The sequence below is a fragment of the Fonsecaea nubica genome, assembly GCF_001646965.1.
Source record: "Fonsecaea nubica strain CBS 269.64 chromosome Unknown Scaff89, whole genome shotgun sequence".
Taxonomy (NCBI): Eukaryota; Fungi; Ascomycota; class Eurotiomycetes; order Chaetothyriales; family Herpotrichiellaceae; genus Fonsecaea; species Fonsecaea nubica.
The window spans coordinates 1-133,445 of NW_019173762.1; the positions used below are offsets into that span (position 1 = coordinate 1).

At 52.9% G+C, this 133,445-nt stretch overlaps 40 protein-coding genes across 40 annotated transcripts; 22 read left to right on the forward strand and 18 right to left on the reverse strand.

Moving 5' to 3' along the window:
• Nucleotides 1-158: 158 nt before the first annotated feature.
• Nucleotides 159-2,189, reverse strand: AYO20_09506 (hypothetical protein; the record flags this gene model as incomplete). The annotated part of the gene is made up of 4 exons (XM_022647775.1): nt 159-1,030; nt 1,088-1,368; nt 1,431-1,914; nt 1,973-2,189. 4 exons carry the CDS (start codon nt 2,187-2,189, stop codon nt 159-161), a joined length of 1,854 nt encoding a protein of 617 aa, XP_022496212.1.
• A 518-nt stretch (nt 2,190-2,707) lies between these two features.
• Nucleotides 2,708-3,864, reverse strand: AYO20_09507 (hypothetical protein; the record flags this gene model as incomplete). The annotated part of the gene is made up of 2 exons (XM_022647776.1): nt 2,708-3,537; nt 3,615-3,864. The coding sequence occupies 2 exons, from the start codon at nt 3,862-3,864 to the stop codon at nt 2,708-2,710; spliced, it is 1,080 nt and encodes a 359-aa protein (XP_022496213.1).
• Nucleotides 3,865-4,773: 909 nt separating this feature from the next.
• Nucleotides 4,774-5,229, forward strand: AYO20_09508 (hypothetical protein; the record flags this gene model as incomplete). The annotated part of the gene is made up of 1 exon (XM_022647777.1): nt 4,774-5,229. One exon carries the CDS (start codon nt 4,774-4,776, stop codon nt 5,227-5,229), a length of 456 nt encoding a protein of 151 aa, XP_022496214.1.
• Nucleotides 5,230-6,153: 924 nt separating this feature from the next.
• On the reverse strand, nt 6,154-6,802 carry AYO20_09509 (hypothetical protein; the record flags this gene model as incomplete). The annotated part of the gene is made up of 2 exons (XM_022647778.1): nt 6,154-6,694; nt 6,765-6,802. 2 exons carry the CDS (start codon nt 6,800-6,802, stop codon nt 6,154-6,156), a joined length of 579 nt encoding a protein of 192 aa, XP_022496215.1.
• Nucleotides 6,803-8,029: 1,227 nt separating this feature from the next.
• Nucleotides 8,030-8,794, reverse strand: AYO20_09510 (hypothetical protein; the record flags this gene model as incomplete). The annotated part of the gene is made up of 3 exons (XM_022647779.1): nt 8,030-8,095; nt 8,160-8,504; nt 8,564-8,794. The coding sequence occupies 3 exons, from the start codon at nt 8,792-8,794 to the stop codon at nt 8,030-8,032; spliced, it is 642 nt and encodes a 213-aa protein (XP_022496216.1).
• A 496-nt stretch (nt 8,795-9,290) lies between these two features.
• Nucleotides 9,291-10,701, forward strand: AYO20_09511 (hypothetical protein; the record flags this gene model as incomplete). The annotated part of the gene is made up of 2 exons (XM_022647780.1): nt 9,291-10,114; nt 10,164-10,701. The coding sequence occupies 2 exons, from the start codon at nt 9,291-9,293 to the stop codon at nt 10,699-10,701; spliced, it is 1,362 nt and encodes a 453-aa protein (XP_022496217.1).
• A 744-nt stretch (nt 10,702-11,445) lies between these two features.
• On the forward strand, nt 11,446-17,805 carry AYO20_09512 (hypothetical protein; the record flags this gene model as incomplete). The annotated part of the gene is made up of 1 exon (XM_022647781.1): nt 11,446-17,805. The coding sequence occupies one exon, from the start codon at nt 11,446-11,448 to the stop codon at nt 17,803-17,805; it is 6,360 nt and encodes a 2,119-aa protein (XP_022496218.1).
• A 1,686-nt stretch (nt 17,806-19,491) lies between these two features.
• On the forward strand, nt 19,492-22,278 carry AYO20_09513 (hypothetical protein; the record flags this gene model as incomplete). Its single annotated transcript, XM_022647782.1, has 3 exons — nt 19,492-19,533; nt 19,589-21,071; nt 21,128-22,278. The coding sequence occupies 3 exons, from the start codon at nt 19,492-19,494 to the stop codon at nt 22,276-22,278; spliced, it is 2,676 nt and encodes an 891-aa protein (XP_022496219.1).
• Nucleotides 22,279-22,838: 560 nt separating this feature from the next.
• AYO20_09514 (hypothetical protein) lies at nt 22,839-24,221 on the forward strand (the record flags this gene model as incomplete). The annotated part of the gene is made up of 2 exons (XM_022647783.1): nt 22,839-22,901; nt 22,959-24,221. The coding sequence occupies 2 exons, from the start codon at nt 22,839-22,841 to the stop codon at nt 24,219-24,221; spliced, it is 1,326 nt and encodes a 441-aa protein (XP_022496220.1).
• A 499-nt stretch (nt 24,222-24,720) lies between these two features.
• Nucleotides 24,721-27,030, reverse strand: AYO20_09515 (acetoacetate-CoA ligase; the record flags this gene model as incomplete). The annotated part of the gene is made up of 1 exon (XM_022647784.1): nt 24,721-27,030. The coding sequence occupies one exon, from the start codon at nt 27,028-27,030 to the stop codon at nt 24,721-24,723; it is 2,310 nt and encodes a 769-aa protein (XP_022496221.1).
• Nucleotides 27,031-27,838: 808 nt separating this feature from the next.
• On the reverse strand, nt 27,839-31,540 carry AYO20_09516 (hypothetical protein; the record flags this gene model as incomplete). The annotated part of the gene is made up of 1 exon (XM_022647785.1): nt 27,839-31,540. The coding sequence occupies one exon, from the start codon at nt 31,538-31,540 to the stop codon at nt 27,839-27,841; it is 3,702 nt and encodes a 1,233-aa protein (XP_022496222.1).
• Nucleotides 31,541-32,207: 667 nt separating this feature from the next.
• AYO20_09517 (hypothetical protein) lies at nt 32,208-34,001 on the forward strand (the record flags this gene model as incomplete). Its single annotated transcript, XM_022647786.1, has 1 exon — nt 32,208-34,001. One exon carries the CDS (start codon nt 32,208-32,210, stop codon nt 33,999-34,001), a length of 1,794 nt encoding a protein of 597 aa, XP_022496223.1.
• Nucleotides 34,002-35,051: 1,050 nt separating this feature from the next.
• Nucleotides 35,052-38,387, forward strand: AYO20_09518 (hypothetical protein; the record flags this gene model as incomplete). Its single annotated transcript, XM_022647787.1, has 3 exons — nt 35,052-36,546; nt 36,597-38,053; nt 38,106-38,387. 3 exons carry the CDS (start codon nt 35,052-35,054, stop codon nt 38,385-38,387), a joined length of 3,234 nt encoding a protein of 1,077 aa, XP_022496224.1.
• Nucleotides 38,388-38,938: 551 nt separating this feature from the next.
• AYO20_09519 (hypothetical protein) lies at nt 38,939-40,501 on the forward strand (the record flags this gene model as incomplete). Its single annotated transcript, XM_022647788.1, has 1 exon — nt 38,939-40,501. The coding sequence occupies one exon, from the start codon at nt 38,939-38,941 to the stop codon at nt 40,499-40,501; it is 1,563 nt and encodes a 520-aa protein (XP_022496225.1).
• Nucleotides 40,502-41,030: 529 nt separating this feature from the next.
• On the reverse strand, nt 41,031-42,255 carry AYO20_09520 (hypothetical protein; the record flags this gene model as incomplete). Its single annotated transcript, XM_022647789.1, has 3 exons — nt 41,031-41,193; nt 41,338-41,694; nt 41,819-42,255. The coding sequence occupies 3 exons, from the start codon at nt 42,253-42,255 to the stop codon at nt 41,031-41,033; spliced, it is 957 nt and encodes a 318-aa protein (XP_022496226.1).
• Nucleotides 42,256-43,455: 1,200 nt separating this feature from the next.
• AYO20_09521 (hypothetical protein) lies at nt 43,456-45,282 on the reverse strand (the record flags this gene model as incomplete). Its single annotated transcript, XM_022647790.1, has 6 exons — nt 43,456-43,710; nt 43,803-44,156; nt 44,242-44,457; nt 44,516-44,586; nt 44,659-45,044; nt 45,122-45,282. The coding sequence occupies 6 exons, from the start codon at nt 45,280-45,282 to the stop codon at nt 43,456-43,458; spliced, it is 1,443 nt and encodes a 480-aa protein (XP_022496227.1).
• Nucleotides 45,283-47,804: 2,522 nt separating this feature from the next.
• Nucleotides 47,805-53,266, forward strand: AYO20_09522 (hypothetical protein; the record flags this gene model as incomplete). The annotated part of the gene is made up of 5 exons (XM_022647791.1): nt 47,805-48,417; nt 48,635-50,047; nt 50,112-51,177; nt 52,243-52,255; nt 52,334-53,266. 5 exons carry the CDS (start codon nt 47,805-47,807, stop codon nt 53,264-53,266), a joined length of 4,038 nt encoding a protein of 1,345 aa, XP_022496228.1.
• Nucleotides 53,267-54,214: 948 nt separating this feature from the next.
• AYO20_09523 (hypothetical protein) lies at nt 54,215-55,795 on the forward strand (the record flags this gene model as incomplete). Its single annotated transcript, XM_022647792.1, has 1 exon — nt 54,215-55,795. The coding sequence occupies one exon, from the start codon at nt 54,215-54,217 to the stop codon at nt 55,793-55,795; it is 1,581 nt and encodes a 526-aa protein (XP_022496229.1).
• An 848-nt stretch (nt 55,796-56,643) lies between these two features.
• Nucleotides 56,644-59,605, forward strand: AYO20_09524 (hypothetical protein; the record flags this gene model as incomplete). The annotated part of the gene is made up of 7 exons (XM_022647793.1): nt 56,644-56,856; nt 56,951-57,051; nt 57,105-57,889; nt 57,935-58,277; nt 58,346-58,845; nt 58,924-59,145; nt 59,289-59,605. 7 exons carry the CDS (start codon nt 56,644-56,646, stop codon nt 59,603-59,605), a joined length of 2,481 nt encoding a protein of 826 aa, XP_022496230.1.
• A 542-nt stretch (nt 59,606-60,147) lies between these two features.
• Nucleotides 60,148-61,995, reverse strand: AYO20_09525 (hypothetical protein; the record flags this gene model as incomplete). Its single annotated transcript, XM_022647794.1, has 3 exons — nt 60,148-60,258; nt 60,363-61,178; nt 61,237-61,995. 3 exons carry the CDS (start codon nt 61,993-61,995, stop codon nt 60,148-60,150), a joined length of 1,686 nt encoding a protein of 561 aa, XP_022496231.1.
• A 616-nt stretch (nt 61,996-62,611) lies between these two features.
• AYO20_09526 (hypothetical protein) lies at nt 62,612-64,049 on the reverse strand (the record flags this gene model as incomplete). Its single annotated transcript, XM_022647795.1, has 3 exons — nt 62,612-62,934; nt 62,993-63,515; nt 63,579-64,049. The coding sequence occupies 3 exons, from the start codon at nt 64,047-64,049 to the stop codon at nt 62,612-62,614; spliced, it is 1,317 nt and encodes a 438-aa protein (XP_022496232.1).
• Nucleotides 64,050-65,191: 1,142 nt separating this feature from the next.
• On the forward strand, nt 65,192-67,626 carry AYO20_09527 (hypothetical protein; the record flags this gene model as incomplete). Its single annotated transcript, XM_022647796.1, has 3 exons — nt 65,192-66,417; nt 66,475-67,242; nt 67,347-67,626. 3 exons carry the CDS (start codon nt 65,192-65,194, stop codon nt 67,624-67,626), a joined length of 2,274 nt encoding a protein of 757 aa, XP_022496233.1.
• A 938-nt stretch (nt 67,627-68,564) lies between these two features.
• On the forward strand, nt 68,565-70,253 carry AYO20_09528 (hypothetical protein; the record flags this gene model as incomplete). Its single annotated transcript, XM_022647797.1, has 1 exon — nt 68,565-70,253. One exon carries the CDS (start codon nt 68,565-68,567, stop codon nt 70,251-70,253), a length of 1,689 nt encoding a protein of 562 aa, XP_022496234.1.
• Nucleotides 70,254-71,153: 900 nt separating this feature from the next.
• On the reverse strand, nt 71,154-73,481 carry AYO20_09529 (hypothetical protein; the record flags this gene model as incomplete). The annotated part of the gene is made up of 3 exons (XM_022647798.1): nt 71,154-72,486; nt 72,551-72,948; nt 73,005-73,481. 3 exons carry the CDS (start codon nt 73,479-73,481, stop codon nt 71,154-71,156), a joined length of 2,208 nt encoding a protein of 735 aa, XP_022496235.1.
• A 678-nt stretch (nt 73,482-74,159) lies between these two features.
• AYO20_09530 (hypothetical protein) lies at nt 74,160-75,671 on the forward strand (the record flags this gene model as incomplete). Its single annotated transcript, XM_022647799.1, has 1 exon — nt 74,160-75,671. One exon carries the CDS (start codon nt 74,160-74,162, stop codon nt 75,669-75,671), a length of 1,512 nt encoding a protein of 503 aa, XP_022496236.1.
• Nucleotides 75,672-77,203: 1,532 nt separating this feature from the next.
• AYO20_09531 (hypothetical protein) lies at nt 77,204-78,371 on the forward strand (the record flags this gene model as incomplete). Its single annotated transcript, XM_022647800.1, has 2 exons — nt 77,204-77,465; nt 77,593-78,371. 2 exons carry the CDS (start codon nt 77,204-77,206, stop codon nt 78,369-78,371), a joined length of 1,041 nt encoding a protein of 346 aa, XP_022496237.1.
• Nucleotides 78,372-78,526: 155 nt separating this feature from the next.
• Nucleotides 78,527-80,523, reverse strand: AYO20_09532 (hypothetical protein; the record flags this gene model as incomplete). Its single annotated transcript, XM_022647801.1, has 5 exons — nt 78,527-79,556; nt 79,608-79,758; nt 79,960-80,024; nt 80,074-80,132; nt 80,182-80,523. 5 exons carry the CDS (start codon nt 80,521-80,523, stop codon nt 78,527-78,529), a joined length of 1,647 nt encoding a protein of 548 aa, XP_022496238.1.
• A 438-nt stretch (nt 80,524-80,961) lies between these two features.
• On the forward strand, nt 80,962-82,912 carry AYO20_09533 (hypothetical protein; the record flags this gene model as incomplete). The annotated part of the gene is made up of 3 exons (XM_022647802.1): nt 80,962-81,017; nt 81,159-81,919; nt 81,972-82,912. The coding sequence occupies 3 exons, from the start codon at nt 80,962-80,964 to the stop codon at nt 82,910-82,912; spliced, it is 1,758 nt and encodes a 585-aa protein (XP_022496239.1).
• Nucleotides 82,913-84,230: 1,318 nt separating this feature from the next.
• On the forward strand, nt 84,231-85,720 carry AYO20_09534 (hypothetical protein; the record flags this gene model as incomplete). Its single annotated transcript, XM_022647803.1, has 4 exons — nt 84,231-84,470; nt 84,538-84,995; nt 85,050-85,222; nt 85,278-85,720. The coding sequence occupies 4 exons, from the start codon at nt 84,231-84,233 to the stop codon at nt 85,718-85,720; spliced, it is 1,314 nt and encodes a 437-aa protein (XP_022496240.1).
• Nucleotides 85,721-87,570: 1,850 nt separating this feature from the next.
• AYO20_09535 (hypothetical protein) lies at nt 87,571-89,710 on the forward strand (the record flags this gene model as incomplete). The annotated part of the gene is made up of 8 exons (XM_022647804.1): nt 87,571-87,910; nt 87,961-88,048; nt 88,102-88,706; nt 88,760-88,837; nt 88,961-89,175; nt 89,274-89,320; nt 89,394-89,468; nt 89,548-89,710. The coding sequence occupies 8 exons, from the start codon at nt 87,571-87,573 to the stop codon at nt 89,708-89,710; spliced, it is 1,611 nt and encodes a 536-aa protein (XP_022496241.1).
• A 784-nt stretch (nt 89,711-90,494) lies between these two features.
• Nucleotides 90,495-92,436, forward strand: AYO20_09536 (hypothetical protein; the record flags this gene model as incomplete). The annotated part of the gene is made up of 2 exons (XM_022647805.1): nt 90,495-92,101; nt 92,313-92,436. 2 exons carry the CDS (start codon nt 90,495-90,497, stop codon nt 92,434-92,436), a joined length of 1,731 nt encoding a protein of 576 aa, XP_022496242.1.
• Nucleotides 92,437-93,808: 1,372 nt separating this feature from the next.
• AYO20_09537 (hypothetical protein) lies at nt 93,809-95,558 on the reverse strand (the record flags this gene model as incomplete). Its single annotated transcript, XM_022647806.1, has 2 exons — nt 93,809-95,174; nt 95,227-95,558. 2 exons carry the CDS (start codon nt 95,556-95,558, stop codon nt 93,809-93,811), a joined length of 1,698 nt encoding a protein of 565 aa, XP_022496243.1.
• Nucleotides 95,559-96,703: 1,145 nt separating this feature from the next.
• On the reverse strand, nt 96,704-98,041 carry AYO20_09538 (nuclear transcription factor Y subunit beta; the record flags this gene model as incomplete). Its single annotated transcript, XM_022647807.1, has 4 exons — nt 96,704-96,961; nt 97,061-97,188; nt 97,268-97,588; nt 97,888-98,041. 4 exons carry the CDS (start codon nt 98,039-98,041, stop codon nt 96,704-96,706), a joined length of 861 nt encoding a protein of 286 aa, XP_022496244.1.
• Nucleotides 98,042-101,283: 3,242 nt separating this feature from the next.
• AYO20_09539 (hypothetical protein) lies at nt 101,284-104,696 on the reverse strand (the record flags this gene model as incomplete). The annotated part of the gene is made up of 3 exons (XM_022647808.1): nt 101,284-103,787; nt 103,969-104,458; nt 104,505-104,696. 3 exons carry the CDS (start codon nt 104,694-104,696, stop codon nt 101,284-101,286), a joined length of 3,186 nt encoding a protein of 1,061 aa, XP_022496245.1.
• A 1,505-nt stretch (nt 104,697-106,201) lies between these two features.
• Nucleotides 106,202-108,837, forward strand: AYO20_09540 (hypothetical protein; the record flags this gene model as incomplete). The annotated part of the gene is made up of 4 exons (XM_022647809.1): nt 106,202-108,311; nt 108,362-108,429; nt 108,481-108,690; nt 108,751-108,837. The coding sequence occupies 4 exons, from the start codon at nt 106,202-106,204 to the stop codon at nt 108,835-108,837; spliced, it is 2,475 nt and encodes an 824-aa protein (XP_022496246.1).
• A 955-nt stretch (nt 108,838-109,792) lies between these two features.
• Nucleotides 109,793-113,872, forward strand: AYO20_09541 (carbamoyl-phosphate synthase arginine-specific large chain; the record flags this gene model as incomplete). The annotated part of the gene is made up of 4 exons (XM_022647810.1): nt 109,793-110,132; nt 110,191-111,926; nt 112,343-113,707; nt 113,765-113,872. The coding sequence occupies 4 exons, from the start codon at nt 109,793-109,795 to the stop codon at nt 113,870-113,872; spliced, it is 3,549 nt and encodes a 1,182-aa protein (XP_022496247.1).
• Nucleotides 113,873-114,637: 765 nt separating this feature from the next.
• AYO20_09542 (hypothetical protein) lies at nt 114,638-117,139 on the reverse strand (the record flags this gene model as incomplete). Its single annotated transcript, XM_022647811.1, has 1 exon — nt 114,638-117,139. The coding sequence occupies one exon, from the start codon at nt 117,137-117,139 to the stop codon at nt 114,638-114,640; it is 2,502 nt and encodes an 833-aa protein (XP_022496248.1).
• A 335-nt stretch (nt 117,140-117,474) lies between these two features.
• AYO20_09543 (hypothetical protein) lies at nt 117,475-118,767 on the forward strand (the record flags this gene model as incomplete). Its single annotated transcript, XM_022647812.1, has 1 exon — nt 117,475-118,767. One exon carries the CDS (start codon nt 117,475-117,477, stop codon nt 118,765-118,767), a length of 1,293 nt encoding a protein of 430 aa, XP_022496249.1.
• Nucleotides 118,768-118,873: 106 nt separating this feature from the next.
• Nucleotides 118,874-124,771, reverse strand: AYO20_09544 (hypothetical protein; the record flags this gene model as incomplete). Its single annotated transcript, XM_022647813.1, has 3 exons — nt 118,874-119,233; nt 119,561-120,024; nt 120,133-124,771. The coding sequence occupies 3 exons, from the start codon at nt 124,769-124,771 to the stop codon at nt 118,874-118,876; spliced, it is 5,463 nt and encodes a 1,820-aa protein (XP_022496250.1).
• A 995-nt stretch (nt 124,772-125,766) lies between these two features.
• Nucleotides 125,767-127,944, reverse strand: AYO20_09545 (hypothetical protein; the record flags this gene model as incomplete). The annotated part of the gene is made up of 1 exon (XM_022647814.1): nt 125,767-127,944. The coding sequence occupies one exon, from the start codon at nt 127,942-127,944 to the stop codon at nt 125,767-125,769; it is 2,178 nt and encodes a 725-aa protein (XP_022496251.1).
• Between the last annotated feature and the right edge of the window lie 5,501 nt (nt 127,945-133,445).

Here is a 133,445-nt window from a genome sequence, read left to right on the forward strand (position 1 = left end):
CCCCCCCCTCCCGCCACCTCGCTGCTGGGTACATCTCTGCTCCGTTCCATTTGGTTCGCGAATAGAATGCCTAATGAGGTGAGGAGAGGAAATGGATCGGGACGTGCTGTCCCTCCCTTGGCCTGGGACTGAGTACGGAACAGGTTCACTGGCCTGATTTACATCAAACTCTTCATCCAGAAATCCGAGTCGTCCATCATGAGAGAATCAAATTCTCGGAGTGAGTCGGCGTCCAGGACCAGATCATCCCAGTCGGTCGCCGCGTAGGTGAGAGGGTCGTACGCCGCCTCGACTGGAGCTGTGGCTGCGACGTCGACGGCCTGTCTCTGCTGTCTGGCAGATGTGGACGACGGGGTGGAGTTGACACCGAATGCACCGACATCGACCACAACAGGTGTATTCATAGATTGTCTCGGGTCAGACAACGGCTGAGATACTGATCTTGAATGGGACGTAACATCGATCTCGGTCGGTGACTGCTCAGGCCGATCGCCAAATGCACTGTAGACAGGCCCGTCGCTGTGGCTGTCACATCGTCCATGGGCGGTGATGCACACCTGTTTCTTGTGCAGATACCAGAACCGGAGCTTAGCCAGCGCCATACCCCAGGTCTTTGCCTGCGGAAGATATCCGTCTTGGACAATCTCAGAGATCTTGCTCAACATTGCATCTAGACTGGGCAAGGCCGAGGCTTCTTCGGAGTGCATGGTCGTGGTCGCGGTCCCGGCTCTCATTGCCTCCCTAAACGGGGTCAGCTTGATAAGAGCTACCGCGGCAGACAGAGTCCACATCAGGTAGTGATTGGGCAGCGATCGAGCCAGGCGAATGTCGAGAGATATGTATGCGTCAAGTAGTGCTTGACTCGAGTCCCAGCAGCAGAAAAGTGCCTTGAGATGCCCGGAGCTCAGCATGTCAACACTCGCGTGGTAATCTTCCGACCCAGGGCCTGCGAACAGTCTCTGCATGTAGCATTTGAGCGCGATGTGGTGGACACAGATATTTGCAAACTCGGACGAGCATCTTTTCAAACCTGGGGGTTATTTAGCACTGACAGTGACAAAGCATAGTGAGGCGCTTCAATACTAACGGTCACCGAAGCTTGACTCGGATGAGTTCCAGCTTGCGAGGCGCTCCTGAAACCTTTTCAACTGGTATTGGACGGTCAGACTGTCAAATTCTCCAATCGTCTGCTTGTCTCCTGTGTCAAAAGTGTTTGAGACATTGTCCAAAATAAGTTGCAGTCGTGCCAGGCTGCAGAGCAGGGCATCCGACGTCGGCACAGAAGCCGCAGTCGACAAGACGCTGATACAAGCTTCAACCTTGGACGAAGGAGGCATAAGAGTCTGCTGTCGGAATAATATGGCATTGCTAGTGCAGGCGAAGACGCAAATATCAGCCAGAAGACGCCGCAGCTCATGCAGTCAAATTACCTTGATGCGGCATACCAGCACGCCAAATATGCTCGAACGGCTTCCTTCGACTCATCTGTACAAGAACCCGGCCTAGGCGCAATATGTTCCACCATATCAAGATCACACAACATGGTAATGGCGGCAGAGACAAACTGAGTTGGCAAAGCATGGGGTGATTCTGGATCATGGGTGTAGTACTGAGAATACAAGAGGCATGCCTGGATGAGGTCGATACTTCGTCTGCCCTGTTCAAGGATCTGTCTGGCTAATTGACGTTTCAATTCTTTGACGAGCGGTGATTGGAAGGACGGCAAGATCGAGCCGCTCGCGACGCTCAGAATGGCGAGGAACAGCATCGGTCTACCTCTCCTACATTCCCGCAAGTTGTCCTCCGAGAGTAGCACAATAGGCAAAATGGGTCGCATGGAGTCGTTCCAATGATTGAAAAGAACTTCGGCGGTTGGCATGTCGAGAAGTCCCTGGTCTACAACATCTTGATCGACTGACGCGGAACTGTGCCTCGACTGCGACTCTCGGAAGATTTGCCATGTTGGACGTACAACAGGGATTGAAGTGTCTCTTGACCTTCCGGATGACACTGACTGTGTCGGTGTAGCCAACAGAGTGGGCTCTCCTGGCTGGTCTTGATGCTGTTTCGCCGACAATGCTTGTGAAAGGGACGCAATCTTGCCCTCGAGCTCCCTGATCTTTTGCGATGGATTCGTTCGCGGTTTCGCTGGTCCAGGCCGGACACATGCTCGCGACTTCCTGAGACATGCTTCACAAGAATCCAGGTCACCGACAGAAACACATCTGGTCTTGGTCATTCGGCAAGGGACGCATGCTATCGGGGTCTTGAACCGCCTTCCGGGGCGGCGGACTTCGGATCTGGCATCTGCTGCAGGATTGGGGCCCTCATTGCTTTCAGTCTCAAGGTCCATGTTAGATTTGGGAGTACATTTTATTTCCGAAAGAATGCATCGATTGGTGGTCGAAGGAGACAAGTCGAATTTGGACAATGAAACAGATTCTGGGATTCGCGGTGTTGCCAAGAACAGCCGCCCAGCCTCGCGCCATCAATACATCAAGTCGCCAGAACTACTCGGTACACGACTATGCAACTATGCAACTTCATTGCCATATTCGACAGCGAATTTAATTTCCTCGACATTTCGTTGATACATGGTTACGCCACACTGACTCCTACATTCAAGAAATGGAATGCGTTCCCACCGCACCTCACCAGCACTAGCTTCTGCAGAACACCCACGGATGTGACTATTGCTCCAGGCAGTTCACTCTGTGGCATCTCCTGTCCGGTCCATATCCAACAAGTACTCCTTGATCCTCTTGAGTCCTTCTAGATCCCCTTTCTTGGTCTCCCTGTCTTCCTCGTCGACCCAGCCCTCCGTGTATCCACCCCCGAAATCGATGATGCAGACATTCTCGTTGGCATCAATGACCATGTTGTTCGGCGAAACATCGCCCCAGACAAAACCTTTGTCGTGCAATAAATGTACCATGGTCTCGATATCACAATACCAGCGTTCACATAGCGCCATGGGGAGAGATGGCCCTTCTGGTCTGTTGACTCGATCTGCTATGGTCCCATGGTTGGGGTGGATGGCGGTGAGAATAAGACCGTTGATAAATCCCCTGTTACCATCCTTGCCATCAAGTACAATAGCTTCTATCTGCGGGCAGCGTAGTCTGTGGCTGAGATTTTCCCGAGAGAGCTTGGAGAGTATATCGATCTCTCGAATATATGGAGGACTATCGACGTAGTCCAAAACAGGCTTAAACCAGCATATGCGGTTGTTGAACATGACGAGGTTGGTATTTGAGGATGTCTGAGAAGTCCGGGCCAAGGCGATATCTTTTGCTTTGACATGAGGGTATTCGAGCCAATGCTCAGATTTCCAGACAGCAGCCCAGGGTGGATCCGCGGTTTCCGTTTTCTCTGGAGACCGGCCGATCGGCACGAGATCTCCTTGAACTACACGTAGGGTAAACGACAGAAGCGGAGGGTGAAGAATGTCTTGTAAGGTATTGAGACAAAGCGTTGATGCTTCCGGGGCAAAAGTTTCGAAGGTTCCATGTGTCAAAAATGGTCCCACGGCAAAGGCTATAACAGGATCCTCTTCCAACCACATTCGCTCGAGATTGGGGAGGTGGCCGTATCGGTGTGGCCATTGATATCACACAGTTCGGTCGCCCCATCGATTTCATCGGCTTCAGCAGCTTCCACAGATGCATCATCGCCGAACGAATGTTGAAGCGCATTAAGGTACTGCTGCTTCAAGGGCTGTGTGCCGGTCGAATTCGCTGGATCATGGAGGTCTTCTGGTCCAAATTCAATGTCGGAGACCCTTCCATTGAAGTGAAGCCTGACCAAGATGTTGTTGTCGTCAAGCTTAATCATGTAGTCAACCGTGTACTTCCTATCCTGCATTTTGTTGGATGGGATGAATCGAGGCTAAAGAGATCTAGACTCGAGGCCTGTTAGCAAGGCACCAGGCCGGGCACTTCCAGGCAGCCAGGGTCTGTTGAGCGACGCACTAACCTGCCACACCTCGCATGCTGGAATGCGACAAGTGGCAATGTGTGCCATGGTGGCGTACCAGAAACCGCAGGCCTTCGCCCAATACGGCAACTCGGCTAACAATCAAGCTTCAGCTCGTCCTGGGGAAGCCCAAGTCGCCACGTTGGTGCTTTCCCCATATCCAACTTGTCTGACTCCTCTGCGATAGACTATGATAGGCTTGAGCAAAGACTGGTAAGGTCGGATTTAGACTCGATTTCCATAGCACCTCCAATCCTGAAACTGCCTCCCACGAAACTCGCTACATCCTCACCCGCGTTCATGGTCGACCTATCTCGGCCAATGGGTCTATACCGGTCCCAGGATGCGGTCTAGCGTTCTTAGCGTCGGATAGACTTCCACACGGCGACGTTGATGGTGGAGGTGCCGCTGTGTATGGTTCAGCCTGATGGTGGTAGAACCGACCACAAGTCCAGTCAGAGGCCAACGTCGGGTCGACTGGACACGACTTGATCCTGCAGAGACTCGGCTGGACACTGAGCTCTAGCTGCCCACCGAAAATGTGCGGGCACGGCAGTGTTGCAGCAGAGGAACTCTGAACCGACTTCAGCTCTGCGTCCCACGTGGTTTCCAATGTCCTTTTATTCATCATGAGGCCCAGATCTGGGAACCGATTTTCTTCTTCCGCTCCTCCCTTGAATCTTCGGCCATTACCCTGACAGAATTCCAACGCCCGGGCTTTCTTTTGTGCCCACTTTCTCTTGGTCTCTACTCAACTCACCGCTTAAAGCCCACCACACTCCCCCTACCCTGCCGACAATGACCACCGCTCCATACCTAGGCGCCGCGCTGTGTTATGACGCGTCACGCGTGGGTCGGTACAAGAGTGCCTGCCTGGCGGTGAACGAGATCGGGAACGCATGGCAGATCCACGGCCGCGAGTTCGACTGCACAGGGATCCTGATGCACAACTTCTACCTCGCCCTCGTGGATGCGGGCGAGGTCAACCAGTGCGTCTGCAAGTTTGAGAACACGGGAACAGAATGGGCGTTCGCGGGCCACTGGGGACCGTGTAACGGGGCCTGCGTTGGCAAATATGTCTGTAACGGCAACAAGCCCGTTGTGGTCAGCGACAGCGTCGTCGAACGCGCCACGCCCTCCAACGCGACCAGTTCGACTCCGTCCTCCTCGACTTCTCTCGCTGCGCCACTCACGGTCGGCTGGAAGATGATGGTGCTCGTCGCCACGGCGTGGTTGTTCAGTGGAATTGCATGAAATCTGGGAGACAAAAGGGGACGGATCAGTTTAAGGTGCCATTATTAACACGCAAGGTCATACCGACGAGAGGTACCATATATTCCCTAACCACATTGGTTCAAGTAATTATTCAAAGTCCTTCCAAAACCTCACTAGAGTCTCTCGTCCTCATAATCGTTGATCCCACCCCACATAGGTGCCGCATCGATGTATGCTTCCTCCGCAAGCTGTAGATGTATACCTGCTCTGCAATACCGAAGCGCGGACTGAGCTGGTTTTGGATCAGTGTCAAGTCAAGTTCACACCCCAGCTTCCTTGGCTAATTCGAGAAACTGATGGTTTCTCTGAGAACACTGAATTCGAAGACGACTTGGGACATTCCAGCTCCAGCAAATGGTACATCTTGTACTGTCTCACTTCGTGGAAAATTGGTTGAATAAGGTATGTAGGGTCCGGACCAGGTCTCGTCAGGGACAGTGTCCCCACAAAATAGAGTGCGAGGCCCATAACCATCAAGAACAGACGTAGCCCCGTTGAAAAGGCAGCGCTTCTGAAGTACTCTTCGCAGGGTTCGAAGCAGTCATCTTGTGGCAAGATGGAACACATCCCGTCTGAAATCGACTTCAGGAATGTCGACTACAGCCTAGGCGAATGATTGGTTCCGGTGTCTCGGGGTGCGCCTTTCAGCGGCAATTGCCTGCTTCTTCATGACCCGGGCAATGGAAAGGACCATTTCAAGATGTAGCAGTACCGGCGTTGTTTAAAAATGGCCCAGTTGAGTAGTTGTTGAGGTGCGGTTAAGGTCGGCTTGAGTACTGACATCATAGAATGCTCGACATATTGAGCGATCCAGGTCAACTTATCCTTCGCAGCAATTCCAATGCCAGAAGAGTATGAAGCTCGGTGCTAGATTCCCTTTCGCAAGATGCACATCGCTTATATTCACTCATTCTCGACAAATGAGTTGGCCAGCCTGCCAAAATAAGGCACTTCGAAATGGTCGAGAGTCTCGACATCTCGGTAAGCATGGAGCGAGAGAAAGCCGATCAAGATCAAGTCGATTGCGAACAGCATCCAGGAGAGCACCTTTGACCAGGACAGGATTAAGTGAAGGAAGAATATGGCCGAGAAGAGCATGCTAGATTGCCACGCATGGAATCGGACATAGTCGCTCTTGTGCTCGAATAGGAGGAGAAAGACACCTCCGGCTGGTGGAAGGACCAGGTATGCCAACATTGCTTCATAATCCACTCTTAAAGGCAGGCTTGTCTCGAAAGCTTCCAAGCTCTGATCCCTATGTTCCCCGGTAAACGACGGCCTAGGTGGGAAATCATTGGCAAATGCACTGGGAGGAAGCAATGGTGGCAGTGACTGCGTACCAGCGCTGGCACGGGTGATGGGCTGGATGGGTTTGTTCGGAGGAGGCGACCGAACGCGAGGCGAATCGATCGAGGTGCGAGGAGGAGGTGATAGAGCACGTTCTCTATATACGTTTGATTAACAACTTTGTCCGCCCATCTTGATCCCCAATTCATGTCGTAGCAGCAACTCACATTTCTGGCGATGCATCCTGGTATGGTGCGAAATTCATTGTTTACTTTCTCCGCAGTTGGTCGTGTCTCCAGGCGCGGACTGGACTGTGAGAAGGACGAGTGACAAGTTGTCTTGTGCCTGTTGTAAAGCGAAGTGGTTCCGTAGAAGATCTTCCTTTGAACAGTATGGGAAACTAGAATTGACCCGATAATGAACCTTGTCCGTTGCGCAGACCAGGTTGCTTCATTCACATCTCAAACCATAAGAAATTGGGAGAATCAAGCTGATGCTCCTTTCGGCGACCGCCTTGTGCTCTCGTGCTCTCATCCCCTTGCTGCTTTTAGACCGCTCTACAATGACGACCTCCCCTCTATTCCGTGCTTTGTCTCCGGTTACTCACCGCTCACCTGGTAAAATTATGACTCGAGATGAGAATACCTAGCTAGGCGTTTGCCTGCCCGTGCTTTATTGGTACACCTCCTTCCGGCTTTTGTTGTACATACTTGCAACGCTTCACTTTTGGCGGCAAGGTTTGACTCGGGCGACATACTTGAAAACAAGCAAAACAGTGTGGCCGGCAGTACGGATTTAGTAGATGGCCCAGTGTTCGACTTTGGGGTTCCCTAAGACTTTCATTCTGCATCTGAACTAGCTGCGCAGAGGCTCCTCCTCTCAGGCACCGATATGTGCCTTTGACTCCAGCAGAATGAACCCATACCTGACAACTTGGTACCGCCGCGATGAATATGCTTGCATGCTGTGGTCTCTGCAGCCATGAGCTCCGTAGGTGTGCTTCTTCCGAAGCACATTTGACCCTTCTCCCAGTAATTTCGCCCCATCAGTACCACGGCCGCCCACAGTATACTGAACAAATATGATCCCTCCCCGACTCGCGGTGTATCTCGGCGAAAGTGGTCAAAACACTGGTCGACATGACCACCGTTTTCGACCTCGTCAATAGCTGCAAATATGGGAGCCAGATTGCTTTAGCGCACTTCACCTTCGCTTCCCTGGCGGACTCTGAAGGATGGGAATAGATGAACTCCCACCTACCTCGCGCGCGTCGTGGCGGACAATGCGACACCAGAACAATCTATTTTACGGGTGAGCCGTGAGAAATAGTCTCGTATGTTGGGAGGCTCCCGTTTTCAAATTCCCACCGTCGGTCTTATGATCGCCAGGGCTCCCAAGGGTCCTGACGAGCTTGCGTTCGTCCCTGGCATCTGTTGGGTAAAACAGAACCCTGTCGTGCGCCCGAGCGGCAAAGGTGAAACAAGGCAATCCATCAATGGAAGCCGCAGATTTCAGCCACGGCCTCTCGAGGCTCTACCCGTTGTCCCTCGACCAATTCCTGAGCTGGCTCTTCTAACGGAGGCTGTGCCTCGCTTTATACCGCTGGTATTAGACCCTCCTACCTGTACGTAAGACGAGGACTGTGCGGTTGCACCACCTCTTCCGGCAGCACCGATCCTGCCTGGACCTCGCGAAGTCCCTCTTGTGGGTTTGGTGGCCGTCTCAACTTTATGTCGCTCTTCCTCTTGAGCCTTTTTGGCTGCTGCCTTCTTTCTCTCCTCCTCAGCTTCTCGTCGATCAGCAGCGCGCTGTTTTTCCAGGGCTTCCTCTTCAATATCCGCGATATCTTGATTGGCGCCTTGCCATGAAGGGTCAAGAATCAGGCGTTGGTTATGCTCTGTTTGGGATAGAATTTTGGTCCATGTATTCAAGAGACTTGAGGCAGCTGAGACGGTGTTGTTCACTGTCTAGTACTCGAGTTAGTGATGACCATCAAATATGGAGGGACCACAGGTTGAATCCTTACTCTCATATTGCTTTTGGCCTTGTGGAGGCTCTGAATAACACCTTCAATAGCCTCATTAACCTGTCTCACGCTCTGTAGTTCTTGACGCAGGCTTTCCTCATATTGTTGTTGGCCTTGATATGTGTGCTTCGCTCTATGGGCTTGTTTGCCCGCTGTTTCTTGTTCTGCAGGGGCATGCCAGAGACTGTCCGCAGAGTCATCGTCCGTGAGGGCTGAAGAGTTGTGATCCATGATGCAGAAGAGCAGCGTCTGATTCTGGATCAAAGAGGACGCCGTTTGTTTGCATGGTATGATGACGACTAGAAGTGCGCCCGCAATGACAAGATACACATAAGCCGCTTTACGCGTAGCTCTGAGACGAGGCGCGTCTCGCCCGGGACGAGAAACCCGAACCCTGAATGCCCAGACCTGCAAGCCACGACTGCGCTGCGCCGGGGGGTTGCTGTTCCCAGCCACTCACCCAGCAGTCACTGCACCAGACGGAAGCCCAACCTCCAACAAACTCCTCGACCTCCATCTAGCACCGTCCTTTGCGACGCAGTCACCTTATTGTTGTTGTAACTTGTTCTTGCTTTACTGCTTTTGACTGAGCTGCATTGCATCTGGAGAGCACACTCTTGCGCTGAATTTTGGAATTGGTTTTGCAACTCTTCACTCTGAACCTTGGGTCTGGCAGAAACATTGATCAATTGCCGGTGAATTCACTGTTGCATGTGCGCCTCACAAAATGACTTCAACACCACCTCTTCAAATCGCATCGACTCCTCAAACTCCCCAAACTCCTTTACATGGCGCCGCTTACGATCGTTCTCATACCCATCCCAATCGAAGGGCTACAAGAACAAGCTCTCGAATTGCGTCCGCCAATCTTCACACCACCCCCGACAGGCGCGACAACATACCTGAAATTGAAGCCCCAGTGGCCACTCCGCGATCGTCAAGGAAGTCAAGACCCAGAGTCGCACCTGGAATTCAATCGCCAGAAGCGACACCAAAGCACAAGGCACCTCGTCGCGTCCAAGTCATCTCACCTCCATCCCCCGATACCCTTCCTTCGACCATCGACAAACTACCTCATTCCAAGTCGCATCTTCAACCGCTGGCATCTTCCTCCACCACGATTTCCGACGGCATGCTTCCCACTCCTGTCAAAACTCCGAGGAAGAAAATGGTTCCTCAAACAAGTAACCCCGCTCGTGCACTTTTCCAAGACAATACCCTGAACGTGAACGACTTGGTGGACTTTGAACCGAGCCCAAAAAGGAATCGAAAGACTAAACGCCACAATGGCTTCTCACTTGAAAGCTTCTCTGTTGAGAACGATGACAGCCGCGGGCAAGTTCAGATTTACACCGATTCTCGCGATAGAATTCCTCATGTCGACAATAGCGAGTCAAACCCTTTCACTGAGCAAAACATGAACGGAGAAACTTCGTCCACTCGCAAAATCGCTGGAACGTCTAAACGTCGCAAGGTTAGTGGGGAGCGAAAGAAGCTTGATCCCCAAGTCGAAGAGGCTATTGAGAAGGACGATGGCATGGTTTATGTATTGTAAGTCGCTTACTCTCCCGTCCCAAGTTTCAATGCTAACTACTTCAAGCCGCGGCAAGAAAGTCTACCGACGATTTGATGATGAGGAGGATGAAGAAGAAGACATTGATACTGGTGACCTCGGTCTCTTGGAACACACGCCCAAAGGCTCCGATGTCAAGCGGCTCCGAACACTTACCCGTCGGTCAATCAAGCCCAAACGTCTTTTCCAGACTGAAGCGCAGCAAAAAGCACGGGAAGCAGAACGCGAGGAGGAAGCTCTGACTGACATTGAGGAACCGACTGATCAGAAGGAAGATGCATCGGCGGCAATCGGCAACAGTACATCAAGCGACATTTCCCCAATGGCAAAGACGAAGAGATCTCTTCGCTCAAGTGGTCCGGCCCTTTTGATTTCCGAAGAAGTCAAGTCACTAGATACCGGTCGTCGTTCACAAAAAGCCAGTCCTTTCGATTCCTGGCCCAGACTCAAAAGCGGTGGGCGCTCGATGGCTGGCACTCCCAAGGGAAAGAAGCGCGGCGCGGCGGATGTGTTTGAAGACAGCGTTGGGGTCATAGGTGTCGAAACCAAAAAGTCAAGGACCTGAGACGGTGCATCTCAGCATGGAATGGTGTTGCTTTTGGTTGCCTACAGCAAATTCTTCTTGACTGTGGATTACTAGGATTGTATAAGATGTGGTCTTGGACACAATAGTGGCTGCTTTTCAGACGTGGATTCAAGCAAGGTGGTGTTGCTTCTACCAGCATTATTTTGCGTGCAAGGCTTTTGCTATTCTCGGGGGCTTTTCCTCATGACGTGCATGTGGTGGTATTCCTGAATGAAATATCTTTTCTTCAAGTTCGCACCTATATGCTCAAGAGATGTGTCTCAAAGACTGTCTCTGGTTAACTTTTTGAATAAAACTGCTTGGTTAATATACATATGCCTCCTGGACGCCCTAATCCAGACACCTCAAAGTATTTGGAAGGATGCACGTGTCCTTATTCTCGAGTTTGCGCACGTGATGAAGCGTGCCAAGGCTTCATGCCCAAACAGAGTGGTCGCCTGCCAATGACTGGCCGCTGGACTCCAACTCCATGTTCCTTGCAAAGAGGCCAACACCAACACCAAACTCACTCCTCTCTTCCCCCCCGATTGTTCCTGCATCTTCACTTTCCATCAACTTATTCCTTCTCTCAATCACCCGTTGTACCCGGCACTTCTTACTACTTTTAGATTGACCTGTTACCTCTCTCTTACGAGCTACCTAAACCTGTGTACAACGTTGGCTGACCTCCCCGCAAACCCTTCTCACTAGCACCGCCCTTTTCCAAGGTCATGAATGCTTCCCATGATCCTCAGTCCTGCCGCGTCCGGCCCCTCCTCACTTTCAAAGATATCCGCGACTCAGATTCTCCTGCTGCTTGATACCATCAGTGAAAGAGAGGGAAAGGCAAAGTGGGACTCCAAGCGGGAGAAGATACAGCGACTGCTCGATTCTAACGGCATGGAGGTCTTTGCCCAATTCTTCAGGCGAACCATCACCCTGAATACTGCCGCCATTTTCCAAGGTGCGAAAGACTTCGATCAGGGAAGCTATAAGCTACTGCGTGAAGAGTTGGAAAAGGTCGCCTCAGACCCAGAACAGCCATCAAAGATTGCCGAGGCCATTGATACCTCCAAGGAAGACTCGTTCCGCGACTTTGACCTTGTGACCTTTATTCAACATTTCTTCGCCGATACCCTTCCTCAGGTCATTCTGGCCGTTGCCTTCACAAAATGCGCCCGCGTCGACCTGAGAACAAAAGCGGAAAGTTTTCTCGCCGAGTTCGCTCAGAGCTCTCTGCGTTCCCTGTCGGAGAGGCGCGGTGAGAACACACAAACATTCGCGGTCGAGAACATCTGCTCTGTGATCGAATACTTTGCCCTAGCCGCTGCGACGACCACGCAACAGCAGAAAGACGATCTATGGCGTGCAGTCATCAGTCGATACACTGGTTCTAAACCAGAACAATTCTTTGGTGCCTACCAGCTGCTACGCCTCTCAGCCGAAGCTCGAGATATCGCTCGCGGTCTACAACGGCACGGACCTAAGGCGGTCGCCTCAGAACAAGCCGCACAGGATTTTCTAGCTTCATTACCCACAACGAGTGTTACAGAAGCAGAAGTAGCCAATGCTCTACTATTCCTCGTCTTCACCATCAATCAACAGTATGATATTTCACATTTGGTAGAGGCTCTCCGGGCAAAACAGCTGGACTGGAACCTGGTCATTCAAGGATTCGATATCCCGGGTCTCCGTATGCGGAGGAACGATTTCCCAAGGTTATACAGATCTCTGCTGCATGTGGCACAGGATAACCCGCAATTTGATCTCCAGAAACTCTGGGGAGGCAGATGGGCGAACCCAGACACGCAGATTTCCTTCCTTGGCGGATTTCTCGCCTCTTCATCCTCGGAAACTCAGCCAACTACAATACCCCGACTTCGCGAGACTTTACCCGCAGAAGACCTGAGCAATTTCTCTCCCGAAATGACGCGATTGATCACCCCAGAGCTCGATGGTCCATATGTATCTGCCGATGCTTGTCAGGCTATTTTTGAAGTCGTTCTGGGACCCGGTACAGGGGCAGATGGGGAAGACCGAATCGACATACTGCAGGACGTATACCACAATCACCCAGCCATCTTCCTCCTGTTTCTAGCGAGGACCAATGCAAAATCATGGGTGCCAGACCAGGAAAAGTTCATTGCTGAGTGCTTCAGCTTGTTCCTCGAAAAGCAACGCCCAGACTATCGTCCTGTTCTTGAAACACTTGCGTCTCAGTATCCTCAATACCTGTTCGAGCTTTGTCATATCGTTTTTTCGCTCGATCCACGACAAACAGAAGTGATATACGAACGCGCTCAAGAATTCGGGTGGACCGAGGAATTTCTCAAACATTGGTCAAATCCCCTGGCTCTCGACATAGCCTGCATGCGGAACAAGATCGACCCAGGATTCGATCTGGATCGGTATCTGTCTGAAGCAGCTGATGGGCAGACAAATCTGGGCATGATTCTTTGCAAATACCTGCGGATTAAGGCAGACGACGAATTTCGCGTCCAACGTGGCGAAACCACGCCGCAGTCTATTCCGCTCACGCTGCGAAGCGTACATACGCTCCTGGAGAAACTCGAAGACCACTTGGACAATCGCGAGTTGGTTGAGGCGGCACAGACTACGTGCTTGCAGACGTATCCGCGGTTGATGAACTACGGGGCTGGATTCGATGATATTTTGGAGAAAAGCAGTGAAGAGAAGGGCAACAAACTTTCCGAGGTCATTGATAAGCAAATGTCGGAATTGTTCGGTCGAATGTATCGATCAGAGCTGTCGATCCGTGATATGGTGAACGAAATGCGGAGATATAAGACTTCTCGAGACCCAGATCAGCAGGATCTCTTCTGCTGCATCGTCCACGGATTGTTCGATGAGTATGTTTGCTACAATGAGTATCCGGAAGATGCACTCGAGAAAACGGCCCTTCTGTTTGGGAGCATTATCAAGTACAAACTGCTCCCTTCAATCCCCCGAGACTTTGGCCTTGCTCTTATACTTCGGGCTGTTCGCGATCACGAACCCGACAGCCTCATGCACCGTTTTGGCATCGAAGCATTACTCCAGATCAGCGATCAACTCTCCGAATGGCCTGGACTTTGCAGTCTACTTCTGCAGGAGCCTTCTCTTCAGCATCCAGAAATCTTACAACGCGCTGAAGAAGGGCTCCGTGCACAGCAAGCTGCTGGAAATGGGCTTGGTGCGAATGGCGTCTCAGGTGCTCACACCACGAATGGAGATGATCTCGTTGTGCTAGACGCAGGCCGTGGGTTTCGAGCCTTGCGTGCGGACCCGCCTCCAGCTTCCGCCCATTTTCGAGACCCGGACCAAAAAATCCAAGAGAAAATCCTGTTTGTCATTAACAACCTCTCCAAAGACAACATGGCTAGCAAATTGGTCGATCTGAAAGAGTCGTTCACTCCTGAGCACTATCAATGGTTCGCTTCATACCTTGTTGAACAGCGTGCCAGGTTAGAGCCAAACAACCAGGAAATGTACTTCCAGTTTATCAGCATGATCGATGACAATTTGCTCATGTCGGAGGTGATTCGCGAGACCTACGTCAGTATTGTCAAGATCATGAGCGCCGAATCGACAATCAATTCTGCGACGGAAAGGAGCCACCTCAAGAATCTTGGAGGTTGGCTAGGATCTCTCACTCTCGCACAAGATAAACCGATTAAGCACCGAAACATCTATTTCGTCGACCTCCTGGTGGAAGGGTATGAGACTCAGAGGCTGATTCTGGTGATACCATTTACGTGCAAAGTCCTGGCTCAAGGCGCCAACTCGATGGTCTTTGTGCCACCGAATCCTTGGTTGATGGAAATAGTGGGAGTTCTCTTGGAGCTTTATCATTTCGCGGAGCTCAAACTGAATCTAAAATTCGAGATTGAGGTGCTTTGCAAAGACCTCGAGCTCGACTTCAAGAAGCTGGAGCCTGCTACGGTTATTCGAGACCGACCGCAGACAGAAGACGACATGGCGAACATTCCCGCATTGCCAGACGGCCTAGAGACCTTTGACGACGTGTCTTTGAATGGCGCCATAAGCAGGGCCGTCCGTGAACGGCTTTCCGCCCCTGAGATCATGGCAACACTTCCAAGTTTGGAGGACGTGCTCAAATATCCTCCAACGTCGGGCTCGCCTGCAGATCAAGCAATGGTAAAGAGCATTATCTACCGTGCTTTTGACCAAGCCATCCAGGAAATCATCGCCCCTGTTGTCGAACGGTCAATCACAATTGCATCAATCTCAACGGCTCAGCTTGTCTCAAAGGACTATGCGCTTGAGCCGGACCCAGAAAAGTACCGGACAGCCGCTAGGCAGATGGTCAAGTCCCTGGCGGGTAGTCTGGCTCTTGTTACGTGCAAGGAGCCACTGCGTATGAGTATCTCCAACTACATTCGCCGTCCTGCCCAGGATGACTTGCCGGAGCACCTTTTGCCTGAGGGAGCCATCCTTATGTGCGTCAATGATAATCTGGACACTGCATGTTCGTTTGTTGAGCAAGCTGCTGAGCAGCGCGCTGTTACAGAAATTGACCAGGTTATTGAAGCTGATCTTGAAGAACGACGTCGGTTCCTCGCCGAAGGAGGGACCCGGGATTTCATTCCGCAAGGAATCAATCGGTGGTCAGCATGGATTCCCGAGCCCTACAAACAAACAGTTGGCGGTCTCAACGAGGCACAACGGGCTGTCTACGAAGAGTTCGACCGTAGAGTTCATGGAATGAACACCAGCCATATTCCTAATGCTACCGCTGACACCCCTGGACGTCAGATTCCCGACGTCCTGCAGGACCCTCTCACGATGCCAAACCTGTCCACGCCTGCTGATCAGCCTGCGATCCCGCACCAAAGTCCGCTGGTCCAGCAAGAAAGCCGAATGCTATCTGCAATGCCGCAGCCGAGGGTCAATGGTTTCCCGGAGACATTGCCACCTCATGATAGGATTACCATTCTCATCGAAGATATCCAAAAGGCAGCTAGGGCATCCGATGCGACACGGCTGAAGGATCTCGAGAAGAACAGCTCCATCTTCCAAGATTTCCGCCAAATCCTGATCGTGCTCACTTCTTCTACCCGCCCAGCAGCTGATCTCCTAGCTCGCCAGATTGCAGAGAAGATCTGCCACATTTTTGTCACCAAGCCGCCAGAAGGGCCTCTCGAGGCTGAGGTCTTAGCTTTCTTGCTTTCGAAACTATGCCAGCTCTCGGACCTTATTGTGCGGGATGTCCTCAGATGGATGACAGCTAATGAAGACTTGCTACTGGCTAGCTCCAACGTGGTAGTGGCACTGATTACGGCAGGCTTGATGGAGTTTGCTCGGGTCGACGTCGCAATTGCTTCAGTCATCATGAGTCGAAACGTGCACGGACTTCATGTCCTCGCTGAGATCATGGATCAGACTCTCTTTACTGATGAGCCCACAGCCCTCCGGGCGGATTTTGCCCACAGTCTCGTTGCAATGGCAGCTTGGGTCAAGGAGAAACCAGACCTTCCTGTTGCCCCAGAAATCAACGCGAAGCTAAAGGCTCACGGCATGCCCGAATTCGTCAGTGTCGAGATTACGGACAAAGCCAAAGCGAAGCAAGACCAAATGCGCTACGTGTTTGACGAATGGGTAGGCATCTTTGAAAGCATTGGGCCCAATGAAAGCACCTGCGCAGCATTCCTAAAAGAGCTCCACAAGGAGCAGACGATCAACAGCACGGAGGATCTGGCAGAGTTTTTGCGATTGTGCATCGACTCGTGCATCGAATGTTACGACCGAGAAGCTCAGAGTCCCAGAGGCAGTGTGGACGTCGCTTTCTCGCATGCGGATGCCCTTGGTCGCCTAGTTATTATGCTGGTCAAGTTTCAAGGGGATACCAATGGCGCAGTCCGGCTTAGCAAGGCACCCTACCTCGAGACGATCTTGACGATGCTTGTGTTGATTTTGAACCACCACCAGATCATGCGCGGAGTGACCTTCCATCAGAGACTTTTCACCAGACTGTTTGCCAACATGCTCTATGAGTATTCAGCAGCTCGATTGGACACCACTACCGACCACAACGACTTGATGTCTGCCTTTGCCAAGTGCTTCAAGTCTCTGCAGCCGTCGTGGTTCCCGGGGTTCACATACGGATGGTACAGTCTCATTGTGCACCGCGTCTTCGTCGCTGGCATGCTGAAGCCGAACAATCACGTTGGATGGGATACCTACCGTGAGCTCATTGGATTGCTGCTTCTTTACATCTCGGAGCTGTCACAGACGCCTGGTTTCGACCTTCTGAATCTTGACCTGTACAAGGGAACACTGAGGAACATACTCATCCTGCTCCACGACTACCCCGAATTTCTGTGTGAAAACCACACCTACTTTTGCTCGCGAATAGCATATGGGATCCCGCAGCTCAGGAACTTGATACTCACAGCCAAGCCTTCGGCATACCACGATCTCCCGGATCCCATGACGCCAGGGCTGAAAATTGAACGACTCGAAGAGATGAAGAAAAATCCGATTCTAGCGCGGGACTATGACCTACCCCTTCAACAAGCAGATCTCAAAGACGTTGTCCTGAACGCGATCAGAAAATCAGGTGACCTGGACAGCACGTTCAAGCAGATCAAGCAGGCTCTTCATGAGGGACAAAAAGAGTCCTCTGCCATGGCTCCTGCGAAGAGCGTGGAAATCATGAATGCTCTAGTGCCATTTGTCGGCAACGACGCGCTCAGCTCCTCTCCAGGAAGGTTCGATTCTGGCACGGCGCCGGTCACGTTTTTCAGCAAGCTTGCTAGCAGCGTCAGCCATGAGACGCGCTACCAACTCCTCAATGCCATTGCCGACCAGATCCGCTATCCCAACACACACACGGACTTTTTCTGCAAGGTGATGCTCAACCTTTGGGGGACAGGAAGTGGAGACGAGCAACAGCGCGAACTCCGGGAACAAATATCGCGGGTGGTATACGAGCGGCTCACGGTTGCACGGCCCCACGTTTGGGGAATGACCATTCTGTTCCTCGAATTGCAGCAAAACACCAGCTATGGCTTCTGGGAGCATCTGGCGCCAGACGCGGCGATGCAACAACGTCTGCAACAAGCCATGCGGACGGCCCACTAACCCCAAGTAAGGGGTAATTTCTCTGTGGGGGTACATTGATTCGGATTGTGCATATTCTGCTGAAGGAATGGAAAGAAGGTACAGATGATGACGGTGATGGTCGAGTGGTGGAAACTCGACCTTGATTTTGAACAATTCCTATTCTTTGTACACTTGACCTCTCAATTTTGTTGGAGTGATGCCCAATCGGGCGTGGCGAGTTGTCGCCTCTGCTACATCATGCATATGAGGGAGCGAGGAAGGGGCATGGTACGGGATGTGAGTACAATGGGTGGGCTCCTGGCCGCTATAGGTAATGGAAGGAAAGGGGCCGACCAGGCGAAACCGGGGGGCTTAATCAAAGCATGAAGGGATGACCGGAGTTCTGACGACTGGAAACTACTGCGTCTGGAAAGGGACCAAAAAGCAAGACTCTTTATTTTGTAATGCTCGACTAGTTGGGCAGGAAAGAGGGAGAGTGAGCTGGGCGAGGAGGATCAAGTTGACAAAGGCAGCGTAGGGAACATGTGCGGGACGAGGCTGTGTTGATGAACCGAGCTGACCATGGGATCTTCCTGCTTTGGCTGAAAAGCACCTGTGGCAACCCGGACCAACATTTTTGTGTATCATAGAAAGAGAAGCTTTGGAATGAACGTTAGACAAATCGAGTGTATTTCTGTTGGTATTTCTTGATCCTGCTTCGTTTTGAGTAACGTGGTTCCTTGCGCATGGACTATTTTCGTTGGTTACTTGTCAAGGAATGAGAGTGACACGGGGGAGGGTCGAGGCTTGGGCACGGAGAAATGAGGGAGAGGGACACTGGTGGTGGTGGCAGAAGAAGGTGGGTGTTGGATTGTTTGGATGGCGGGACGGATGTCACCCATGGCAGATCTTTGGTGGTTGTGTTGGTATTGGTGTTGGAGTTGGTGGAGGTGTGATGGATGGTATCACATGTAGCCTGGGCGCGGGAAGAAAAAGTGAATCGACCAGGGGGAAGTGAGTGACATCATCCGATCGGAGGACAATTAGCTTTAGATTTGACTTGGCGAGTCACTAGTGGCCGCAAATGGGGTGAGCTAGTGCCCATTGGGTATAAAAGAGAGGCTCTAACTGGTTGACATCATGTGTCCGATACTTTCCTCAGCTTGCTTTGTCCGGATGTTTACTGTTGTGACGGTTCAGAGTTCAGCTGTGGCGGCTCAAACTGGGCAACTGGGCAGATGGGGCATCTGCACCTGGTCAGAGCCCTCCTCAATGAGTACGAGTACGTTCCATGCATGGGCTATTGGTGTCCCTCTTGAGACTGGTGAGCGCCCATCTGCCTCCCCCCTGTACCTCTCCAAGGCCTAATAAGACACAATTCGTCATCTGTGAGCTCATCTTGCGGGCGACGCACCACCCACACCAACATAACAAGTAACCCTGCCGTCCTCCCTCGCGTCACTCCGTGGTCCATCATAATAAATATCCATCCTCCAGTCCGCCGCGCTCATCCTCTTCAAGCGAAATTCCTTGATCCTCTGGTTTCTGTTCCTTCTCGCTTATTCTCCACCCCTTCTTTCGCTTCTCTCCGTCTCGCCAGCGAGCCAGATCTCATCCTTCTCGCTTAAACAAAGACCGATCCTTAGCCTTGGCTTGGTACTGGTTGGCAAGGCTGGCATTCCCCATCCTCTAACAGCTTCAGAAACCCCCAGATACTGAGCTGCGATGGACGGGGGTACATTCACCCACGTCTTGTATCCTCGACAGGTGTGTATCTTATCCAACACCACTCTAATGGCTATTCTGACTGTTGCACCTACAGAGCCAAGGGGCCAATCGAAATCAGGGCTCCAACTCACTGTCGGGCATCATTTCCACCCTCGTTCCTACCTTGGTCATTGCGGTCGTCGCGTTTACCGCTTTTCTCTTCGTTCGCAGTCGCTATAGCCGCGTCTATCGACCTAGAACCGACGACAGGATCTTGGACAAGGGATGGACCACTCCTCGTTCCGGCTCGGGCTTCTTTGGCCTCCTGCGCAATTACAAGTCTCTCCCCGATTCCTACGTTCTAGGCCACAACTCCCTTGACGGCTATCTCTGGCTGCGCCTACTCAAGGTCTTGATTTTGGTGAGCTTCGTGGGATGCTGCCTTACTTGGCCTGTGCTGTTTCCTGTCAATGCGACAGGACATGGCGGCGAAGAGCAACTGGACATACTGAGCATGAGTAACGTGGCCAATCCCAACCGATACTACGCCCACGCTGGCATTGCCTGGATCTATCTCGGTTTCATTACCCTTCTGATCGCGCGCGAGAGGCTCAACTTTGTCGGTTTGCGACGAGCGTACTTTCTCTCTGCTGCGCATGCCCAACGCCTTTCCTCGAGGACCATTCTGCTCATGGGTCTCCCCAGCGACTACATGGAGGAGAAGGCTCTCCGTCAGATGTTCGGCCCCCGTGTTCGCAAGATCTGGCTCCAGACAGACTGCAGTAAGCTTGAAGACGATGTGAAAGAGCGGCAGAAGACCGCTCTGAAACTGGAGGGCGCCGAGATGAAGTTGATCAAGCAGGCCAACGCCAACCGCCTGAAGAGTCAAAAGAAGAACAAGACTCCAGAATCTGCTGAGGCGGTCGGCTTGGAACCCAAACGCTGGATCAACCAGAAGAAGCGTCCTTCACACAGACTCAAGCCCCAGCTCTGGAAGAAGGTGGATACTATCAACTGGTCGCGTGGGAAACTCGAGGAACTCAATCGTTTCGTTCCAGAGCAGCAAACTGAGCACCTCGACCTGAAACACACTAAAGTACCTGCTGCATTCATCGAGTTTGACAACCAGACCGCTGCTCATAACGCCTACCAGTCGGTCGCACGCGAATCCCGGACCAAATTCTCCCCTCGATACATCGGCGTCCAGCCCAACGAGGTAGTCTGGAAAAACTTGGGTGTCAGCTACACCTCCAGAAAGTCTAAGATGTTGATCGCAACCATTGTCATCTGGGTCATGGTCATCTTTTGGGCAATTCCCGTGGCTTTTGTGGGCGCTCTGTCCAACATCAATTATCTGACGAACAAGGTGCACTTCCTCAGCTTCATCAATGATATCCCCAAGGTCATCTTGGGTGTTGTCACGGGTCTACTGCCTGTGGTGCTTCTGGCAGTCTTGATGGCTCTCGTCCCCATATTCTGTGGGCTTTTGGCAAAATTTGCTGGAGAGCCTACCTTGTCAGCGATTGAGCTCAAAGTCCAGTCGTGGTACTTCATCTTCCAGGTGGTACAGGTCTTCTTGATCACCACATTCACGTCCAGTGCGTTCCATCCATTTGAAATTATTGAACCAGAACCATGCTGACCATGGAATTAGGTGCCAGCGCCGTGACCACACAGATCATCCAGAATCCTGGCTCTGCGCCAACTTTGCTCGCGAAAAACCTACCCAAAGCATCCAATTTCTACATCAGTTACTTCATCCTCACCGGTCTATCACAGGCGGCTTTGCAACTGCTGAACATTGTGCCCCTGCTCATGTACTCTGTGGTGGGCAAGTTGTTGGACAAGACGCCGCGGAAGCGATACAATCGATTCACCAACATTGCTGGAATGGGTTGGGGCTCGACATATCCCAAGTTTGTCCTCTTGGGCGTCATTGCCATCACATATGCGTGCATTGCACCGCTGATCTTGGGATTCGCCACGATTGGATTCTGTCTTCTCTATCTGATGTTCAGATACAACTGGCTTTTCGTCCTGGGTAACAAGGTCGATATGAAGGGCGAGGCCTATTCTCGAGGTTTGAAACAACTTATGACCGGAGTGTACCTCGCATCTATCTGTCTCATTGGCCTTTTTGCAATTGGCTGCAGTAAGAGCGCCAGTAGCGCCGGGCCATTGGCTATTATGGTGGTGTTCTTGGTTGTCGTCATCATCTTCCAGGTCTTGTTCGACCGCGCGATTGCTCCCATGGAACAACATATGCCGCTGGAGCTGTTGAACAGCAACAAGTACAGTACGACCATCATGGAGCAGCTGATCGATGAGAAACAATTCAGCCATGGAGACATCGAAGCAGAGTCGTCGGTCCGTGCGGACTCCGTTCCAACAGAGACAGGATTCGCCAAAGAGGAAAGTGTTGGCGATACCCCTGGATCTCAGGCTCAGTCAAAATCGCCACCGTTCAATTTCTTGAGTCGGCGCATTGAGCCGATAGCTCTCAAATTCTACGAAGCTAACAAGAAGATCATTCCCGACTCGGCGGATTCAGAGACATGGATCCCAGGATACACCTCGGAGGAATACGAACATGCGTACCTGAACCCTGCGATCACCGACCCCAGTCCTGTCATCTGGCTTGCTAGGGACGGATCTGGTGTCAGTGGATTGATGGTTGCCGAAAACAGAGAAGCGGGAATTCAAAGCACCGATGAACGAGCCGAGCTGGATGAGAAGAACAAGCTGGTTTGGAGCGAGGAGCAAGTCAAAGAGATGCCCTTGTGGCGAAGATGGGTTAGGTATTGAGGCACGGGGGTTTGTGTCCGGTGGACTGTCCTGATATTTATGGGTAATATGATGGAAGGTTAAATGGCAATAAGGGACAATGAAAAGAAATGGGAAAGGAAAGGGACAAGGCAAAAGCAACCATGGTCTTTACGCACACTTGATGCTGTGCCTTATTATGGGATACCCCTTAGGCATTGCGAACATGTGGCACAACGGTTCAGATAGGACTTGTCACAGTAATTAATTCATTCATTTGTTATATGTACAGATTCCAAAGGAAGTAGTGATAGATAATACCAGATGGTAGCGATGGTAGAAGTGTGACTTGGATTGTGTAGTAAATAATTAATACCTGCGTGCATCTATCGACGTCATTTCCAACTCAAAGTTCCAACGCGTCTTGACCATCACTCAAGCGTCGATATCGCAAAAGCTTGTTTCTTCCCATCGCAACGTGCTTCTACGCTCCTGGTGCCTTGACTACATGCGTCTTGTAAATCCCTCTAATGGCACTGCGACAATGACCACATGAATCAAGATCGCTCTTCAGGGCAACTTATTCTAGGCATGCCCCCAACATGGCAGACCCGGCCTACGAAGACGACGAGGACAACAATGACACACTCATTCGCCGAGTGCTGGTATGTATTTTCCCATTGATGAACTGACATGTACTGGCTTTGTCTCACTCTGTGTAGTCGCTGGGCCTTGCTCCCATACGCATTCTGACCTCTCGCGCCGCCATCAAAGCCTACCTCTCGACCATCCTCTTTCTGGGCACCTCGACCGTCCTCCTCGCCCTCTCCTCCACCGCCTATGCCTTTTTCTACTACAACTACATTCCACAGATCAGTCTTGAACGCGTCCTCTACTTGCAGTATGGCACAGATTTCCCTCCGTATGCGACGGCGGCGCTGGACACAAACGCCCTGGTCTCGCAGCAGGCGTACAATGTGGAGTTGATCCTGGACATGCCTCGCACCCCGACCAACCTGCAGGCCGGCAATTTCATGCTGGATCTGTCCCTGTTGGGCTCCAAGGGCGTGCCGGACGCAGTGTCCGCGTGGTTGGGCAACATCACGGTCGAGAACGTGCTTCATCACTCCCGGCGGCCTGCGATCCTGCCCTACGCGTCGCCCATCCTGTCGCTCAGCCATACCGTGCTCCACTTGCCCTGGCACTTGCTCAACTTCCGCGATCTGGATCGTTCTCGCTTGGTCGTGCCCATGTTCGAAATGCTGGTCTTTCCGAGGGGTGCGCGAAATGTGCCGACCCACGCCAGACTCGAGGTGCAAGCCAGCAGTGTTTTGCAGGTGTACGATGCGAAATTGGCGTTCAGGGCAAAATTTCAGGGCATGAGGTATCTCATCTACAACTACCGAGTGACGTCTTTTGTGGTCTTCACGGCCTTGTTTTACGGCGTCAGTGTCACGAGCATGGCCTTGGGATGGGCCCTGATTTCGCATATGCTCTCGGGCGGTGGTGCGAGGCAGGGGATGATCAAGATGGAGGGACAAGATGGCACGACGATGAGCACGCCTATCAAGACTGAGCAGGGATCGTCCTCGGGCGCCGCCACCGCCAAAATCAAGACAGAAGACGAGGCTGAATCGTCCGGTCCGTTTGGTGGTGGTGGTGGCCTGTCCCTCTCCAATATCTCGGACACGCCGACCCAGTTTCCCACTGGGAGAGGCCGACCGCCCTTGTCCTATCCCGGGCGTCCACCCTCCGAGACAGAAGGGAGAGAAAACGTTGAAGCGGAAGAAGACCGTCTGAGACGGCCCATGGGACCAGACGAGGCTGCCGACGACGAAGACGAAGACGAAGGAGACTTTGAAGGGTCAGACCTCCGCGGCAGACGGTTGGAAGGCGACTCGGGGATCGGTACCAGCATGGAAAGTGAGCACGCTGGGTCAGGGGTCGTGCGAAAAAGAAGTTCGAGAAGTTTGCCGAAGAGATGAAACGGAGTCCGGACAGTGACAGAAGAAGAAGAAGATTTCATGACCGACCCGGAACTGTATATATCGTACCTACATAATTTATCTATATACCCAAAGAAAGAGAGAAAGAGCACAGTATTCTTTAACCACCACCCGTGATCAGCGTACGAGCATTTTTCCTTCTCCCGTCCCGTCCTGTCTTGTTTTATTCTGTGTCATCTTGTCTTGTCTTGTTTTATCCGGCCTAGGTAATCTAGTTATCTATATCTATCGACTCCATCTTAAGAATGGTCAAAGCTCTTGTTCTAGGAAAAGGAAACCATTCGCTGGACAGTCTGCCCACCCGCTGGGAACGATGCACTGCTCGACTCGACTCGACATCCTCCCGGCTCCCGGAAAAGCTCTGGTGTGGGAAAAAGGCAAGTTGAAGAGCATGTGTATGTTCTAGCTCTCTCCATCCCTCTCTCGGTCTCGGTCTTTGCCTGTGTCCCTCCCTCTCACTCCCGCGCCCTTCGCTGTCTCACAACTTGGCCATTCCCCTCCGACCCGTCTGCTTCTGCCGCTGCGGCGCGCGCTCTAAGTCCCTGAAGCGCTCATACTCTGCCAGACACGCGGGGTTCCTGACGGTGGAACTCGTCTTGACGACCTGGCCCGAAATGACGCGCTTGACGGCGACCTCGACCTTCTTCCCGTTGACCGTGTAGGGGATCTCGCGGACCTGCTCTATGAATTTCGGCACGTGCCGCGGCGACAGGCCGTCGCGGACGGCGGCGCGGAGCTGTTCGACCAGGGCCGGGGTGAAATCTGCGTCGTGGCCCGGCGCCATGACGACGAAGAGGAACACGGTCTCGTCCTTGTCGTGTGCGCGCCGCCGGCCCACGCACAGCGTGTCCGAGATCAGCGTGTTGAATTGCGGGCCCTCGACGATGTTGTACACCTCGGACGAGCCGAAGCGAATCCCGCTCGGGTTGAGCACCCCGTCGCTGCGGCCGAGGATCTGAAGGCCCTTGGTCAGAGGGTTCATGACGATGAAGTCATGCTGGGCCCACACGTCGAGGTATTCTCCGTCGGCAGCGGCGGTCTTGTCAGTATTGTTGTCACTAAGTGGAAACTTTTCAAAGTATGCCTCGCGGTATTTCTGGTGGTCGGGTGTGTCGCCCCAGAACTTGCAGGGCATGCTGGGAAAAGGCTTGCGGCAGACGAGTTCGCCGGGGCGGCCCTCCGCGGCGCACGAGCGGCCCGTCTCGCTGTCGAGGATGTCGCAGTCGTGGCCCAGCGCCCACATCTGCATCTCGTTGGCGTAGACGGGCCCGGCCGGGTTGGTGGCGATCCACGACGAGGCGATGTCGGTGCCGCCGGCGACGCTGGACAGGTGGATGCGCCGCGGGAACGCGCGATAGAACCAGTGGAACTGCTCGCCCGTGAGCGTGGCGCCCGTTGTCGTCACCAGGGCGAGGCGTGACAGGTCGAACGCGTTCGGCCGGATGCCTGACTGCTCGAGCTCGAGCAGGTAGCGGGGTGACGTGCCCCAGTACGTGGCGCGGAACTGGGCGCAGATGCGCAGCATCGTCGACGGGTCCGGGTGCAGCGCCCCGCCGTCGTAGCAGACGACCTTGGCTCCCACCGACAGGTGGCCGTTCATGACGTTCCACAGGATCCAGCTCGTCGACGAGAACTGGAACACGGTCGACCCCGGGCCCAGTCCGTTGTGCAGCAGCGAGATTTTCTTGTAGTTCAGGACCGACATGTGCGGCGACACGATGCACTTGGGCTCCCCCGTCGTGCCCGAGCTGTACACGATCACCAGCGGATGGTCCGTCGGCACGCGCGTGTATATCAGCTTGTCGCCGGTCCGGGCCTTGGTGAGGAACTCGTGCAGCGAGATGGCGCCCCCAACCGGCTTGATGTAGTCTATGTGCTGCTGCCGGTGCGGGCGGTGGCACGTGGGCACGAAGACGAGGCGCGGCTTTGGTTTGGCCGCCGGCAGTGCCTTGAGCACCTGCATGACTTTGCCCAGCATCGATGGCCGCGTGCCGCGCACCGCCACGTCGACGTCGGCGAACAGCCACTTAGGCTCGACCTGGGCGAACCGGCTGACGCAGCCCGAGACCCCCAGATCCGGGGACACGGAGGTAAAGATGGCGCCTATGGACGCGGTGGCCAAAAACAGCACGATGATCCAGACCGAGTTGGCCATCAGCCCGGCCACCACGTCGCCCTTCTTGATCCCTCGACGCACCATGGCCGACCGCGCCACGCGCACCAGCTCCGTCAGCTCAGCCCAAGTGATCTCCTCTGGGTCGTCAAGGCGATTCTCGCGTAGCCCGACCAGTGCGACGGCATTTGGATTCGCGGCCGTGTTAGGAACCAGCACGTTCTCGGCGTAGTTGAGTCGGAGGCCCGGGAAGAAGGTTGGAATGTCACGCAGGCGTGCTTTCGGGTTGTATGCCAGTTTGGTGTGCTTGGGCAACGAGGGCACAATCCCGCAGTACTCGTACAGGTCGATCCAGAACTGGTGCGGATTCTGCACCGTCCAACCGTGCAGCTCGTGCGAGTCACGCAGCGACTGTGAGAATTTTGTGTTGACATGCTGGCGGTACCGAGACATGGGCGGCGCCTCGGGGTCTGCTGGCGTCCATAGCGGCGTCGGCGGGGATGTGCTGTTTGAGTCTGGACTGGAACTGGGATTCGTGTTCCCAGATGGAGTCGAAGACGAGGAGGATGTTCCGGGACTGTGGAGTGTCCTTTTGGCCTGATCCCGATACTGCTTGGAGCAGTACTTCATCGGCAGTCCGACTGCGTTACAGGACGCTGGTGGCTCTGAAGGCATTATGGCTTCAGTAAGAAGTCCCGCTTCTCCCGATCTCTTTCAGGCGTTCTACCAGTTGGGTCTCTTTCTATGTCGAACAACCTTGACTGCCTCTTGCGAACTGGAACCTAGATCACGTAGGAGCTATTGTTTTCTCGGTGCCACTCCTTTCTCCAAAGGTGCAGTAATCGTGACCTCCGGGCAATCAATCAAATACGCCAGTTGCACAACCACTGCTGTTGTGGCTGTATTGTCTTTTTCTTGTCCTGTAGTCTCGTGCAAGGTCTTGGAACAATTGTATCTCCCTCCTCTGGTCTTGGCTCTATTGGGCGCTCCCTCTCTTTGCACAAATGAAATAAATCAAAAGGAAATCAAGCTCAGAAAGAGGGTGGCATTGGAGTAAATGAATGGGATCGAGGACGGATAAAGCCCGGATCGGTTGGAGCTACTTATGTAGGTAACAAATAATATAGCCCGAGCATTCGTTGAGAAAACAGAGAGAGGGTACGGATCGAGCTCGAGCGCCGGCGCCACGCATATACTCCCACTGGCCTTGTTGGAGAGAGCCTCGGCAATGAGGAACAAAGTTGTGTGCGATACCCGCGACAGCAAGGCTGAGGATTGGGGGTGGAAGTCATTAAGTTGGAGTGATTGGAGAGTGTGACAAGGCTGAGTCATGCTTGGCAAGGCTGCGTGCGGGGAGTCCAAACTGCGACAGACTGCGAAACTTCACTCTGATATCAAATAAATAACCGCTCTGTTTATACGTCCTAGAACATATCCACGCTACCATTGCTGCAGACTATGACTCTCACATCGGTCTATTGAATCACATCTTCCACTTCCCCATCTTGATTTGTAACTCAGGCAGCCGCAGCGCCAGACTGCTCATCACAACACTTACACTACTCGCCGCCATGGCGATACTCGCCCAAACCGGGTTCAGCCTCCACCCACCATGGTGCTCGTTCGCCCCAATAGGAAAGAATACCCCCGCCGCAACAGGGACCAAGCACAGGTTGTACACCGCTGCCCAGGCAAAATTCAACTTGACCCGTAAAAACACTCGTTTGGCAAGTCTAACGAGCGAGAGGATAGTGTTGAGCTCGGAGTTGAGGAGGATGAACGATGAAGTGGTCATTGCCACGTCAGAACCGGAAGAGAGTGCAATGGACACATCGGCGGCAGATAGAGCAGGGGTATCATTTGTGCCATCACCCACGAACCCAATGATCTTACGACCATCCTTTCCATCTGTGGGTTCGCCAGAGGATAAGCCTTGCAGCTCGCGGATGTAGCTGGCTTTGTCCTGTGGAAGGACGCCTGCACGCACGTTGCTGGCGGGAATCCCAAGCTGGGAAGCGATGGCCAAGGCCGTGGTTTGATTGTCTCCTGTGCACATGTGAATATCGAGCCCGACGCTGCGTAGAGATTCGAGTACTTGGGGTGCATCAGGGCGGATTGGATCTGCGATCGCAAAGACAGCCAAAGCCTGATAAGATGACGATGACTTGGACTTCTCAGTGTCTTCCGGTACCTGTCGAACAGCAAAAATAGCGGTTGAATGACCGAGAGATTGGTGCTTCTTGAGTATCGGGTTGAGGTAGAAGTCCTCGCCTTTGATTGTTACGGCGACTTTATCTTTGGTGGTCGAGAACTCCGAGTCCGAATTTTCAGCTGGACAAAGGTTCTGTAAAAGTCTCTCGTTTCCGATGGCAATCTCATATCGTGAGGTAGAGGAATCGGTTTTGACCAGAAATCTACCTGTCATTCCCTGCCCGGGAATCTCTTTGATCTCCTCAAGGTCAATCGAAACACTTCCCGAGTTCTCCGTGCAGTAGCTTGCGACAGCCTTTGCGATCGGATGCGTACTTGCCTCCTCGAGCATGCGAGATGACGCTAGTATAATGTTCTTATCAAGTATCGCGTCACCGCTCTGACCGTTCTGGATACACTCAAAGTCGGTGACCCGCATTTGGCCCTCAGTCAACGTACCGGTTTTGTCGAAGACAATAGCGTCCAATCGCGATGCCTCCTGGAATGCCTCACCACCACCTTGTACGAGGACGCCTTGTTTCGCGGCCAATCCACCCCCAACGAAGAGTGCAGTGGGTGCGGCAAGGCCAATGCCACATGGGCAAGCCACCACGAAGACGGCGATGGCGAACTCAAGAGACCAGAAGGGCCAGCCACCTTGTGTCACATCAAGCCATGCCTGAGGAAGGGTTCCGGACAAGCCCAAACCCATCCAGATTACCCAGGTTGTGATGGCAATGAGCGTGATTACTGGGACAAAGTACCCTGTGAGGATATCTGCAATGCGCTCAATGGGTGCTCTTTTGGCCTGGCCTTCGCGGACAACGCTCACAATCCGGTCTAGCATTGATGTGCCACCAACGCCTGTCACTCTGATTCGCACAGGGTCGGATACATTCACAGATCCCGTAAAGACCTCGTCGCCAGCAGTCTTCATGACTGGCTTCGATTCTCCAGTCAGCGAGCTCTCATCGAAGAGAAATGTGCCTTGACTGATGATGACGCCGTCAGTTGGGGGAGACGTTCCGTGAGGGATCTGAACAAGATCGCCTGTCTCCAGCTGATCAACGGGAATGGTTTCGGTGCTAGCGGATGCATTGTCGCCCGTGTCATCTTTGACAAGTAGAGCAGTTGAAGGTCTGAGATTGGAGAGCATCGCCACAGCATCACCAGTCTTGGTCTTGCTGTAGGCCTCCAGGAAGCGACCTATCAGGATGAAGAAGGTGAGGAATGTTACTGTGTCGAAATAAGTATCCGAGGAACGATGCTGGTTCATGTCGGTTGATTTAGTCGTAGCATCCATAATGAGAACAGCCAACGAGGAGAAATAGGCTACCGAAGCTCCTGCACTGATCAGAAGATTCATGCTGCCAAACCGGTAAAATCGACGTAGAAGGGGTATTTTGCTGTTCGGCCTCCACATCGCTTTGATTTCCTTGTATGCGCGAGAATGGAAGAGATCTGTGCCAAAGAACATGACCGGCGTGGTCATGAAGAAAAGTGCCCACTCGAGCCGCATAGCTTGACCGGCTAAAATGGGTTGTTCCCACCAGCGCCTCGTAGAATTGGATTTTGGAACCAAGCTCATGTACACGACCCCGATGATGAAAGTGGGGATAGCCACTATGCCGGTGAACAGTAGCCGCCAAAGAATATGCTTCATTTCTTTCCGCTGTAATCGTCGCGATCGCTCTTCTAGCGTTGGCGGATGATATACACTTGCCTTCAAAGCATCATGCGACGCATCGATGGCGGCAATGAAGCTCCGTACATTGACTTGACGTGAAGGCCGGTAGGTGACGGTAATGATTGGGTCTTTCAGCGTGGGCGGTTGAGTTATGGTATAACTCGGTCCATCAACACCCGACAGTGCAGACTGGATAGCGGTTGTGATATTCTGAGGACAATGTTCACAGTACATGCCGTCGACCTTGAGTTGTACTGTCCTCTCTTCCCTTGGGGTCCCAGCCGACTTGTCAGTGCTCTCTAATTTGACAACAGTCGCTTCATAACCCAGGTCGTCAATCTTCTCCAGGATGGCTTCAAGATGTTGTTTTCCGCGGAAGATCACAAGGCCGCGGTTCCCAACGAGGTCAATGTTGACATCTTGGATGAACGGAAGCTCCTCGAGTCCCCGGGAGATCGTGCCGACACAACTTCCACAGGTCATCCCTTCAATGCTGAGGGTAACTTTATGGCTCTCGTGTTCATTGTCAGAGAGAGGCTTGTCCTGCACTAATGGCTGTGTATCATCGATGACAGCCTCATATCCTAGCTCTTCAATCGCTTCAACGAGTTTGTCCGAGTTGCTTTGGGGTCCTTGATAAACCACTCTTGCATCGTTCCTCATTAGATTGACATTTACTGAATCCACAAAATCAAGACTGTCAAGGCCCTTTGTGATTGAACTTGTGCAAGAGGCGCATGTCATACCGCCAATCGATATGGTGGCAACATAGTGGCAAGGTGCACTCTCTTCTCCTGCGCCATCGACATGTTTGCTTGACAGCTTGTGTTCTGCCAGTGTGTCGTCTGAAATTGCGGCCTCTTCGTCGGTAGATGTCTGTTTCGGATGCGCTTGCCGGCGGCGCAGTCGCATGAGAGAAGACCATGATAGTTTTGGCCTTGATTGTTGGCCTTTTTCGCGTTGACACGCCTTGCAGTTTTCTATGTGTTTGCGTTGGGCACGGGACATGAGCCAGCGGGATCGAGAGAGCTGGGCGTTTGCGGGGCGTGGTGACACATCGGAGTCGTGAGACTGAACCCCGTCGGCTCGGATGGTTGTGACATGTTCGACTTCGAAAGCTGACTTGATTAGTTCACTGACAATGACTTCTCGCGTGGAGTCCTGTGCATGTTTGACGCGGATGGTTTGGTCAATAAGTGAGACTTGGATGGACTGGATTCCTGGGATTCCATTTAGTGTATCTTGAACATAGGACACGCAGGACGGGCAGTGGATGTTTGACACTAAGAACGTGGATGTGTAGGCCATGGCTGGATGCAGGAGCAAAGAGACGTGTAACACTCAAGGCTTCTGGTCGGTCTGGAAATTGGCAGGCAGTACAAGGGCTTCGTGGAGAAAGAGATGCGATACAAGGACAGAAGCAGACATATTGAAGTGGCTCGGTCTTTACCCTCCTATATGGTACTGAGAGGTTTGTGCGTACAGCGATTCAGCAGATTTCACTCGAAAACCTTCATGTAGATCAAACATGACATTGGGTTGATGATAGGTCGAGAAGTCGTGGATTATGCGGTGGATGAGAGCAGGATGCGCGACTTGTGCGTTAAATGACGACCGAGTGCAAGAATGTCATAGAAATGGTGGAGAAGGCACGCACCAGGATGACACAGGCCAATCACGTGCATCTGTCTCCGAGATGATCACGTGTTGATAGCAATCCCGCGACCTCACCTCTAACGAAACTAGTCGCTTTCTTCTTCTCGAACTCGACATTCCTCCAACCAACAATACCAGGCCTAACGCTCAGCCATTTCGTCTCCCTTGTTGAAATTGACAGATTGTCAAACATGGGGCTGATGCGTTTTTGATGCCAGACGTTGCTGCTGTGCCTCCATCTTTCGGCCTGGCTTCTTCCAATCAAGGCCCATAACCAAATGTCGAACTGAACCCCTAGCAAATCGCGGTCTCAGCTGGCATGGCCTCCCCACCCAGGAATACCTTTGTTCCTTCCGACTCCTCCAATGATCCTGAGAGTCATGTTACACATGATGACAACAATAACGACTCGACCACACAATCCAACTACTTCAATATCCCCGCTGCTGCTCCAGCCCTAAGTTTCAATGTCACTCACGACAATCTGAATGGCAGTGTCGAGTCGCTGGCTCCTCAGCACGTCGCCAAGCAGCCTTCTCCACAAGTGAGTCTCAATCCAGCATCTCATTCAGGCTCGGGACCTCGCCAGGGACCATTCTCAGATATCTTACCTCACGGTCATACTCCGCCTCCGCTTATCAACTCAAGCATACCTGCTTTAAGAACCAGCATGCCCAGCCTTCCTGCAGATGTCAACTCCGGTCTCGTCGATGCGCAGACCAAAACCGACCCTGACTTTCGATATTCCCTACCAGCTTCGAGCATGAGTCAAACACATAACCCCTCTTCTGTTACTAACACCGACGACGACGAAAATGGCACAATAACTATCGTGGGTGGTGGTGTGAACCACAATATTGTGAGGGATGTGAATACATCGACAATAGCAGTCAATAAAAACAACGTATCAGGCAGAAACAAGCAATATATTCTTTCCGACGGTTCTGTGGTCTCTGGTAAGGGGCTTGGTAGAGGCAGACCAGGCGTCAAACGCGGGCCACGAAGCATCAGAACTCCAGATGCTGACCCGAGCTCACCCCAAGTGGTACCCACGAACTCATCGGACCAGCCTTCTTATCACTTTGGACCTCCTAGCAAGAAAAGAAAGAGTGGTGTGTCCGAGACCTCGGCGTCTAATCTACGTGCATCGACTTCAAATTCCACAGCTACCCCATCTCGAGAGAGCTCCGAAGAATACAATCCTTCTGCACATACTCGCTCCGGAAGGCCAGTCCAGAAGCCTGTCTCTCTCGGCGACGGTACCCCTGTGCAGGCGAGTCCCTCAAGGAAACCGTCTCGAAACAACTCTACAGCCCATACGATGTCGAATTCTCCTGCGTCCACTAAAACTCACCCAAAGATCAAACGCAGAGTCTACCGGGGACGTGAGCAGTTTGCGCTTTGTGAGCATTGTTTGCGCGGGCATGGTCCTCCGGGAAATGTGATTGTCTTCTGCGATGCGTGTAACAAGTGCTGGCATCAACGCTGTCATGAACCCCGGATCTCTACACACACGGTTACTGACTCCAAAGCCGAGTGGTTCTGCTCTGAATGTGACCGTATTCTGCATGGGAAAAAGAAGGATAAGAAGATAAATGGGAAAGGAAGCACCCAGTCCGCAGTTGTGGCATCTCCCGTCGTCGAGCCAAAACCCACTTTCACCGGGCCACGAGTAGGAGGTCGTTTCCTCCGCCTCGAGCAACGACAAGCGTACTTGAAAACCCTTTCCCTGGATGATCTCGTGGCATTAGTTCTTCAGGCTTCAGACCTGGCACCGGACTTGCCTTTGTTCCAAACCCCGGCGCCTCCACAATTGGCAATGCCCCAAGCGCAGTTCACTTCTACCTATGTAACACCAGTCTCGAAAGTTCCTTCCTTTGGCGACAAAGATGCTGGCGAGGAGCATGAGGTAGATGAAGGGTATGACGGCTACTTCGATGAGCTCGCCGCACTGTATCCCAAACCCGGAAATGGAGTGCAACTGCCACCAGAGAGCGAGGATTTACATATTTTGCTGGAGGGCAAAGGCAGCAGAACTTTTAGTCACTGGGTGAAAGGAACGCAGGGAAATCTGTTCAGCGGATCCGGGAACATTTCTTCGACAATCTACTGATGCTTAGGGCACACGTGGTTAGCAGTGTACAGACTCTGGTGAGCAGACTTAGATTCATCAATATTACTCCCTAAGTGTTTGAAGCCCCACTGTTCCAATTCTCCAAGAATAGGGACTTCGGATATCTTCTCCGTACTCGCTATAGTTGCCTCTTACAGACTGTGGCTTGTCCCCAAGTTCCAACGACTCTCCTCGTGTGTCGGTCTGAAACTGCCGCGTCCTCTGATCCTGTCTCTGACCACAAACGGACTCGCAAAATATCCTCTTCGAACTAATGTCACGAGCGTGCTTTCCTCAGAATGGTACAGTTCTCTTGTGCATATCCCAATCCCTGGTCTGTAGAGGAATAGCGCATTCAATGCGCGGCTGGCGTCTTCCGAAGCGACCTGCGGGAGAGGGGGGTTCTCTCTGCATCACGCTATAGAATCATGGGGGTCCAAGTCTGCGCATAGTATGAGGACATTGGTTTGGAGTGGGAAAAGGTATCATATGCTTACTGTTTCATGGTTGGAGCTTTGTCGTTCTCGTTCGCCGGTAGATGACGATCATGCAAAGGTCAAGGGCTATAGTGACAACGTGTCAGAGTCGCGGCTATGTGAAGCTGAATGGCTGCTGTTGAAGCTAACAGGCAGAGAGCTGGATATAAATTGGCAAAGGTTGCACTCTCAGAACGTGAAATTTCAATCATCAACAAGGACCACTGCGCTGGCCTTCTAGCTGCGCGCGCCTGGCCGCGGTGCCGTGAAAAAAAAATTAAAAATTGGCAGAACCTCTTGCCTCACCTTCACTCAACGACGGCGTGTCACGCCCCAGCCACCTCGATGATTCCAGAAGACTCACTGAGTCTTCTAGATTCACAATCGAAAGTGATTGTTGCGCGCCAAGACGAGATCCGTCAATTGAGCTCGCACGAAAGATCCCCGTCAAGGAATGAGAGATGCCGCGACCTCTTCGTCCTTGCCGTTCACAGTTTCGTGGCGTTGAATCTATTCCTCCTCCTTGCTGTGCACGATTTTGCGGCGCAGATGACTTCAACGCCGCGACTACATCATGGCCGCGACCGCGAAGGCTTATATTTCCGCTTCTTCAGCAGAACAAAGCATTAGCTGTCTCTCCATGAACGTCCTTTCTCCAGATCCGCGCCCTCGCCTCCCCTTCACAGATGATGGCCCTGGGAAGCTCTCGATCTCCGGTCCGCGCCACGACAACGATCATGAAGACTACAGAAAGATCAAAATCCTCCCAACTGCCGATGAAATCCTCGCCGTCTATCGACCAACGTTCATGCCCAAGAAAGATCTCTACACACCACACTTCCTGGAAAACGGGCCTGGCAGGCTATTGGATACCCTTTTCAGGCAACTTCGATATGACAGCATTGAAAGCATTCGAGATATTTGCTACTCAGCCTCACAAGTCGCCTTCCTGAGCACCGGTACCGCTCCTGAAGATCATGTTGTCCGTCGCGAGACCATGTCTGGCAACCGGTATTTCCTTTACAACAATATTAAAGTCGAAGAATTGCTTTCCCATGAGCAGATGGCGATGACGGTCCGTGTCAGTTACGACTGCCCTCCATTCATGAGGGCGCAGAAGCTCTACCACTCCGGCCGTTTTCAAAACGGCATGCTTGTTGCGTTGCTACAACTGGACCATGCCACCATGAAGTTGGCTGTCTACTTCCTCGAGGTTCATCAAGCTCAAACCACCTTTTCTATGGAATGTTTTGGCGGACGTGGCACTCGAGCAGCAGTCCAGCTCTCTTTCCTCCCAACAACCACCCCCGATGACGTCCTTCAACTCTGCCGCCATGCACTGGGTCTTTGCGGAGGAAGCGAACTCTACCTCATAGAATTCCCCAAGGCTCTCTTCGCCGGACTTTACAACTGTCTCAGGCGGCTGCAACAGATGAGAGAGTCAGACTTTGCTTTCAAGAGCTATGTCGCTCCTGATAAGCATCCCACCGAGGCCTATTCTGCCGCACAGCTGCACTCTATCGCCGGCATCCCCTCCCAGTTCCCATGTCCCCCTCCTTATGCCCTCTCATCAGATTTCTCATACAATCTCACGAAGCTTGTCCCACCGACATGCCCAATTGCCTCTGCATCGGTAAAGGAATTGTCGCGCCCCTCCACTCTAGAGATCTTCAACCGCGAAACCACTCTGGATGAAGGTCAAGCGGTAGCCTTCAGAGACAGTCTCCTGCGGGAGTTTGCATGCACACAAGGTCCACCTGGATGCGGCAAAACTTTTCTTGGTGTCCAGCTGGCCAAGACGCTTCTCGACTCCCGCCCGTCACAGAAACCTATCCTGCTGGTGTGTCTCACGAATCATGCCCTGGACAGTTTTCTTGCCGACCTGCGAGATGCTGGTGTCTCCAATCTACTTCGAGTCGGTTCCGCTAGCAAGGAAGCCTGGACGGGGGCAATCAATCTCCGCAACTTGCGACGAAAGACACGATTGACTAAAGAGGAGTCCCAAATGCTGCATGCCCATGACCTCCAGAAGAAGCTGCTATTTGCAGAGCTCGATTCATTGTGCAAAGGTATGATCATCTTCCATTCGTCGTGTCTGAGCGGAGCTAAGTACAAACAGCACTTTCTTGCCAAACGCACACTGCGACCTCTCCTTGGCACTATATTGAGGACGTTCTACGCATTAAATACCCCAATATACATTCTCAGTTCTCGACCAATTCTCGCGTCTCGCTTGCGCATTCCTTTACCTTTGAATACTGGTCAGAAGGCGGAGACTTGAAGACCATTCGGGATTTACACCTTGAACTCGCTCAGAGGTTGGCCCAAACCTCGAACGACGGTGCTAAGCCTACCCAAGAACATGTAGATGGAACACTTCTTGACATATCTTACCATGCCGAGCTCCAAAGTGCAAACGCTGGAACGTCCAGCGTCTGGAACCTGCCTTTGAACGAGCGTCAACTTATGCTTCGGCGCTGGGAAGCGGAGGTAGACAAAGAAAAGTTTGCGAACAAGATAGCCTCACTGTACTCTGAATTGCAAGGATTCACAGACAAAATCAAGACAATCAACGATGGGCGCGATGGGCGAGTCATGTCGTCTCACAATATCATCGCGATGACCACCACTGCATGCGCCGCCCGCTGGGAGCTTTTGCGATCACTTGATCTCGAGATCCTCATCTGTGAAGAAGCTGCGGAAGTCATGGAGGCACATGCACTGTGTACTTTGCTCCCTTCATTACAACATGCAATCTTCATTGGCGATCCCCAGCAGTTGCGGCCTGAGACAAATGAACAGACCTTAAGTCTCGAGACTTCAATTGGGAGTGACTATCGATTGGATGAGTCTTTGCTGGAGCGAATGATGTTCCCTCATGATCGGTCGGCATCGATAATACCATCAAGTCACTTGAGGGTCCAACGCCGCATGCATCCTGAAATTGCAAACATTACTCGCTTGACCTATCCCTATCTCACGGATCACGAATCTACCCTCCAACGCTCGCCGACTCATGGCCTTGCACACAGAGTCTTTTGGTGGGACCATCGAGTTCCGGAACTTGAATCGGACGATTTAAAGTCACACGCTAATTTGCACGAGGTTGAGATGGTTGCCTCTCTTGTCGAACATCTGCTTCACAGTGGTGCGTATTCGCAAGGAGAAATTGCAGTCTTGACTCCATATGCGGGCCAGCTGGTGAAACTCTACAAGCGGCTAGCAACAAACTGCAATTTATGGCTTTACGAAAAAGACAGAGAAGCATTACTTAGTGACGAGGCTCTTAGCCTGGGTGACGAAAGAAGGGCTACCAAGGACGAAGTTGCGATCGCCGACATGCTCAGGATCGCAACTGTTGACAACTTTCAAGGTGAAGAGGCGAGGGTTATCATACTCAGCACGGTCCGAAGCGGAGGTAATCCCGGCTTCTTGAAGACATTGAATCGCATCAACGTCGCGTGCAGCAGGGCTCGTAACGGCTTTTACATTGTGGGCAACTCCCAGACCTTGTCTCAAGTACCCAGGTGGAGGGAAGTCATCAAAGCTCTCGATGGAAAGATCGGAGGTTCAATAGTGACGCACTGTCATGTGCATCCCGCCCACCGCCATCTTGTTGAGCACCCAGAAGACTTTCAAAGCGTCCCAGAATGCGCAGCGCCTTGCGGCATGGCTTTACCCTGCGGTCACGTATGCAAAGAGAGATGTCACCCACCTCAGCTCCATTCCCGCCTATCCTGTCAAGAGAAATGTACCAGGATCTTCCAACCGTGCGGACACAAGTGTGAAAAACTGTGTTTTCAGAAATGCGGAAAGTGCACGACTACCATCGACGAAGTTACCCTCAGCTGCGGACATCCTGGAAAGAGCCTCTGCTCAGGAGACACTCCTGAGTGCAAGACCGTCATAGACAGAAAACTTCTCAGCTGTGGTCATTCCATAAGCATCTTTTGTGGTGAAATTACTGAGGACAAGAGCGTATGCCAGCAAGCATGTGGTGCGCCACTTTCCTGCGGGCATCTTTGCAGTGGGAAATGCGGTGTCTGCAAAAACAGAACCTCCGAAAAGCATAAACCTTGCACGTATATATGCAATCGCCTGAAAGTATGTGGCCATCACTGCAAGGAGACTTGTCATGTCGGAAAATCATGCGCAAAATCGTGTGTTGAATCCTGCTTGAAGAGGTGCGAGCATGGACCTTGCAGGAACCGGTGCCACGACATCTGCGACCCTTGTGTCAAGCAACCAGCCGTTGGTTGTGAACACGAAACACCATCGGAAATCCTCTGTTGTCTACCCAATCTGTCATTGCCCTGCTGTCGGCCCTGTCCTCGGACTCTGGAATGTGGCCACGATTGCCCATCAGTTCATGGCGAGATGTGCCCTCCACCAGAGCTCTGCCGGGAATGCCTGAATGGGGTAAGAGGCCCAAGAGTACTTTATTCTCCAGCATGCGGACACATGACAGATATTGCTCATCTGGATAACCTCAATCTCCATGGCATTTACGATGTCGACGTTGAGGGGTCTATTGTATCAATCAACTCTGGGCTGAGGTCAAATGATGTCAAACCGCCAGAATGCTGGTGTGGAGCGCCGATGAAGGATATTCGCCGTTACCAAATCCACGAAAAGTTGGCTGACTTGAAGCACAATTTTGACCTTCTTCTCGCCAAAATGGGCCGCCGGATAGCTTCCTTCGCCGCGGCGGTCGACATGCAAAGAAAGCAGTTGGACCAGACGTTGGAGATGTGTGCCAAAGAAATCAGACCCAATCCCTTGGCGGCTAAAGCGAATGCTGGTCTCGTTCTTCGTCGGAACCAAGAGATACTTGATCTCCAGAAGAATATTATCAATTTCCGAAGCAACGTTGTGGATCGATTTCAGAGCAGCATGATGACATTACATGGGATTTTCCCATATGTCATCCCCTCGTATAATCTGGGAATCCATCTTCACCTTGACGTCTTGGAGTTCAGGGTGGTCGTCGTACGCCTTTGTGATGCACTGAGGCTTTCAAATCAGCTTCTTTCGCTTCCAGACCCCTCTTTCGGCGTCCAACGTCTGGGCATCAAAATTCTTCAGTTCGTCTACAAAGAATCAATTTCATGCGCAAGATATTGTCAAGGTGCATTGGACAATACTTTGACTGATACACACCCGTCACTTGAGGCTGAAATTAGGCTGCAACAGCTCCAGTTCATGCTCTTTGTGAAATCGACAAGAGCTCAGCTTTTTGAGCTTGGGCATCCTAGTGACGACGACTGCACGGACGTGAACGATGATACGGTCAGAGCTGGCTTGGACGCGGTAACCGCAATTTGCCGCCAATCTCCCGGGACTTGTGCCCTGTTGATGGCGACTGCACAGGATATTATCACGGCATTCGAGCGTTTCGATGGTTCGAAACCGCCATCTATCCCGGAGATCAAAAATGACTATACACGGAAGATCGAGAACCTATGGGGGCGTTACCAGCTCGGATCCCTGACCATGTGCCGTCAATCCCATCCCTACTCTGCCACGACATTCTCTGACGGCTGTCCCAATTGTGGAAAACAGGCTCAGCTATCAGGTGATGAAATTTTCCGTGAATCTGGAAAATATCTCTTCGAGAATCAGTTCCTACAATTCATGCACTCCAAGTCTGGGAAGTCTCAAAAGCTAGAACATCCTGTCCTGGAAAGCCCAACATCAACTATGCAATCGGCTGAGGAGCCCGACTCGGAAGAAATTGCTGCTAATCCAGGTGGGACAGAGTCAACCGACGAAGAACGATTCCTGGGAGCAATGAGGCGAGCGCTTCCCAAAATTGATGGTGGAGTCCCTTCCAACGCGGTGAAAGTGCCAAGCGAAGCAGCTGTTTGTCAAGCAGCTGCCACAAAAGAGGATATTGGGGGGGGCATGAAGACAAAGCTAGAGGGTAGGATAAGTTCGCAACAGCCAATTCCAGTTGAGCCTCAAAATGAGCTTGCAATAGAAGAGAAGCTTCTTGTGGCAATGAGAAAGATGGGTGGAAATTGAAAAGAGGAAGAGACGGCCAAAATGCAGGGAGGAACAGGTGGGAAAAAAAAAAAAAAAAAAAAAGAGAAAAAGTATCCGTGGCATAGACACCATTTTAGAACACGAACAGATCGAGCCGATAGAGATATTGTTATTATTGAATAGACTCTGGACAACCTTTACAGCTCTCCCCTTCTCCCAGATTAAGAGTGTCAAAGACGTGTCTGTGTGAAGAGTAGACAGATGTGGTCGTCGTTTAAATGGCTATCAGGATATGTATTTTTGCTGATTTCCTTGGAAGCGGCCGTGAGGACTAGACTGTGGGTTCTTTGTAGGATCGGCGAAAAGGTGACCGTGGCTGTCTGTCTTTTGTATGGGAAGTTTGACCAAGTCACAAAACCAAGACACGAGAAATCCGCCCATGCGTGCTGGGAAAGGTCAATGGATTCTGGAAACAATGCCATCATCCGCACTTGTAGCGCTGGGCAGAAAGATGCATCCACATACGCTGTGTCAACCCAACCGCAACACCAACCCTAATCAGGTTGACTTAGAGCCTGGATTTCGGAGTGGCCGCATGTGTCACGGCAGGTCTGGGGTCGACGGCCGGCGCCGTCCACCAGGGATACGTGACGGGGGCGTCCTTGTCGAGTTGGTCCTGGAAGTCTGGTTTGCCAGAGGCGAAAAAGGCGCGTTTGGCTTCGGCGTGGTCCCTATATATACATACATACAGTACGTGTCACCATTGGTCAGTGGAATGGTCTTGCTCTGTTTGTTGGAGGTCTTCTTGTGCATTTGTGCATGTATGTAGAAGGTTGAGAGGCGAGGCAAAGTCTCGGGTCAGGGGGGCGACTTACCTGGAAGAGAATTGGTGGGCCAGCAAGGGACTGTCGACGAGGTGCGCGGCCTCTGCAGACCCAGCGTTGCGCCAGATGAGCTGGCGGTTCAGGTGGATGGCCGTGGTGCTGACGCGCTCGACGAGTTCCTCGGCCAGCTGCACGGCGCGCGGCAGCACGTCCTTGGGCTCCGGGACCAGCTCGGAGAAGATGCCGTCCAGGGCCTTGGAGTCGGCCGGGTACGTGGCCCCCGTGGTCAGGAGGTACGTCGCGCGGCCGTAGCCGACCATGCGTGGCAGGAAGAAGGAGCTCGCCGACTCCATGGTCAGGCCGATGCGGGAAAAGGGGAACCCGAAGCGCGATTTGGGGCTTGCGATCCTGCAGGGTCATGGTTTTCTCTTTAGCACTCTTGTGTCATATGCAACGTGCACGTGCGCGTGGACAGGAGAATAAGGGTGAAGAGGGTGGGTTTGAGTCGGGATGGGATACGAGAGCACATTACCTGATACCTGCTGCGAGGGTGGCCGTCATCCCAATGCCGACGGACAACCCGTTGTATGCCACGATCACCGTCTTGCTGCAGTTGTACATGGACAACGCCAGCCTCCCACCCGTGTCTCGAATGTCCGTGATGGGGATGTCCTTGGGCGGAGCGGCGTCGAGGTTCAAATCAATGCCGGCGCTGAACGCCCGTCCCGCCCCTGTCAGGATCACGACCTTGACCCGGCTGTCGCAATCGACGACCCGGAAAAAGGACTCCAGCCCCGTTATCATTTCGCCGGTGAAGGAGTTGAGTTTATCAGGCCGGTTCAGGCTCACGATGAGGATGGGTGTCACTCCAGGAGCAGATTCCGGGTGGTTGGTGACTCGCACATGGCTGTCTGCCGGGGTCGTGTATGTTTCGGGAATCTGGATCGTTGAGCTTGGTGGTGCTTGCATCGTGTCAGATATTGTTGGGATAGCTGTAGAGAGCCACTGAGGACCATGGGGGACGGATCCCCTCGTCGATATAAATCACCATCAAAGTACCATCGATGGTTGTGGATTCTCCGCCTACGAACCGAAAACACCGCGGGAACGTTTAGTAATCGCAAAGGCTGGACCCCATGCCAGATCCTGAATAGTAAGCCACTCGTCTCTCACCTCAGCCGACTAGCAGACGTTCTCGACTTGGTGATCGCCCGGGATGGGCTCGTGGCGCTGTCCTGACCATTCTCGGCAAACAAGAGAGTCTGAAGGATTGCAGGTATTAATGGAGCGGACGTGCCGATTGCTTTTGTGTTGGCTGGCTAAGGCAGACGGGAGGATGCAATGGGATTCTGGAATTAGTACAGAGCGATCACTACTTTCTATTTCGTTAGCAGCTTCATCCTAATTTCTGTGTTCGGCAAGCATATTTCTGTGGGGTTGCTGGGAGGGAGGTCCTTGGAATCGGGAAATGTCATACCAGGTCGATCAAGCATGGACATGAAGTTATGCCAAGCACATGTACCATTAGAGGACTAGCGCCTTGGCGGTCAACCGATGACGGACAACATGCGAGGCGATAGCGCAGCCTTGTCATTCATTGCGAGCCTTGTGAGAGCATCCAGTTCTGACCCTGAGAACTGTCAAGGGCTGTTTTGGACTTTGTATGATCCCAATGACAATCGAGTATGTCGCTTCTAGGTCAACTTCGACTAGGAATGGAATCCATTTCCTCTAACTAATTGATGGATTGATCCGGGAACAGGAAACAAAGATCCATCATCTCACCCATGGCGAGGGTGACGGAGAAGGAATGCATGCCAAAGTACGAGGTACATACAGTATGTATTCTACTTGGTAACGGCACAGTCTGTGCATCTGCACAACGCTCAGAAGAAAAAAAAATGGGAAGCAGTACCTGTCCCGGTGCTAAAATGGATCATTTCCCCAGCCTTTTCCCATCTATCCAACGACGCCTGCACCTCCCGGCTCTTTTGGTTCACAAATATATTCCCACCCAAACCCCATGTATCCTCGTGCTCTGTGACAAATGGTCGCAAAGATTACTGGCTCAATAACAAACTCACAATAGACAGGCCGTGCCGTGTCTCTATCATGTCGTCAAATAGTAAAAATATAATTCCGAGAAAGAAGGGCAGGGGATTTTTCTGGTCAGAAGCTCACTTGGAACTTTGGGTGGGTTCGGAGCCAGGCGCCGTACTTCATGAAGAAGAATGGCAGAGGGGCCATTCCGAGTGCGATGAACCCGAGCAGGCTGTTGCCCCAACCCAGCCCGAGACTGGAGTACAGGGGTCGACCGGCGAGTGGAAGGAAGGCCCCCACAAGGGAACGGACGATGGTGTTGGCGGCCGTGACGCTGGCGGCGAAGAGTGGGTAGCAGTCGACCAAGTATGTTTGGACAGCCATCTGAAACATTGGCTCTTAGTTAGCAGAGGAAGCAACAAATAAAAAACTACCAAACCTCCAGATAATGACAAGAACAAAAGGCGTGTACTCACGAAAATGCCCATGAGCCCCAATCCAACCCAGCCAGTACCGATGATGGGCATAATCCAGTGGATCTCCTTCTCTACCGACCATCCGTACCAGAACAACCCAATTGGGATGCAAAATGCGGCCGGTATTAGCCCTTCCAACCGGATCTCGGGTGACACGTCGCCTTGGGCTTGTTTCGCGCGGATGCGCTTATCGCTGGTGGCGCCGAACAAGATTAACCCTATGAACATGCCGATACCAATACCCAGGTAAGAGAGCCCCGCGAGACCGGTCGAGAAGCCATATGTAGTCTCATAAATCTCGGTAATGGTGGTGAAGAGGAGATAGAGGTAGCCGTAAACGATGGAGATGTAAATCTAAAGCACGCAGTGGACGAGGGTTAGAGGGTGCTGAGAACCTTTGCTTGTTGCCGAGGGGAGGATAGCGAAGGGAATGACATACAACAAAAATGAAGACAATTGGAGACATGAAGAACATCTTGGTTGGGCGGATCAGGGCCTTTATAAGAGCCGCGCGAGGGGTGTCATCCGTCGACATCTTCGAGACGTATTGCGCATTGCCAGTCGACTTCCGGAGTTTGGCGGCTTTTCTCTCGAGGAGGACAGGAGCGTAGGTCTCTCTCATGAAGATGAAGCACATGACCATAACAACTCCAGCCTGGTCCATCCGTTAGTTGGAGAATGGGATGAAAATTATCGCTGTTGTTACCACCTACCGCAATAGTAATGACCCAGAAAACCCATCGCCACCCGACATTCTGCGAGAGGAAGGCACCTGCCACGGGACCTGATCATAGAGTGAGTACATCTGTTATAGTTGCTCCATACAGAGGCTAGCACAGAGGGCGTCCAAACGTACCAGCGACGGGACCTATCAACGGACCCATTGCGAAGATGGCCATCTTCGACCCTCGTTTCTCTCTCGGGTACAAATCTGCCACACTTCCTCCACCAAGCACCAGAGGCGCCGATCCCGCTGAACCCGCCAGAAATCGGAACCCAATGAGGCTGTCGAGCGACGGGGCCACGGCACAGGCGACGGTGAAGATAACGAAAAGGACGTTCGTGATCAAGTAAACCGGCAACCGCCCATAGATCTCCGACATGGGCGCACAAACAAGGGGACCAAAGGCGTAGCCGACCAGGTAGACCGAGACGACGAGCGCGGCGAGAATGACACTCGACTGGTTGAAGTCTTTCATCACGCCGGGGATACCTGGCGCGAACATGGAGGACGCGAGCGGGCTGGAGGGTAGAACTGTATCAGCAATCTTGAATAGTTGGTCGCCAGGGAGAATTTCCAGGTCGTCTATATAACATACGTGACAAAAGTCAAACATGAGAGCATGCCGATATTGATCGCCTTCATCCGGGATGTCCAGTTCATCGGGTTTTCGGGGTCGTCGTCCCCATCCCAGTCGACGATGAAGTCATTGACGTCCGTACGGACGTCCTCGACACCCTCCTTGGTATCCTCAGCCATTCTGAACGTGTCGACTGTGTATGGCGGTCTGGTAGCGTTTTGATGAATCGTGAAGCCATTCAGAGATGGAGGGTAAAATGCACTTTTAGACTTATGTACCGAGGAAGAAACACGGCGAGACGGGTAACAACAATCTGGAAAAGACCACAAAAACTCCCCTCCCAAGCGGGCCGAAACTCGCTTGCAGACCCAATTTGTGCAAGTTGTGCGCCTTTGTGCAAACAAGAGGTGAATTCAGGGAGCTTATTGGGCAGAAGCAACAAACAAGGCGGGACTCGTTAACTAGTGCTCGTGTACCATTCCTAATAAAGACTAGTGTACGCCAAGATGCTACCATGAGCTCGTTTAAGGGAGTCCCGTGATTCAGGTCCTCCATCTCGGCCCCGAATCCTACCATATATACATCCGCTCGTATAGATACGCCTTATTAGGCACTCCGTACGAGGTATACCAGGTATATACCCCTTGTACCTCTATTCTGAGTGAGTCGAAAGGGTGCACCTCCCTCGCCCCGCTTTTACCACTGTTTTCAACCAAACATGCGCGAGATTCGACCCGGGAGATGGCATCGGGGCGATCTCTCTAGACATTATCGCCCAGAGTCTACGATTCTCGCTAGGTCGCCAAGCATGGTCCATTGTCCCACCATGCTCTTGCCTCTTTGATCAATCTTGGCTCTATCGAAGCAATCAGGAAGCTCATGAAGCCGGCGTGAACAATCTACCGACTACTATGCGAGTGCACATTGGTCCAAGCAAATATTTTTTCATGTCGTAGCGAGGCTGTGCTGTGCTGGCCGTGGCTCGCGAAAGCCTTGGTCAGGAATATAGCGAAGTACAGGGCCACGGGGCCGAGGAGTCGCAAGGAGGACGGAGAGGTGGATCTGTATATAGCCCCTGAACACCAAGACTTAACGTCGATAAGAGTCGACTCAGCAGACGGGTCAATTGATCCAGTGGCTGTGCATGCTGAACTGGAGTTGTCGTCGAATGCAGAGTGTTCGGGGTTGAGTACTTCGCTATACCAGCCAGCCCAATACTGCACAGATACTTCACTCAAAGGTGCCTCCATTAAATACGAAAACACTTAAAATCATTTGTCGGTAGGTGTCTGTAAATATATTTCATTTGTGTTACTAAAACAGGCAAATCGGCCTTGTGTAACCTCCGTGGTGTAGAGGTTCTTAATCGCAAGAGGTTGAGGAAGTTATAAAACCGGTAGGCCAGCGGCTGGTCAGGAGGCACCTAAGCTTAGGTACCTGTAGGTAGGGTTTCCCCCGGGGGGGGGGGGGGGGGGGGTGGGCTCTTAGCTAAGCTGCCTACAAGTACTTACCTAGGTAGCCTCTTGAGCCTCAGTAGGCCTGGGGCCCTCCAACTCCACTACACCTCGTCCTTGTACCGGCCCCATTCATCTTAGCTTTTCCCTGCGCTTGCTCCACTTCATTTTCATCTCTTCATCTCATTCAATCGCTTTCAACTCCCTCCAACTCCCTCTTCAGTGGCTGATGGCTTATCACATGGCAACCCAATGTTCGAATGCCTGTTGTCTAGATTCTACAGGAAACCAATGGAGAACCCGGTCCGCCGCAATGTCAGATTAATTGACCATATGGTTCGGCCACGTTTTGGGTCGCTGCATCCTGGCAACTGGCGAGACTGGTCAATACCCCTCAGTTGACGCCGGACCTCAGCCTCACTTGGACATATCAGAGACAAACGTACCCTCAGTTCTTTCGGCAGAGGTCACGGACAGACCCGCGGCCATGTCGTGGCAAAAGAATTCATTGGGGCCGCTGCCCTCAAGGATCAAAATCGCTGGCTACATTGGATGAAATCAGCCTCATTTGACCGACCAGTAGACCACCATTCGGTGGGCAATCCTGGCCGGAATGGTGTCACATTTGCATATCATCTGGAAGATGAGGGCTTGCTCCAATATGACTGGAAAGGCGGTAGAATGGATGCCTGCAGGCAAACCGCGTTCGGCTTCACCTGCAGCTCGCCAATGTCAGGCAAGCACTGCCCATCGGACGACCAAAAGAGCCAGCCTGCTCTGGTCCTCTAAGGCATCTCCTACAGCCTCACCACGACCCCTCGCTCTTTTGTGAAGACGTATCTCTGCGGCATCCGCCTATTCTGTCACTGTTCCTCTAACCACGGGCAGAACATATTCTTTGCTTCCTCCTATGTGGACTTTGATCTGACTGGTATAGCATGGCACCGCGCTCTCAAGCACATGATAACCCCCGGAAGGTGTGCAGGTTGTTTCTCAATACTGGTCGCTGCCATTACGGGTCTAGATGCATATTTCCCCATGTTGCTGCTGGCGGTCCGTCTGCGAGTCTCGCAAACACCGCTGAACACCGTTTCAATCGACCCCGGCAGACAAGAAACGAGCCAGACGACAGATTCAGTACCTGGAAACTATCCGTCCCTCACGGCGCAAATGGCTTCTCTCCAACACCTCTTCCCCCCCTCTTCTTCCAAAATGCTCTCGCATATGTGGGCTCCGAAGTGGGAATAATGCAAGAGACAGTTCTCATCCTGGCCAAGGACGGTGGATTACAACGAATAAAGCAAGTGGTCGAGCGCAGTATGGATGGCATGAGCTTAACCACGCGCCGGAAAATGATCAAAGAGCAAGCAATACCACTGTGTCAAGTCATCACCCATCAACACGTACTCGCGTCCACCTTGCTCGAGGTCCACGTTGGAACAATTTACAACTTCATTTACGGCGTCCAAGGCCAGCGTGCCGTACAATTCTTCAAGACCCTCATTGCTACCATCGCAGACTGTAGCCAAGTTGACATTTTGCCCTCGGAAATCGAAGCGGTCGTCAAGGCTTTCTCGAACATCATTGACTGCAATACTCACGCCTTGGTGAATGATGACCTCAGGCTGCTTGCAGATTCCCTGTTTGATGTCGTGGCCAAACTCGACGAGGGTGAAGCTCACGAGTCAAGGAGAATAGTGAACCGCATCAATCAACGACTAGGGATCGGGCGAGAGCTGACAGGTTGGAAGCCGCCAAAGACAACAGCGTTCCCAAAGGCCACTTTCGCTCTGCAGCAAGACCTGCCCGGGGCTTTATCCAAGGACGGGCCGCGGCATGACAACGACTGCGTCAACGCTTGTGATATACAGATTATGCCCACATTCGAAGAAATCTGCAACACGCTCTGAATATCTGCCGTCCATGAATCAGCAGGACTGGCATCTCCCCGGAGTTTTAGGACTTCTGGATCGACACTTCCGTCTTCTTCGAGAAGATACCGTGGGGCAGCTTAGGGATGCTGTGAGGCAAGAGGTGCAAGCTTCCCACAGTCTAGAAAATAGAGGTAAACCTCAAGGTTCGCGGAAATTGACATACGACAACGCCCGGGTTGTGAAAATCGATTTCAACAGATGGCAGGGCCTGCTGATCACCATCGGCTTCGACCAGCCTTCTCATCTTCGGCAACGCTCGGCCAAACACAGGAAGGAATGGTGGGAATTTCAGAAACGCCTCCGTGTAGGCTCCCTCCTTTGCCTTCTTTCCAATGGGGCTTTGATATTCTGCTCGGTTATTGAGCGCAAGCCAACCAAACCCTTAGCAAAACCCGACGACTCATCCAGTTCAGACGACGAGAAGATTCCAAATCGACCTGAACAACCTCAGTACCTGTTCTCGGACCCTGTTCGAGCCTTCACTGCCGTCTCGTTGGTCAGCGACAGGACAGAGGCCGTCCTGGATCTCATGAAAGCCCCTAATTCCGCTTCCGCCAAAATAGTTGAGTTCCCTGGTGTTCTGCTGCCCTCCTTCGAGCCGACCTTGCGAGCTTTGCGAGCAATGCTCCGAAATCCCGAGATGCCCTTCTCAGACTACCTGGCACCTGAGCCCCAAGCAGATTTATCGAAAATTGCAGCCCCCTACTACGCCACCAGACCCGGGTTTGGTTTCGACCTCAGCTGCATCATGAAAGACAAGACTGTGATGAAGATTGCCGTCAATGATGATTCCAACCACGAGGCGTTCCGTGAGAACTCCATTCTTGGCAGAGCACAGGCCGATGCGCTTCTCACATCTCTCCAGCGCTCCCTCGCTCTGATACAGGGACCCCCCGGGACGGGCAAGAGCTTCACTGGGGTGGCTCTCATCAAGGTGCTGATGGCAATACAGGCACAGGCTAAGCTTGGTCCGGTGCTGTGCGTTTGCTACACTAACCACGCACTTGATCAACTTTTAGAAGACCTGGTGCGACATGGCATCGGTCAGATTGTCCGTATTGGCTCCCAGTCGAAGTCCGAGACATTGCAGAATTGCAACCTCCGTATTCTGGCCAGCAATATTGATTTGACCAAAACCGAGAGACATGAACACTGGGTGCTGAAGTTAAGGCTTGATGAAGACGAAAGAATTATTTCCAGGGCCATTAAGAGACTTTCGCTCGAAGGAGATGTCGCCGCACTGAAAAGCTACCTCGAAATCTATTACCCCAAATCCTACAAGACTCTTTTTGCTGGTGGAGAGGACGACGATGGATTTGAGAGGGTTGTGCGTCACAAGACATACCTGTTAAATGCATGGCGTAAAGGTGGCTCACCTCAAGGTCCTGTCCGCCGACTAGAGAGTCTACTCCAGGTGCCCAACATCGAGTCTTTGAATCATTTTGAGAGACAGCGGCTGTATTGCCATTGGTTGGCAGAATCCAAAAAGACAGCCCAGGCCGAACTATTGAACGCTCTGGCACAATTACAAGGAACACAAGGAACGATTCGATCAAGTCCGGGCAGGCGTTGATCTTCGATGTTTGCAACAGGCTAAGATTATCGGCGTAACCACTACAGGTCTGGCGAGAACGTTGCCAATTCTTCGAAAGCTCAATTCCAAGGTCCTTGTCTGCGAAGAGGCTGGAGAAGTGCTTGAGGCGCATATTCGTACCGCTCTCCTGCCTTCTCTAGAGCACGCAATCTTGATCGGTGACCATCTTCAACTTCCTCCCCATATCCAAAGCTACGAACTGTCGAGAGAAAGTTCTTTGGGAAAGCGACACTGTTTGGATATATCCCTGTTCGAAAGACTGGTAACGCCTTCGTGCTCCACCCAGACTGCAGTGCCATTTAGCACCCTGGAGACACAGCGACGAATGCATCCCTCGATTTCCAAACTCATCCGCAATACGTTGTATCCACGGTTGAGTGACTCTTCAGAGGTCGAATCATATCCACCTGTGGCTGGACTAGCCAAGAGACTCTTCTGGCTCGACCATGCACACCATGAGGATGGTGTGCTCTCTTACTCGGATACGACAACTTTCCATTCGAATACCTTTGAAGTCCAGATGGTCACTGCACTGGTGTCTCATCTAGTCAGACAGGGTGTCTACCACACGAATGATCTAGCGGTCCTCACTCCCTACCTTGGCCAACTTCAGAAAATCCACCGAGCCCTCCAAGGGTTGTTCGAGATCTCCTTGACCGAAGGCGACATGCTTGAATTGGAAAGAGAAGAAATTGGAAAGGACAATAATGAGGCGGGTCATAGTGCCACACCTGCACTCCAGAAGACCCCTCTCTCGCGGGCACTCAAAGTGTCTACCATTGACAACTTTCAAGGGGAAGAGGCCAAAGTCGTAATCATTTCATTGGTGAGGAGCAACGACCAGAACAAGTGTGGCTTCCTTCGGACATCAAACCGAGTCAACGTCCTTTTGTCCCGCGCCAAACATGGAATGTACATCATCGGGGACACGCGAACCTCTGGTCACGTCCCGGTGTGGGCTTCTGTGATCGACATGCTTCAATCTGACGATAATTTCGGCGACTCGCTTCCACTTCGGTGTCCCCGCCATCCACAAGCCACATTCTCCGTTTCGAAACCGGACGACTTCGCCATCTTCTCGCCTGAAGGAGGGTGCAACCTGCCATGCGAAATGCGCTTGAGTTGTGGACATTCCTGCCTCAGCAAATGCCGTTCGCAAATGCTGCACAGTGCTGTCAAATGCCTCGAGCCATGTCCCAGGTCTCTGAAAGGATGTGACCACATGTGCCCTAACAAGTGCGGAGATGCCTGTCCTGTCAAATGCCCGGAGGAGCTGCACGACCTCCAGATCATCCTGCCTTGCGGCCACATGCGAAATGCCCTGCCGTGTTGGCAAGCTAGACATCCTTCCAAGGTAGTCTGCCAGGGTAGGGTTACTCGAGTTGTCCCTGGTTGTGGCCATCAGGTTGAACTTTCATGCTATGAGAGCGTTGAAACCAACGACTTTTTCTGCAACGCCAACTGCGGTGAAGCTCTTCCGTGCGGCCATAATTGTCCGAAATCTTGCAATGTATGTAAGAAAAGAGAAGATGGCAAAGTCATCCGAGAAGACCATGGGATATGCCAACACGCGTGCGGCCGTGCCTTCAAATCGTGCATGCACCTGTGTAAAGAAAAATGTCACGGGGATAGTCCTTGTCCGCCATGCCGAGCTCCTTGCGAAGTATCATGCCAGCACTCAAAATGCACGAAACGCTGCCATGAGCCGTGCGTTCCCTGCGCAGAGGGAAGATGCTCCTCCAATTGCCCACACAGCGCTTGTACTCTTCCTTGTGCCGCTCCATGTGACTGGATACCTTATTCAAAACGCTGCGCCCGTGTCTTGAGTTGCGGGCACCAATGCCCTTCACTCTGTGGCGGGGTCTGTCCACTCCCAAGATACTGTCAGATCTGTGCTCCTGAGGAGGTGAAGAAGATGGTGGTCGATCTTTTGTTGATGCAGGAATACCATGAGATCAATCTGGATGAGAACCCATGCATAATCCCTCCGTGTGGTCATATTTTGACCATGGAAAGCATGGATGGTCAAATGGAGATGTCAAAGCATTATTCAGATGATGGGCTTAATGTCTGTATTACTGACTCGGCCATGCCGTTTTCCAAAGATGAGCTCAAAGTATGCAGCAGCTGTCGAGGCTCACTACGAACTGTATCAAGGTATGGCCGCATAGTACGATGAGGGCTCATCGACGACGCCACCAAGAAATTCATTACATCGACAAACCAACAATTTCTTCCGCTTTACCAGTCAGTTCACCAACAACAAGCCGAATTGGCCAAGTCGGTCAAAGAAGTCCAATGTCAGGGGAACAAGATGCACTTGGAGGAACACATACTGTCTGGTGGACGCAAGGACCAAATCAAGCTGATATTCAAGGTCGCGCATGATTCGCGATACTCACCAATTGCGAAGACACGCAATCACATCATTAAACACCTTCGGCAGGTCAATATCGAGGAACAGCCTTTCAAGCGAGTTTGGGATATGGTGCAGTTCGCCCGAAAACAAGGGAAAACTAGCAGCGATGTTGGATTCGATCCAGCCGTCATACAAACCAGCCAGACTTTACAGGGCGAATCACTGCTGTTGAGATGCGAGCTTGTTATATTGTTGGACTTTTTGGCAGCGTTTGGAACCGGCCTGCGCGATGTCAACCTCGAAGCCAACAGAGTCGACTGCTTGAAGCTGTTAGCGGCCGCCCGGGAAGCCCACCAACCGGCCGTGGAGGTTGAAGCTCACACATTCTACGCGCAATGCTGCCTGGCGGAACGGACCTACAGCAGACGATCGGAAGACTTTGCAGGTCTAAGCACAGAAGCCACTGAGCATATTGGTGACGCCCAGCAAGTATGCACTCAGCACCCGGGCTCGACCCGACATGTAGTGGGTGAGGTGAAGACAGTTGAGGGAATGTTAGAGTCCTCGACCTTTACGACAGTGGTGAATGATGATGAGTGGAGGCTTGTGATCAACGCTATGGCGAGTGGTTTCCGTGGATCAGGGCATTGGTATACCTGCGCCAACAACCACCCGTTCACTGTTGGGGAATGCGGCATGCCCATGGAACAAGCGCGTTGTCCTCAATGCGGCGCTCCGGTGGGCGGGCAAAACCATACACCCGCTGAGGGAGTCCGACGTGCGACAGAGCTCGAGAACCGGTTTTCGGACTTGAGGCTCTAAAGAGCTAGGTGCTGAAGTGGCTACATGTCGACGGCAGACGTCAGTTGATGGCAGGGGAGAGGTGATGTACTGAATGGAGCTTGTGGAGGCATTGCTGTACTCCGGCAGGGGTGTTGACGTCGAGATCACATCTTGACCTACCAGCAACGCTTCCAGCTGGGATATGGTCTATGGATTTGTGAATGGGTGACATTTTGAAGGACATTGGGAAGAACACGCAACAGATTGTAGGCCACCATCCAGTTAGACTGGGTAATAGGCTGCCAAGTACTCTCTGTGTATGTCATGCCTGATGTACGGCTTGACGGGCACGAGTACGACTATGCCTCATCAACTCGTGTAAGCCATTGGCTCCTTGGCTATTGAGATTTACGCCCTAATCAAAATACGAGTCCATGAGGATTTCATCTTGCAATCTTGCAATGCCGTCGGTGGTTGGTAGCTGTAGAAGTGATCTATGTACGCCCCCTCCCTACCCTACCCTGCTAGTGAGCCTCGTGGGATTGCAGACCGAGGTACTGGCTCGCTGGGTACATAGGTGACCTCACGGCCTCCAAGGTACAGAGGCAGTTAGTTAGTGGACGGTGCAGACCCACACACATGCGTCTCGTCTAAAATCTCACTCGAGATCTATGGATCTTGACTTGACTTGACTTGGGTTGTGTGTACATACAAAAGCCAACGGCCCACGATGCTAGCTAGCCAGGTAGCCCCAAAGGAGGGAGGCAGTCCTGCTGCGGACGGCCTGAATCACAAAGTCTTTTGGCGTGTTGCGGATGCGGGTGCTGCTGCTGCTGCTGCTGCGGCTGCTTGGGAGTGTGGATATGAATGAATACATGTATATATATAAAAATGCAGGCGTCTGCTGAGAAGTCCCTCGGGATGTTCTTCGTGTGTAGAAAAACCAGGCCTTTTTTCTTCGTGTAACACCAAAGCTACATACCGAACATGGCGTCTCCTCGGACATTCGCTCTGCTCCTCTCAATCCTAACCATCGGCGTTACAGCTCTGGGTTCGACATCGCCATGTACGGCGCTGACCAAACCGATCATCGACGGAGCAAGTGTGCTCTCGATCCAGTCGCGACATCTCCCAAACGCGACGGTGCTGGCCAACCCTCCCCTTCTCAACACCAACTTCACCGGACTGGACGTCTGCAGTGTCGATCTGGTCATCTCGCACCCCGGCGCGGGCGACAAGGTCAAGATAAAAGTGTGGTTGCCGTCGTCCAGGAGTGCATGGAATGGCCGCTTCGTGGGGACGGGAGGGTCGGGATATGCGGCGGGATTCTTCGAGTACAGTCTGGCTCCGGTGGTGGCGCTCGACTATGCCGCCGCATCCACCGATGCAGGTCTCTCGGGGGACCCCTACAGTCCGGCTCTGTGGGCTCTCCGTGCCAACGGCACCGTGAACGAGGATCTCTTGCTCAACTTCGCCTCGAGGTCCGTGCACGACATGGCCGTCGCGGGCAAGGCGATTGCAGCGCAATATTACGGGAGAGAGCCGGCCCACTCGTATTGGAATGGCTGTTCGACGGGTGGGAGACAGGGCTTGGTCGCAGCACAAAAGCATCCCCAGGATTTCGACGGTATCGTAGCTGGCGCACCAGCCATCGACTGGGCCAGGTATGTCGTCGCTGAACAATGGCCGCAGGTGGTCATGAAAGAGGAGGAGACCTATATCAGTCAGTGTGTCCTCAGAGCTTTCACCGAGGCGAGCACTGCTGCTTGTGACGCTCTGGATGCAGTGACCGACGGTATCATAACAGATTTGCAAGACTGCAAGTTTGACCCGTTGACATTGGTAGGGCGAAGTGTGCAGTGTGAAGGGGGTAACGAGAACATCACCGAGAGAATGGCCAGTGTTGTCGCCAAAATCCTAACAGGGCCCCAAGGACCGGCCATCTCCCATCGCTATGCCCTCAACCCTGGAGCAGCACTGGACAGTCTGGCCAATACGACCATCGTCAACGGAACTCGAGTTGGTCTACCGTTTTTTGTGAATGATGCCTGGATCAAATACTTTGTCAAGAAAGACCCGGATTTTGACACGAGCACCATCGGATACTCGGCATTTGAGACCATCTTCAATCAATCCCAGCGAGAATTCGGTCAAGTGATAGGCTCGGATCAGCCAGATCTTTCTACATTCCATTCTGCCGGGGGGAAGGTGATTGTGTGGCACGGCCTGGCCGACCAACTGATATTTCCCCAAGACACGATTGCCTACCATAAGAAAGTCACCCGGACCCTGGGGAACGCGTCCACAGTGGCCGAGTTCTATCGCACGTTCCTTGCCCCCGGTGTCGATCACTGCGGTGCAGGCCCGGCCCCTGGAGCAGTTCCGGTTGATCCGCTCTCGGCGGTTGTGGCGTGGGTTGAGGAGCAGAAGACGCCCGATGTGCTGGAGGCTCGCAAGATCAGAGATGATGGGACGGTCATGACGAGGAACTTGTGTCCTTTTCCCGCCACGTCGCAATATCGAGGTGCAGGCGACAAGAGCCTGGCAGGAAGCTATATCTGTGCTTGAGCGAGTGGTGGAGGGAAGTTCTGCAATAAGTACACTACGTGGCGATCTGGTCCCCCTGTTAGCGTCTCATCAAGGTTTCTGGTGATAGGGAGCGAGAGAAAGTCTGGCCAGGACCCTCGCGAGAGGCATAGAGAGATCATCAAGATACGGCAGCCTCACCATGTGGTTGAGGGACAAGGTTTTTCATTGTGTAGTCGGAACCTCGTATTCCTGTGTGCTCTTAGGTGGTGGTCAGCAAGAGATTGAGATGGTGGTGGCAGTCTTACCTCGTAGTGAACATAACAACCAATAAGTCGAACTGAGGGAGACAACTGAGGGAGACGGGGAAACGTCGGGTCTGAGGCCGGACGCTACACGGCCAGACAGCTGCGCAGTTACGCAGGCTGGCAGGCTGCGCACGAGGCTCGGAGCTTGTCTCGTACCCCGCCTGCCCGCAAAGCTCCAGATTCCCTCTACCCAGCCGTGCCAGCCAAGCCAGCTGACCATTTGCCATCCACATCTCATCAATCACTGAAACACAATTCCCCGTGTGCTCTTCTTCTTTAAATCTTGTCATGCTATCTGACAATGGCTAGAGCCTAGCATTATCAGCGTCCCCCATCACCATCTTTGTTATCACAACGGCTTTCCCTCCATATCCGCCTTAGCCCCGTGGGCCGAGTCAGAAATAGAGAAGGAAGAAACGGAGAGTGAGAAGAGCGAGAGAGCGAGAGGGTCATGTTCCGGCACGCGCGGCCGACAACAATTCAATCTGCCTCCCTACTACTCCCCCCGTCGCTTGTGCCGTCGACTCTGCTCGATTGTCATATGCTAAGGCAGGAAGCCCGTGATCCACCAGAGCGAACAAGATGCATCAGTCTGACCGAGTGACGGACGATGGCCGCTCCGCTCCTCACGCCGACCGATCCCAACAACGTCGCCAGAAGGCGGTCGACCCCGAATGGACCAGTGCCAAAAACGGCATCTCCGCAGCCGACCAGGCCTCCGAGTCAAACGATCCTCCCAGCAAACGACGACGAGTCGCGCTGGCGTGCACTGTCTGCCGTGGGCGGAAATCACGTGTGAGTTTGTTGGTCTTCGTGGGCCGCGGGACGACCGGCCATGAAATGAGCATTCTATCATTGTGTCGAGCTGACTCCGGACTGCCTGTGCTAGTGCGATGGCATGCGTCCCAAGTGCTCATTGTGTATCGAGTTGGGATTTGAATGCGTCTATCAACAGTCTGCGTCATATTCGAACATCATCATCGGCAAGGAGTGAGTTGGAAGTCCTCGGACACTGAGTGCATCGTCGTTGATCCGCCTTCCAGGTACCTATCGTCCATCGAGGATAGATTAAAAGAGGTAGAAGGCCGCCTTGCTTCGCTAGAGAATCGTGACCGGAATGTTGTCTACCAACCCGCCAATCCGAACACCTCAAATGGCGTCTCTTCCCTGGATTCTGAAAAGCAGGAAACGGCGTGCCTGCGAGAAGAGAGTCTCGAAGATGCCGAAACCGTCGAAGACCCCATTGATGCTATGGGGGCGGTTACCTTTGCGCAGGAAGAGGACTGCGCATTCTTTGGCCCTTCTTCGAATATAGCCTTCTTGAGACACGTGTCGAGGGCCGTGGCCCGGTTGACTCACGATCCTGAACCCTGGAAGCCGTCTCCCGCAGAACATCATTCAGTAGGATTTACAGGAGGCTTCATCAACACCTCAGGCCCGGCCTCGCCCATTCCGACACCGCGCGATCCTCCTCTCGATCAAGTGAACATCTATGCTCTTCCTCCTGACTCGGTCGCACGGGAGCTCCTCACCTGGTACTTCAGTAACACGGGCCTCTTGTTTCCCTATATTCATGAGCACTCGTTCATGACCACATTTGAACAGGCCAGCAAGGACAAGTTCAAGGGCGTCAGGAGAATTTGGCTCGCCCTCCTCAATATCGTCTTCGCTCACGCCGTAGTGCATGCACGGGAAAACACCACCACTCCAGGAAGTGTCGAGTCAGCCACGGCGAAAGCCAGCGCAGAGTCGGAAATATACTTTCGCAGAGCTTCAGGGCTCTTCAACGACAAGAACGCGAATGGAACGGGGACCAGTGTCGAAGTTGGTAAGTTATTGGCTGCCTTGGAGTATCCAATACTTACAGAAACAGTTCAGTTCCTCCTCCTCATGGGCCAGTACCTTCAAGGAACGCAGAAGTCAGTACAGACATGGAAGACACATGGTCTGGCAGTGCGAGCCGCATTCCAGATAGGACTTCATTCCAGCGATTTAGCCAGAGTCTTTCCTCCACTGGAGCAGGAGGTTCGAAAAAGGACATGGATTGGCTGCATCATGCTTGACCGGACGTTGAGCATGACCTTTGGTCGACCACCCGCGATCCCTGACAGCTACGTCCAACTTGATCTGCCCATGGAATTCTCCGTAGTCGACGGCGGAGCTGCAGGAACCGACCAAAAGGAGTCATTGAGCATTGCTTTTTTCAACGGCACCATGTAAGTGGCACTCGTGAACAATCCTTGCACGTTTGATAGTCATGTTAACCTGGTTTCCTCGAATCTAGCTCGCTATACAAAGTGCTTTGCACCATTATCGACTCACTCTACGGCCAGAATCTCGCCTGTTCATTCAAAGCGAACGCTGTCGACACAGTCGCCCTCGTCTACAAGATCGAAAACCAGCTTTCGGAATGGCAACGAGGACTGCCGTCCCATATGAGGCTCATCGCCACCCAAGACATATTGCCAGAACGCTTACCGCACGTAGAGGGTTCGGCCGAGGAAGCATGGCGGCAATTGCGACTCCGGTTCATCCTGACTCTCCGCTACACCAACGTGCGCATCTTGCTGCATCGCCCGGTGTTGGTAAAGTTCCTCGATGGACTGAGCAACCCAGCCAGTCATCAGGATACATCGTTGTTACAACAGGTGGGCACCATCCATATACAGATCGCCATCAAGTCGGCCAAGGAGATAATCTGTCTGGTGCACAATGCCCTCCAATCTGCCACGGGGCGATCAAAGTGGGGCTTGTTGGGCGCGTGGTGGTTTTCGCTGTATTACAGTACGTTTTCTCTCATCAGATTGCCGTTCTCCCCATCTCGTTCTAATGTGCTGGCTTCGGATCTAACATCTTGTATAGCATTTAATGCAGCCTTGGTGCTGGGAGCATGCGTCCTGGTCCAAATCGATCAGAAGGCCTTAGGGAACGAATCCAGTATGTCATTGACCGAGTCGACAGAGGATATGTGCCTGCATTTGGAAATGGCGATCGAAGCGATCCGCCATCTGGACAGCGACAATCGCATGGTCGCGCGGTGCCGAGACTATCTCGAGCAGTTTGTTCAGGTCGTCCAGGCTCTAGGTACGTACTTGAATGAGCTCCCTGTCATTTCCCAAGCCATTCCTCCCTCTCCCCGGACGTCAATCCGAAACCATCCTCTACCCCTCCCTTTCTCTTTCCCCCCAATTGTTTTCCGCACAGCTGATCGAACTGTCTCTATTCAGCAATCGGACAGGGCCTCATCCCTCAGCCCCACAACTGGCAGCCCGTCACATACCACCAACCGACAAACCAGGCTACCTTTGGACAGGTGCCACCCGTCCCGCCTCACGGAGCCGGCGACTATGGAGTGCTGCTCGGTGGCGGGGCCGCAGCGGTAGGTGCCAGCGTGGGCATGGGCATATACAACCACAACGGCGGCATCGTGGCGAACAGCAAGCAGTCCCCGCTCGGTATGGAGCTGGGCGAGTTCATGCTCGACGGCGACCTCGAGTTTCTGAGCAGCCACTCTTTCGCGTATAACCGTGGAGTGGCTCAGTGAAAACAAGGGTATGATTAGGGAGATTGGAGGAGGATAGAGTGCCCACCCACCTTTTCGACAACTGCACGCACATGTGATGCAGATAATCCAAGGTCCGAAAAGAGAAGAAAAAGAAGCGACTCAGGCTATTTCTATATACATATATACATGTACACGCACACATACACACACAACACACAGAGGCCGAGAGACAAGCGTACACGGAAACAATGAGGGGGAGAGAGACATCTACCCTACAGATTATACAAGTACAGAAATATACGTCTCGCCGTCCGTCCGTCCATATAGGTAGCGGTCACGCAAAAAACAATCCCATTCATAGCTAGATACCTAGGGTAGAATCTGTGAAATCTGTGACATTGCAATAAATACGTCATGAACTCTTTTTATCCCTTCGCGGCGGCGACGGTGGGTGCTTTTCTCCCACAAAAGTAAACATATCATCTATTCTTCGCTCATGATTTCTCATTCTACCGGGTGTTGTCGCATCGCACGGCATCGACTCGTCGTGTCAAAAAAATACGACTAACCTACTCGTAGACTTACATCAACATCTTCCGATATCTCGGCTGGCACCGGACAAAGAACTCTGATGGCTCGGGATCGCCCAGGTTGAAGATCTTCCATTCCTTCTCGGGGTCGGCGAGTTCGAGCTGTTTCCCCGTTCATTAGCCATGGATGCTTTTATAGTGTGGGAGGAGACAGAGGATACAGGGGGGGATTAAGAGCTCAAGAAAGGTCTGTATGTGGAACTTACTGTGAACACCCTCAGAACCGAAGGAACCACCTTGTACAGCTCCAAAAACGCAATGTTCTTGCCGATGCACGTATTGGGTCCGGCACCCCAGACGAGCAGCGCCTTGTTCATGGCGGCCTGCTGCTCCGGGGTCGCGTCCAGCCAGCGCTGGGGGCGGAAGACCTCGACGTCCTCGCCGTAGGTGGGCTTGTGGCGATGCATGATCCACGCGTTGCAGCTGACGATGATGTTGCCGGGGATGTACTCGCCCAGGATGTGCGCGCCCTCGGGCGGCGTGACCCGCTCGATCAGCTGCATGCCCAACCCGGGCCAGAGGCGGAAGATCTCCTTGAGCACGGCGTCCAGGAAGGGCAGTTTCTGTGACTCGGCGAACGGCACCACGTACTCGGCAAAGTTGATCGGGCCCGTGCCCTTGCCGCTGTTGCTAGTGGCGCTCGGCGGCGGGAAGTGTGAGTCGATCTCGGCCACGAGCTCCTTCATCACGTGTGGGTACTTGAGCAGGAAGTAAAATGTCGCAGCCAGCGTGGTGGCGACTGTGCCGCTCCCGGCGTTGACCATGGAGAGGGTCAGTCCCAAGACGGCGCGGTCGTCGACAATGTCCGGGTTGTCGACCTTGGCCTGGAGGAACTTGGTGAGCAAGTCCACCCGCGTCTTCTCGTTCTCGTTGACGCCCTTGAAGTCGCGCTTCTTCTGGTCGAGCTGTCGCTGTGCGATGGGCACCGTCGCCGTCACGCTGTTCCAGAGGCCCATTCGGCCGAGCCACAGGAGAACCGGGTTCTTCTTGAGCACGCGGTCGAGCCAAGTGACATTGTTGACCTGGAAGAGAAGCGTTAGATTATATATGTCCTTGCTCCTACCACCGTGGGAAACTCACAATGGTGAAGTAGCGCAAGAAGGTCGTTCGGGCCTCGATGATGCCGATGTGATCATACCCGGCCTCCAATAGCCCATAGCCTTTGCCCATTGTCAACGCGCTGACCACATCCAGGGCGAAGAATTTTGTCCATTCAGACATGTCGCAAATGCCGTCCGGTCCAGGTCGACCCGCGAATCTCTGGTCCAGCTGAGCCAGGAATGTGGTAACCGTGTCCGTCACATACGGCTCATAGTTGACCAGTGTGCTCAAAGCGAAGGCGTTGGCCACCGATCGCCGCAGCTTGCCATGGTAGATGCGATCTGTGGTGGAGAAGATGTTGGGTACGGCCACTCCCCGCGAGACACCCTGACCAACCTTGTAGAAGTCGGACTGGAGAATTGCTGCGTTAGACAGACTCTTGACACCGAATGGCGCTGAGGATGGGAGGGTGTCCTGATCAAGGATCGCGTCTCTTACCTTGGAGAAATGGGTCATGTAGATGTCCTTGATGGCATCGGGATCATTGAATAACAACGTGTTGGGCCCAACCCGGATGATTTTTCCATACTTGACCACACTGGGGTAGGCACATCTGTCGGTGTACCACACCCACTGCCACAGCCGCCAGAAGTTGGTAAAGGAAGCGATGAATGGTCCCTTGTATTTGTTGAGGCCCTTTTGGTAGCGGAAACTGGCTGCCCAGGCACAGAGGAGGGCCGCGGTGATAGCAACCCATCCCCATACCGGGATGTGAGATATCGAGTCAGTGGCCAGCATTGTCTTCTTCTGTCTGTCAAAATTAGGTGCGGAAGGGAAGAGGAGCAGGTAGAAGGTCGATATCAATCCGTCTTGGTTCGGAGGCGGCTCCAGACGACTCTGTATCACTGTGTCACTGTGTCACTGTATCACTTTGGGGGATCACACCAGACCCGGCTCTCGAGATACCAAGCTTCTTAAGAAGAAAGGCTTGAACGGTCGCTTCTCCAATAACGCCCGTCCATCTTGTCAGTCGTGTTCCGCCGCATCTCGGAGTCTCCTCCTTTGGGTCCCACAGGGTTGAGCAGCTGCAAATGCGTCGAGGGGAGGTCGGGAGGGCGTACGGGGAAAGGCCGGAGCAGGTGTTTTGAGGATTGAGTGATCGAGGCTACGCTGGATCGGAACTGGCGCGTGTTGGAATAGTGAAGGAGCATGAAATATTAGTGGGAGAAGAGAGTGAAGGTGGGATTTTGACGTGGTCGGTGGAAATACCTGCGTTTGAAGGCCGAGGCTTGGGAGGTTCGCGGGTTCAGGTTCGACAGTTGCGAAGATGATTATGACTAGACAGTGTAACCTCGGAATCAAAGCTTTCTTTCTCTACATGCTACAAAACATCTTCGCAATAACCCATGCTTCCCTATGCAAGCCCAATGCTCTCCTTTGCCGCCGCCCAGTCTGCTTCCAAGTTCGACTTCCACACCCAAGCCATACGATCCTTGACCTTGTCCCGCACTACCGGGAGACATTCTTCAAACGTCTTCCCTTCAAAATCCGGGCCGTGCATGTCGTAAACTTCCGCCGCCTGCCGCGAGGTGATCTGGGCTTTCTGCGCCCGTGGCACGCGTGCCGTCTGGTACAGGTTGACATATGTGGCGAGTCCAACGCCTGGGTTCTTCAGGTAATCCCGCACTGCAAAGCCGAGCATGTTGGCATCTTCGATGGAGAGACCCGCCCCAGAGCCTGAAGAAGACAGCATTAGATGGTGAGAAGAGGAATTGTTCAATCGAGATCAACGAACCTTGCATGGGTAGCATTGCATGTGCGGCGTCACCACTGAGGACGACCTTGCCATCCATGTAGCACCACTGCGACAGAATCTCCCGGTCGTTAATTTTCCACTGGCTTATGATAGGTGGCATGGCTTGAATGATCCTCTGGACGGTCGGATTCCAGCCGGCATATTCTTTCTCGATAGCTTCTCGTGGTGCTTCACTTCTCCAGCTCTCCTTGAGCCCGTCGAGCTCGCTCTCTGGCTTTGAAACAAACGCGACGACGTTTATGAGCCGATTTTGTGACATGGGGAATGCCAGAAAATGCTTGTTGGGGGCTAGCCATGAGAGTGTCCAGGACGAGTAGGGCCAGTCGTCAGACACAGCAGATAGAGGTATTGTGCCTCTAAACGCTATCCGGCCAGAGTACACGGGTTTATCCACTGCAAACTGGGAGCGGACGGTGCTGTGAATGCCGTCGCATCCAATGACAAGATTCGCCGACTCCTCTGTCCCATCAGCAAAGCGAAGAGTGACCGTAGAGCCCTTGTTCTATCCCAAGAATCAGATATTGCAAAGGCACAAATACTGAAGCACAAGGTCCAGGCGTCATACCTCAAGCCCGACAAGCCTCTTATCGGTTTTCAGCGTAGCACAGTTCCTGCGCTGAATCTCACTGTACAGGACCTCCAGAAACTCGGCACGATGTACCCACAGCTGTCTTACCTCCTCGGCACCGCCATTGTCAAAGGCTAAGGCGTCCACAATCAGCTCGTCCGTGTCCCAACGACGATTGCTCCGATGCACATTGTTTCGATAGCCCGAGATGGCATTCGCCGCAGGCCACACTCCAAGCTTCTGTAGCACTCGGCCGGCCGAGACACCTATACCGACACCAGCGCCAATCTCACTATACGCTGGAGCTTGCTCATAGACCGTGATGTTGCTTGCTGGTAGTTCAGGACTGTAAGTCGCAAGGCTGAGCGCTGTGGTGAGTCCGCCAATGCCACCCCCAACAATGGCCACACGGAACTGGGAGGGGTCCAGAGCCCCGGTGGAGGAGTGTTCACCGTTTGCAGTGGTCATTTGATAGGATTACAAGACGCTGTTTAGAGATCCTGGCCTGGTTCAAGGAGCAGATCAGCCAGTATTTACCTTGTCAGTGGTTGCACGTGATGGTCGTGGCTGTCCCGTGTTCGAGGCTTGAGGGAACAAGGTGAATCGTATCTCCAAAGATATCTGCATCTTCTCACTGTCCGCGGCTAAGTGCCGTCGGCATGAAGAGGGTCATGCAGACTGTCAGTGAATGTGTCTGGATGTAAGGCATTGAGGGGTCCAAGGAAGAAGAGGAGGGACGGGGATAGCACGGGAGAGTCTTGATAGTGTCTGCGTATAGGTTAGTTTGTGTCACCGTATCAAGTATCGTGCTTCTGCGCATCAGTAATAATGCGCCACCGTATCTTATTGGCGCTTTGTGAACCGCTCACACGCTCTGGCCGTCTGATACATGCACAGTCTCCAAGGTCATAGAATGCCGTCTAATCTTGACGACGCATGAAAGGTAGGGAGAAACGCATCCCGGCTCATCAGCTGTCTGCCATTGTTTCTAACTTCTTGCGGATTCGTCGCTTCTTAGTTGCTTCGACCCTTCTATGATTGTCACTTGAACATGTCAATTCACTTCTAGCATCAACTAGCGGAAGCTCTGTCTCTTACCTTTACTCTCCCATATAGCGTTCTTGCAGCTTGTCCATTTCATCAGCAGACCCCCCCATTTTATCTCTACCTCATGCATCAAGCGCTATGACAGGCCAGCCCTTGAACACCTGTGACAAGAGAGGGAAAATAGACACATAATCTTTCGAGCGCAGGTTGCATAACCATGTCTCTCAAATTGCTACCTCCTCACAAGCAGGCGTTCACCTATACAATCTTCGCCTACTGACAGGGCTCACCAAGTCCAGCAAATAGGCCAATCGAGGATCTCGGAGGGTTTCTCCCACCCTGACCCCAGCGTGTGACTATCACTAACCTGATTGAATAGTAGCTTGCGGGGTTGGATAGTAGAAGGATGCGCTAGCCACAGACCTCTTCACCACCCTCATTCTCCACTGCCATTGCTACAACGACGGACGACGAGCCCTGCGCTCACCATCTTCGATTCCTCGGTATCGCCCCCGTGGTCGAGAATGGCTGGTGCTGCCATCACCCAGTCTCCATGCTAGACAATGGGCTCGAGCAAGGTTGCCCGGCGCAGGACTCCTGCCTCAGCACCTTGTCCAGAATGTGGTCGTTCTTTCTCGCGTAACGACAGCTTGAGTCGCCATCTTAAAACACACCTGAATCATGCAGAAGAGCGTCCATTCCACCGAATCATCAGCGAGAAGTTCCGGGCCTGCAATCAATGCCGCAAATCCAAGATTCGCTGCACGGGTACCATCCCCTGTACCCGGTGTGCACAGCTGCAAGAACAATGTGTCTATGATAACAGGCGTAGAGGTGACAGCATCTCGTGGACTGACCCTCCAGGAGCGGTGTCTGTCTCGGATGATCCTCGAGACAATGTCTCGCCTGCCTCGCCATCTCCACCACCGTCCCCAAAGAATCAACAGACAAGAGGGCGAGTGACCGCTCAAGAAGAGGACGATCTCCCTCTAGGGGCTGCTAAGACTCCGAATCATCGATTGGAGTTGCCTCTTCCCTCACTAGAGCACACTACGGCAATGCTTCATCTTGCTCTGTCTCCGGATGGCCAGACTCGAGCAGTGGATTTTGATGGTGGCAAGGATCCCTCAGGCATCCCTTCGACATACGTCTCCCCGACCTTCCATATCTTGGATCCTTATAGTTACAGATTGCCCTCTATAGCCGATTCCCGTGAAGCACCAACACCAAACAGCCAAGCATTTGCTCAATGTAAATACCCCGTCCTGCAATACTTGTCGCCATTTCTGGATCGGGAATTTGGATCTGATCTTGCCTGCGACCTGTTGGACACTTATTTTTCCAGCGCATTCCTCAGTCGTATGCATCCTACGTGCCACCACATCCACAATTTCATCTTACGAAGAATTGATGTCCTCCACCCTTCTCAACCTCGTCAAACTCATCCTGCGCTTCTGGGTAGCATGCTGTTTGTAGCTGCCTTCAGCGACAAAGCGCTGGGTCTATTTAGTGGACCCGAAGAGAAAGATCGAGTCTGCAAGTACTTGAGCCTGCTCACATATCGCCTTCTGAATCCCGCCAGGTATGAGCCGTTGTTGAGACAGGAAGACTTAGGGCTACCGCCCGCCTTCGGTTCGGACTCGGGATGGAGGAACGATGACCTACTCCGAGCCTTGGACCTCCCGAGCGATACTCTCCCAGAGTCCTGGGGCATGGACTATATTATTGCTTTTATTCATGTTTCCTCGGTGATATCAGGCAGTGAAAAGAAGGCAGCAAGCATCAGGTGGTAAGTAACTACTCCGGCTGTTTGTCTCTAGGCACAGTGATTCTCACCAAAATTCAGGTGGAGTGTTGCTTTCAACCTTGCACGGGACTTGAAATTGAATGAGGAGGTACAGTCTGCGATATTACCCGACGATGCAGAGAATGGATTAACCAGCTTGAACTGCAAATGTTCTCTGAGTCAACACGCTGAAGGAGACTTAATCAATGAAGTCCAGCGCGAGGAGCGTCGCCGGACGTGGTGGCTCCTCTTTCTGATGGACCGACATTTAGCATTGTGTTACAACAGGCCTCTTGCCCTGTTGGAGGCCGAGTGCAGAGACTTACTGCTCCCGCTGGACGATGTCGCCTGGCAATCGGGTGCCCAGCCACACAGCCATGGTACTCGTGCCGAGGGACCTCGATGCATGTTGCTACCCTCTGGGACTGGACGCTCACACGGACCTCCAAAGACTTGTTTAGGGGTGGGCCTCTTTGAATTCTTCTTGCCATTGATGGTCCATTGTGGCACACTTCTGGATTGGAACCGATCGCGCCTCCATCCCGTTCTTTCGGGCGCCTCGATATGGAGTTCACAAGAACGTCAAATCTTGCGTGAGCTTGATCATTACCAAGCGACATTGGACCGCGTCACAACCAGGATGCACGCTGAGAACGAGGCCGAGAATGAATCCCGATGGAAGCCATCTTCCGCCGCGGGGGCAGAAGAACCCGAGGCAACGCATATTGCCAAAACTGTGGCTGGATACGCGAGCCATATTGTCAGTGTCCTAAGGATCCTGGTGGGTTCGAAATGGGATCCGGTATGTCTCTTTGAGGATGCAGATTTGTAAGTCCACTTACTTGGTGTTCTCCCACAATATACAGGGAGAAGTCACATGTATCCCCCTTGGCCTTTGCCGTTCTGGAGTATAGGCTGATAGAATATTGCAGCTGGACATCTTCGTTAGGGTTCAAAGACTCCATGTCCCACACAATGGCCGCCTCTGAATGCGTTACCCAGATACTGGAATGTGACCCGGACATCAGTTTCATGCCATACTTCTTTGGAATCCAACTCCTCCACGGCAGCCTTCTTCTCCTGCTAGTAGCATATCGCTTACAGGCCGATTCCGGAAATGCGATACTGGCCGCCTGCGAGGCCGTCATCAGGGCAACGGAGGCATGTTTTGTCACGCTTCCGACAGATTATCAGCGACAATTCAGAAAGTAAACCCTCTTGCCCCTCTCATCTGGTATGGTGTTGTCTCGATTCTGACGACGGGACAGTGTCATGCGATCGGCTATAGCCCTGGCCAAGGGCAGAAGGAGCAATCCTCGCGACACAGAAAAACAACTGACCTTTGTGTTAGCCAGGTACAGGTGGTCCAGGAATGGTGCTGGCCTGGCACGTTAAACGCCAGCTGTTTGATAGAGCCAATCACCTTGAGGAGCCGTCGTTCGGTCGTCCTGTATAAGCTTTCTTCGCCCTCTATGATTTTGCTTCCAGCCTGAGGATCCCATAGCACAGAATAGCCAAAGCAGGCCACATCGAGAACGACGCCACCGCCATTGTCAAGCAAGTCCTCAGCCGCATGTTCCAGACAACAATAGGGACATGTGAGACTTTTCCTAGTCCAACCAACCAGAGTGCCTCTAGAGTTTACAGTAACACAAGCAAACACGGTCGGATGTCTGCTTCTGGGGCTTTGATGGCATTACACTATTAAAATAGTCCAGGGCTGACTGGTCAATTTGCGAATTGCCCCTGCGACGGCAAGGCTAAACAGGAGACTTCTCGGCAAGCCACTATTCGGGGCCGTGGAACAGAAACGGCCCAGTCTCGAAGCAAGCCCACAAGCCGTCGTTAGCGATCAAGCCAATGCTTCATTGGCCCAGTTCCCCTTGGCAGCTTCTTCAACTCTGCTCAGCCTGTGCTATCAAACTATTTCCGAGGATCAGGCGCCAAAAGTGGATCTAGAATGCAGCTATCGTCTCGTTTCCCCCCTTTTCTGCAAATTTGGGAATACGAACATGGACCTCTTCACACTTGAGCGCATGACTTGCTGTGGCCTGGTGTTGCTATATCCTAAAAACCCTTGACCGCACCGTAGGTCAATACTGGACGAAACTGCTGGGAAAAGTCAGCCCTGGACGCGAACTCCCACCAACATGTCGTCTCTCGCTAAGAAGTCGATGCTATTCATGAGGGATGTGTATAACCTGGCATCAAACCCGGGAGAACTGCTGCAGTCAACGACAACGTCGACGTCTTCACAAGGCTTCAAACCGTCGCAAGGTCTGTCGAACCAATTCAACCCGGCATATGTTCAGCAACGTCCTCTTCCACCACCCCATCCCGCGCAAGTCGCTCAACCGACGTACCATTACTCTTATCCAGGGCCCCAAAATGCCCAGCCTTATGGTCACTGGTCTGGTCCACAGGCGCCCGTGTCGCCATTATCACCACAGACAGCACCAAACGTATATCCTGGAGCCAGTCCGGCTCCGTATGTGCTTCCAAACACAGGCCGGCCTCCTTCGCCGCCGTCTCCTATATTGTCCCCATCAATCCCGCAGCCGTATACAAGTAATCCAGGGCATGGAGTACAGCAGTATTCTCCTGTTCCCCCGCCTCTGCCCGCGCGAAGACCCCAGCATCAGCAGCATGCTTCGTCATGGCACAGCCCGACAGACCCCGAGCCCCATTATCAATCCCAATTGAATGGATCCGTCGGTGCACAGAATCTCGGAGAGTTTGGTCTAATGCAACAGAACGTGCCTGTCCCTACTTCTTCTGGCGGGCATTCAGTCCCCCACGGTAGTTGGGCAATGCCGCAAGCAGAACCCAGTCGAATGCCGCTGAGACACAACACTGTCAACCAGCACCACACCGCTGGGTATTCCGGAGCTGTCCCGAGTGAATCACATCTTCCAGTTTCTGATCAACACCTTTCCACAAAGCCCGTCCCTGCTCTGACTTCGAGCCAATTGCCTGCCCATGGGTATCATGAAATGCCAGCCGTGGCATCTAACAACTGGAAACCTGTTTACGGACACGAGACAGGTACCGCTACAGTGGCTGGATCACCGCAACTATCCAATGGGCCTGCTGCTGTGCCTTTATCGACGGCACATGCGTCGCAGACTTCGAGCGCTCGCCCAGTCGAGCTTGCTTCGTATAGTTGCGCCGTCGAGGCCGTTGAGCTACCAGCCTCACCTATCATGGCCAAGTCATCACATTCTGCTGAAGCCTCATTATCCTCGATGCAGCGACCCGAGGGTCCCTCGCGCTACCAACATCATTATCCAACATCAACAGCAGAGACAGTCACAACCAATGGACCAGTTGCACCAGCATTTGCGGTCGAGCTGGATTCAACGCCGATAACTGCAGGTTCCTCAGCTACTGCGACTGCAACACGCAAGAATGTGCAGACTAATGTCGTCCACCCTTCGCAACCTGCTCCCATGTACCAGGTATATCCTGGTCCTGCTCCATCCCCTTCCCCTTATCCGTCTTTCTCGCCTCCTCCTCTGGAAAGTTCTCCCACTCAATTTGACCCTCGCAATAGCTCGTCAGGCGTCCTTGGGCAGCAGAGACCTCCTCTCCACATGCAGCAGCAAGTCCCGTCCCCTGTAACAATGGGGGAGGCTGACAGTGTCGCTTTGGCCCAGGCGAGAATGAGAGCGCAAACAGCAAGCCTGCCAGCTGCGAGACTAAACCCAAGTCCACTCCCATCATCGCACTCGGAGCCCAGACTCCAGCCGCATCACCAGACAGACGTGCCTTACCCGGTACATCACAGCCCGGGCACGGTTGCGATGCCGCTGCACCATGATTACTCGTATCCTAGGTAGAAAGAGTAAGAGGAGAGGGGTGGGAGCCTGTTCCGCGACCAAGTGGCAGCATATAGAAACCCTGGCCAAAGTTTCGTCGCCTTGTACCGAGTACTTGGATATATAGCGTACACATAGCATCGATAAGGATGCTGTATTGGCGTGTTTGGTGGTTCTCCTCAGCATTAAGAAGAAAAACTATTTATGAGACCAGAACAAACACAAAACACCTTTTTTCCCCTCTAAACCGCTTCAAACCATGAGCCAAACACAAACGCAAACACAGCCAGTGTGTCTTTCTCTTATAGAACCGAGTACTGTGCTCGCCCTCGATGTAGGACGTATTGACTAATTTTTTTTTTTGAAAATGGAAATGCAACACCAAGTTCGCTTGCTGACTCGCTAGCTAGCTACCATGCCCATGATTAGACCCATGCGACGATATCCATGACCCATCTTCATCCTTTTTTACCCTTTTCCCTGCCGAGTAGCTACTGTGTGTGTATTCCCATTCCCATTCCCTAGGCCCTTCTTTTCCTTCTCACCCTTTTTTCCCTCCGGGGAAAGCTTCGTTCTTGGACGGCCATTCCTTGATTCGCAGTTGCGTAACAGTACCACATTCCATGTAAAGAGATAGAAACAGATGGGTTAGATGGACAAATGCGGGGGTACACAGAGAGGTGTGGATGGATGGATGGATATCCGGGTGGAGGGAGCGAGGGATGGATGGATAGATAGATAGTTAGGCGTGAGAGTGATGTATATACCACTAAATACATACATACATACACCCAGTATGGTACATACCTTGGTATGTGATACGTAGATCCAATGCCGGGAGGGTATGGTAGTATGTCTGCAGGTATGACTGGATATATAATTGAATGTATAAAGAGGCATTCTGGAATGTCAGAGCCCCCCTCACAGCGCGGCGTGCTGCCACTCCTCATCGCCCAACTTCTCGCTCACGCCCAGCTCGGTCTGGCTGCTCATGGCGCTGGAGTTTGTGCTCTGGCGGCGCAGCAGCTCTTCGAGCCGGACGGTCTCCCCACGGTGCATGGCCTTGATGATCTCCTGCTTCTTGCGCTTGCTGCAGCGGATGCGGGCCTCGTAGTGCGTGGCGCGCTTGGACTCGTCGCACCAGCCGCCGGTCCAGAAGCGGTCGCCCGTGCAGGACATGCCGAAGATGTCGAGTGTCAGGACCAACAAGACCAGCGCCGTGGTGGTGCCGATCAGGCTGATGGATGAGAGGTGCTTGGCCAGTGGGAGCAGTAAGATCGCAATGGCGATGCACGACCGGATCACCAAGCGCGGGACTTTCCTCAGCCGCGGGTTCTCCAGCGTCTTATGCACGTGGCAGTACGAGAGCAGAGTCATGGACAGTAGCGCGGCCGCGATGCCCCCGCAGTAGTACCAGCGCAGACCGGAGTCAATTTCCGCGACCGATCTGGGCTGGTACGCCTCGCCCAAGTCCTCGATATTGGCGTTGTCGCAGTCGTGTGCGAGGACGAGTTTCGACAGTGTCGCGGCCCCCAGGACGTACGAGAGCACGAAGGGCAGGTGGCACGTGATCCAAACGGTGCTGGAAAGCCAGTGGCGGCGGATGGCGTGGATGTGGACGCCTTGGTGGTCGATCTCAAAGTAAAGCCATTGGAACGCAAAGGCTTGGATGAGGCCTAGGATGCCCTTGCCCAGAAACGCGTTGAGGCCGACTCGTGCCCGGGACTGGTAGAGGATGGTGAGCACCGAGTAGCCGAACACCAGCGACACAAAGGCGTTGGTGCGCTCGGTCCGGTGCTCGATGTTGATGGCCGGGTAAAATTCAAAGTACTTTCGGATGAAGCGTTCTCTGCGACTGCCCTGCGCGTGCATGTGTCGGGCAGAGGCGCGCGAGAGGAACATCCCAAACCCTTGGCCCCAGAGGTCGATGACAATCGCGATCCAGATCAAACCCAGTTGGCCGGGGTAGTCGACGTGGATGCTGCTGATCCAAAACACAATGGCCAACAGGATGATGATGGACGTGTACAGGAGGGTTCCCCTCACCAGGGGCACCACGTAAGAGAGCCAGGTAAAATATAAGGCACCGTAGAACCTCTCAGCGAGATAGAAAGACATCATAGGAATGTATGTGTCGAACTCTCCGCCGGGATGTCTTTCCTCAAACGCGTACGAGATGTTGGTGGTGTAGGCGAAGAGGAGGATCAGGTAGAGCATGACAGAAAGCTTCTGGACGATGTCGTCTCGCTCGAACCTACACGACCGTTAGCTTGTAAAACCAAAGAATCATCCGGTTCTCATGGGTGGGCCCGACTGACCAGTTCGAGACGAGTGTCAGATCATTCCAGATCTTGAAGGCCATAGTGAAGTTGATGGCATACACCAAGAACGACTTCCCCGTAGGATCCTCAGAGGCCTTGTCCCCAATGATGCCAATAATGCCGACGTAGAGCAAGTCGGCGAACAGTTCAAAGGTGCCGACCTCACCGCTGCGTGCAGACCGCCACAACAGTCCCTTGTGGAAGTACTGGCGGATGACGGGCCGTTTGAAGAATTTCGTTCCTTCGACAACGCGGCTCTGATGTTTGTCGAGTAAAGTTTGCTCTGAGTTGGCTGTTGTCGTTGAATGCGACGGTGTCGAGGAACCGCTGTGGTCGTCCTTGGTACGGATCCGCGCTGTGTAGCCGAACTTGCTGAAGTTGGCGTCAAGGGCCACCTACTCTATGGATTAGCAACAGGTCCGTCCAACACTTTGAGGACAGTTTCACACACCCCGTGATGGGTCAATTGATTGAGTTCGTTGGACAGATGGTCCAGGTCGTCTCTGACCTTCTCGAACTCGTAGAAGACGTCGCCATGTCTCTCGCGCAGCGTGTCGCATTGGGCCGAGTGATGAGCGTGCAGCTCGCGTACGACGGCGAGATGTTCTGGGGTGCCGGAGATCACGACATCGAATTCGTCGGGGCCATGCTGCTGGCTCAGTTCTTTGTGCAGTTTGGCGTGCTCTTCGGGGGTGTGAGCAATGTGGATTTTCCGGCCATCGGGATGAATGAAATGGCGTAGCTTCTCTTTGGCATGGTCGATATGCGGGTGCTGATGTTGATGTTGATGCTGATGCTGCTGTTGTTCGGGCGGGGGACTTTGGACGCCTGATGGACTCTGTGCCCCTGGAGACATGGCTGTAGGCGAGGTGATTGCTGTCGACTTCTCACCCAGACTGTCGAAGGGGTCCTCGTCCAGGAGGCCCATTGTGTCGTTTCCCCGGCGGATCGAGGGAGATGGAGGGGGGAGAAGAGGGCGCGTGCCCTTTGGTGTACTCGTCTCAATTCATACTATTTCGAGTTGCCACAGCCAAGTGTCATCCCTTCTTGGCCATGCACCTTTAGCTGTGATGAGCTCAGCGAATATAGGGAAGAGACGTTGTTTGTCAGCTGCATTAGCTGAATCGGTCCATCTGGAGTAACGGATTAAGTGTGAAACTGCGTTTGCCATGGCGAAATTGGAGGTGGGCGCAGGGTCCAAGTGTCACCAAGCACCCAAACAGCCCAGTTAAGCTGCGGTCCACCGCCCGGAAAAACCTGGGCTCCGAACCCTAAATCTAGCTTGTCTGTCCCGCCAAGTGCCCAGCGTGCCAGCTGACAGGCAAGGGGGCGCCCATTATCATTGGGGACTGACGATTGCGATTGGGAGCCACTGGCAACCACTGGGAGCTCCTCGTCTTCTACTAGTAGTGACTACGAGTCAGCTTTAGTTACTACTGGTTGCCCACAATAGGCGCGTGCCACCACTCTGCCATTCCCAATCCTCCACTTGGTTCCCTATCAATGGGCTCATTTCCTAAATTCTGACAACTACGAGTACCAATTACATATTCACTTTCACATCACCTCCCTCACTCTATGACTGGCCCGATCTGGTGATGATGATATGACCAGACCTAATGCCAGTTACTCGAGAACATACCTCACGCGAGAGAACTACCGCGGCCCGACACTGCTTCGATCTATCCGAGGGGCAGAGTCTCATGAACAATCTCCGAGTCCAAACATGAAGACGGACTCCCTGGAAGAAGAGAGACTCATTTACGCGCCGCCCGATTCCAGCTCAGATGAGGACGACGACTTACCCCGCAAGCCGGCGCAGAGCTTACCCAATGCGCGCAAAGGCAAGACTCTGAAACCTTCCAGTCCTCCCACCAAACGTACGGCGAGCACAGCTGCCTCAACCAGACCGAAGCGGCGGAAGCTCAGAGACGAACCTGCGCTTGAGCCGCTGAGGACCCTTGAAGATGCGACCCTCGACGACCCATTCCCCGGCTGGACCTCGTCGGGTTCGCAGAAGAGAAAGCCCTCCAAGAACTATGCGAACCGCAAGTTTTTCCAGAAGCTAGAGCCCATCGAGAGCGTCGCACAACCGGAGCGAAAAGGTCCTGGTTTTGTATCTTATGCTGAAGTGGAAGGGCGTCAAGAGAAGGCATCGAAAACCACATTCATACACGTTGCTGAAGTGCCGGTGCTGGACGGGGTCAAGGGAAAGATCAAGCAACGGCAGGAAATTGACATCCCTAGTCTTCCAGCGGAGATATCGGATCACCACAAACCGGATATTCACATCCCAGAAATGCCCGACTTTTCATCGTCCGGCGGCACTGACAACCTGGTTTCTTTTGACGTGGACTCGCCTCGCGCTGCAGGCCGTGCAAGGTCGGGGTCGACGTCCTCTCTCTCTTCCGTGGATGACATGTTTCTGCTCGTGCACAATGACGAGTTCAAGGTGGAGCCTGAACCAAGAACAGTCGGAGTAAGATGTCCCGTTTGTGAAAAACCCGTGCGAGACACGATCTCGGTGTTTGTTCCGGACAACCTCCGCACCATGCCTTTCCAACAACAACAAAAGTTTTGTTCTCAGCATCGACTTGCGGAAGCACGAGGGCAATGGGAAGAAAGAGGCTATCCCAAGTTGGATTGGGAGAAGTTGGAAAGTTTCCGGATACCGAAGAAAACGCTGGAGTTGGAGCGGGTGATCAGCCGACAGAGATCCAGTTACTACCTGGATGAGCTGGACGCGAAAATCAAGGCGGCGAAGGGCAACCGCAGGACTATTCGGCATTATCTCAATGAAGGCTTGATTGATGTTGCTAAGCCGGGTTACTATGGTCCCAAAGGAGCCCGAATCATGGTCCATGCAATTACCGAGTCACTATCAAAGACTCTCAACAAGGCATTGCAGTCAGACCCAGCGCTGCGAGCAGCTGGCGTGGGTGCATATGTGAGCGCTGTGTTGGTGCCCGAGTTGACCTTGCAGCTCGTCATGGAAGACATGAGATTGCCAACAGCCAAGGAAGGGAGGAGGGTACTGGATGAGAGTACCGATATTGGAGTCCTGTTGAACCCAGACGACGACCATGTGGAACGAAGACATGATGGAGAGGATGAGTGAGGATGGCTCGAGGTGTTGAGGAATAATGGCTTTGAACGAATCCATCATGAGCCCTGCAGGTCCTGGGTTGCGAGGCGGAAAGTGTAATAACGATTTTTGCGGCGACATCAGGTTCTTGCCGCCGACATGTACAGCGAGATTGAAGGTGCCTAGTTAGCGGTGCCATTGCTATCCAGCACGTTCTGCATGTGGTTGCATACAGCGTTTCTCGTATGCATCTTGATATTCACCCTGTCATCGCTTTGTCATCAGCACCTCCAGAGCCACCAGAGCCATCGATGCACATCTGGTTTTCCCCGAGCAGCGCCACAAAAGCCCATACATATCGTGACCTGCCAACTCGGTACATGATCATCCCCGAGGCGTTCTCGAGAAGTCGTACACGATGCTCCACCACTGTACCTACGGAGTAGCACAGAGCATGGATGCTACAGCACATCACATCCCTGCATAGGCACGTATGTTTATGTGTACCTCTCCCGAACAGGGAAACGGGGCACCGCGCACACGCCGTGCTGATTATTCATACCACGGTTCCTGACCTTGCGTACCTACCTGTTAACCTACCACGCCTACCTACCGTCGAGTAACTACGAGGTGCCTCCGTACATAATACACACGTCCACCGTACGGAGCAATTGGAGTTTTCTTTCTCATCCATCAAAAAGTTGCTTGTCTTTTCTTTCTTTCCGCCGTCTTCCCCCTTCGCGCCCATTGAACCCGACACGACAAGATTGAGATTGACACTGGCCATTTTGAATAAAGATCTCAGACGGGTCCTTTGGCCTAAATTTTGTTTTGGCTGGCATTGATTGAAGTTGGGGGCTTTATCTCCCGCCCTCTGTCTGTCTGTCTGTCGCCTTTTGTAAAACACCACAACCTCAGTGCGGTGAAAGGGAATGTTTTGAGAAATCATTTGCCATTTATCACTACCTAGTACCGTTGCCGTTACCGTGACGGCATACCCGTTACCCAGGTATACCTGACTATCAATTCATCGACTTAGGAGTCAGATCCTTGTTCCCGGGAATACTTGTTGCTGGAAGGCAAAGGAAGGAAGAAAGAGGAGAAGGACCGGAGAAGAAAAGGGCAGCCACAAGAGAAAAACAGGAAGGAGAGCTGAAGAGAGGGTGGTTGCGCCAAAAGAAGTGGGAGTGGAGGAGAGATTTCGTTGATGCTGTTGACCAGTCTGGTGTTTTGTCGAGCGAAACAATAACGCTGGGACTAAAGAGGCAAGAGAACCAGTCGTCGATTGATTGACGAGCGAGCCAGCTATCTAACTCAACCAACCCCGGTGTTGTCGTGGCGGTGTATCGCTGCCTTTCAGACATCCGCAGTCTTGTCTCTTGAAGGCCAGCCGGTTCCAAAACAGCATCAGCGTCCATGACTGATCCGAATCACGCACCGCTACAGCAACGCACACAGCCCACCACGGAGGAACAGCAGTCCAAGCTCCCACGCCTCCTCTCTCCCCCACCTTCCGCCCCTGTCTCACCGTCCCCGACCACTTCCCCGCGACGACCGCCTACGAAATGACCACCACCGCTACGAGGCAGACGTTCAACTCGACCTCGCTCGCGGCTCGTCGGCGCCGGGGCGGCTCTCTGAGCGCCCCCTTCGCCGGTCGTCTGGGCGGCAACCAAGAATTCACCCTCGACCGCTCCGACCCCCAGAATGAGGAGTTGCTGAAAAAGGTGCCCGATGCCGCGCCCAATTTGACCTTGAAGGAGAGTTTCGATCTTCGAGGGTTTCGGGAGGTGGAGCTGTGGAAGGCGGCTATGGTCGAGTTTGTCGGTGAGCCAATCCCTCTGGTGGTTGCTGGCGAGATGTGTGGGCTATTGAATCGGGAGATGTGCGCAGGCGCGCAGGGCGGAACATGTTGTCTGGTAATCGAATGATGCTGACGATAACTTGTCTTTAGGCACCATGATCTTCGTCTGGGCCTCAGCTTGGAACAGTCTCTCCCCAAACACCCCTCCGCCGTTACCGTCAGAGACATCCGGTCCCTTCAGCCGTTCGTATTTCCTGGGTCCTCTCATCGCAGCGCCAATCAACATAATCCTCCTCGCGCTACTAATTTTCTCCTTCGGTGCCGTGTCCGGTGGTCATATGAATCCATTAATCACCGTTGGAACCTTTTTCGCGAGGTTGACCACTTTTCCCCGTCTGGTGTTGTACCTGGTGGCGCAGATCTCAGCCAGTGCTCTTGCGGGCCTGCTGTTGAGGGCGGCAGCGAATACCAGAGAATTCAAGGTTGGAGGGTGCTATCTCTTCGAGGGCATGGGAACTCCTGTCTCGAGCGCATTCACCATCGAAGTCATCAGCGACCTGCTCTTGCTCATCCTCGCGTTCGGAGTCGGTCTGGATCCCCGCCAGCGCGAGATCTTTGGCCCTGCCCTCGGACCGATCTTTGTCGGCTTGGCCGTGGGGAGTCTGGCGTTATGCACAGCATTCAGTCTGCCGGCGTACGGAGGTGCTAGCCTGAACCCGGCAAGGTGTTTCGGTGTATACGTGGGCAGCCGTTTTCCCGGCTGGCACTGGGTGCACTGGGTGGCACCTCTGGTGGCCAGTGTTTTCCATGGCATCATGTATTTCATCGTTCCGCCTGGCGAGCCGAACAGGGCGCATGCACACAAGATCGGCAGAGCCACCCACAAAACTGAGCCGGAGGCACAAGAGGATGGAAAGGAGAGCGTGTAGGAAAAAAACGTGTCTCTTTGGAAGGGCTTCGTTCTGGGGGTTTCGCACCATCTTGAGGATTAAATAAATTATAGTTAATAATGGCAAAATCGGGTCATCAGTCGGCGACAGACCACCACCACCACCGGCGGTGACAAAGTGTGTGTTTGTGTGTGTCAAGCACCCATCATGACTCTCCTCTTGGGCGCTTTCTTCTTCCCGCCCCCCTTGACGTATTGGATTGCCTTGTGGCTGCGTTCCTCGAACCCGGCGCTTTCGCCCCTGTGACCCTCCACCCAACAGTTCGTGCAGTAGAGGTCCCCGTCGCAGCCGATGCACTGCAGCGTGGCGTCGGCGTTGCAGATGATGCACCACGTGTCGATCTCCTCGTCGGAGAAGCCGATCTTGGGCTTTGGCGCGGACGAGGCTGCCTTGGTGGATTTTATGCCCGTCGGGACTGCTGGGAGGGATAGGCCGGCAAAGCGAGAGGCGAGGTCGTCGTCGTCGGCGTCGTCGTCTTCATTTGACGGCTTGGTTGGGGCTGAGGGGTCTGGCAGTTTGGAAGGTGTGGTGGGGAGGTCAAAAGAAGACGCGTCCCGCTCAGATCTAGGATTCGCATGCTCTATATCTCTTGGGGAGGTATTCTCTTCAGCGTCCTCCTCTGGGAGACTCGTGTTTTGGTCCTGTGTCTCTGCAGATTCAAGCCTGGCCTCGTCTAGGATCCTTGCCAACAGTTCATCTGCCTCCTGGTCCAAAGTGTCTTTCGACTTGTTGTTGCCTACCGCGGTGACTGGGCTCTCTTCTGTTTCGGGCCCAGGCTGAAACACCGAAACATCAATCGGCGGGAGCTTTGTAGATATGTTGTCCTCCCCTGCTGTTGTGCCTTCGGCTTGGTCTGCGCCTAATCCTTCACTTTTTGTGTGTGACGCATCTGCCAGCGCTGACTTTGCAGTCCGCAGCAGATCTGCGACCTGTTCCTCTTCACTCTGTCCGACTTCCCACGCATCCGAAGGCCCTAAATCTGCCAGGAGTTCCTCCACTGTTTTCTCGTCCTCAGACTTTGGGGCCGAAGTAGCGGGGTTTTGGAGAGCCGAAGAAGGACTGCCTCCGAGAGATTTCCATCTTGTCAAAAGGTCTGAGTGGAGGGCACGAGCCGGGATAGGGTCAAGCGAAACAGGAGGCGCCCTCCCGAGAGGTGTCTGAAAACTAAAAGGCATCAGCTCAATGTCCAAGGGTTGAGAAGAGTCATTCATTTACTTTGTCTGTTCAAAAGACACCGTCGACGTTTTCAGTGCATTTAGCCGCGCGAGAAGATCTCTGTCTGCATTTGACTTTGACTCATCAGACATCACGGGCATACAATGCTCATCTTGGTAGCAACCATCAAGCCACAAGACGATCAAGAGTCCTGATCACAAGTGTCGACAATCACGTTTTGCGCCAATGGTCAGTACCGCATGACGTAGTCGAGTTCCCCGTTTCACAGCACGATCCCGCAACGCTCTCAAAGACTGCCTAGGAGCGCCATAGCACTCTGAAAAGCCTCAAGAACCTTTGTGCCTGAAGAAAAGGTGAGCGAAGTACTGTGCAACAAGTCCTTGTTACTCACGGTGGGCTTGTTTCTCGGCTAATAACTTCTCCGAATTTTGAGCAAGAGCGATCCGTGTGCGAAGTCTGCATGGATGTCAGATTGCTTGCCACCAGTAACAGAGCGTTTGCATACCTCTTGATGGCCCTCTCAGATTCATGTTCGTTTGATACTTGCATATAGAGCGAGAATTGCTGCAAATAGTTAGCCTCCTCTTGCCTGCTCATGAAAATAGCTGCCTACCGCGGAGCGAGCATTGAACTCTTCCATAATCTCCCTCTCAACTGCAAGGCATGGCTGAATCTCCCTATTATACCGCGCTTCAAGTTCGTCCCAATCGATTGCATCCAAGTCCACAGAGATGTCTCTCTCGTTCATCGCTTGCTCGAACGCCTGGAATTCGAGCTCTAGGCGCTGTTGATAGTCGTAGATCTCTTTGACAAAACCATTGCGTTGGGGTAACGGAGCAGGGACTGCAACAATCTCTCTACCGGTTGGCTGAAACGTGGTGTTCTCACTGGTTTGAGGCGGGCCTTGATGCTCGAAAGTCTTGGTCCAAGCGTGGGATGCTTCAGCCTCGGGCATTGTTGGGAGAGTTGCAGTTCTCTGGAGCCTTGTACTTGTAGGACTCGACTTCGCAATTTCAGGTGGTTGATAGATCTCCTCGTTTGTACGTTTTCGAGCCCGACTGCCTTGTCTGGACCTGGATCTGTCCGGTAGTGGTGAGGAATGGATTACAGTTGTCGCGTCTGTACACAATTGAGGAGGAGGTGTTTGCTTCCCCTCGTTCGCAGCCGGAGAAGTTATAACATCAGCATCAACGCTATTCGGTGCGTCCATCTTGGCGAGGCTGCTGGTAGACTTTGAGAGATGAAAATTCGACGCTTGAAGGACCTCACAGCCTTCTCGCCTGGTCCGTCTTCGGTTAAATATCGGCATTACGCGTGTACAGACGCTTAACCGCTTTGACATTGGCGTCTTTCGCCAAATCACGTGCACTGTCTTCTCTTCCACGTCTACGTCATGTCGCAGCCCAGACGGTCTAGGCCTAGCCTAAGCCTCAGATCGCTTCGCGACAGGTGAGTCGTGCCTATTCCAGTTCCCGTGCCTCTCTTTGACGATTTGATGTCGCCCTGGTGACAATGCCAGCGCCGTTGCTATAATCGTGCTCGATGCACACTGCTCATGAGACAAGCCTCATTCTAACATCATGATTACAGATTTCTTGCCAGTGAAACCGCGCCACCGCCGAAATCGCTGGATGCGGAGGTTAAAGACGACGAGACCACTGAACATGAGATCGAGATCCCCCTGACTTCTACTGGCTGTTCTACCGACTCTACGTACATCAACGTAGAAACCGTCAAGATGGATTGTCCAGTCTGTCACAAACACCTGACCGAAAACACGAGCGCCAACTGCGCAAATTGTGTGAACAACCTGCTCTACAATTGTCGCTTTGACCTCGCGCGAGTTCTGCTCGAGAAGGAGTCCCTCGGAAAGAAAGTGGAAGCTATTGTTGGTCCTGAGCCTGAACAACCCCTCGATGAAGAAACTGCCAGATTGAGAAAGGCCTGGCAAAGACAGCAGGAAAGAATTGAAGAACAGCGGGCCAAGGAACAAGAAGAAGATATGCAACGCGAACTCGTTGTCAGGCAGAAGGAATTACAAGAAAAGAAAGAGCATGCACAGGCTTTGAAGAAGAACCTAGAGGAACGGAGAGCCAACCTCGCTGCAGCGAAACAAGCCCAGGCTAGGAACTACAAGAAGAGAATGGAGGAGCTCAAAGAAAATGGTGAGAAGCTGAAGGCACAATACGACGCGCTTCATGAGAAGACAGTCGATACTCGTGCCATTCTCTGTCGAGAAGCTGCCGGTCTGTTGAGGCTCCATCACTCGAGGAAGAAGACCAAAAACGGTACTATCAAGGATCGCCACTCTATTGCTGGACTCTTATTGCCAGATTTGAAGGAGATCAATAGTAAGACCACTGATACGCCGTCCCCCAATTCCCCAACTAACTGATCATACAGACATGCGATGCACTGAACTCTCCGCCGCCCTGGCTAACGTCACTCGGCTCATTTTCCTCTGCTCGTTTTACCTGGGTATCCGACTCCCTGCTGAAATCACCCTGCCTCACCGAGATTACCCACTTGCAACCATTAACCCCCCGCTTACCTCGTACCTTGGACAACGCATCACCTTCCCCGGCAGTGGATCGAGTCTTTCTGCACCCGGCAGTCCTACCGCTTCCAGAATGGATCTCAGCTCGTCTCCCAAGCCCCGTCCGCTATACATTGGCTCAGACGACCACAACGAATCTGTCGCTCAGTTTGCCAAGAAGGAACCCCTTGCGTTCAGCTACTTTATTGAAGGCGTCTCTCTCCTGGCTTGGGATGTTGCGTGGCTTTCTCGCACTCAAGGTTTCGTTGCAGGCACCGAAACGTGGGAGGATGCCTGTGACATTGGTCGCAATTTGTTCCAGATGATTTTAGCCCCTGCGCAATCTACTGCGGTGACCCGAGTCCTCACCCAACGCAACGCTCGCAATCGTCACCACCGATCTCAGAGCACGTCGTCGCCAGTCATTGATGATAAGGTCAACGCGTTCCCAGCACGTCTTGGCTCGTATTCACACAACTCAGCCCACACTTTCCTTGGGTCTGCCGCTGCGGCCGGAGATAATCCGTCCCGCCACTGGCACCTCAACCGATATTCCAAGATCTCTGACCCTTTGAAGAAGCATCTTCTCGCCGAGATGAACAATGCCGAATGGGAACTGCTAGATCAGCAGGAATGGAATGATGGGGGGGAGAAGATGGACGAGGCCGTCTTCATCAAGACGAGACCAATGGATGGGAAAGAGTACGATGATGCGAGAAGCATCATGACACCTGGTGGAGAGGAGGAGGGGGTCCGGGGTAAGGGCAAGAGTGGGTGGACAAAACTCAAGAACCGAGAAAAGGAGTAGGAAGGGCGGCGTCACGCACAACGAATCACGAACCAACAATACGGGCATCTGCATGGAGCTGGGGGGCAATACTTGGGCCAGCAGGAGGCTGGGAAATTGGCGTTGGAGGGTGTTTGTGGGTTGATAGAGAACGAGCGCAATATGCACCTGCAGTGCTAGCCGTCGTCAGCACGATGAGCATGAATGATACCCCATGTCAAATAGCCATGATAACCATCGCTCTCAGTGCCATGTCAAGACTGGGAGTTCCCCGCCTGAAATAGTCCACGGGATCGACTCTTTATCCGCATCAGGCCAGCGCCGAGTGTCCAGACTTCAGGCACAAGCCTGGTATGGAATGTGAGCAGCACTGATCACTGAGCACAGACAGATTGAGTCCACGCGGCTCTGTGGAATGCGACGAGAAATCGAGTCTTGGAGCAATCAAACCGTATATACAAGTATTCCAGCCGGACGTGCTTGGGAGGTCCTTGGGAGGTCCTTGGAAGGTCGTGTGGTCTGGATGTGTCCGTCTTGACTTGATCTTGGCCTTTGTCCCGTTGTTTCGTTTACGGCGGCGCCATGATCGCCGTCCAATGGCCTTGATGCCCTTTTGGTCAATCGCGTTCGGATTTGTTCTTTGTCTGGCCCCTTGAATATGTGGTTGGTGGGTCACTTTGACTCCATGGGGTCTTGGACTTTCTTGGTTTGGGTTGCGCTGCCTCACCTTTTCCCTTTTTTTCCCTTTTCTTCCCCCCTCCCACTCACATACTCCCGTAGGTATTCCAAGCCCCAGAGTCACTTGGGGTGCTTCCACACACACAATCTCTCTCATCAGTCATGCACACGGCGTCCGTCACCCTGACCATCGCCAACCCTGTGATCTGTGCTCGCTATCGCCAAGAGCTTGACCAGCCCTCGGATTTCACAACCCCAGCGCACGCAAGCAAAGATCTCTCTGTGTCTCGCTGCAAACAGTAAGTGGATGACAAGGTGAGGGCACCCGTTTGCACGTCACTCTAGTATGAAGAGGTACTGCCATTTCAAAGAAACTGTCCTTTTTTTCTTTTGCACGCTTTCAATAAAGAAAATTAACCCTTTCCCCCCCTTTTTTGATCTCCCTTCTCCCTATTCCCGTCCTTCAAAAGTGACACGACAGCAACGTTTCGGAAGCTTGTGCGCGACAGAAAAAGACTATCAACCATATTGAAACAAGGCCCACATTTTTCCAAGCACCCGCCGCGCAAGACACGGTACTCAGTATATCTTAAGAGAAGCCGGCGAGTCCCCTATCTTTTTGTGAAGAAGTAAAAAAAAAATAAACAAATCGGTGTCGAAGATGAAGTGCGGTGGTAGGGTCGGTGCCCTGCTCGTCGCGGCTGCGAGCGTGGCTCTCGCTCAAAACAACAATTGCTATGAAGAAAAGGGTAATTGGTACTGCGATCCGGTCCAGGCCATCTCATACTCGAATTTCGGCACCGCGGGCCAGTACCAGAGGGTGGCAAGCATGGGAGCGAACGGGGCTTGTGATTTCGCAGCACAGAGCTATGGAGGAGGGATGGCGCCCATGGATGGAGAGGTAAGGCACAGTCTAAATTATTCTGATTGAGAGGTGTGATTTCGACTTACATCTGGTTACTTGCTAGATATCATGGCACTTCCGTGGGCCGATTCATTTGAAACAGTTCGCATTCTACACTCCTGGCTCCGATAACACAAAGCGGTCGCTGGAACCCAACCCTCAACAGCGGTCACACTTGCACAGACATCTACACAATCACAAGGGTCACGGGGCCAATGAATTCGGTGGCGCAGGGCATGTGGAGGATAAACGTGGTGTCGGAGACTGGATCACGGCCACTATCAATGGAGACGTCGTGTCATGGAAGAATCAGTACGCAGGGGCCGGCGCCGGAGCAGCAGCTGCAACACCTGCACCTGGGTCAGGAAGTCCTGCACACCCTCCCGCTCCTCCCAAAGCAAGTATGAATGCAGGCTCGGGCCAGTGGGGAAGACAGGCCTATTATGCTGCGGAACAAGGCGTTGCGGATGGACTTGTCTTCTTGAACCACCACGGCGGACAGGGTTCAGGTGTATTTGACACGTGAGTTCTCGCAAAACCTCTTTGCGGAGTCTCACCTTGCTGATAACTTGATAGCGTATGGGGATTGTCGCTATCCTACGCCTCAGCAGATAACAGTGCGGGTGTTTCGTCTCCGGTCCCACTGGCAGACGTTTTGGTCCCGGATAACAGCGAGTACGTCATCATGACCGACCGTCCATGCTCGGATGGCTCCTGTGGGACAGTCCGGGATGGAACTGTTGCCTACCGTAAGTTCGGTCCGCCCATTTTTGTACAGGGGCCTTCGTCTAATAAGGTTGACAGATGGCTTCGATGGTCCTTCCAAGCTCTTTCTGCTTGAATTCAGTATGCCCCTGTCCGGCAACACTGGGTTCAACGGCGACATGCCTGCAGCATGGATCTTAAACGCTCAAATTCCTCGCACAATTCAGTATGGAAGTTGCTCGTGCTGGAGTTCCGGATGCGGTGAGTTCGATGTCTTTGAGGTTCTGGACCCCGGCAATCAGAAGTGCAAGTCTACCTGGCACGGGGTCAAAGCCAAAGGCGACTCGAACTGGTTCCAGCGGCCCATCAACGGATTCACAAAGGCCGCAGTAGTGTTCGACGGGAGCGCAGGCACTGCACATATTGTGGTTTTGCCCAACGGAACAAACTTTACTGAGAGCATCTCGGCGGACATTGTGGCTGGGTTCGTCAACTCGGTTCAAGATCCAAGGTTAAACATTCACGTCGTTTTGGACAGTTGAAATTATTGACAGCTTTGGGAGAATGGGTTACGCCAATGCCCTCGAGAGCATTTCATTCATGTGAGCGAGCGAGTATGGGTCAATTTCTTCTTTCTTTCGGCCATTTTAATTTTAAGTGCCTGTTGTCTCCTTGCGCAGGAGAGTGAGAGGGATAGAAACGCTCTAGTGGTCAAGGTAGCACTGGCATTGGAAAGTGTAGACCTAGGGAGCCGAGAGTGCAGCAGTGTATATTAGATACCAACAGAATGTATTCCTAAATTTCGAAAGAAGCAGGAGAGTCATCCTCATTTCAAGGGGTATGCAGTAGAGCAGAGGAAGAGGAAGTGTGGAGGATGGATGAAGTAGTGATTTGGCCAGAGTGCATTCCGGCCATGTGCTCCTCCGAATACGTCGGAGCATTCAGCATGCCAGCGCTACTCCGCCCTTCACATTTCTTCAGTCACTCACCCGCACTCGTTCACCTGTCGCCCTAATATCATTCGTTTACTTACATTTGTCAATGTCATGAAGTCGAATGCTTTTGGACAGATAGAATGACCCCAAGCAGAATCTCCTTGACGAAAGCAGAGCATATGTCAAACAAACTGGCCGCTGGCCTCGTTTGCCCCAGTCATGCCACCATCTCTCAAACATGTTCCGAGTCAAGTCGAGTCATTGCATTAATACTCTTCAATCTGCTTCGAACTTACAATCCAGCTAGGGATACGCGTCAAGGCTGACTAGACCTACCTTGACAAATGGCTGTACGCACTGACATTTTACCCCTGGACGCAACACCGAGCACTTTTGCTGATTCTACGGCCTGATCTCGGACGGACCAGCTGCAATCTTCTCTTCTCCCACATTCACGATCATCTGATAGATGGCCTTGCTCATCTTACGGTCTCTTGGCCGTGCCGGACCGGTCAGCCGTCGCCTCTTTACGGACGATGTAAGCTGGATGTGGCTATTATGCGCAACCGACGGCACCAGGACCAAGGGATAGACGTTCCGGTGGAATGTCGACCTTGCCCAGACAGACATGGCGATCTGCATGCATGCCTCCCTCTACCCTCTTCTCCACGTGGGGCCAGTTCTTCCCCCACACAATACTCAATTTACTGTTTGAGGATGAGGTAGAAGTCGACCTCTCGACCAGCTTTCTGGTGTAAGAGCTGGACACCCAGGTCCTGAGACGATAGCCAGTCTGAGGACTGGAATCAATTGCGAGGCCATGTCATGTTCATCGACAACAATAGCTTGGGGACTTTGATATGGCAGAATTTGCAGGGCACAATAACATCCATGCTGTCCAGTCCACAAGGCCAAGATCGGTAGAACATCCGTCTCCAATATCAGCTCGGCGTAGCAACGGCCGAAGGACTGTGTCCCGTCGGAGCGTCTGGCCACTGAGTTCCACAAAGCCTTCCAACCCCGCAAACTTCTATGGCCCGGATAGGGGATCCTGGAGATTGTCTACAAGGATAGACGTCGAGTCCAGGTTCTGATTCGATAACATGACAAGCAAGCCAAGCAATTCAAGCCAATTTCTGGATACGAGATGCAACGGCGGAATTCGTCCTCAACCAAACAGCCAACAAGGTGGAACGTCATTGCATACCCTGGACTCGCTGGTCCACCATCATACATATCATCATATGTTCGAACTGGTCTCCGAGTCAAAGAAGCGATGGAGAAGATCGTTGCCACTCCTTGTCCTCCCCTTCCTCGCTTTCCTTCCCCGATTCCTCATTCCTTAAATTGTCTCTTTGGAGTTTTGTTCGTTTCCTCACCATTGCAGGGGAAATCTCTGAAGCGATAGCACGCGACCAGGTTCCAACTTTGCAGATTGTGGACTGTGGACCAACATCATGGCAGATAACATCGACAACAAGGCCATCTCGGCGCATAATGAGATCGAGAGCCTGAACCTGCCCCCTACTCCACACAAATTCAGATTCTCGGAAAAGTCCAAGCACCAGGATGGTGATGTCGCCTTGAAGCTGTTCACCGATGCAGACGATCTACATATCCCGATTGACGAGGCGGAAGAAAAGAAACTCATTCGAAAGATCGACTTCTTGATCCTTCCGCTGATCGCTGTCAACTATGCGTTCTTCTATATCGACAAGACGACCCTGTCATATGCCGCCATCTTCGGCATCCGCGACGATCTCAACCTCCACGGAACCCAGTACAGTTGGCTCAGCAGTAAGTTGACCTGGACATGCATCGACGGCTTTTGGGCTGAGAACTTCTAGGTCTTTTCTACTTTGGCTTCCTGGCGTGGGCATTTCCCACCAATTTCTTGATGCAAAGACTTCCTTTGGGCAAATACCTTGGCGTCAAGTACGTCGAGCCATATTCTTCCGTTGAACCTTCAGTCGACTAACACCGGATAGTATATTCATGTGGGGATTCTTTCTCATGCTTCAGGCTGCTTGTAGCAGCTTCGCCACCCTCGGTGTGCTGAGAGCGCTTGCCGGCGCTGCTGAAGCCTGCTCGGATCCTTCTTTCATGCTCATCACCTGCATGTGGTACACCCGACGAGAGCAGCCACTGCGCATCGGACTCTGGTACACGGCAAATGGTCTCGGCATTGCCCTAGGCGGCCTTCTCGGCTACGCCATCGGTCACATCAGAGGAGCGTTGGCATCCTGGAGGTACGAGTTCATCATCATCGGGGCGCTATGTTGCGCCTGGGGAATTGTCATTGCCATCTTCATGCCAGACAGTCCAGTGACGGCCAAATTCTTGAATGATCGCGAGAAGAGAATTGCTGTTGAGCGGCTCATGAGCAATCAAACCGGTGTGGAATGTAAAATTCTAAAGGCATGCAAAGACCTGGTCACACATGAGATCCCGGCTAACATGTTCCTCGGAAAACAGCCCTACCAGATCTGGGAAGCCTTTACGGACATCAAACTGTACCTGTTCTTCATGCTGGGCGTTGTTGGAAACATACCCAACGGCGGCATTTCGAATTTTGGCACTCTCATTATCAAAGGTGACTCGGTTTTACCCACACGATACGCGGCCGAGAACTGACGGGCTCTACAGGCTTTGGGTTTTCGACCCTCGTCACCACGCTTATGCAGATCCCATATGGCTTCTTCATTATCTTGTCGATCTTGACATGTACGTTCGCACTCTTTCTCCTACTAGCGCATAGCGCACAGCGCACAGCGCACTTTGGCTGTTCCAACCTTTCCTATGAATCAATCCGTTCTCAAACGGTCTTGCTGATATCATGGGTTCCAGGCGTCTTCTTGAACAATCGCTTCCCCAACAACAACCGCTGCAAGTTCATTTTGCTATTCCTGTGCCCCAACATCGCAGGCGCCTTTGGGCTTTGCTTTGTTGACGAAAAGCACCACGTTGGGCGGTACTTCTGCTATCTGCTCACTGGGCCGTACAATGCGGCGTTTGTGATGATTTTGTCCCTCCAGATTGCCAACACTGCGGGGCATACAAAGGTATGTTGCGTGAAAAGATTGGATTATTTCCTTTCAAGTGACCTGAATCTTGGGTTCTTGGTGGTTTTTGGCTCGCTTGACTGACAGTGACAATATAGAAAGTGGTCACCAACGCTGTTTTGTTCTTGGGATATTGTACTGGAAAGTAAGTCTTTTTCTCCTAAGCGAAGCTGAAAATTTGAGCATATGACTGACCGTGTTTCTTCCCACAAAAACAGCATTGCCGGACCGTTCTTCTACAAGACTGATCAAGCCCCTGAATACACCTTGGGCATTTGGAGCATGATTGTCAGGTATGCGCCAGCAAGCCCCCCGAACTTCACATCCCTACCACATGCGCGGGAGCGGCGGGAACTAATGCCATAAACTTAGTCATCTTCTCGAAGTCTGCATCATCATTGTCTTTTGGGTCTTGATGAAGTATGAAAACGCACGTCGCGACAAGATTCAGGGGCACCACGAACGGGACCTCGACGCCACCGCGTTTGGCGACTTGACAGATCGGGAGAATCTGAACTTTCGGTACATCTACTGAGAGTGAGAGTGAGAGATCAGAGGTCGGCGGTCAAATCAGGGACAGGCCATGTGACATGGCGAGGCAAGAAATTGAGACTCGGGGAAAAAGAATAGAGAGATATGTGGATGTTGAATATATCAAATCAATGCACAATCGAGCCTGCACCAACATACAGGCACATACGCAATTGTGAGAACCGGCTTCCCTTTTTCCACTGAGTGACTAACTGACTGACCTCGATGTAAGTACCTCTACCTGTAATCTGGCCACGAATATCCGAGGACTGGGTGGCCTCAACCCACGGCTCCTACTCTATTACTCACTTCTCGGATCCGACTGTGGTCTTTCTCCTGCATTAACGAGATTGACCGACGACAGCCAGAATTATCATGAGTCGGATCCGACGCTGTCAGGGAGAATGCCGAGGCTTCACTACCGAGGATCTCCTCCTTCCGTATTGCATAACATGAGTTGCTTACGTTAACCAAGTCCCAATCCGCTCAAACGAAAATCCCCGCTTCCCCAGATTCCCGCGCTTACGGGAGTGACGGCAGCAGCACCAGACGACGTGTACAGGGCCAAGTTTGCCTGGAGGGGTAACCATGGTCTGCCATGGTCAGAAATTCGGTGCTGGATGGGCGGGCCGAGGTTGAAGTTGTGCGGCTCGACTCGTCCGAATGGCTGTCAGTGCATCTTCCCAATATAACGTTATACCCGTGTCCCACCCTGTCGAGGTCGGTTTCTCTCAAAAAAGCGAGTTGGGCAGTTGCTTTTCTGGCAGAAAGGAGTCACTCTCTGCACCATGGCAGCTATACCCAATCGTCCCTCGGACTTTGACACCGCCGCGCACACGGAGAAAGAAAGCATTCCCAATGGTGTCTCCAACGGGACGAGCGACGCCCTCACCAACGGGCAACCCACGGACAACATCCACAACATCACCACCGATGTGTTGATCGTGGGTGGCGGGTTCGGGGGCATGTACGGCCTCTACCAATTCCGCAAAATGGGACTGAGGGTCAAGCTCTTCGAGGCTGGCTCGGATTTTGGTGGCACGTGGTACTGGAACCGGTACCCGGGGGCCCGCGTCGACAGCGAGACGCCCTTCTACAGTCTCTCCATCCCCGAGGTGTACAGGAAGTGGTATTTCACGGAGCGCTTCCCGGGACACCAAGAACTCAGGCAGTACTTCAAGCACATCGACAAGACCCTGGAGCTGAGCAAGGACGCGTACTTCAACACCGTGGTCGTCGAGGCAAAGTTCGACACCGAGACTGACGAGTGGCACGTCCGCACCGACGACGGCGGCCTCGCAAAGGCCAAATACCTCGTGCTGGCCACGGGGTCGTCCTACAAGAAGCACTACCCCGACTTCAAGGATCTAGACAAGTTCAAAGGCCGGCTGATCCACTCGGCCCTGTACCCGGAAGAGGGTCTCGACGTCAAGGGGAAAAAGGTCGGGGTAATCGGCTCCGGCGCGACAGGTGTCCAGATCGTGCAGGAACTCGCGCGCGAGGATTGTCAGTTGACGGCGTTCATCCGCACCCCGAACGTGGCGCTGCCGATGCACCAACGCAAACTGACCAAGGAGGAACAAGACGACGCGAAGAACTTTTACCAGGCCTACCTCCTCGCGGCGAAGCAGTGCCGGAGCGGGTTTCCGTACACGCCGGCGTCCAAGACGTTCTTCGAGGCCACGCCCGAAGAGCGGCTCGAGTACTGGGAAGACCTGTGGCAGCGGGGCGGGTTCAGCTTTCTGATCTCCAACTACCGCGAGTACGGGACCGACAAGGCCGTGAACCGCGAGATCTACCAGTTCTGGGCGAAGAAGGTGCGCGAGCGGATCAAGGACCCGTTCAAGAGGGACGTGCTGGCGCCGCTGGACCAGGGCCACTGGTTCGGCACGAAGCGGCCGTCGCTCGAGCAGGACTACTACGAGATGATCGACCGGGACAACGTGACGGTGGTGGACCTCAAGGCGACGCCCATCGTCGAGTTCACCGAGACAGGCGTCAGGACCTCGGACAAATTACACGAGTTCGACATCGTCATCCTCGCCACGGGCTACGACTCTGTCACCGGTTCGCTCAAGGACATCGGTCTGATCGGCACCGACGGCGTGCCCCTGACCGAGAAGTGGAAGGAGGGCACGTACACGCACCTCGGCCTGGCCATCAGCAAGATGCCCAACATGTTCATGGTCTATTCGCCGCAGGCCCCCACGAGCTTGTCCAACGGCCCGCCCATCATCGAGATGCAGATCGACTGGATCTGCGACGCGATTCGGAAGATGAAGGAGGAAGGGATCCGGTACGTCGACGCCAAGGAGGAGGCCGCCAGCAAGTGGCGCGAGGACATTCAGAAGATGAATGCCCTGACGTTGCACCCGGAGTCGAATAGTTGGTACATGTGAGTCTCTCCCTCTCTCTATTTCTGTCCCTGTCCCCTGTTCATGTTCTTGATACACCACGTCGCGGGCTACATTGGCCCACTCACGCCCATGCCCATCTCAAGCGTCACTTTTGCCATTTCTAGCTCTATATTTTCCATCTTCCATCATGTAATCATGTTGTTCCATTTTCCCGTTTCATTTCTTGACTAACCACCTCCGTCAAAAAAGGGGCGCCAACATCCCCGGAAAGCCGCGCGAGCAGCTCCTCTACCTCGCCGGAGTGGACGCGTACGACGCGGCGACCAAGGAGGCGCTCAAGACGTGGGACGGGTTTGAGGTCGTCAAGAAGTAGAGTGTTGTTGGCGCCGTACACGAGCGATCGAGCGAGCGAGCGAGTATAGAGTGAGTGGGGGGAGTGGGTGAGTGAGTGAGTGAGTGAGTACATAGAGAGGAGAGGAGAAAGGGAGATAAGGGGACGGGAGAGGGTCAGTAATGATTAGATAGACGGATAGAATGACAGGATTGACGGGACGAGCGATGACGATGGGGCTCGAGAGAATTATCTGAGATTGAGAGATATTGTGCCATCTGACGGCGATCGATGGGGGTTTGGCAAGTTTTCAAGATTCAAGATATCGCCACGAGACAAGACGACATGTATGGCTTTTATATCATTTCTATATACAGACCCCATTCACCCATTCACCCATTTCACCCATTCATTCGTTCATTCATTCCATACTGCTATCCTGCTATCCTGCTATCCCGACGTACTACAACCCTACAACCCTGCCATCTAGCTGTCTTACCCGTCTCTGTCACGGTAGGGAAAAATATCTCTTTGTTTCATTCTTGACTTTGAATTCTCCAAGGGTTCTTCCTGTCTACCGTGTCCGGGCTGTCCGCGTTATTTATCTAGGCCAGTCGTTTCACGAATAGATTCAAAAGTCTGGTACGGTGTCACGTCCACGGCGAGTATCATCTATCGATCGATAATCCTATTTATCCAGTATCCCTTGGCAAGACATATGATCTGCTTGCTAGCACCGACACTCTATGGGACATGATCCGTGTGGGTGTTTTAGGTGGTCCTGTCACTAGTCTGTGGTGGTTCAGTTCGGATCAGATCGAACGGTCAGATCGAACGAGAGAGAGAGAGAGAGAGAGAGAGATCAGTCCAAATCCATCACGGACTGGAAAAACAAGATCCAGGAAATAAACCAAAAGGCCAATCATCAACCCAACGTTTTAAACATTTGATATCCATGATCCAACACCCAATCCATGCTAATCATTGAAGGGAAAAGGGTGGGGGGGGGGAGGGGAAGGGCCACCACAGGCAGGCAGGTAGCTAGAAGGAGGAAATATATTCTAAACAAAAAGGAGAAAATCCGTCAATACAACGCCGATCAGGTTGAAATGAATGGGTTGTTCGTAGATTCGTAGCGCGAGGGGTGGTGTCGAGGCCATGCGTGGCCGGGCTGTTGGTACGTTGTGGTTTTGCCATCATTATCGAAGACCGACGACCGACAATCACGGTGTGCCTTTTGCTCCGTTTGAATCCCATGTCGTCGGCGGCTTCGGCGTTGAGACTTGTCGTGACACTGGCGAGAATACCGACGACGAGTTGTGAGAGGTCTTCGCTCCCCATATACCAACCCAAAGCGCGAGAGGGATAAGGGAGGAAACCCGAGTCCATACACACATCCACATCCAGCCCGCAATCACCTCGCATGACCGTTGCGCTCGCCCCCTTCGGGTTCGTCCAGTTCGAATTCCTTCCTGAGCGCGGCGCCGACCCTGCTGATGGCTTCGACAATCTTCTCGGCCGGGGCGGCCGCAAACGTCGTGCGACAGAACAACTGGGTGTCGCTGCCCCGCTGGGCTCGGAACCACGACCCCTTGGCGATAAGGACCGACTGCTCGGCCGCGGCGAGGAAGACGGAGTCCTCGATCTCCAACAGCGTCGCGTAGTCGACGTGGCCCCCGGACGTACATCGCGCCTTGTACAGCGGGTGTTTGGTGACGTCGACGTTGATCCAGTGGAACATGCCCGCCTTGGGGGCCACCCAGCTGCAGATCTGCGCGGGGAGGTGCCGTTCGCAGGCGTTCACGATAATGTCCCGGCGCCGCGTGTACTCGGCGCGGATGAACATGAGCCACTCCAAAAACCCCTGGTGGCCCCAGTTCTCCTCGAGCAGGTTGTACAGGTGGACCATGGCGAAACCCGCGGGATTCTGCGCGCTGACCTCGTTGTGCCGGATGAAGCGCTCAATCACCTGCTTCGACCCCGTGACCCAGCCGCAGCGACTGCCTGGGGCGATAATCTTGGAGAAGGAATCGAGGCGGAGCACCCGGCCCGACGTGTCGAGCGACAGGTACGAAGGGACGAGGTTCTTCAAAAATTCCGCCACAGGCGCCGGCTTGAAAGGTTTGGGAACCTCGTGCGTCTGGCCAGAAACAAATGGTTCCATCTGGAGAAAGTAGTAAGGCTCGTCTTCGAGGATGTACAGGTCGTGTTTTTCGGCCACCGCGTAGATTTGTTTTCGGCGCTCGAGCGACTGCGTACTCGCCGTCGGGTTTTGCCCCGTTGGCACCGTGTACACGAGAAACGGCTTCGGCGCTTTCCTTACACTCTCATCCCAGGTGGACAGGACGTCGTCCAATTCCGCAGGAAGCATTCCGTCGGCATCCATCTTAATGCCGAGCATTTTGCATCCCAAGGGAGCGACCGTCTCAATGGCGGTGCTGAACGTATACTCCTCGGTGATCACGTAGTGTCCCCTCTCAGAAAACATGCGGAGCGCCATTTCCAACGCCGAAGTGCTGCCGGCGGTCATGCAGATGTCCCAATCCGAGTACGGCGGGTTGTGGACGATTTCCGTGTGTTCGGTGAGGAAGCGGATCAGTGCCCCAGGACCCATCGACTGGCCATAGTTGAGGGCAATCGATAGATCGAGGAGCGACTTGCCATCCCGAGCGTCATGCTTGCCTGTCGAAAACACCCGGCCGGACTCGTGTGTTTCCGCTTCTGAGAATTCAGGTGAGACGGGGAGTTTTGCACTGAGCTCCTCGAAAGGGAAATAGTCGCTAGACACAGATCAACACAGAGCAGATATACAAAGCTGTTAATGAAACTTACCTCGACGGTAGCCCGCCACAGAGGCTGATAGTATCTGCTCGGAAATACTTCATCGCCCCCTTCAACGACGAAGCTTGTCGAGCCTTGCTCTCTACTGAGAGACGATGATCCCACCGTTTAGCCTCTGGTTTTCTGAAGCATCCTTTACTCTTGAACATGTCCGCACTCGAGAAGGCAGCCACCGTCGTCGGGGGCGGCCCTGTTTTCTGGCGATGAGGTAAGACATGGTCGACGGTGAAGACCGAGTGTGTATCCCCGTTGGCGAGCACAGGGTCTGCCAACACGAAGGACGAAGTATCCGTTACCGCCTCGGGTTCAGCGTGAGGCGCCATAGTGATCTGTGAGGTCGGATGTTTTGGATCTCCAGGTGTGCAAGTGCAAATGAATCTCTAGGGTAGAACAGGAGGGGAGGCTCTTTATGGGGTACAAGCAGCAATTAACCAAAGACGAGTCCAAAGTATAAACGAAAGCGCAGGGTCGGAAGAACGAGCAATGATCCTGTGACGTTCCAGCATTTAAACGTTACATACGACGAATACAGGGAGTGGATGGACTGGGGACGATATTAGGTAAATAAAAGGAACGACGGGGCTTGAAAAGATCCAGAATTAGTTAAGGGATGCCCGGTCCAGGAAATGTGCGCTTGAACATGCTTATCGTCGGCCCACTCGTATGAGGTTCAAGTCTGGCCAATCACAATACCTTATCTGTGTTTAGCTTGGCCAAGTCTCTACACGTGACTATCTCCTTTGAGTATGGCCTGGCGCCGGCCCCATTCCGCATTCCGCCCTCCGCCCTATTGTCAAACAAGGGCGTACTTGTGCATACATTTGGTACCTCAAAGAAACCCTTATCGCATTGGAAAGCCAGACTCGGACTTTGTTAGTGGGGGTTGATCACTCAATATCGGCCGCCGTTAGTTGATAACGCCTGTGTGTAATGCTGCGTCGTAAAGCATCGAAGACACCTGGCTTTTAAGGAAGTCCCCTTGAACGAGCTGATTTGTTCAGCCCAGTTCGTGTCAGGGACTCCGCTCTCCGATAATGAAGGCCTCGTTCCCTCGAAACATGAATTCATTCGTTCACGCCTGTCGATCTCTTTAAACAACCCAGTCTACAGCCTTCCTATAGCTCCTTCGTTCCTCATTACCTGACCCCCCAATCCACCCACGTCAGGCTTTTGTTAACGATCAGTCCTGGTTAACCTCAATGCATTCTGTGTTCTTCCATGGTCAGACAGCCCGGCCCTTTTCTTACAATATCCTTCCGTCTTTCAGCACCGATACTCATGTACAGTTGGCATATTCAGTCACGAATAAAACCCTGTGCCTTCTTTCATCCGTATTCGCCGTCTCCGTCCGTCTCACCCCACCGTGCCTGACTATCTGGCCGTGCCCGAGGAACTGGCAGATAGTGCACTCCTGTCCGCTGTTGGCCCACGGCGCCCTTGACATGCGCGGACGTCCTCTCCTGCCGACTCAGAAATTGTCGCTGGCGATGCCATTGTGGCCGCTGGACACGGCGCTGGGATAACCATATGGACCGGTCGCGTCGTGATCGTTTGCATTCATGCCGTGCCCTTGATTCAATAGTTCGGTGGCATTGTCGGGTTGCCCCCCTGGGTAGCCGGGGGGGCCTGTCGCGGCATTGCCCTGGACATTGCCGGGCCCGACGCCACCCCCATACCCGCCACTGCTGGTAGGTCTGTTCTGGTTCTCGCCCCTTGTGGATTGGGTCTCATCCCAATCAGTTCAATTGTTCAGATTGATATCCTCGTCGAGCTGACAAAGGAGAAGGAGAATTCGGAAGGGAGGGGGACAAGACACAAAACTTACTTCGCGATACTTGGAGAGATAGATTTTGAGTGCTTCTGCATAGTTCTCGAAGCCCAACGAAGTCATGGCGAACAGGATATCTTCCCCATTGACCGTCTTGCGCTTCTCCTGTTGACACTTTTCGGACGCTGTGCAACGTTAGCCAAAGCTCCCCCGGCATGAACGGACCGCAAGCGATGATGTATCGGTAACAGGAAGCTCACATACCTTCGCTGGTGATGAATGAGATGAACTCGCTCACACATTCTTGCATGCATTCTTTCGCTTCCTTGGCGATTTTGGCATTGTCGGGCAAGGCAGTCTTCATGATTCGGGCCACTGGTGCAAAGTTCCGGATGTTAGCATCTGACATTGCTGACATGGAGGAAGACGACGACGATGTTGATCGACCGCCATGGTGCTTGGAGGAGGATGACAATGGTTTGCGTTCATGCTCAGAAGAACTGGAAGGCATATTGGGGATCTTGTTGTGTCGAGTGAGACGTTGACAGCGCTCTCTGAGTGGTCCAGATGCCGCACCAGTCAGCGCTGAGGAGAGCTGGGACGCAAATCATGGCTTGAGGAGGAGAGAAGCAGCAACGAATGAGACGGTGCTGGCTAAAGAGCAGCTGCAGCGTCGCACATTCGGATTCGCACAGAGCCCAGAAGCAACGTTGCTGGCGCGCGCAAAGATGCATGGCTTGTTACGCAAGGGTCGAACAAATCAAATGCCAACACTCCAAAGACTGTGCGTCTGGTGACACGGTGCCTTCCCTCCAGTGAGAGAAAAGTGTGTGTATGACCTGCAAAACATCAAGACAAAAAGAAAGAGAGATTTTTTCACCCACCATTGGCGATGGGAAGCCATCGATCCTGTTCCTTGACTTCAAAGTCCAAACCGGCACCTTGAGCTCCTTCTTGTTCGCGATCCATATGATCCTGCTCTTCACCAGAATGTGCGTTCTGTTCGACATCGGGTTCCTTGGGTGGGGAGGCCGACATGATGTAGTCCTGTACTCTGGAGGATAGCCGCAGCGGCCGAATTGCAAGGCGAAGATTGTCTGGCTGGCGTTGATGACCACGTCACACTGGGGCGACACCAGTGCAGGATGTCTAATGCTGGCCTGCGTCACTTCCGGCGCAAGAGGTCAGACGATCCCTTCTCCTGCTTTGTTTGTGCCCAAAATGATTACCAGTCGGCACGTTTCCCAGGGCTGACGGGGAACCAGGGGACAGTTTAGGATGGGGGATGCGTTGTCGTGCAGGCGAAACCGTCAATTTTGAGACTTGGGACTTTTCGGAAGAAGCGTCGAATGGTTGTGGTGGGATGTGAGGCGGTCTACCACGGGCACGCACAAATGACGGACTTTCGAAAGGCAAGAGGATCTAGTCGCAGCTGAAGCGAGACCCGATCGCTGGAACCTTTGGGAACCAGCCAGCAGGATCGTGATGCGAGGCGATGCGGCACACGAGAGAGTGCGCCGTGCAGTGGCTGCGCAGTGATGGTATGCGACTGGCGACTGGTATGGTATGTGGTGCTGCTGCGCGAGTCGAAGGCCGGGACGGACAGCTGCAGATGAGATGCTTGGGTCGGCGCGGTTGCTGCAGGTCTAGATTGTTTGGTCAGTCCATCGGTCAGTGCGCTGGGAACGGGGCTCATTAGCGATACTAGCATTTCCAGGCTAGTATCGATATCCTAGGACGGGGACATCTAATGGACCGAGAAAGGGTAGAACCAGATTGAGACATACAGTGGTATGCAATGCGCGAGGCGAGGCGTGCGGGAGCAGACAGATGGTGGAACGAATGATTGTTGTTGTTTTGCCGATGGGAGTGGGCGACGATTGGATGAAGTTCGGATAGCTGTTGAGAATTATTAAGGATCCTATAGTAGAATAGTAAAGGGGCGCGCTGCAGGTGCCAACACGACAAGAGGATGGACAAGGTTGAAAGACGATGGATAGTTGGTGGATGAAAGAGACGTCGATGATGGTTGGATGGATTACGGTTGGGATAGACAAGATGGTGAAGGTGGAGAGACCAGCTAGAAGAAAGCAGCATCACAGCCAGCGGTAGCAGTAGCTGCTGCGCAGCCGGGCAGTACCTAGGTATTTGGTGGGGTGGAGAGAGAGGGTGACGGCAAGGTGGGAATGCGAGCAAGCCGAGGGGGGGGCAAGGAAAACAGCAACTTGAGCTCTTCGGGTTGCTAAAGCTAGCCTCCTACTAGCCTGAGTTGGTGGGTTTGCCTAGTGGCTCATGGGGGTATGCCTGGCTCTTGGGTCTCTTTCGGGTGCCTGTTCCTCGTCCTACACACCTACATACTGTCACTGACTCACTTGGGGGCCGCCTTGCCTGTAAAATGCCCATCACGTAAAGCTGCGTGGCTGCCCATCTGTCCACTACGTGTGACACCTACCTGCCTTCTGTAGGTACAAACAAGAAGGTCCTGCGCGAGTATGTTCAGCCTAGCTAGGTAACCTACCGAGTGCCTTTACCCGTTCGAGGTACTCGTAGGTACCTACGAGAATGTACCTAAGGTGCCTTCAAGTAAGTCTGCGAGGGGATACTCAGCCTGGTGGCCTCGAACAAACAAAGCCAACAATAATGTCCGCTCGAGATTTTCTCCCTCCTCCCTCCATCACCCGTCTCTGTGACTACTTGCATCATTCTCTTTACCACCTCTTGACCCTCGCTTAGTCTGCAGACCATCTCTCGCCTAATACCTGCAAGCCATCAGCTTCATCTGAACCGTTACTCTGGTATGCTCTCAAATGGGCTTGAATATGCCTTGCCCGCCTTATTTTCCACAATGCAGTTTCGCCCACCATGCCCAAGCCACGCCAGACATGTTGACATCCACCAAACAATTTGCCATCTGAATTGTCACCGTCTCGCATCACCATCAGGGTTCTTGACTTGACATCTGTTGACCCTCTTGATTCCTCCTAGCCCGTACGTAGCCCACCTGTATGGGCCAAAAAAAGACACGAAGCACGGCCGACCCGAACCCCTCAATCACTGTTGCTTTTTCCGCAGGTCCCGAAGTCGCGGTGAAGCCGGCCCACCACTACCATCTCCTCGCGCTCTCGTGGCAGTGGCAGTAAGAACACCCAGCAATCTCAATTTAACTGCCGCATCCCAGCCTCTTCGAGTTCATCACCGTGAAGTTCTCAAAGACGAGGAGCACCGGCGCCTGCTTCATTTCCCATGAAGTGTGACGGTCACCAACCAGCGGCAAGAGGCGCTGTATCACATGAAGGGGCCATGACGCACCCGATTCGCCAATCACGGGCATCGACAATGGCGGTGGGCCATCAATCCGAATCTCAAGCCTCACTAACGGGAAATACCTTTGCTGAGTCCGTTCACCCCGTGCATAAGCGCTGTAGCACCCTCTACGAGTCCTCGTACAGCCCCAGAATCCTGGCTTCAAGGGCCCGTGACGTTGACGAAATCCTGACAGGTGGTCCAAAATAATAATTGCACGAAGGCAGAAAAGTCCCCAACAACGGCTGAGCTCCACAAAGTCCGGCGTGAACACTTATTGGGTGACTGTTACAACTCGCCCAGTTCTGCTCTTCCGATCAAACTCATCGCCATCGAGATCGGATATAGTTGCAGATATAGGATTTCAGAAAAATAGTCACATGGTAGGGTGGGGAGCCCGCCTCACGTTGGGCATGCACGCATAGGTATAGACATGGGTTGTGCGCTAGGCCTCCGCCTCAACACAGACCGTCCCAGACTCGTATGATGCAAAGCTGCTGGCCCACGTGCTAGCCTGATGTTGCGTCCAGGCTCCAGGTATTGCGTGAGTGTGCATGATGCCGAAAGTAGAGGGCACACAGAAATCCGTGCCGTTCACATTCTTCCCCGAAAGCAGCAAAAAAAAATTAAAAATTTGACTAGCTGGTGAAAAGGGGACTTGATCGGTTCCCTCAACAATACCGGGTGGTCATCGAATATATAATTTTCCTTTCGGCAATATTGTAAATCAAGGGCATCAAAACATTTCGGCATTGAAACAAACATGGAGGGGGTATCTCTTCGAAACAACAAAGAAAACAGCACACATGCCGACCCAGACGGAGCCATGCAATATGTTTCACTTGCTCCCAAACAATGCCCGAGCAAATAAATCGAAAAGAAAGTTGCAAGACCAGAAGAAATCCATCAGCTTTACCTCCAATTTACTTCCATTGGAATCGCGGGATCCCGATCCAGCTCCTTCGAGCAGGAAGCGATCATTCACCGGGGCGCTCTGCGCCGAAGGATCGCGGGGTGTATCTCATTGGTTGCTCGATCGGCTCATATGTGATCTCTCGAGTGTTGGTTCTTGCACTCCGTGGATGTGGCTCAAGAGTAGCCTGCTCGTGAGGGTGGCGGCCATCATACCCCCACGACGATCCCATATTCTGAGCAGGGCGGTAATCGTTATCGCCAAGTTCGTATTCTCTCAATGGACCATGCATACGATTGTCGTGTTCAAGTTGTCGTTCTGGAACGTATCGCCTGCTGTCCAAATAACGCGAGCCAGAACTATCCGTGGGGTTGTGATATCGTTCGGGAAAGTCGTCGGCTCGAGGTGCATACCTCTCCGCATTCTGTTCCCTTACTTCTACATATCGTCTTCCGTCATGACCGTAGAAATACTGAGGTTCGTAAGGAGGCACTGGATATGCGGGACCTCGTCCCCGCATATCCTCAAATTGGCGGTCGTAGCGGGCTTGGAGTGCTCGTCCGGGAAGCTCCCTGTATCTATCATCATAAGCCAGCTCCCGAGTAATCTCAGGGTCACGATCTGGTGGCACCAAAGGGCTATAGCGGAGCTGTGCTGGAGGGTCGTCAGTCCACACAGGCGGTCGTTCAAGCTCTCTTAGGGGTGGAGCAGGTCTTTGTCGAGTAGGAGGAGAGATATGGCCCCCAGTGCGGTTGCCCAAGCTCTCCCAGGTCTCACCCTGCTGAGGATACGCATCAATCGGATGCAGTCCCGGTATACTGTGTGGTTGCTCCAAGTCAGTCGGGCGCGTTATCGTGCCAACGCCTCTCGCACTATCCGTGCCCGCATCACCAACCAGAGGACTGAAGTTGTTGAGAAAATTCTCTACGGCTGCATGGGTTGCGGCTTGATGGGCTTCCTCTCTCGATGACTCGAGGTCGCTGGTTGGCGCTCTTGACTCCGAAGCCAATTCCCGCCGCAAAGAGATGTGGCTGGTAGTCTTGCTACCACCAGTCTCAGATGTTCCGTCGACTGAGGTCCCGCCATCTCTTTGTACAGACTCTCCGTACGAGAACCTCGAAGAGCTGTCTCCGTACGAATATATCATGGAGCCGTGGGAAATCGGCCCTGGTCGCTTCCAGGCTTCCCAGCCACGTCCGGTCTCGAAAAGATGAGGGTGTTCTTCACGTCGAGGTGCAGATTTGCCTGAATGACTCCTATCCATCTCGTCGCCAATTTTAGCACCAGCATGTGACCCTTGGTAGTATTGAATGATAGGAGCATTCGGGCGGGCAAATTTATAGGGCTGATAACGGGGCCCGTATTCATCTTCATTGGTGTATCCGGAGGTCTCAGATCTGGCAATCGAAGAGCCGGCGACGCTACCACGGAGATGTCCTTTTTCAAGCCTCGGAGGGGGACGCCCGGTATTGAGCGAGTCCGTTCTCAATACACCCGAAGAACTGTTCTGATCAACATGTTGCAATGGGTCGGCAAACCACTGTGATGATGAAATAGGCTGCGGAACATTGTATGGACCTCCAAGCCCTCCCTCAATCGATGATGGAGGGCCGCGAGGAGGCAAGCCCAGGCGAGCTTGCTGAGGTGGTTGTGTGCTAGCCATGCTGCCTGTAGCCTGGAGAGCCCAGGGAATGTTCGGATGTGGGTCGAAGGGGGGTTCCAGGGGCCATTCGGCTTTCCAGTACACGATGCTGTTGCCGCTGCTGAGAGAGCTCGTATGTTTCGCAGCAAAGTGCTGGATGACTGCTTCGAATGCGAAGAGCTTTTGTGTGGTGTCACACACGTGGCAGAGAAAAAGTTCTTTTCCGAATCTTTCCGCGTGAGGCTTCACAAATTCTTCATAGACCCATTTCATATCCTCAAGTTTCAATTTCCTGCAGGCAAGGGACGCCTCGTCTTGGGGAAAGGCGGTTCCTTTGAGCTGGAGCATTCGATCTTCTTGAGCAACCACCTCGTCGAAGCGCTGTCGCACATGACAAAGAACCTCTGCAGCGAACTTGCTTGCAGTTGCCTTGGTCACCGCACTACCATCTGACCATGTCAGATGTATAAAATCTTGCGCATATTTCTGTAATTTATCTCTTGGAGAGACCTTCAGTTCGATCCACATGTGGCTTGCATTTGCCTGTGCCACGCGCTGCTCTTCCTCCAGTTGCTGGCGCTTTTGGAGTTGTATCGTAGGATCGCTAAGTGAAATTTTGCTCTCTCGATGTTCAGCGTCTGCACGTTGTGCAAGAAGACGCGGTTTCAATATCTCCCAGGCCTTATCGTCGAGTGGGCGTGAGATCAAGATCGCCGCCTGAAACGCATCCATATGCACCAACGTTGACGGCATTATAGGAGGTTCAAGGGCAAGGCAGCGCCTCTCAATATCTTTGCGGCGTTCAGCCCTTGTCTTTGTTGCTTCTTTCAGACTACGTTCAGTCTTTTGGCGCGGAGGGCGCCCTGGCATTTGGCCAGATGGCAATGAAGGACCAAGGGGGCCGATGGCTGTGAGGGGCTGCTGCCCTGACGCAACAGGAAAGTGTGGAAGAGGCCATGATTGTGTTTGAGCGGCAGGGTGTCTAGAATCTGCACGGGATCACTATTAGTTCTGCTGCGGACGAGAGCATCCAGAAGCTACTACGACTGGAGAGAATGAGACAATCCCAAGTATCAAAAAATCAAATCAAATCAAATAATCGCTTACCTTCGAGGGTGCCGGGAGTGGAGAGCCCTGAAACCACGTTGCCAGAAGAGGGTGTTCCATCGGCAGAATGCACAGATGGTTGTTGCACGTTGTCGAATGTTTGCATAGGGTCTGCATGATTCGTAAGACTCATCAACGAAGTACCGACCCCGTTTCCGCTGGGGCTTTTGGCAATTGGCAACCTGGAATATCCACCTTGGAGTTCCCATTGCTCAAAGCGCGCAGCGTCGGTGTTACTTCGATGACCCAGAGTCTCGAGGCCTTTATACCATTCGGCGACCGCAGCAGCACCTAAAGCCTTTACATCATGGAACTCGGATTGAAGTGCTTCGAACTGAGGCCGGAAGTAGTATTTGACCAGTTCCAGATGAGGGGGTGGTGGCTTCTGCGGGATTACCGTGGATGGAATATAATTCAACTCTTGTGTCAGGATCGCGAAAGGCAAAGCGGGCCTTAGTGCCGAATAAGTAGAGACAATCAACTCTGCGTCCTACTGGAGATCAGACACTGCACTGGGTTCAGAGCAAGGATCTTACCTTTATCAACCTGGGTTGCAGACAACGGCCACAAGTCCTGACTCTAAATGGCCAGATAGGCCGAACACCATCTAATCCAGGCCCGGAATCCCAGAGTTCAGACACCGACAGGGGTTGATTGTGAGTCGTTTTCTTTCCACAGAATTGGCATGTACGGCCTCGAACAAGTCTCCACACTTCCAGCTCTGTCATTTTGTCCATCGGCTTTGGAAAACCTGGAAGGAACGATCTTCGTGATGCGGCCCAAACAAGGTCCTGACTGCGCATGGTCAAACGCATGGACAAGCTAGATGCAGACTTTTGTGGCAGTAGACATGCGGGATCAAGGAGAGAACGAAAGCAGCGGTTGACACTGATCAACCGTCCAAGAGAAATGGGATCAACAAAAGTGAAAATGTGCTGCAGAACTTCGCCAGGTAGGTCCACCAGCATTAAGGGCCGGCGGAAAGGGGCTCGCTTTGGGGGTGCAGGAGAGCTGAGACTTTGCGTGCTGATAGAGTGCTTTCGCCGTTTACTCCGCTCCGTGTCGACGCCAAAGGAAATGGCTGTTGTGGGACGCTCCATAGCCACGGGTCTGTAGTCCAACTCGTGGGCAGAACGGTCTGCAAGGTCGGGAGACCTGGGTCTCTTTCGCGAGCCTTTCCAAGGAGCGAAAGTTGATCCATCGTTGAATTCCATGTCACACAGCTATGGAGACCATTTGCAGAAAGTAAAATAGGAAATGCTCAACAGTCGAAACCTGTTTGAGAAACGAAAATATCAGCGCCAGGAGCTGGTAGCCAAGTGTGCTAGCCAGTCTGGGTCTGATGAAGAGAGAAAGAAAAACATTTCGAGCAGAGCAATTGCTTTGCTCGAACAACAGGCAGCAATGGTGGTGTGGTCGTAAGGAGCACGGCTTCACGGGACTCGTTTTGGCAGAACCTTTTCCTTGTCAATTCTGAAGTTGTCGGCACGACAAAGATCGACGAATCCTGGGTATTTGCTTGTGATAGTAACCGGAGCTGTTCGATCTCCAGACACGCTTTTCATCGACCAAAACCGTGGGCGTCCGTTGCGGGTATGGTTGGGAGGATATTCGGACTGGATCAGGAACACGCAAGGTCGAGCCGGTCAGTGGCGTTGCGTGGCAGCGCCAGTCGTCGCCGCGAAAGGGCTGCAGTGGTCAAGTCGGAATGTACAAGGCGATCCTAGATGCAGGTCAATGAGCATCAATGATCCCTTGTTGCTGCGTCTAACCTGGGCGCTGTAAACGATTGCGGTGGGGATGGAAAGAGGGCGCAGTTGCGAGGTGAGAAGGAAGGGAAAGTGCAGCCTGCGGTTCCCGGGGTGCCAGTGCTTGCAACGGTTGAGCTTGGTCACATGATGCTCTTCGGATTTAGGGGCTTGGCATATGCCATCATCAGAACTGCGAAGCTGAGGGACCCTGTTGCTTCCAGCACCTCGTACTCCAACTTCCAATGGCACTAAGCCACCAGGCAGAGTAAGCTGCCTTTTCATTCTTCATCGTTGCTGTCCACGCTTCTCACTACTGAATCCTATACCCTCCGCAAAATCTACTGCAAGTGTCTTTCTTTGATCTCCTGATTAGATCGCCCAGGCAGCACGCAGTTCCTCTCCAAAAAGACGAGGAGGCAGACGCCCAAGAGCAGCCTGGTCTATTTGGACCATATTGACTCTCCGACCTTTTCTGGGTAGCCATGGCTTCTCTCAACACCTCGACGAACGGCCCGTCTATCTCAAAGAGCTATCAGTCAATTGTCAATGCTCCTCCTCCAACCGGTGCCGCCGCAGCCTCCCCTACTTACGGACAATGGGCCGTCTTCTCAGTCTCGGCTCCGCTCGCGAATGCTTTTCAGCAGGACTCGGGCAATAAAGAGAGCGTTTTGAAGGTACAAAGCACGGGAGAAGGCGAGCTTGTTGATTTGATTGACGAATTCTCCGATGGCCGCATTCAATTTGCTTTCGTCAAGGTCAAGGACTCCAACACAGGTCTCCCTAAAAGTGCCCTTATCGCGTGGTGTGGTGAAGGTGTCCCTGAACGAACCAAAGGTTATTTTACTAGCCACCTGACTACGGTCGCCAAATTACTGCATGGTTACCACGTCCAAATCACGGCGAGATCAGATCGTGACCTCACTCCAGAGAGTATCATCCAGAAAGTCGCCGATGCCTCAGGCTCGAAATACTCTTCAAGCACCTCTGGTGCGGCAGCTCCCCCACCAGTTGCGGCAACAAAGCCGACCATTGCCTCAAAACCTGTCTTCACGCCTACCCAGAGTACCGGGGTTTCAGCTGGCTATAATCCTGTAGCGCGCAATCTGCCCAAGCGAGATGCCGCTTTGGATGAGGATGGTTGGGGTGCGGACGCTCCTCCGGTCACGAGAACGCAGCTGGAAAAAGTAGCGCCAGCCTATCAGCCTACAAAGGTCAACATGAGAGACCTGACTTCACAAAGGCCTGCTCCGTCGCCCTTCACTAGCAGTCAAGGGGACGATCGGCCTGAAGTGGTCAGAGGTGCATACCAGCCCATTGGGAAGGTTGACATTGCGGCGATCCGACGTCAGGCTAAAGAATCAGGCAACTTGAAAGACGACAGGCCGGAACCCGTGAAGGGTGCGTATGAGCCGATCGGCAAGGTTGACATCGCGGCCATTCGTGCCAAAGCGCAGAAACCTGAAGACTCAACCGGCTTTTCGCGGCCGCCTCCTGTGTCGAGCCTGTCGACTGGACCTTCGGAAGAATCAGAAATACCCACTCGTTCACTGGCAGAGAGATCAGCGGCCTTTTCGCAAGGGCCTGAACGTCTGACCTCTCTTCCAAAACCTAAAGTGGCCAACAAGTTTGGTGGTGGCTCAACTTTCACTGGGACCAAAGCACCCGTTCCCGGTGGTTTCGAGGCCAAACCTGTGGCACCAGCTGCTCCCGTGGGGACGGCGAGTAGAACATTCGCAGATCAAGGTGGGAAAACGCCAGCCCAGCTGTGGGCTGAGAAAAAGGCTCGTGAGAGAGGCATGAGCGGCTCTGGTGAACCCCCAGTGTCGCCTTCTGGTTATGGCGGACAGTCCCCGGTCGTCGCCCAGAAGAGCGGGGATAGCGGCTGGAAAAGTGGCTATACAGGCAAGACTTGGGCACCTGTGCAAACTACGCATACTGGCCGCAGTAGCCTTGGTCAACAAGTGACGGGCGAGGATATGAAACCAGTCGAGGAAGAAGAGGCTCCAACCTCTGCAATCGGGGGAATCAGCTCGATTCGAGATCGCTTTAGTGGAGCGCCTCCCATGGGAGCTCCAGCATCGTTTGACCGAACACCACCCCCTGCTCCGGAACCTGATACAAGCAGCAAACCCAACCGTGGCATTCCGATCCCAGGCTTTACCCCGTCGCAACCTAGGGAGGAAGAGGAAGAGTCTGCACCAGCGCTACCTCCACCGCCCGCTCAACCACGAAGTCCCACCCCCGACGAAGAGCCAGAGCTGCCTCGTGGCTCTCCTATTCGGATCGCCATGCCAGTCAGCGCCTCAGCGGCGGTTACTGACGCGCACGAGGAGCAACTGTCCCCTCCACCCGTGCTGCCAGCAACCTCCATGGCGCGGGCCATTCCTCCACCCGTGGCGAGAGAAGAAGATGATGAACCAGCACGAGGTCCCGACATGGGCAGAACAGCGGCAGTGGCTGCGGCAGCCACCACGCTAGGCGCCGAGGCTGTACAGTCTGCTCCAGCCCCCGATCCTGCAGCTGGGGGTGAACGCGCTCGGGCCGAGTATGACTACGAGGCAGCTGAAGATAATGAAGTATCACTGCGTGAAGGTATTATCCTTTTGTTTTCCGAGAGACAGAATCGTTGCTGACCATTCTAGGTGAACTGGTGACGGACATTCAACGCATCGACCCAGACTGGTGGTTTGTCAAGAATGAGGCAGGACAAGTAAGTCGGCTCTTCCAAGGAAGAGTACCAGTGATACTGATGAAGATTCAGACGGGCCTAGTACCAAGCAATTATCTCACACTCGTGGATGACGATGCTGGCGGTGCTCCTGCTGCTGCCCCTGCGGCAGAACCGATTCCTCCTGCACCGGCTCCAGCAGCTGCTGAGGCTAAAGGGGTGACAGCGACCGCGCTCTACGACTACGAGGCTGGGGAGGACAACGAATTGTCATTCCCCGAGAACGCAATCATCATGAACGTGGTAAGTGTCGGCTTGACAAGAGTGTCCACTTGAGCCCCTACTGACGACGGACCCCTTTAGTCGTTCCCTGACGAAGACTGGTGGCAAGGCGAGTACAACGGGCACACTGGACTTTTCCCTGCCAACTATACCAAACTAAACGACTGAATGCGAGGAATGCATGGGAAGATTTTGGCATTCTGAGAATAGACAATCCGTAGATCAAGCGGAACGAAAAAGTAGTTTTTTCTAGCCAGATCCGCAGTCTGTGTCTTACCACATGCAGCACAGATCAAATGACGCAAGGAAAAGAATTTTTAATAGCGGTACCATTGCGAGAAGATCGGGCATGGTTGGCAGATGAGCGAAAGAGGGGCGGAGGCACGAAGGCGAGTGAAGTGATGGTAGCACCAAGTGGCTGCAAAAAAGTTGGATTCCTTTGGTGGACAATGTGAAGGCGGTGACCAAGAAGAGTTTAGAAACATGCACCTTGTCTGCAGCCTTTCCCAATTCTGCCGCATCCAACGCCTCTTCTTTCCCCAGACTAAAATTTTCGTGGTGATCTAAGGTTGACCAGGGCGAAGGGAAAAAAAAAAACCGACTTGTTCACGCAACAGGGAGAAATTTTTCAAGGGCGTTGCGTAGATCGAATGGCTAGTGGAGGGTGAAAGATGGATCTTTGGCGCTTGATGAGACCTAATAGTTCAGTATTTTCTTGTAGTAAAGCAGATCTCACACATTCAATCACCTCAGTAGTCTGTGTTTTGTATAGTTCCAGAGAGGGAGATCGAAGAAGCAGACAAGCAGGAAGAGAGAAAAAACTGTTATCTCTTGATCCCACACTGACGTCTGAGGACCCAGATTGCTTTGGCTGCAGCTTATCGATTGGATCCCGCAATCTGAAAGTCTCGCGCGGCCAGCCGCACTTTTTTTTACTCCCCCCAGTCAGTGTTTGGGGCGTGTGAGTCGAGCTTCACTTTCTTGAACAATTCTGTTCACGGTGACTGCTTTAGACCTCTCAACCAAAACAACACTATCCTGAGCTGGTTTTGTGCAGCGATCGAGTGGAACACTCGTTCCTCCTCTCCTGCCAACAGCAATCCAGTCAACTGGCTCGACCGCAATGGCGGCGACCACGCGAGCTCTTCGCCAGGCCGGCAGCCTTTTGCTGCGCGACTACGCACCTGTCCCCCGACTCTCTGCACGGTCATTGTCTACTCGAATACCCTCTCTCGCTGTCCGACAACACCTGGTAAACCCAAAAACGCCCTCATGGCAGCAAGTCAAGAGATTCACAAGGTCCACAAAACGTCGTGCTCTGGTACAAGAGGCCCCTCGCCCCGAGGCCTACCTGGAAAGTGGTGCTATTGACTATGGGAAGAACCTGGTCGACGTCAAGAAGGTCATAGTCATCGGCAGCGGTGGTTTGAGTATAGGACAGGCAGGAGAGTTTGACTATTCTGGTACGTCGTCGCAAAGGGCAGACGGTTATGACTCAGTCCATTGCAAAATTCTTCCAAGCCAAGTGGCATGTGGTGGCAGCAGTCTTGGATCACACGCTCACAGCTGCAATAGGGTCACAAGCGTTGAAAGCTCTTAAAGAAGCCGGCGTCAAGTCCATCCTCATTAATCCTAACATTGCGACCATACAAACCGATCACAAGCTCGCCGACGAGGTCTACTACCTGCCAGTCACCCCCGAATACGTAACCTACGTCATTGAGAGGGAGAAGCCGGATGGCATTCTGCTCACGTTTGGAGGCCAGACCGGCCTCAATCTGGGTGTCAAAATGAATCAGATGGGTATATTTGACCGCTATGGCGTCAAGGTGCTGGGCACAAGCATCAAGACCCTCGAGACCAGCGAAGATCGGGACCTGTTTGCAAAAGCCCTCAACGAGATCAATATTCCCATTGCTGAGTCCATCGCTGTTGGCACCGTCGAGGAAGCTCTTGACGCCGCTGAAAAGGTTGGGTACCCGATCATCGTCCGCTCAGCCTACGCACTTGGTGGCCTGGGATCAGGTTTTGCCAACAACCCCGAGGAGCTCAGCAACCTGTCATCCCGATCTTTATCTCTGTCGCCCCAGATCTTGGTCGAGAAGTCCCTGAAAGGCTGGAAAGAAGTTGAGTACGAAGTGGTCCGCGATGCTGAGGACAATTGTATCACTGTCTGCAATATGGAGAACTTTGACCCCCTGGGCATTCATACCGGAGACAGCATTGTCGTCGCGCCTAGCCAGACCCTGAGTGATGAGGAGTATCACATGCTGCGGACAGCGGCGATCAAAATCGTCCGTCATTTGGGGGTGGTCGGTGAATGCAATGTCCAATACGCACTGCAACCCGACGGTCTCGACTACCGCGTTATTGAAGTCAATGCTCGTCTTTCCCGATCATCGGCGCTCGCATCCAAGGCAACCGGCTATCCTTTGGCGTATACAGCTGCAAAAATCGGTCTGGGCCACACCCTCCCCGAACTGCCCAACGCCGTAACCAAGACGACCACCGCCAACTTCGAGCCGAGCTTGGATTATATCGTCGTCAAGATCCCTCGTTGGGATCTGTCAAAGTTCCAACACGTGAAGCGTGACATTGGCAGTGCCATGAAATCCGTGGGAGAAGTCATGGCCATCGGTCGCACATTTGAAGAGTCCTTCCAGAAAGCCATTCGACAAGTCGATCCCCGGTATGTGGGATTCCAGGGTGACAAATTCGAGGATCTCGACGATGTTCTTCGCAACCCTACCGACCGAAGGTGGCTGGCTGTTGGGCAAGCCATGATCCACGAAAACTATTCAGTGGACAAGATTCATGACCTGACCAAAATTGATAAGTGGTTCCTCTACAAGCTGCAGAACCTCAAAGACACAATGACGGAGATCCAAGAGATTGGTTCTCTTAACGGCATCAAGCACGAGCTGCTGTTGAAGGCGAAGAAACAAGGCTTTTCTGATAAGCAAATCGCCATGTACGTCAAATCTACTGAAGGAGAAGTCCGAGCCCGTCGACAGAAATTCGGTATTCGACCATGGGTGAAGAAGATCGATACGCTTGCAGCCGAGTTTCCCGCCGATACCAATTACTTGTACACAACGTACAATGCATCATCTCACGACGTCACCTTTGAAGACAACGGGACCATCATTCTTGGATCTGGAGTCTACCGGATAGGGTCTTCGGTCGAATTCGATTGGTGCGCTGTTAATGCAACGCTGTCTCTGCGCAATATGGGTCAGAAGACTGTCATGATCAATGTAAGTGAGCTTTTTCCTTGACATGCCTGGACCAGACGCCAAACAGCAAGCCAATGGCGTCGAAAAGACTCTGAAAGAAAAGACTTTCTATTGTACCCGCTGTGATATCTTCTTTGGCACCAAACATTCATTGCAGGACCATGAAAAGACTGCCAAACACAAGCGAAAACTCAAGGAATCGAGTAACCCTTTCAGATGCTCTCCATGCAACCTTGGTTTCCACAACAAGGGTAACTTGACTCGGCATCAATTGTCTGACAGACATCATAAAGCTGTGGCTGCCGCTGCTGTTGTCATGTCTTCGCCGCCGCCGCCGCCGCCGCCGCGTCCTGGGCTCTTAGTCTTTTCTTTCCTTTCTTTTTTTTTCTTGTATTTCTTTTACAAAAGGCTTATACTAACTGTTTTCTCCGTCAAAGTACAACCCGGAGACATTTAGCACTGATTTCGACACTGCCGACAAGCTGTACTTTGAAGAGCTGTCGTATGAACGGGTGATGGATATCTACGAACTCGAGAATGCTTCGGGCGTGGTTGTTAGCGTGGGAGGTCAACTTCCGCAGAATATCGCGCTACGGCTGCAAGAGGAAGGCAAGGCGCACGTGCTTGGTACTAATCCCGTTGATATCGACAAGGCCGAAGATCGCCACAAGTTCTCGCAAATCCTCGACTCGATTGGGGTGGATCAACCCGCGTGGAAAGAGTTGACTTCGGTTGCAGATGCCGAGTCCTTCGCTGACTCTGTTGGTTATCCTGTCCTCGTCCGACCATCGTATGTTCTATCCGGTGCTGCCATGTCCGTCATCTATACGCACGAAGAGCTGAAGGACAAGTTGGAATCGGCCTCGGCGGTGTCTCCCGACCATCCCGTGGTGATTACTAAATTCATCGAGGGTGCTCAAGAAATAGACGTTGATGCTGTCGCATCAAAAGGAGAACTCATTCTGCACGCTGTGTCTGAACACGTCGAACCCGCAGGTGTTCACTCCGGAGACGCCACTCTAGTTCTGCCTCCGGCCAATCTTGACGAGAAGGTAATGGCTCGTGTCAAGGAGATTGCGCAAAAAGTCGCCAAGGCCTGGAACATTACCGGGCCATTCAACATGCAAATCATCAAGGCAGACGCAGCCGGCGAAGAACCTGCTCTCAAGGTCATTGAATGCAATCTTCGTGCTTCACGGTCGTTCCCTTTTGTTAGTAAAGTGCTTGGGACCAACTTTATTGACGTTGCGACCAAAGCATTGGTTGATCAGGATGTCCCCGAACCCCAAGATCTCATGGCCGAGAAGCGTGACTACCTGGCTACCAAAGTTCCACAATTCTCGTGGACTAGGCTGGCGGGTGCTGACCCCTTCCTGGGTGTTGAGATGAGCAGTACTGGTGAGATTGCGTGCTTTGGGAAGGACCTGATCGAGGCGTACTGGGCATCTCTCCAGTCAACCATGAACTTCCGTATGCCTGAGCCGGGCGAGGGAATCCTGCTTGGTGGATCCACTGAGCTGCCAGAGCTCCCCAAGATTGTTGAGTATCTTCGACCCCTTGGTTACAAGTTCTATACGGCAAACCACAATGTCAAGGAGCATTTGGAGAAGTCCGGCGCATCGATCGAGGTGATTGAGTTCCCGACCACGGACAAGAACGCGCTACGACAAGTGTTCCAGAAGTACGACATCAGGGGGGTTTTCAACCTGGCAAAGACTCGAGGCAAGACACTCGTCGACGAGGATTATGTGATGAGAAGGAACGCCGTGGACTTTGGCGTCCCTCTGTTCATGGAACCCAAGGTATGGACAACCCCGTCCTTGTCATTGTGTGATGATTGACTAATTCCAAACTTACAGACTGCATTGCTCTTCGCTCAATGCATGAATGCGAAACTTCCTCGACATGAAGGAATTCCCCCAGAGGTCAGGAGTTGGAGGGAATTTGCCGGTTCGAGGATGATGTAATAAAACGGAAAGTCGATTCATACACTACACAACGGGGAGGGAGAATTGGTTAGGTTTGACGTGGGCTGCCTGCAATTGGATCATGCAGACAGCAACTGTGACACAGAACCAAAAAAGGTCTACAACAGACGCAAAAGTTTTCTAGACTAGAGAGGTACAAGAAGAGGCATGGCGCCTGAGGAGGGATGGAAGCACCCGAGACACGGATTGTGGCTATCGAAAAGGGTCCTTTCCCAACAAGAGGGCCATCAAGAAGGAGAGCAAAGATTTCATTCATGCTCCGTCTATGTGTCGTGCTGGAGGAGGCAAATAAACAACCCGTGAGCTTCTGATTTAGATAAGAGATGAGAAGAGAGAAGAGAGGCATAGACGCTTTAGAGTGGGTGAGGTGAATCAATAGTTCCTGGTGCCTAGTGCCTAGTATGAGTGTTACTCTGCTCTCTACACCTCCACCGGTTCTCTGGAAAGAAATCTGTCTAGTCCTGTCCAACCCATCACTGGCTAAGAGGTGGGAGGTAGGTAGGTAGGTTTGGAGTGAGAGAGACACAAAGACAGAATATAGGTAGAGACGTTTACACTCCGATTGAAACAACCCATCGAGCCATGTAGGTGTTCAGCCTACAGTAGGTCCTAGGTACATATATTATATATACTAGATTACCTGATATTCCTTCGTCATAGTATAGGTATAGACCGAGGATAAATATATGTGTGCGTGAGTAAACGGGACGCGGGAGGTACTGTAGGTAGGTCACTTGTCACGGGCTACCCGTACAGATCAAAGGGGATGCTACTCAGCCAGGACATGTCGCCGCCCAGATCGAGGTTGAGGTTGAGATCGAAATCGTGATCAAAGTCGGTCATCACCGCGGCGGCGGCCGCGTCGTGGTGGTGCTGGTTGTGGGTTTCGAATATGCCAGTGTCGTTGACGCCGTGGGTACTCGTCAGCATGAACGGCATAGATTCTGGTGCTGGTGCTGGTGCTGTCGTTGTGGCTGTGGCTGTGATGGAGCTGTTTGAGAGCGTTGGTGCTGCGGTGTTGCGAGAGGCTGTTGCAAAGTGGCCATTGGCGTTGGCGCTGACACTAGCAGAGCGAGTGGTGGGACCTGTCGTCCTTGGACCACTATCATGATGTGTTTGGTCATTGTTGAAAGTCCAGCCCGAAGGTTCTCCGTTGATGATAATGTCGCCGTCTGCAGGTACGACACTTGACCGTTGCATATTCCCAGCCCCGTCAATGCCATCGTGCTGTTTTCGCGTCACACCGGTCACCCTGTCCTCATTCGATGCCTGGACCTCAGCTCCAGGAAGTGGCTCATGTCGTGGCGGGATCTGATCGAAAAGCAATGCTATGGCCGCGGCGCACCGTTTGGCGTGTTTGCCGAAACTGCCGTACCGTTGCAGTGCGGCTGTCGCAGTACGGGCGGCGCTCATAATCACCTCTTCCCCACCCACACCGGCTTCGACGGCCAGGTTGAGTCGAGCCGCGACAAGCACAGTCGCTGCAGTGTACAGGTAGAAGATGCTGTACCACCAAGCGGGCAGTAAGTCGTCGAGGAGCTCCAGGCGGCATTCTGCGTGGACTCTGCCGAACAAGTCGACAGTATCCAACGCACTCTTCACGCACATGATTGAGCACTGCAGTGCGAGCTTGCGCGCGAGGCCATCTTCACTAGTGGAGAACTCTTGGTCGTTGTGGCTTGCCGTGCAGAAGCGAGACAGGACTGGCCGGAAGAGTAGCGTCCGAATATGGCAGTCTCGGAGGTAAAGCACCTTTGCCTGGCGGCCGTGGATCATGTTCGTGCACCCGAACGACGAGTCCAGGGGGTATTGCAGGTGGAGGGGCAGACGTCTCCTCCAGATCCAGTATTTGCTGTCCATCTCCAGCACGGTCCCAGCTGCTTTTGCGCCCGTGCTGCCGCCAAAATATGGAGAATAGCTGTCTTCGGGACCAGGCGCGTTTACTGATATTGGGCTGTAAAGTGCCGCAAGCGTCTCGCTCATGTTTTCATATAGCTGAAGAGATTCGATGAAGAAATGGAGGTCAGGAGCCGACGGTTCGAAAACGCAAAGGTCTCTGTGGCAGGAGCATTCCTTGGAGCCGGGATGAGGATGAGGCCTAGGAACTGAAGCCGCAGCTTGGGGAGTGATGATTCCGGGACGACCGAGGGTCATGGACAGCGTTCGGTCCATCAGAACGCAGCCGTGCCAGACTTTACGGAGGAAGTCATTTGGCATGCCATCGGAAGTCAGGGCACTGGTGGAGGGCAGGTCGAGCCCAAGGCTTTGAGCGATCCTGATGGCCAAGCTGGTAAACAGCCAGCACTGCTGGGGCTCGCTGGTACTCTGGAGGTACTGTGCGAGCAGAAGAAAGCACTGAACCGTGTGCACCGAGCGAAACTGCAAGAACTCGAGGTCGAAATGTGCCACAGCGCGTTTGTAAAAGACCTCACCGGAAGTGATACGATCTTGGGGGCGGATGGATGAGTCCAAAATGCAGGCAATCGCAAAGATGGCGTTGAGAAGACATATGAAGCAGACCTCGTCGTCCATTGAAGGATTCCCAGTCCAGAGAGTCTGGTATTTGTCCATGAAATCATCCTTGTCAACGAAAGGATACAGGGCGTCGACAATCCTCCAATATACCTCCAACAGGTGGTCTGCTTGGTGTCTGGGAGGAAGGACATAGTCAGGCGTTTTGAACCGTCTTCTTCGGGGTGAAGCCGTCGCTACCGGTGAGACGGTTGATGACACTTGCGAAGCGGAATTTGGGGTGGGTTGTTGATCTAGAGCGGCTTTGATACGATTCATGAAGCTCGCAGCGCTCGAATCTTCAACCACGCCACCTTCACCAGGTTTACCATCTCCCAATAGTCCCATCATCGCATTGGCGTCGCTATCGTGGTTCCCATCCGACGTTACTGGAGGCGTAGACGCTCGGGCGATGCTTCTAGTTTGGTTCGATTGTCGACCAGACCTTTCCAGTTCGTCGATCCGGGACCGCAGGCGCATAATCTCGAGTTTCGAGGCTCCGATACTGCGCGTTTTTCTCAATCCCCAGTCACAATGAGCTGCTGCGCCATGTCTCCGCTCGCAAGGCCGACACAGTGGCTTCCGCCCGTCGCATTTGATCTTTTTCTCCCTGCATTGATCGCACGCCGCAGCAACCTTCTGTCTCTTTGCAGGCCTCTCGTTGCCATGCGTGGTTTCCGATTCGTAATCCCGGATCGGGGAAATTGATGCAGGCCCTGCGCTGTCCGCGGCCATGTTTACTGCCTAGTCTCGGTCCAGTTCTCGTCGGCAATTTTGATTCATGTGCTGGTATATCTTCATCCTGCTTTTCCACCGAACGAGCACATTGGACTAAGAAGTTATAGAGGGAGAGGCGGGGATGTGAGGCTGAGCGGATCAATCGGGAATCCGGAGAATGGATTATCCGAACTAGCGAGACAAGGCTGAACTTGAGGGGGTCAATGCTCGGTAGTACCTTGCAGGTCACTTTAAAAGCGGCACGTGAGTTCGCGATTTCCAATGATGACCCCAAGAACCCAGAAAATTGTCCGCGACACACAAGCTTCGTCCGCCTCTTATTTGGGCAAGCCATGACTGCTCGGGTCGACTCGACAGGCACTCGTCAGAGGGTCAAGCACGGCGAGAACCATCATGATGTGGACAAGAAGCATGTCCAGAATGGAGCAGCGACTTCTCCCGCAGCAAAACCCGCGTCCTCACCAACCAACACCGCATCGACATCAACCTCAGTAAGCGCACTGCCGTCGATCCTCCAAATCTGGGCTCCGACCCTCATGCTCATATTCGGCGGCTGCTGCTCCAATGTCTACACCCTCGAATCCATCATCCATGCCTCGCCCTCATCCGGTTCTCTGATCACAGCGTTCCAATTCCTCCTCGTTGCCCTATTCACCCTACCGCGACACTTCTCCCCCCGCCGGGGCTTGCGGAACCTCTACCTCAAAGAACGAAACATCCCGATCCGCAAATGGCTGATCTACACGGCCTACTTCCTGACCATCAACATTCTGAATAACAGGGCGTTTAAATATCGCATCAGTATTCCCTTACACATCATACTGAGGAGTGCGGGCCCCGTCACCACCATGCTTGCGGGCAGGATTTGGAAGGGACGCCGGTACTCCACGCAGAAGGTGGTCGCGGTCATGCTACTTTTCGGCGGGGTGGTGTTGGCTGCGTTTTCAGATACGTGGTCCAAGCAGGTTGACATCGGGGCGGCGGTCGAAGAGTTGGACGATTACCGTTCGACGGCGGAGGCGGCGTCTATGTCCTCCAAACTGCCGGCGTTTTCGTCTCAAGCCCCTGGCTTCGTGCTTCTCGCCTCTGCACTCGTCCTCTCAGCGTGTATGGGGCTCTTCGCCGACGACATGTATGCTACGCACGGTCGATCGGGGGACATCACTGCCGAGACGCTCTTCTACAGCCACACCATCTCGTTGCCATACTTTGTGAGTCAAGTCCGGCCGCTCTTTTTCGAATTCGTGAATCTCCTGGCCGTCCCAGGCCACGACATCGGCGGTGATGAGTCAAAGATGGACATAGCTTCATCTTCCTGGCTTGATAACCCAACCTCCGCCCTCCCCCGCCCACTCCTGTTACTCTTGCTCAACGCCGCGACGCAACTCCTCTGCATTATAGGCGTGAACCGGCTCTCGGCGCAGTCGTCCTCCCTCACGGTCTCGATCGTCCTCAACATCAGGAAACTCGTCAGCCTTGTCCTGAGCATCTGGCTGTTTGGCAACAAACTCCCCACGGGCGTGGTGATGGGCGCGACGATCGTGTTTGTGGGCGGAGCACTGTACGCTTTGCCTGCGCCTGGGCCGAAGGGGGAGGAGACCAAGTCGAAGACGAAGACGCGATGAATGAATGACCTTGGTCAGGGGGACGTGTACGAATATGGAGCTTGGACCGGGTAGACGGCGTCACTTGCGACTGTTACTTGCTTGACATGTTTTGGGGCCCTGATGCTCAAAGAGCCGGAACGAACCAAAAGGCATATATAGACCGTGTAAAAAGCCATAGATTTCTCCAACCAAGACTTTCCGGTGCCTTTCCAGAACCTTGTTGAGGCCGTCCCCAATGAGCTCCCTCCTCTTCCTCCTCCTCTTCCTCCTCCTCTTCCTCTTCCTCTTCCTCTTCCTCTTCCTCTTCCTCTTCCTCTTCCTCTTCCTCTTCCTCTTCCTCTTCCTCTTCCTCTTCCTCTTCCTCTTCCTCTTCTACTTCTACTTCTACTTCTACTTCTACTTCTACTCCCAGTACTGGATCCTCCGGTCCTAAGACCCTAATGGTGACGGTGATGATGATGGTGATGGTGCTGGTGCTTACACGCTTTACGAGCCAGATAAATCAGAGGGACAGGGAAAGGGAGAGCGCACATAAAAAGCCTTGATGGCTACTGTTTGGCGCCCAACATTGATTACGCTCTTCATCTCTTCTTCTCTTCTGTTCTTTTGATTCTTCGCATGTACATACATCCATCACAAACAGGCACACACGTCTTTGATGCAAAACGAGCTGTCCAATTTTTTCTCCGAACGTGGGAGAGTGAGCCTTTTTGTTGTGTCTCTTCAAGCCCGGTGTTGATCTTCTTATATCTTTCCAACATATACCACCTTTTTGGGCCCGTCGTCCTTATGATTCCCCCAAAGATCAGACCTGTGCCTTCCGGCCCCAACTGCCGTCCCCAAACTGCTGTCCAGCACCGACCATGTCCTCCATAACCTCATTGAAAGCCTCTGCCACACTCTCTTTGACCTTATTTCGGTCCCACTCACTTCTTGTCTTCCAGATCGTATCCATCAATACGCTGTTCACTTGCTCCAGTTGTTCGACGGACAGACCGCTAGTCTGATCCGCGATTTCAGTATGGAGATTTTCAAGCGCATGCTCCTCGACTTGGATCAAATTAGGGCGAGAAGTCGGTGATGGTGGCGATGTCGGACGTGGAGATGAAGAGGGATTCAGCAGGTCATCGATGCGGCTGGCGTTGGAATGTCGCTGTGACGGCGCCTCAATAGGGGGAGGCATGATCATGGAAGGCTGCGAGTTGGACTCTTGATTCGCCCCTTGCGGTGAAGAAGGACGGACACCCACAGCAGCTTGCGATTGTGAGTTTTGCCCTAATACCACGTTCAACGTTAGATTCACGTATATTAGAGAGGATCGCGGGCAATGGAACAGTTCACAGAGAGGAGGGTTTCTATCTAGTGAGGGTCGTGTGTACATACCTTGCGTGGATGGAATCTGACTGCCTCCAGCAGATCGTCTCTCGTCAAATGGATAGAGATCAGGGCCTGAATCCTGGTGAATCTCTTGCTGCGTATTATTGGAGGACGGCTTCTTCTCGTTGGGCGATTGAGTTGTGCTAGCATCGTTCTGGAACTCCCCTGGCTGGCTTCCCTGAGGCATAGGAGTGAAGGGTCCAGTCTGGGAGGGCGGCGCCGACAGTCCTGATTCCTTCATAAGCTGTTGGGAGGGTGCGGTGTATGCACTCCACGGTCTTGTTTGGGCAGAGGCACGCGCACCGTAGGAGCTAGTCGTGTTCGTCTGCTGCGTGTCGTTGCTCTTGTTGTGAGACGATGGATGCGAGTCTCCACCTCCCATAAAAGTGTCGCCTTCCACGTCGATTTCGTGGCCATTTGCGTGAGACCCATTTGTCAAATGTCCTGAGTGGTTTTGACTAGGATGTATGCCGTTCGTAACAATGGATTCGGTTGACTTGGCTTGAGTGGATGTCGCAGCGAGCCGCTGAGCAAAGTCATTGCGGCGATGCATGGGCTCGCCTAGCAGAATGGGGCCTGTGTCATTTGTGGTCGTTGTTCCCGAACCCTGAGCAATATTGGTCACATTGGGAGGCGGAGGCATTTTGCCTTGCTCCGCTTTCTCTAGGGCCTCTCGTTCCCGTTCCAATTCTCGTTGGTAAACACGTTCACATTCCGCGGCCAGCGCAGGTTCGTTGACTTCCATGGATCCAATGTCGACCTCGACGTTCGCCAACAGCTCATTGGCCTTGAGCAGTCGATCTTCATCACCAATGGCCTTTGCATCTTTAGCCAAGCGTTTGATATCTGCCAGAAAATCTTTCGGTCGCTTGTAGTACCCATTGCTCAGGCGTTTCTCGATCGTCACAGAGTCCAGGTTGTAATAGAAGTTTCCATTAGACTGATCTATCAGACCGGGAACACCATGGGCGTCCTTCCCAATCTCGAAAGGCCGATAGGATGCTCTGGCCAGAATTTCAGTGTGCAGATCCGACGTCACAGTACCTGGATCAGCTTCGTCGTAGAGGTAGCGAATGTGGCTTTCATCGATCACGCCGGTCCGGAATTTCTTGTATTTGGTCCTGATTTGATCCATGATGGGCTGTAATCGGATCTTGAGCATGTTCAGAGTTTGACGGTCACGCCTCTTTTGTGCCTTGAGCTCCTCCTTGGTTGGCGGAGGTTTCGGCTTCTCTGGCTCAGGCGGTGCCACGGCAAGCTTTTCCAGTTCGCGCTTCTTTCGGTGCTTTGGATCGGGGAAATCATCTGGAGCCGTGCTAATGTAATCCTTAATGCTGCGGAAGAATTGAGACCTTTCTTCAAGATTAGGCTCTCTCAGCTGGAACTGGTTCTTCTTCGAGTAGCCAAAGAACTCGCGGCGCATGTTATCATCCATGTCATCATAGTCGCCCTCGGCAAATCCAAGTAAGAGAACAGGATCAGTGGGTTTGATGGATCTCAAAAGACCCACGAAAGTAGATATCACGGCCTGGCCCACGGTGTTGTACCATTCCTGCACATTGGGAATGTAAATGACGCTCGGTTTATGCATTTTGATTTCTGAGAACAGCCTGATGACCGTGGCCTCGGGTGAACTCGCAGTATCGCTGAACAATGTCGGAATATCGAAGGCCTGGACGTGGAGGCCTTCAAAGTGATTGAGCAGTGCAGAAGCGACATACTGCTGCCCCATGCCCAGCTTGCCATGGATCAGCAATCTAGGGCGAAAGACTCTGGTGGTCTCGAAAGTCTGTTGCATTTTCTCCCGACCGAAACTGTGACCGTCGGCAGTGTCTTCGAATTGAGCCTCTTCCAAAGCTGTGAGTCTCTTCCGTTGTGGCAGTATCTCCCCCAGAAGCTGGCTGATCTGGTCCAACTGAGACTGAAGCAGAGGCGCCACACTGGGCGGCAGTGGAGCAGCGCCAGACGACGCCGATCGCTCTGAGGAGGGTGTCATCTTTTTGAGGGAAATCATGAAGTCCTTGGGCGTGACCTCAATCTTTCTTGGATCAATGGCGAGTTTCTCGTTCGAGTTGTAAATCTGAGGGTAATGGCGCTGCACTGCATTGAGCGCGGCTTCTGTGCACAGAGCACGCAAATCAGCGCCACCATAACCCTTTGTCAGTTCTGCCAACTCATCCTTGATAGCTTCGGGTAGAGGGGGATCCCAGCCCTTTGTATGAATACCAATGATGGACTTCCTAGCTGCAGTGCCTGGCAAAGGGAAGTAAAACTCCCGGTCAAATCTACCAGGTCTTCGTAGAGCCGGATCGATGGAATCAGGCCGATTGGTGGCACCGATAACAATAACCTGGCCGCGGCCATCCATACCATCCATCAGCGCCAGCAGCGTTGAAACGATCGAAGCATGTATCTGTTCCTGTTTGCTTGACCGTACAGGAGCAAGACCATCAATCTCATCAAAGAATATGATGCTAGGTTGATTCTTTCGGGCTTCTTCGAAGAGTAGACGCAACTGTCTTTCAGCCTCGCCAACCCATTTGCTTAGGGCATCGGCACCTTTGCGCATATAGAAGGTGACTTTCTTGCCTTGAGAGCTGACACTGGTAGCCAATGCTCGCGCGAGAAGAGTCTTGCCAGTTCCAGGCGGACCATGAAACAAAACCCCACGAGGAGGAGTGATTTTGAACCGCATGAAAATCTCTGGGTAAAGCAAAGGTAAAGCAACCATCTCCTTCAACTGATCGATATGCCCTTGGAGACCCCCTACATTGTCGAAGGTCACATTTTGGTCGACTCCAAGCGGGTCGGCATCTGCGAGGGTCTGCTTGTCCTTGATCTTGCCGAGATTGGCCGGAGTGCCAGCTGTAGCCTGAGCTGCATCTGCGTTGAGAGTTTGTGGGAAGAGGTTGAAGCCACCAGCAGTGGTTGGAGTCATTCCTACTGTACCACCCAATTGCCTTGGTTGTTTCATTGTTTCGTCGTCGCTGCTGTCGGAGTCAACACCCCCTTGAGCCCTTTGCGGGCCTCCGCCCAGCACAGGTGGCAGGCCACCGCCACCGCCGAAGGGGCCGTAGGTGTTGAAAAGAGTTCGACTCCAGCCACCACCGCCGGTCTTTCGAGCTCGTGCTGAGGGAGACGGAGCGGCCACTTCTTCCTCCTCCTCGAGTGGGGCGAGATTCCTGAGAAGATCATAGTTGGGCTTTTTACCGCCTCGCCTTCCACGAGGCTCGTAGATGATTTCTTCTTCCCTCGGCCGCCTTGACTTCCTGCCGTCACGCTTCAGCTCTGCGACCTCTGCTGCTAGATCGTCGTCGCTTTCTTCAGACCGTTGGCGAGAAGCGGCTTGACTACGGAGGCGTCTCGACCTTCGACCTTGATTCTCGCTTTCATAGTCGTCATCGTCGCCGTTCTTTTTGCGAGGAGATGCGTTGGACTCGCTGGAGCTCGACATGTCATCTTGGTTGGCGGTCTCATCTTCAGGATGAAAATCACTGCTCTCGTCCGGCGCTTTTCGTCGACGACTACCCGAAGCCCCCGAGTTGGCTTCGCCTGCAAGAGTCCGTCCACGTAGTCGCTTGGGCGACTTGTGTGGTTCAAACTCAGGCGAGTCTACTTTTCTCTTGGAAGAGCCACGGGTCAACCTACCCCGTGCTGGTCTCACTTCATCCTCTTCCTCATCTTCCTCCTCCTCCTGCTCCTCCTCTATGTCCTCTTTCTCAACTTCGACTGCGGCCTCTTCCTGTGTGGCAGCGGGTTCAGGGTTGAAGTCGCCGTCACTCTCAACACCTTCAAATTCCGCAATGTTGATAATGTCCGAAGTAATGTTCGGTAGCTCTTCTGCGGCATGTTCTTCCATGGTTTGAGGGTCACTTTCCAAGAGCTCATGTTGAGACGCCTGTATTTCAAGTACTTCTTCGACTTCCTCTTCCTTGGGTTGTGATTGCGACTCTTCGTCAATGGTGCTTTTCGAAGGGTATTTGAGGCCCTTTCCGCCCTTCATTGCTCTTGGAGGGATACCTTCAGGATCCCGTGATCCTTCGCGCACAATCTCTACGTGGTTTCCCGAATCGGTCAGTTTCACCAGAGACTCCTCAGGGTCATGAGAGAGGCGACTGCTTCTCCGTGTGACTGTAGGATGAGGTGCAGATGAGGTGGCGGGTTGGTTGATACCGTAACTTCCGCTCCTAGTTCGCAGGCTTCTCGCCGAACGAGCAGGGGTGGTCTTGAGAGTGATGATCAACTTTTTTCGCGGAGATGTTGTGGCTTGGCGACGTGGACGGTCTTCTCCTGAGGAATTGGCAAGTTCATCTTCCTCGTCCTCGGAACTTTCTTCATATTTGTTTGCAGCTTTTTTGGCTGCCCTGCGAACAGGTCGGCCTATCGCATTTGTCTCTATATCGTCATCTTCGTCCTCGTCAGAAAACGAATCTTCGTCCGACACGACTTCGTCCGAGTCACTGTCGACATCTGAGCCCGCATATCCTCTCTTGCGCTTCTTGCGAGCAGGAGCTCCTCGCCGCCGAGGCTTCGCAGAGCGAGATTTGGAGGGGCCGGCTGCTCGGTCATCATAATCCTCATCATCCGAATCTTCATAGTTGACGACTTCTTCGAGCGTCCGCTTGCTTCCGCGTCCTGCAGGCATAGTGGTGGTTCGCTTTGGGGGGTACTTTGACGGGAGGGGTGTCGGGGTGGGTGGTAGGGTATCTCAACAAGTTATGTTGCGGCGCTGGCTGTAGCACAACAGCATCCCACCTAGCCGACTCGAAGAATTTGTGTCTGGTCAAGAGCCACGCGGGAAGGGATCAAAGATGTCTGATTTGTTGGATGGTGAATGACTTTGTATGGAGGGATCGCAGCGCGTCAGTCAGTAAGCGGATCGATGGCGCGATCCAGGGGAGGAATCGAACGGGAGACAGGGCGAGGGATATCAAAGAGACTTCAGTGTCATTTCTGCGACGGCAGAGGATGCACGATCGCCTCCAAGCACTCTGAGCGATGATATTTTGATGGTTTGGTGGGAGATCCAAACCTCTGGCTTTTTGGGGGGTTTCGCAGTTCCCAGAGGCGCAAGGCGTGTTTTGGGGCTAGCGCAGGCAAAGCTGAGAGCCACTCACCGCGCCAAGTCCAGCCAAGACCTCCACTTTTGTAGGGCTACAGCCAATCACAGTCACTGACGCTGATAAACCCAACAGGCAAGAGATCTCGTCGCGAGCAGCACTTGAGAAGCATCAAATATCAACATGTCTCGATCATCGACTTTTGGTGTCCTAGAAGCCTCAAAACTGTGCGGACCTGGTACCGGAGAGGCATGCGACACCATCGCTGGGCTTTTCACCACTTCTCCCCGCCGCCACCGGCCGTATCACGCGAGGAACGAATTGTAGGAACATTTTATTCACCCCAAGCAGTGGCTGCAAAGATCGACGTCAGATCTCGGTTGTGCCTCGCCAGAACCTCCCTGCCGGTTCGTCGGCTGCATTGGCGCCCGCACAGGGCAACGTACTTTTGTGTGTCACGTGATGGACATCAGTCTTCGACTTTTCTACTTCACTTGGGTTTTTATTGATAGATAGTCCTATAGCACCTGCGCATGCTCGCTAACGCTTGTTCATTCTAATGATACATATCGGTCTGGGGTCATTGTGTCATCTCTGCAGGGGATTGTACCAGGCCGTCTTCACCCTCCGCGTCATCTGTTGTCACAGCGTCATCCTCTCCCTCAGTGGCCCCGTCGTCATGCCACAGCACGGAAGCCTGTCTTGTGAGTTCCTCAAGGATACTGCTTTGCCTCCGCACAGGCGACATTGCTGGTTTGAGGAGTTTGTTTTCTGTTGACGACGAGTTTTCATCGGTCCCAGGTCGTCTCCGGGCGCGTAGGAGAGCCTCCTGAGCCTGTTGCTCAAGGACAGGGTTTGGCACACGCCCGCCGTCGTCAATGGGACCTCCCATTCGCAGCCCCTCCAGAATGACCCTTTCAATCTTCAAGCGATTGGAGATGAAGCGAATCTTTGGCCAGCAGCTACGCTGCCCGACGATGAGCATTCGATCCAGTCGACGAGGAGTAGGGTCGGTGAGGATGTTCCAAAAGTCGCTAATGATCGTTTTGGGCCAGATGGTCACCGTTCCAGAGAATCGTTGTAGCCAAATCTCACTCCAATCCTGACCCAGGGGCCGAGGCAGCAGCTCAAGGTGTCGCAGAATCTTGAGATATTTTTGTAGATCGAGCTTCACCGAGGTCTCAATGGTGGACCCAAGGAATCCTCCACGCCAGCCTCGGCCCTTGCGATGTGTGACTGGCCGACCTGGTGATCCTCGAGGTGAGAAGAAGAACAAATTGATATGCGGGTTGACCTGAGAAACAATGGAGAAGTTGACGTTGAAGTGGATGTTGAGTGCTTTCAAGGGAATGTCTGTACGCAAGCTTCCATCTTTCCATTTGTTGCCAAATGAGTAAGGCACCAGTTTTCCGTCGTTCGTCTTTCGCATTAGCACGATTGGGTTGAGAATTCCAGGGACAGCCGCAGACGCAAGCACCGCAGACCAAATGACGCAGTCGGGACTCGTAATGTGGTTATTCAAGATCGTTGGGGAATGGGGATCAGAGGGAACACATGAGACGTTGAGGATGCGGCCAGTTCTCTGATATGCTTCTCGAAAAGTCAACGAGCCCCGGCAGAACCAGCTGCATTGCATCGCCCAGTCAAGCGAATCGAATCTCGCACCAGTACGCCACCATCTGCGAATCCATGTGGCAAATCCCTCGTGACAGGCCCTGATACGATATGCCAATGCCGGTACCAGGAGTTTCTTTAATTCCTCGTCCGTTCTGGTCGCCACCAGGGCCGCCACCAGAGCGCCGCCAGACGTACCGGTGATAATTTCAGGAAGCTGACCTGTGTCAAGCAGGGCTTTGACAATACCGAAATGGTAATACGCAAAGGTCGCGCCCCCAGAAAGGCAAAGTGCCGTGCGCCCATAGTTTAATTCGAGATGCCGGAAGAATGATACCTTTTCTTTGTCGGTGATTTGTTTATTCTCGAGCACGAATCGAAGACTTCGCTCAACTTGATCGACGAAGGTTTGTATCAAGTCCTTCGTACCAATATAAGTCTCACTGTACAGATGTGGATTTTCCACGCCAACAAAGTTGTTCTTGACGCAACTTTCGAGCAGTGACTTCAATTCATTCAATGCCACGAGGCCGCCATCTCCCCCTTGGTGTCTTTGAGACTCGGCTATCGCTCTCCGATGTAGCTCGGCCAGTTGGGCGGTGACCTTTTTCACGGTTTGGTGGTTGTAATAGGAGTATGGGTCGGAGTGCTTCCACTCCTCATTCCCAAGATACTGGTCGAGACGGTGGGCGGCTTCTTGCCATTCGTCGTAGGTAGTCGCTTGCTGTAGTTGTCTGCGCAGTCTTTCGCGTTCCCCGGTCCATGAAAATACATGCTCGTAAGCGTAGATGTAGAGCCGGGTCAAATTGTAAATGATGAAGAGAAACACTATCCAGCCACAGACAATGAGCAATAAAGGATAGTACAGGATCGTATAGACGAAGCCTTCGCGAGTCTCATCCTTGGATCGCGGCGCCGCTTTCCGTCGGACTCGACTTCTCTTCACACGCTGTCTCACTGGACCCCAATCATTCAAAGCCGTCACGGGCTCGGTACTGGGGGCAGTTAGGGCTTCTGCAAAACTCTTTAGATCTTCGCGTCGAATAAAATCAGTGTCATAGTCTGGTAATTCGCGGATATCATAGGTGCCTGCAGAGGCTGGCGTTGATGCAACTGCATCGGTCTTTTGTGGGGTAGATGTCATCGTTCTGACATTGTCGATGTCACAATCCTAGCCCAAGTCCATTACAGAATCACGAAGGCAGGACTACCACCATGAAAAAGGGAAGATGTGAGGATAAAACAAGGGAGGTCTAAACCGGTGGAGAGATGATATTAAGGTGGCACGGTGGTTCCACTATGATGATGATGTCTTTTTGTTGGGGTCACCAGGTGCCTGGAACGCCAAAGAAGTCACCAGCGTCGTGAGGCTCGGAGAAGGGGCTTGGCATTAGCGCCACTTAAACAGGCAACATGCTAAGAAAGCGCCACACTTGTCGAGCCACAGTGCCACAGTGCCACAACACCTCGACAAGCACCGGTGGCACAATACATGCATCGAACCAACGAGTATATAGCAACGAGCTGGGGTATCGACCTAGCAGATGAGGACCATATGCGTTCAAGAAGCCTTGCTGGTACGGTCTATTCTATGCGTGATCATTATGTACTCATGTATGAATGACAATGTCCAATCCAGTTTCGCGATACGACCAACAGCGGACAGCGAGTGCATCCTAGCAGCGAGATCACGTATTCGACGAACATTGCTCTTCTTTGCGCGACTCAACCCTCCTCGATGACTAGTTTCTCGACTGGTTTCACACTCACTCCTGAATTTTTAACGCAGGCCGTGGTTTGGCGAAAATTCATTTCCAAAGTCGTCGCGGAGTAGACGCCTGTGGCATCCCATGTGCGGAAACATCTGATAACCCTGGATTAAATCGGCCCGGCATTCTAGAACCAGTGAAACATCAAAGTGATGCCCTGCTAGGAATGTAACCAGGCGTCAATCAGGCAGTATTGTATGTCAGCGTGAGCATCTTTCTCTCTGTAGGACTCTGTCTGTGTTGATATCCTGCCTGGTTTGTGCAAGTAAGGTATGTAGATGGACTTTGCAGTACAGTGGGTTAAAGGACGCGTGTAAAACCGTAATCTGTTGCACCAGGGTGTAGGTCTAGTGGAATAAACGCAGACGGTGAATCGCGTGAGAGCGGAATCGAGCAACCCCTGAATCTCGATCAGCCTCGCAACGAGTTGGGTAAAGGGCCTGTGTGTATTTCGGTCAGTGGATTCAGCCTCGTATGCGGCGGCATTTGAACGACCTGACCAATCTGATGAAAAGGATCGACCTGAATACCATGAGGTTACCATTGCAAGGACAATATATACGTGATATCCCCTGGGAAGATTGAACTTTTCCCGTTGTGCATCATGCACCACCACGAAGTCACGCGTCGATGTAAAGTTCAACGATGGTGCAAAACATGGGGTCGGAATGACCAACCGTACAAATTACGGGGTGTTGTGGGAGGTATTTGTTGTCAAGTTGAAATAAACAACAATCTAAAACAGTGCCTTTGAGGATATTTGAATGCGCTTGACTTGTTTCATGATGTTGGAAGCGGCCCAAAGCGTGTCGAGGCTCTGTCTACTATTCTACGAGCATACCTACAGAGTTACCTACTAAGGGAAGTCCGTAGAGTCAATGACGTAGTGCATAAGTGTGGTTCACAACTTGCTTCGTTGTTATCTATCATCAATAATCATCCAATCTCCCCCCATCCCCACGCGTTCCCAACACGTTCCCTTGGACACACCGCTCTTCTTCCCCTCCTCGCATGGCATCAATGAGGATTCCATCTCAGCTACCTCGTCCCTCCTTGAGAGTCATTAGGGTTTTGATCAACACATTTCTGGTCAGATGATGGAGCAATCTTTGTCTGATCTTCAATGCAAAGGTCAGCGTTGCCAGTCTTCCAGCCTGCCAGCGCTGGACACATATGCAACGCATTACCTGTCGCAAATTGCCCAGTGGATAATTGTCGGGGCTTGACATCATACCTACAGTAGTCGCTTCTGCCCCTCCATCGCACGACGGGGTCCCAAATCCAGCGGGCCCCAGCAACGCAGTCCTCCACAATCCTCCTCCCACGACGGTTTTGCCAAGCAGCTCATCTGCCATGCCTATCATTGTAACAAGTTTCCAAGGCGAACGGGCCACTGAGAAAAGGGAGATCTCCGCTTGTTGTTTCCATGTGACTCCTGATGGTTATGGAGGCCCCGTTTTGTGCCGAGCGGAAACCCAAAAGTGGTAGATCGTCGAAGCATTTGCCCGAGGGTACGACTATCATTTGTGAATTGCGAAGGATAAAAAAAACCAGTTACTTGTCCTTCGGTTGAACTATGGGCGCGGTGCTTCCTTGACGCTGTGGGGGTTAGCGACGAGTTCTAGGCCACTTGGAGCCCTGCAGAGCTTTGGAAGTGATGCAAGATGTCGTGGGCATGCAACCTGAATCCACTACAGCTTTGCCGCTAACATAGCCTGGAATCCCTGGATGCATATCTGCTTCTAGTGATCTCTTGCCTAGGCGACCTCGGTGCGGCGCCGCACTGGACCATATTACCTGCCGTGTTGCTGTACTTGTAGCCAGGTCAGGATGCTTCCATCGTTCCATGGTACCGACCGAGTATTCCTGTACTCTCAAGAGGGATTTTGGTCATTGTCTCTTTTTTGTAAAGGATTCACTGCCCTCGCCAATCCGTGCTGATTGACTGTTGGCATAAGGCAGTCATTGCATAATTATCATTCAACCCGCCGTGGCTTTTCGAACCGTTTTCCTCGTTTGTTTCCCCCAAGAATGCCAGTAAAGTTTCTCTTTCTCTTGGGGTACCCAATGGAAACTTTCTTCTTTTTGCTTTTTCTGCCCTCCCTCCCATCTATTTTCTCAGCTCAATTGGTACCACTCCAAGTACCCAGTACAGCTGGAGCAAACAATAATATCAAGCATGTGAAAATCCTTGCTTACCTTCGTTTCCCTCGCAGCCTCTTTCAGGTGTAGCTCCAGCTTGGGATCGGGTGTGCCATTGGTTGCTCGCTTCAAATCACTCACAGGACGGGTTGTGCTAGCAGGAAATAATGCTTGATGGTTGAAGCTAACAGTGCACTTGGGCTCAACTCCAGTGGAGTTAGGTGGCTACCGACAAGTAACCAGTAGTACGAGTAGGGTGCTGGAGGGACCCCATCCAAGCTAAGAATGGCGTCAATGCGGTGTCGATGGAGGCGAGACAGTCTGGAGGGGCAAATAAATGGGCACTGATGGCTTGTCTCGTTCGTTGTCGCCCGCAAAGCACCTGCAAGCAGGTTCCAATCTTGACTGGCAGGACTCGAAGCTCTCGGCAGCCGGAATCCGACCTCAGGCAGTGATATACGTAGAATCAAATCTTGTGCCCCCGAAACACCCTTCATTGGACCAATGGTATAACACTTCCATTGCCTGCGATCTTCCTGTGACACAGCATAATTCGTTTGGTGCTGAAAGGCTTCTCGGTTGTCCGCACTACATCCCACACTTGGCTTCCTAAGTGGCGGGAAGCGCAAGAACCAGCCCTCAGTAAGCGATTTGCAGCCCACACACGGGTACTACTCGTATTTTGCCCCAGAGGTTAGACTTACAGATCTCCCTGGTTTTTTATGCAAGAATTGGTGCCCTTTCTCCCCCAGAGTTCGCTAACAGAACAAAGCCCGGAGTTCTGTCTGCTTCGGAATTGTAGGTCCCAGACTTCTCGGGGTTTCAGCACGTAAAACGAAATGCTGAAACTGTAACCCCCCTTTGCTGAGCCTGCATCCGGCGCAAATCAAGCAGCCTGATCCGATGGGAGAGTGGTGGTTGGTAACAAGGCCACCACTTTTTTCTCAGCATCGGTCATGAGGTCCTCCGAAGCTGCAGCTGATTTTGACGCTAGCAATGTGACCATGGACCAATGCGCCCTAGATTTGCAGCAAAGAGGGAGCATTCTTTGCTTAGCGGGTTTCTTACCACCCTCAGATTGAGTCAATAATGGCGAACTTGTGTGTTTGACTGAGAAATATTCCCGCTCGAGCTCGTGCAGCATTCTGTGTCACACGGCTCATGCATCAGCATTGGTCAATCGGTCGAGACCGCGAGAAGGCACAGCCTGGAATTGTCATTTGTAGAGTGGCGGTCAGAAGCCTGGCCTGTCGTTGACGGAGCACAGACGCAGAAGGACTGGTCATGCAGACGGGCGTCCGTGATATGTGAGTGCCGAAGACAAGGACAGAAGCAGATACGAAATGCAAGTTGGTAGCCATCGGGTTTTGCGAAGCCAGACCGGCAGACTGGCTTGCCACAACACCTCGTTTTGGTTGGCGTTATCGTCGTCAGCGCATAGCAGGCCGGACGAATGAAGAGATCCAGAGCCTGATCAGGCTACACTGAGGTTGTTTCGAAGTATCGGGCCAGTCAAACAACAGGCAGCTATTCCTAGTGTGCTCTGGCCCTCAGTGGTGCATCAAAGCGCCTAATGGTACTGGTCTCTCGCCCTCTGGCTCTCTTGACTCTCCACGAGACGACCACACCGACAACTTATTGGGCGTCGCTTTTGTACATGGTGTGGAATTGCTCCAGAGCTGCAAGGAAACTCCTGCCACTTTGACTGCAGAAGGTGCAAAAGTTCCCAGAACCAACGATCGAGAAAAGTTTAGCCTCGACGATGTGACAGAACCTTTTCCAGCACGGTTCTCCCAGTCGCATGTCGAGTGGCATGAGGGGCGGACGCCCGCGTTGTGTGATTGTGTATCTCCTGCCGCCTCTGATTAGACGCTTCCTTCGAAAATGATGCTGTAGGAACCAAGCGAGGGCCGAGCCTGTCCGGCCGGCCATCGACGGATCTCATTGCGACATCTAATACTCAGGACCTGGTCTGGTGTCTAGAAGCTGAGTCTAATTTTTTTTGACGGATTACGAGGTCAATCACGAGAATGAGGACAGTGGAGGGTGTGAAGCTTTCGGATTTCGGGCGGGTTGCTTGGGCAGGGAGAGGATATCATCGCCGCTCTCGTGATCAAAAGCCGTGAGGGTCCCCCGAAGGAGCATAATTGTGGATAGGGATAAGTCGTCGATATACCCGTCGTGGAAAAGGCATAGAGACACTGCAGGGAGATCAACGTCGATCCTGTTGACTCAATTGCTCTGAGCAGAGCCTGAGCAATACCATCAGCTTCAGATGACAACCCAGGGTGCCACCAGAGTTATCCTGAGGACGTAGTTAGTACTCACTCATTTGTCCTTGTCATTCTTAGCCTGGTATGCAAAGGCAATCCAGGGAACCAGTCAGTTGAGCAAGTGGACTACCGTGGGGTTGTTGAAGGGAGGGGGGGGCGGCGCGTTTTGTTATAGGAAGCGTGGCGGAATCCTCTATTACTTGGGTACAGCCCACCAAGACTGTTGATGATATGCATCTGATCCCGCTGCCTCTAACTGACCCGGGCATTAATAGCTAGTTCTTTCCCACCCCCCGGCTCCGTTCAGACCACCCAGGCCCCTGCATCTGATCGGTTCTAGTTAAAGGTGCCCATTACGAGCTGCCCGCCTGCCCGCCTTCCCGCCCTGCTGAAACCAAAGCACTCCCGGCCCTACCGACTATTCCTTACTGCGATTTGTTCCCGCACCAAGTTTGGCCCCA